The sequence below is a fragment of the Eumetopias jubatus genome, unplaced genomic scaffold (assembly GCF_037043125.1).
Source record: "Eumetopias jubatus isolate StellerSeaLion01/CBP00866 unplaced genomic scaffold, mEumJub1_p1.0 scaffold_2, whole genome shotgun sequence".
Lineage (NCBI taxonomy): Eukaryota > Metazoa > Chordata > Mammalia > Carnivora > Otariidae > Eumetopias > Eumetopias jubatus.
In genome coordinates, this window is record NW_028274808.1 from 26,873,986 (window position 1) to 27,018,164 (window position 144,179).

The 144,179-nt window shown below is 43.7% G+C and overlaps 1 long non-coding RNA gene across 20 annotated transcripts; it reads left to right on the top strand.

Moving 5' to 3' along the window:
* The first annotated feature begins 12,747 nt into the window (after window positions 1-12,747).
* LOC114196789 (uncharacterized) lies at window positions 12,748-87,952 on the top strand. 20 transcript variants are annotated; one of them, XR_015767749.1, is made up of 8 exons: window positions 12,748-12,977; window positions 33,280-33,381; window positions 50,814-50,940; window positions 66,343-66,520; window positions 72,032-72,258; window positions 75,232-75,320; window positions 75,409-75,639; window positions 82,228-87,952. It is a non-coding gene; the product is annotated as an uncharacterized LOC114196789 (long non-coding RNA). The 20 variants fall into 20 exon arrangements; XR_015767744.1 differs by lacking the exon at window positions 50,814-50,940; XR_015767745.1 differs by lacking the exon at window positions 50,814-50,940 and having other exon boundaries at window positions 72,032-72,216.
* Window positions 87,953-144,179: the final 56,227 nt, after the last annotated feature.

Consider the following 144,179-nt stretch of genomic DNA (forward strand, 5'->3'; position numbering starts at 1 on the left):
TTAATTTTTTTTTAATGTTCTGGATTAGAAGAAATCTCTTTTAGATTTCGACCTATTCTCAGTCCCCGAGCTGGCCCTTACCTCGGGTTTTAAAAGATTTTCTTAACATCTGGCTGGAAGAACTATGAGGAAATAGTACAGTGGCTCCATACTAATTGCAGGTCTGCTCTGGACAAGGGACTGGGGTGGGTGCTACCTAGTCAGACAGGGCCCTTCCCTCAAGTGGCTCTCAGGCCCCTGCCAGAAGGAGGGCAGGGCTCTGAACATCGGAATTCAAGGGCGAAAGAAAGAAGAGTCAGTAGAAGTGCAAGGCACGGACGAGTCCTGAGAAAGTTGATGGTCAATGCACTCTTTAGGATACGATCCGGAACTAGGCGTGCAAAGGCACCTCTGCGAGCTCAAGGAGGGAGGACAGGGCCCCGGCTGGGGTGCAGATGGGAGGAAGGTGACTGGACAAGGAGGCAGAGAGAAGATTCTCTTAGGTTAGAGGCACTGTAAAAGGGACATAGGAGGACATCTCAAAGCCAGATACAAGGAGAGCAAGACATCAGCCATGCTGGGCACCCCCCCCCCCAGGGCTACGGCCTCCCCCTGACCTTGACCCCCTTCCTTTGCAACTACATCCACATCCTCTGAGCTCCCAGGCTCCGACTGCTTCAGCAGGAGGCCACTTCTGCCTGTCTTCCTCCTTTCCCCCTCTCTCTTCTCCTTCCCTAGCGGCCAGGTCTGGGCACAGTGTAAGGACTAACTTACTAAATGACCGAAATGACTAAATTAGGAATGACCCAACCGATTTGCTTCTTAGGGGACTGTCTCTGAGGGTGGCACTCTGTCACGCCACAGCAGGCAGGTAGGAAGACGTTTGAGGACTTGAAAGTGCGAATTCTTAGAAGAGCCCCTCACGGCGCCCAGTATGGAAACTTCCTAAATCACCCCCGACAGGCAGACAGGCCTTGTGTCTTGGCAGCGCCCGGTCCCTCCTGCCTGCAGGTGACGCAGACACCAGCCTTACGTGGGGTCTTTATTTCAGGTCTCTACCTCGGTAGCATGCAAGGGGATTAAGGTCTGACTCAAGGGCACAAAACCCCTCTTCAGGCCTGGGGCGGCGGTGGGGGGTGGGGGCGTTCCCCCGGTCAGGGAGACCTTGCCCAGGAGAACAAGCTGCTACTCAGGCCGGCTGGCTGTTTACATCAGGGACGCGGGCGCTCCCCACCAGCTGCCGCTGCCGCTGCCGCCCCGACCGTGGCGGGGAAGCTGCTGACAGCCCGCGGGAGGATAATGCGGGCATTCACGGCCCGCAGCTGCTCCCCGCCGCGCATGCTCACGGCGCAGAGGGGAGCGCAAGGGAATGCGGAAGGCAGGGGAGGGACGCGGCACCTGGGTGTGCGTGCTGGGTGTGCGTGGTGGCCCCGCTCGGAGCAGCGCCGGGGGCTGCATCGGCTGCCAGGGAAGGTGAACTTTTCTTGCCTGACCTGCTTAAATCTCTAATGAGGCTAGTTAAACATTTCTAGCATTTCCAAATACTCTTCTTGATTTCCCTCCACTGAGCTGCCTTCCTAGAAAGGGTGGACAGACCCAATACCCTTGAATCAAAGGATGCAGTTCAACCTTTTTTTTTTTTTTTTTTTTGCCCTGTGAAGATGAACTGGGTCAGTGATTTGGGGATGTACTGATAAGAGAGTCCCGGATGAGGAATGAGACCTCGGGTCTATTCCCAGCCTTATGACCATGGCCGTGACCCTGGAGCAGTTATGTAACTGTTCCCGGGCTACTGTGTCCTCACCCTTTAAAATGGACATCATAACAACCGTCCTACCTGCTTCACGGGGTGGCTGTAAGGATGAAATGACAAAAAACAAAACAAAACAAAAAACCATAAATCATGTTATACACGAGCGACCAATAAGGCTTTGAGATCCAGGATGGGCAAGCTTGCCCACAAAGGGCCCCCTAGTAAATTCTTTAGGCTTTGTGTATCACATAAGGTCTCCGTTATTTTTTCTTCTCCGTGGATTTTTTTGCAACCCTTTAAAAATGTAAAAATCATTTCAGCTCATGGGTTGCACGAAAACACACCCTGGGCAGGATTTGGAACACAGGAGAGAGTTTGCCAACCTCTGCTCCAGACAGAGTGCAGGTGAGGGCCCGAGGTAGGGTCAGCTCTCCAGTGGTTGTGATACATCTAAGTATAAATAAGTATTAATAAATAAATGATATATCAGTAATATATGACTATAAATAAATATACATATCTGTTGTCTTTCTTGGAACCTCTGCTAGTGAAATTCCTTGAACCTAAGACCATCTTGTTCAAGAGCTGCTAGAATCTCTTGCTGCTCACAGAGCTCTTCCTTGCCCAGACTAGAGCATCCTTGCTGACTTGCTTAGTAGCCTTCAACTGGAGGCCGGCCTTCAGCCTCAACTTGACTTAAGAGGTTCGCTGGGCCCCTGTACTAACGAAACCCTGTGCAGACCATCCTGCCTATCGAGCTAATGCTGCCCGGGCATAGCACCTGCAGGAAAAATGGGGCGAAGGACCTTATCTGGGGGCAACTACTACCCATGTAAGAAGCAGTTCATGTTGCTTGTGACAACTGGCGCACACCAGGACTTTGTTTACCACGCGTTTTGAAGTTCTGTCATTATTTCCTCTGTAATACCCTAATGAGATCAGCTGACGTTATCACTCTCATTTGCAAAGAGGAGAATATTTAAACACAGTACTCGAGGCACTAGAGTCAACTTTCACGATTGGGTGGAGCGATGATTTCTCGTTCCTTCCGCCTCTGATGAGGTGTCAGGTCCCCGCTTCCCCTTGCCTGTCCCTTTCCTCTTTCCTTGTCCTCATTTCTTTCTTTTTTTTTTTTAAGATTTTATTTATTTATTTGAGAGAGAGAGAGAATGCGAGATAGAGAGCACGAGGGGGAAGAGGGTCAGAGGGAGAAGCGGACTCCCTGCTGAGCAAGGAGCCCGATGCGGGACTCGATCTCCGGACTCCAGGATCATGACCTGAGCCGAAGGCAATCGCTTAACCAACTGAGCCACCCAGGCGCCCACCTTGTCCTCATTTCTTGTTTGAAGACATTAGCAGAGCTGCAGAATGTGGCCTGGATGAGAAAGGCAGAGCACAAAGAATGTTTTCTTCATTCTCTTCCCTTCTGAAGAATTTCCAAATTAAAACTGCAGATCAGTATCATTATCTAGCCCAGAAGAACGAAAGTGGCCCGATTGCAAATGTACCCATACCAGAAAGAGGCAGTGCTGACCTGATAAATTTTGCTTTTGTTGGTCTTCTGTGGAGATAGGAGAAAGTAGGTGCAACACTTTGGAACCAGTTTCTGAGATAGCAACCATCTCGTACCTTCTTTTGACAGAGGGGGATATGGAGACCCAGAAAGGGTGTGAGCTTTTCAAGAAGATGACTGGTGCTCAGAGCTAAGACCAGCACTGCTGTCTGATTCTGTTCAGTCCATTGTCTACTACACCCCGTTGTTTCCCAGGATGTCAGTTGCCCTGATGGTCACAGCCCCACAAAGCTACACCTCAGGTGTGTCGTTTCAGTTTTATGACCTTGGGAAGTCTTTTTCCATTTCAGATGAGGATCTCTATCATTTCTAATTCAATACTATGTTTTCCCTCCGAATGATTTTTTCATTTTGTTAGCACACAGGGCCAAAAGTTCAACACTACTGTTTTAGCAGTACGCAGAGTAAACTCTCCAATGCAGAGGAGAGTCCCAGGCTTTGAACGCAGGCCATTGCAAACATAGACCAAGGATCTTATAAATGCCTGCCCTTTGTCACAAGAGGGAAAGTGTAGATGGCTTAGGATGCGTCTGGCATCCTCCTGGGCAGACCATCCCAAGGCGCCCATTGTAGAGATGGCAGTCCTCTGCACCATTTTCAGGTGTGAAGGAAAATACTTTGGAAGTGAAAAGCTAGCCGATGAGTAGCACATACAGGGAATAGAAGGGAAGGTGTACCACACCTGCCCTGAGAAACAGCTGACTTCCTTCTTCCTACTTCATATTCCATTACTCCTCTAGAGAAGACAGGTAAGAACACATTTGAGGGGAATATAGTTTGTCAAAACATCTCACAACTCCTGCTAACTTCAGGATAAAATCCAAACTTATTGGTGTGGCAGACAAGGTCTTCCACGATTTGATCTCAACTTTCCCTTCCAAGCCCCATCTTCTGTCACTCCCCACACACCCCACCAGCCTCTGAGAACTTCTTGTCACTCTTCAAATGTACTACATTCTTTTTTTTTTTTTTTTTTTACCTTTTTGCTTTTGCCTATGTTTTCCCCTGTGCTTGGAGGGTCCTTTTTCTTTTCTGTGACATGATGAACTTCTACTCATCCTTCAAGACCCAGCTCAAATGGTCCTTGTGAAACCTTTCCCGACTCTCCCAGGCAGTTATTTCTTTTCTCTCTCCTCCATTAATGTCTTGTGCAAACTTCTATGATGGTCCATATGACTCTCAAAGAGTTATTTACTTAAGTATTTATCTTCTCCATTAGTCTGAGAGAGGTCCTCATCTGTAGGAGCCATGACTACTTATTATTACCCTCTGAGCCTAGCCCAGTGTCTGGCCATCATAGTGTCTAAGAAACGTTGAGTGAGTGAATGAATGTCCTGGAACTAGGTTTTGTAAGGCTTTGACGACCCAGCAAACTGATTTAATCTCAGCTCTCCTCAGTGGTGTCCACTGTGGGATACTCAACATGACCCACCGGAGTAGAAAATATTAGAACTCCTATAGTAATTTGTGTTTGTCAGAAATTAACAATGAAAGGAAGCTTTTCTAATATTTCCTATGGATCGTTAGTAGCACATGTATTTAACTTATAAATACATATATACATTAATATGCATTGAAAGCCCTGGAGGCCACTCTTTTAAGCAATGGGAAGTCATTGAAAAAATTCTAAACAGGGACAAGCACGAAAAACACCAATGTGTAGGAGAATTGATCCTGTAGACTGGAGAGAGGTAGGGCCACCAATCAATATGGAAAGCAGAACGGTGGCCCCCACACAAGAGATAAGAAGAGACTAGACAAGAGTAGGGGCTGTAGAAATAAGGAAAAATGGGAGGGTCTGCTAACGAATTACATCTCCATTATCATCACGACATCAGCGGGACCGGGGTGACATATCAGCTAATAGTAAGCAGGAAGAGTCGGAGCCCCACAGAGACCCTGACGTGTAGTCATAACCTGAGGCAGCAGGTAGAACTCGAAGGTGAAGATGGAATACTTGGCCCCAGGCTTAGATTCTATAAAAAAAAGGAATTTCTCCACTTGTTTGAAGGGGCAACCCACTGGGCCTGTCCAATCCCAGATGGGGCTTCTTGATAGACTATTTATAGCCTCAGGCGGCTGCAGCAACATTGCACAATTGCTGTGCAGGACGGCCTGTCTGAGCCACTGCTGGGTGAGTGACCGACTTTTGGCTGCTTCCTCTTGGCTTAGGAAAGAACAGAGGAAGGTGGATTTGTTTGTCCGTTGAGCAACCCACTATTGCCATGCCTCTGTCTGTCTCCCTTTAAACATTAACCATCTCTTAAAACATTTGTGTTTCGTGCCCAAGGCCAAGAGGGCCCCCAAGAGAAAGGAGAGGAGGAGAGTGTGGGGGAAGAAATGGGAGGGAGGGAGGGATGGAGGGAAGGAGGGGAATGCTCCCTCCATCAAGAATTTATTCATTCCACAAACATGGGTGAAGGCTCCACGGTGACCATGCGCCACCCGAGGCCCAGGGTCTGAGAGCTGAGTCGAGCATGACTCCCATCCTCAGAGACTGAGGGACTAGCAGAGGAGACAGAGAAGTAAACGCAAAGCAAGAGAAAGATAAACCCTGTGCTGTCTCTGGGCCTCTCTACTCTGCATCTGCAGGTACCAGAGAAGGTTGCAGGGGAAAGAGGGAGGAGGCCCTCAGAGACCCGAAAGTTTCCAGGCTTTTTGTCCCCAGGGCAGTGGTTCTCAAACTGTAATGCACAAAACGTGCCCTGGAAGAGTTGTTTGAAAAGCAGCTTCCGGTTCAGCACCTTGGCTTCGGTGGATCTGGGGCGGGGCCCAGGGCTCTGCATTAGCCGGGCTCCCCGAGGAAATTCAGATTTAGGTGGTCTGTGACCACTAGGGGATGTTGCCTTTCCAGAGTAAAAGCCTGGGTCTGGAGCTGCCCACCAGGGAGCCAGTCCACCAGAGGCCGATGGAAGAGACTGGAAGAAGAAAGAGGGAGCATGCGACACCATTAACAACAGACAATGGGGAAAAGGAGGAAATCTCGTAGGTGGGGGAGAGAAAAGGAATGCCTCTGTAAGGAGAAGTGAGGGACGATGAGCGGGGCCTAGGGCCGCACAGGTGACCGGGGACCGTGATTTTTGGTCTTTGTCCTGGGAACTCGATGACTTACCTAAGCAAACACAGGGTGATGAGCAGAGCCTTGGGCGTGAGGAGCCCCTGTGGACGCAGCCTTTATTTTGTCTTTCTTCCGGATGCCCTGGCTGCGGCATATCGTTTGTGTTCAGCTGGTGAGGCTGGATATAGCCATGGGCCCGGGAACAGGAGGCTGCTCTCAGGAAGATGCACTCACTGACACTGTCTTCAGTGACTTCCCTGGTTCTGGGCAGCTTTCTCTAGCTGCACCCACCCTCACACGCGCCCATCCAATCTCCCCCAGAGCAACGTCCAGGTGGCTCCCTGGGAAGGTGGCAATGGACCAGCCTACACGAGGATTGCGCTCTGATGGCCATGGGCCATTTTCCCCAGTGGTCTACAGGTCTCGCTCCTCATTCTGATCATGTCAAGATTGTTCTCTTTCTTGAACCGGTTTTAGGCTGAAATCAGAGGCCTTGGGGTGTGGTTGACCTAACTCTAGCGCCATTTGCTTCCTCTGCAGCATCGGGTAGGATGCTCCTGTTTATCCTGGCACTGTGCCGAAAGCCAGCTTTCCCTCACCCATCTCCCTTCCTCATCCTTTAAGCTCCTGCCCTGGTGTCACCTTCCTGTGACTTTCCTGAACCATCCCCTTTCCCATTGGAAGTCCTAATCGTACGGACTCTGTTCGGGTGTGCCTCAACCATTCGACTCCAAGTTCCGGTGATCCAGTCTCACAGGAGTCACTAGAACAAAAATGGTCAGGAATTCAGGCTGAGCTGAGCCAGACACTCAGCACTGCCACCTCCCAGGGTGGCCTGGGGCAAGTTACTTCATTGTCCTAAGTCCTGGTTTCCTTACCTAGAAAATGGGCAGGGGGCGCCTGGCTGGCTCAGTCAGTAGAGCATGTGACTCTGATCTCAGGGTCGTGAGTTCAAGCCCCACGTTGGGCATGGACCCTACATTAAAAAATAAATAAATAAAGTAAAATAAAATAAAATAGGCAAACATTCGTACTTACTCTTGAGGTTAAATAAGCTAATACTTGGCCCAGCGCCTGGAAAGCCATAGCCCTCAATAAATGTCAGTCTTCTCATTGTTCCTATTTATATCCTTACTTTTAATGTAATCCCCATGGACTTAGTACCGAGTAGGTGTTTATTGAGTTAGCAATTAAGATATGTATCCTTATCACTGGATCTGTTGATGAGTCCGTTTTAAGGAGTGGGCAACTCAATGTTTTCCCGTAATTCTTCAATATTTGGTGGTGTTTCCTCTCTACAAGGATTGGTTTCTTAAACAAGTGGCATTATCTAAATAAGCTCAGGCAGGCTCTCCCACCCACTCTTCTTTTGTGTCCATTGCTTCAGCCTGTTCCTCTTACTTCTGTTCCCATCCTTGCATTTGCTGTCCCGCTTCTAAAGGAAGAAACCAGAAAATGATGGCGATCTAAAAGTACCTTAAACCGAGCCTAAGTTCTCCAGAGGAGAGTAGCAGCAGACTTCTATGAAATCTGTTATAGCTGTTTGAATTCCACTTCCTCCGAGGTTGATTTCCACCTTGTGGGAAGGAAGGATGAGCTAAGAAGACAGGAAGAGCTAAGTAAACTAACTCTGAAGTCCTTTTTAATTGCAATCACCTGTGGTCTCCTTTTGCGCACAAGCTGGATTTTTAGGCTTAAAAAAGGGAAAGCAGTTTTGTAAACAAACATCATGCAATGACTGGCTCCGACTCCCTGGTATGGATCATCTCAGAAAGAAAGCACCATCTCCACTGCTTGCCCTGTTTGCTCCTCGCCTTCTCTACTGGCCTGGAATTACCAGGGGCTGTTTGCATGACTGAGCAGAATGTCTGGACACTTGGTGGAGGTCCCTTGGAGTTCAGGAATTCTTAGGACAGTTAGCAAGGGTGGACTGAGTTCAGAATGAACCAAGCTATTCCTAGAGATCTTAATCAAATAATCAAAGGTTAATATGAAGAGGAAACATCATAAAAGTGGGTGAAAAGCTGGTAACAAAGAATTTGTTAGCTTTCTTTCCTCTCTGGGAGAAGCAATGAGCCCCATCTATCCTGTGAAGGCTGAAGGTGTGCCATGTGTTCAGCTTGCCACCCACCCCACCCCACCCTGCCATGTGGTCCCTGAGCCAAGGAGAGACCCTGGGGATGTGGGAGGAACCCCATCCCCCACCCCAGCAGGTGGACCTGGGTACTGTCCTTTGTCTTGTCTCTTCATCCCTCTTCCAACCTGTGTGACCCACTTGGAATGCATTCTTCCTCTGGGCTATGTTTCTCATCCTCTCTTAATCCATTTTCTCCTTTTGAAAAGCATTTTTAAAAAAATCTCGTATATACCTCTTCCCACCCTCCCTGAGGTTTTTCCTAGGCACCACTGGGCCCAAGCCTGTCCTACCCCCCGCCCACTGGTGTGGTCAGCGCCGGCTTTGGTTCCTCCTTCTCACCATGCTCCGTTGGTTGCTGGCAAGCTTTTAAATCCAGACATTGTGCAGTCAAACACAGGGTCTAAATGAATCATCCATTCATGAGTGTGTCTTCAGCATCATCTACGTGCTATCAACCACTGTGCGAGCCCAGGGGCTCCCAATGATGCATGAAATTAATGCCCTCCCTGCCTTCAGGAAGCACCAAAAAGATACATGGACAATTTCAAACTGCTTGGCACTATCTAACACTAGGTACAGAGCCCTGCGGGACCCGGAGAAAGAAGCGACTAGCTCTGCCCCCCGGGTGTTAGGGCAGATCTTGCAGGTGGAGGAAGGAAAGGACAGCCAGGAACAGAACACAGCCTGGGTGTGTTGAGGGGCAGGATTTGGAGGAAGCATGGCTGATTAGGGAAAAGGCAGGTGGTTGGGGGGAACTGGAACACAAGGCTGGAAAGTGATCGGCCATGATGTCGGGAAGCGGGGTTGCTGTCTGATATGAAGGCAAGTTGAGGCATTTGGTCTTGATCCTGTTGGCAATGGTATAATAATCAGATAACTCAGCAAGGAACTGAAAAATAATATGAATTTTAGGTCTTCCAATATAAATATAAAACTACCTGCTTAGCCAGCATCCTAGGGGTAGTCGAGAAATTAGACGTCAAACGTGAGAAGGAATCAGTGGGAGAAATGCCTCCAAAGCAGCCAGGGAGTGGACTCTTGACCAGCAAAGCCGCTGTGGCAAGTAGGGATCTAATCATCCTAAAGCTTTAGCTTGCTGATTTAAACTGCCCGGGCACCAAACTTGTTTTTGTTGCGCTTCTAGAATGGAACCAGCTCAGCTTCCTACATGATACCACTATATTATAGTGAGAGATGGTAAGTAATAGGATTTCTGTGAAAGTGCTTGCAACATACAGGATGTTCTACAGAAACATTGATAATGAGTACTGCAGTTTTCCATGTAACCACTCAGAAATCTTCCTCGGAGAAAATTGTTCCCTTCAATATAACAGGCAAGTTGAAACAGAGGACAGTGAGAGGAGATGGGGCCAGCCCATCAGATCAGCCAAATCAAATTTGTGACCATTAATATTATCCTTGTTGTTTAGAATAATAACCTGAAAGCAGCAAAAATAAAGCATGTTTTGTGGGTCTCTAGCTTTTGGGCATGTTCTGTGGGGTTAATTAAACTGGCTTCTTTAAAAGCAGGACTTCTCAGAGCCTTGAATGTGCAAATGAGCATTGTGAATTCAAAACAGGTTTTATAGCCAGTATCCCTCAAGTTGATTTGACTACCAAACCCCCTCCTACTTCCTGGTCCACACTGTCTGGAGGCCTTCAAAGACCTTCAAGAAATATGAGCATCCACTCTCTCACTCTACATTTCTAGAGGAAAACGCCCGTTTCCAGGGGAAGGTGGAGGTAGCCTGTGAGGCCACAGCAGGGGCTCCAGCCCTTCAAGGCCATCAGCTCTGCTCTCTGACCCCAGGAGCTTCCCCTCCTGTTCTTCACTAAGACCTGCCCTGCTTCCCACCCGCCTTACCCCACACGCTGCCTGCTAGCCTCACCCCTATCTCCTGATTGTTCCCATTCCTTGATATTTTCAGCCCTGGCCCAGAGCTTATGTCAGGAACTCAGCAAGAAGGGCCCCAGGCCACAGCATGAATAGTCTCTCATTGCTGAAACACTGGCCTGTGAAATATTATTTTCTTTCCTCACATTTAAAAAAAAAATGGGGGGGGCGGGGGGTAGAGGGATTCTTGTAGGACTCCTTTTGTTCTGTATTCTACTTCGCAGAGTTAGCAATTATTCGTGTTAGTTTCGTGTGTGCTCACTGAGGTTTGATCTGCTTTTCCATCTTTGTGTGTTATCTTGTTTTTATTTCTGACACTTTGTTTTTCTTTACATGGAGGCAAAAGGAGACCTTAATTTGTTTTTGCTTTCATGTTTAGTATTAATAACGTGATTTTTTTAAAATATGATTTTTTCCCCAGAATGACATGCACAAAATGTTCTTCACAGGTGGTTATGGTGAAGACAGCTGCATTGAACGGGAGACTTCTCCTTTTCTTATGGGAAAGAACTATATTTTCCTGATCTGGCCCTTTGGGTTTTGGTCTCTGGGCCTCTGCCCCTTGAGGGATACTCCTGAGCTCTCTCTCTTTGTAGGGCAAAGAGCTGATTTCCGAAACCACCTGATCAGTTCTGAAAATTAAATCCCAAACCTTCCATTTGAATAAGAAACTGTCTTCCAGCTTCAAGCTTTACCTCAATCAGCATTAGTTTTATTCAAGTGAAAAATGTCCTCCTGGTTCCCTCTCCTTCCATTAAAATTCTTGGTTACTCTTAGGATCCTCATTTTATTCAAAATAATGCAATTTCTTCCATTCCCGTGTGCTCTAGGCTTATATTTCCATCCGTTTATGGAAAAAATCTCTCGTGGGCTTATGAATTTGTCAAATTGAGCCCGTCCAGAGATAAATCACATTACCCTTCTCCGACCCGTCCTTCCCCGGGCTGTCCATAGTCAAGACATACAACAGCCTCTGCCTAGCTTAACAAGCTCCGATCCCCCCAGGCCTCACGGGGTCTTCCTTCTTCCCCGTTCCATCAGTCTAATCTGATCTAACTTAAATGTTCTCAAATCTGAATCAGTAATTCCTCTTGCCTGAATCTCTTTCTCTTCCTTCTGCCATTGCCATTGCCAACTCTTGTCTGCTTGTTTCTGGACAGCCAAATCATCTCTTTGGTGGTCTCCTTATGAGAACTTCTCTTCTAAATCCACCCTCTGCGCAGCAGCAAGAAAGGTCATCAGCAAAGCACTCCCCCACGCCCCACCTAGAACCCACTGCGGGGGGCTAGCACTGGGTCCTTGGCAGTAGATCAAGGTGTAGCCACAGCCATCCGTGTCTCCAAGAAGAGTGGAGGTCATTGTGGATCTGAACCAAGTGACTCTAACAACTCCTTCATCAAAACAAGGCCTTCTGACAAAGGGCCCATGGCCAGGTTCCTTCAGCTCTGTTCCCTTGGCTCCGGAAATTGCTCCAGGCTCTCATTCTCACCTGGTTTCCCCACTTAAATCCTTTGCTTCATCCCAAGATCTTCTCTTTCCACCTATCCTCCAAGTAGTGGCCCAGTGGGACTCTCTGGAGGTTACTTCTTGGCTCACACTTTCTTTCATGGCCTACTGGCCATAGGCAAGCCCCATGCAGCCCCCTTGACTGGGTCACTGCCGACCAGCCCAGGTCCAGCACTGTGGCCTTCCATTGGTCGAGCGAGGGGTTGGGATGGGACTCTCGATGATGTTAGAGACTTTGAGGTGTGAGAGATAAAGCTCACTGGCAACCTCTTAGAGTCCACAACAAATATTTCTAGTGTGTTCATTCACGGAGTCATTCAACAAACATTTACATAGGAAGACTACTGAGTACCAGGTACATTACATAGTATTGGCAGTAGGGCACAGAGGGTATCGGACTGGGTCCCTGCTCGTCGAATCTCTATTCTAGTGTTGGAGGGACAGAGACACATTTAGCATCAATAATTGTCAATGGTTTTAAAAGTATGAAGACAATGAAGATGTACAAACTGTAAGTGATCTGAGTGGGAAGGGCAATTCTAGACAAGATACACCAGGAATTCACCTCTGAGAAATGACATTTAAGCAAATATCTGAGTAATAAGAGGTGAACAAACCAATTTTGGTCTGCCAAGCATACTAGGTCAAGGGGTCAGCAAAAGGAAAAAGCCCTAAAGTAGGAATGAATGTGGATGAGTCTGAGAAACAAAAGGACAATAGTGTGGCTAGGCTTGGTGAGCAAACAAGTAGGTGAGAGGAAATGAGATCAAACAGGAAGACACAGACCAGATCACGTAAGTCTTCAGTAAGTTTGCGTAAGATGTTTGCATTTCCCCCCAAGAGCAAAGGGAAGCCATACTCTGCTCACCCAGACACAGAGCAATGCTAGAGGCCATGGTGACTGAGCATCTGCATTCTCGCTCATCATACAGGGAGTGGAGACAGGCCCCGAGGAAGTGACTCACTGCTGAGTCTCTTATAGGTCCACAGCTTGGCGATAATATCCAGGTAGGACACCTGACTCCAAGGGCAAGTAAGGAGTTCAAAGAAGAAGGGGGCCACATGGATCCAAGAAGAGTAAGTACAGACCCACTGTTCTTTCTTAAGTGCTCCTGGAGACAGGGGTTTGGGAAGGTAGAGAGAGAGTCCCAGCATTCAGGGAGGCTGGAGATGTGAGCTCTAAGATGGCATCATTACAACCTCAAGACAGGTGCAGGTTATGGGTTGCAACAGTGGGGCCACGTGAGAGGAGCAAAAACACTCGCACTTAAGCCTAGCCAGCCTTGGACATACCATACCATCCATTCTCAGTTCCGCTCTCCTGCATGTAAAAATACATGCAGAAATGGCACCCTCTCTTCATGGAGGGTGGGCCCCAGAAGTGCCCACTATACCAATAGTATAAATCCCAAATCGAGGCAAAATGGCCCCCTTGACCTTTTTAATGGTCTAATAAGCAGATCTCGCTTGGGAAGGGCCTCTTGCTTTCATGGCTGTTCTTTTTCCTGCATGATAGTTTTACCTTTGCTAATATGCAATGGTAAAAAAAAAAATAGAAAGAAAAAAGAAAAAAAGCCATCCTATGAAAGAGAAGATACTTTGAAAGTGCTAAGACTGCTCGGTTCTCTGACAAGCCTTGGCCAACAGTGAGGCTTTAGAATAAAATTAGGAACTGTATGAAGGATGAATGGGTCCAGTCTGTCTCCTGCAGGGCTCAGCAGTGTGGATGGGGCCAGAGTCGTCCCCTGGTTCCTAAGCTTTAATAGAGCGTCTTTCATTCAAAGCTCCCAGGACACTTCATAGCTGCTAAAATGATCCTAAGCAAATATTTGGGGCTACACAGTACAGGTGGGAATATGGAGGCACCGAGAAGAAAAAGAACTGACCAAAGAACCCAAGAGTCAACTGTGGAAGTAGGACCAGAATCCAGGACCTGAGCCAATTCAGAGCTCCTGTTGGCAAGATCAGGCCTGGAAAAGAGCACTGGGACTTCGTGATTGAGATGAGTTATAATCAAACAAATTGGGGGGTCCACAGTCACAGCCAGTTGTGAGCCAGCTGTGTCCTAATCCAGTGCCACCCTGGCACGTGTGCATGGAGCCTGGGTGACCTGCAGCTCTAAGTGGTTAGGACTTGAATAATTCAAACTCTCTAATTAGATTGACGGTGTCTGTTAAGAGTGAGCATATGCAGCGAGGTTGTTCTGTGGTCCCGACAAATTCACTTTATAGCTTCAATTAAACCCATTTCCTGTGTCCTGGGGCCAAAAAGGCCAATATACAAAACGACCACTTGGCCATATTGCCAAGATAAGGGTGAACACGGTACAATTCACCCGTGTACGCTGCAGGCTGGAGTCTGAGTCGGGAGGCCACAATGAAGACTAAAGAGTTCTATGGTCTGAGTGTCTGTTTCTCCCCCCACCCCAAAATGCATACGTCGAAATCCTAACCCCCAAAGCCAGTGGTATTAAGAGGTGGGGCCTTTGGGGTGATTAGGTCCTGAGGATGGAGCTCTCATGAATGGGATTAGTATTCTTATGAAAGGGCCTTGGGAGAGTTCCTCAGCCCCTTCTGTCATGTGAGGCTACAACAGGAAGTCCGTGGTCTGGAAGAAGGCCCTCACCCCATCATGCTGGCACCCTGATCTTGGACTTACAGCCTCCAGAACTGTAAGCAGTAAATTTCTGTCCTTTATAAGCCACCCAGTCTGTAATATTTTGTTATAGCAGCCCAAAGGGATTAAGATGAAGGATATACTTTGATATGGTCCCCCAGGGTGGACACTGCTTCATTCTCGCCACTGTTGACCTTGAAATAAACAAAACTTGAACACAATGTAGAGTCATGACTTGGGGTACTCTGACCTCCTTCTCTCAATTGGCCGCACTGGAGATGAGTAGCTGAGCGGCAGACAAGGAAGGGAAGATTTGGGAGCAAAATAAGACACATTGAAGATAAGAAGAGCTTCAAGACTCATGATAGGCTACCACCAATAGTACTTCTCTACCCATTTGGTCCATGGAGATTGGTTTGTCCTGGGGCTTCTCCCAAGGGTCGGATCCCAGCTGAGATCTCCCTAAATAACAGGATCTCAGTGGAGTTTCAGAGCCCCTAAGAAGTCCAGCATGGTTGTGGGAGGTCAGGGGCCATTTTGGCATTATGGAGAGGTGGTTACGAATTTGAATTTGTACTTCTTTTACTAGCTGTGGGATCTTGGCCACGTCACTACATCTCTTTGTGCCTTCTGGGCACAAATAGTATGGATTGGACAGGGCTGTGAAGCAAGAAGTTGATAGAGTGAAGCACTTAGAATAGAGCTTGTTCTGCAGTAAGAACCCAATAAATTTCCGCCATTATATTACCGTTACATAGCAAACTCAAAGTACCCCAGAGCTCATTAGATTTCTGGTTCCTCTTCCATGCAGATCCAATTTACTCTTGGGTCCAATTTAACTTTGGAGTTACATGTAAGACTTATTTTCCGGGGTGCCTGGGTGGCTCAGTCGGTTAAGCATTAATCAGTCAACTCTTGGTTTTGGCTCAGGTCATGATCTCGGCTCAGGCCATGATCTCAGGTTCGTGAGATCAAGCCCTGTGTCAGGATCCACACTCAGCAGGGAGTCTGCTTGAGATTCTTTCCCCGCACCCTCTCTCTCTGCCCCTCCCCCTGCTTGTGCGCTCTCTCTCTCTCTCTCTCTCACTCTCTAAAATAAATAAATAAAATCTTTTAAAAAAGACTTACCTTCCAAATTTAAGGGCTTTGACCAAAAGACCACCTTTGTTGGCAGGTGGGAAAGGAAGGCAGGCTGTGCTGAGGAGCACCCTCATCACTGACATTTTGCTCGGCATCAGCCAAGGCTGGCCCTGGGTAAAACTGAGAGGCCAAATTTGCTTACATGGAGCAGCCCCCTTCTAGCACCCCATCCTGCTGGGGCCACCCAGGATCTATGACCCCAGAAGCCCCAAGGGCAGGGACATCGGCGGCAGCCAACCAGCAATCAGTCAGCAGGCTTACAGTGGTCTGGGGAGCGAGGACCAGCTCAGAGGGGTTACCCATCGCTTGGGGCTGGTGAGACGAATGGGGGAGAGAATTAGAGCAGAAGGGGGTGGGCCTCAGTGCTAGGATTTGTCTGAGCAGGTCTTGGGCAACCGAAAAGCCTTTGTGTACTGGAAAGGGCCACCCAAATGTGCAGGGGTGTTATTATATCATTGTTACTATTTTTATTCAAAAGCCAGTTGTTAGCATCTACGTAACAGGCAATGGAGTGAAGGAAGCCAAAGGGATCTGGGTTTGCACCACCTCTGTACCTGACACAGGACTGTGGCCTTGCAGAGCCTCACTTGCTGCCCCCTCCCCCTCCCATGAAGTCCCGAAGAGCAGGGTCTTTGACGGACTGAGAGTGACAATGTGAAGTGCCTGGCTCATAGCAGACAGAGTCAACCGAGGTGTCTTTTCCCTTCTCTCTGGTGAAGACAGGCTACTTTTTTTTCACATGGAAATGGAACTTCATAAAACCAGAAAGCAAGACGGTGGCCCCAGGGAAGGTTTTAGGAGTGAGTTATTTTCATAGCATCTTTTCTTTCCTCAAAGATCATGCAGAGAGGGAATATCCGTTTCAGAGTGGTTCAGGCTTCGGCAGCAGTTGCTCACAAAGGGTCAGGTTGGGGAATGTTTCCAGTATGCGGAGCTCTTTTGCTGACCTGGGTCCTGCCTCTGCCGACTCTGCGCGGCTGGAGCCTCCAGGCGTGTGCTGAGAAGGCGGAAGAAGCTTGCCGAGGAGGCCAAGGGCTCCTGGATAGTCCGGGCCAGGCTTGGTGCGTGGGCTGGAACGCTCCCCACAGCTGTCAGAGCCCAGAGAAGACACCCTCCCCAGGCCAGGGAGTGCAGAGGGGTGTCCTGGTGCCATGGGAGCCTTCCACTTGAGTCCGCTGGATGTGGCCAGCACTCCTCATAGCTTTTCGTGGTCCCTTTCCTTGGGCTGCTTCCAAGCCTCCAGTTGGGCTGAGTCTAGGAGCTGAGCAGCTCTGTTTGCGAAATCTCCTACCCACGGGAGGCCAAGGCCAGGCATCTGCCCGTCACGGGGATGGGAGTCTGTGGAGGGGGCATGGATTTATTATTCCATGACCCATGTGACTGGCACGTCTCTCTGCCCTGACCTTACTCCCTCCTATGTCCGTTGTACTCGCACCACCACCTCATGGACGGACCGACTCATTACAGTTGGCATTGGTTTTGTTTCTTTTCTCAGCTAGTCCTCTTCTCTGGGAAAATGAGTGCTCCTGACATCTGCTTCCTCCTTTCTAGGCCTGTGGGGATGCCAGAAAGGAAGCACAGCCCGAGAGAAATATCCTTAGGGAGTGCGAGCAGCTGAGGCCCAGAGTCCCAGAGATTCTGTGTGCATATAAATATACATATAGAGGTTTATTTTCATATGTGAAATAGGTATGAGATAGGAGATATATATATACACATACATATTTGTGTCGTGCGTGGGTATGAGCTCCAGCTAATCTGTATTCAACACATCTCTTTTTATTTAAAGTAAATAAAATATTTAACTAGAGATTTAAATAGGAAAATATGTATCAGAATATGTAATATAAATATTGCATATTTATGCCTGGGCCATCCTCTCGGTCAACCTGGAGATGCTCCTTTCTGTCTTTCACATAATCCTCAGGCTTCATACTTTATGATTTCTGTTCCACCCCAATGCATATTCTAACTCGATCTCGCGGGGATAAAGATCACACAGCCTGGGCCTCGGGATGCATATCAGTGAAAAAGGCTAGTGGCGGGTGTTAGTAACAGACCCAAAACACCTAGCCCAGGCTTGGCCCAGGAGGCATTGACGAATGCTGTGGGTGGATGCGGGGCTGGTGGTGATGAGGTAACATTGGCTTCTGGGGAGCTGCAGACATAGAGGGCTCCATGTGCCCAAGGTCAATGACATTCAGGAAGACCCCATAGCTCTTGCCCTCCAGGGGCATCCTCCTGCCCCGCAGTTAGTTGAATGAGTTAACTAATCAGAGCCCGGGAGCTTGATTCCCGAGTGTTTCTACTGCTGGTGGCCCTTCGGCGTTGTGAAAACACATAGAAGATGGAGAGGCAAAGCCGTATTTGAAGTCTGGTTATCGCACAAAGAATTGAGTGATCCGCGGGTGATACGCCCTCTCTGTGGTTCTGGACGTCTAATCAGAATGCTCCCCCTTGAGGTCCCTGGTAGGTGAGATAGGTTGCAGACTCCTTAAGCAGCATTTTATTATGACCGTGAGAACAAACCACGAAGGCTCCCATTTCATTCACTCTCCTCTCCCACCAGGGTGCTTGGAGCAGGGCTCAGAAGGAAGTCCAGGAGAAGTTCCATTCAGCTCCCAGTCCTCTCTCCTTGGTTAGAGGTGACAAGTTACCAGGCCAGACCCCTGGTGCAATCAGCTAACCAGCCCAGGGCAGCACGGATCGGTGTGCTGCACCACAGAACACACACACGGGAGTGCAAAGGTGTGGGTTCCTGCCACTCTGATACGCGTGAACTTGTCTAAGGCTAAGACTCTATCTACCCTGACTCAGTTTCTGCACCTGTCAAGTGAGGAAGTTGATCTTAATGACCCCTAAGTTCCCTTTTAAGGTTAACATCCTCTAATCCTCCGTTTTAAAAATATAGAAAGTGTGCATTTAACCGAGGATAATGCCAACGTACTAGAGCTGTTAAAACAGTGACGCCAAGAACCCAAAACAGCAGAAAATCAAGTGTTTATGTTTGATTCAGAAATTCAGATTGACCATCCTATGAGTCATATCAAAGTATTAATGGTTTTGTAGAGAACTAAGTGGGTCTGGGGAGACAAATAATGAATGTTCACGGTAGTTTGCTTTCTGTGACCACGAACAGTAGCCAGTCCAGAGAGGACGAAGGCCAGGCCAGAGAGATAAGAAGGAGTCGCTCACTGACTTGACAGTTAGCTATTGAGGGCCCGCACCCAGCCTTTACCCTGAGAGCATGGACTTCTCGAATTTCCTGTGGATTCCACTCCCACGGCATCTTAAGATACGGGATTCTCGTTCAGCGAGTCTGGGTGGAGCCCAAGCTTCTGCATTCCTAACATGCTCCGGGGAATCCAGAGACATGTGTGCGCAGCAAAACAGCTGTCCTCCAGGGTTTTCTCCTGGATGTTGGATGAGGTGATCCCTATTTTCAATGTGGTTGTGGTTCAGAGGTTGGGGACCACGTCTGAGGATGGGCGGAGGGGGAGGCATAACTTCCTTGGAAGAAGAGGGTGAATTCAGCCAGTCTGAGAATAGAATGTAGCTGGGGTTAAAACGCTGGTGGATGATTCTAAGTAACTGCAAGGGGAAAGCAAGGGAGAGAAAGGGAGTTTAGAGGCGCAGGCGCTGAGTATTACGGGGGGAGCCATGTGTTTAAATGCCATCCTGGCTGAGACCCTGAGCCCCGCAGCTCAAGGCTCTGGCCTTTCTGTCCTTTGAATTGAGGTTTGCCTTTGACTTTAATGGAACAATTTTCTTCTGGTGCTGCAGCAGCCATTTCATTCCAAGACGGATTGCAATGTGAACTGATCTTGTTCCATTTCGGGTCCCAAACCACAGCACAGGTAGTTTCTAAATGTTGGTAGCTTCTGGGGGAGGCTCTGACTGCGAGGCTGGAATAAAAGTGGCCACAGTCACAAAGAGCATCTATGCCGGCTGTTCCCCTGAAAGGGCTCGGGGCTCTGATCGCTCCCAATGCCCTCAGACACCCTGGATTTCCCCGGGGGCTGTCCACCACGCCCATGAGCCTTCATGACGCGTTTTTGATGCAAAGTAGTTTTAAAGACAGACAGAAGGTGGAGTTTGTTTTGAAGGTTGACCTGTTTGTTGTTGCTTTGTTTTTTAAGATTTTATTTATTTATTTGAGGGGTGGGTAGGGGCAGAGGGGAAAAGAACCTCAAGCCGACTCCGAGCCCAGCAGAGAGTCCTGCACAGGGCAATTCTGCTTAGACTGGGTCTGAGCAGTGGCCCTGCTGAGGACAAATATCTGAGTGAGGCCCCTCACTGCTGGAGGGAGCCCCATACTCATAGGGAGAGGGGGCCCTGGGAGAATCTAGGTCCATTCTCTGTGGCCCTCAGTAAATCCGGTTTCTGGATTTCTAGCTGGATCCTCAAAGGGCATGTGGACAAGATGGGGTGTCACCAACAGCCACACAAAGCGCACCCAGGAATCTGGAGCCAAGGCTGACCTTATGTCCAAGTAGAAAAGACTTTGTCATCATTTGAAGGCACCTGCCTAAGAGGTCTCCCAGCGGACACAGGCCTTGAAAGATCAGGATCGGATATTCATTTCTTTGGGCTCACCATTCGCCCTCCAACCCAGCTGTTTCTAAGGAGTAAGCACCTTTGGGAGACCTGCTCAGAAACACACTAATTTACCAGTGGCTCTAGATTTATCAAAACGTGAAATAGCTAACACGCAATGAGTGTCCTTCATGCCAGGAACTGTATTATACTGAGTTCCTTACATGTATTGGATCATTAAATTATCATGGCAACCCTACTATGTAGGATATTGAAGTCCCCACTTTACAGATGGGTAAACTTGAGTCTGGAGGTGTGAAATAACTTGCTCAAGGTCACACAAAGTCAGTTGTGCTGTGTCTTAAGCCCAGGCTGCTAGCCCAAACTCCTACTGCTTTTCAAAGGGCCGCTCTCCTTCCTCAAAGGTATGAGCGCTTATGAGGGTGCTAGTTATGGGGGGTTGGGGGAAGGAAGACAAAGGGAAGGACAGCTGCTGAAGACCAGCTTCACCATTTCTTCCACACAGGGGTCCCCTGTGCGATGCACAAGGGCTGTTTAAAGCAAAGTGGTCCAGAAATTCCATGGTAGCTGACTGCATTAGCTAAACCAAGCCCCCAGGGACCTGGTAATTGTTTCCTGCACACCTTGCACATCCCCTTGGATCTTTGCACCGGAACCAGAATATGATTGTACCCTACTTCACTTTGCTGAGCCTTTCCCAGTGTCCTGGCCAGCCACCACTATGAGGTTTTGCACCCCAAGGGTTAAATTCTCAGCTGAAGGGGTAGCAGAGAGTCCATTTTGATGAGAACATGCGGAGGCCAAAGGCACCCTTCCAGAGCCTCTTGCTTCTGTTCTTTTGCTCATTTTGATTTAAGCCTTCTGTCCTTGTCAGGCTCTTTCCCATTCATAATTATTTGTGTGATGGGTACAATGTTATTATTCTATTATGACTCACAAACCATGGCCAAATCACTATTTCAGTTGATATTGCTTATAAATTATTACATCAGCTGCTTTGCAATTCCATAGTAATCCCTTTCCCCAAGTCCCTCCAGAATTTAAGAGGAAAAAAAAAAAAAAAAAAAGCCCGGCAAGATTCCAGTCCAGAACCTGCCAGCACCAGGCTGTTGGTTTGACTTCCTGCCTCAGTGGTATTTCCTGGAGTTGCAAGTTATTTAATGCTTACATGGCGACATCTGATCTTTCTTTCTATTGTCCCCCATTGGCCACTGAAGCGCTCTCATTCAAACACAGCTCCTGTGAAAGCAAAGAGAAGGCAGTTTCGCTGCAGGGCACCCCACAGCTGTGCTTTCTAGTATTTGCCCAAATGGCTTCCTACAGGAACAGTGATCACCGTAGCTCTCTGTCTTGAGTAAGCAAACTTCATTTTAACCACAAATGGCTCTGAGGGCTGTGGTCCTGTAAGTTATTCCAGCACAGTACTGAGATACTCTTTTCTCAGCCTGGGCATCCTGGGTTGGGAGTGCGCGCTCACCTGCGTGGATTCCTGGCAGCGTTGTGGGCAAGGCCAGGGAGATGTTGTTCCCAAGAAAGGCTGCAAATGCAGCCCGTCGTGCCATTTAGAAAGCAGCCCTCAGCTCTCCAGGTGGACAGTGACACGCATTGATTCCTGGCAAACTGGACTCTGCAGGTGGATCTGGGTCCCTGGCCTACTGTTATTCTGTCCTTGATCTGCAGCGTAGCCGTTTGATCTATCAAGGTCGTTACCAGGTCTTTGGAGGCCCCTGTTGAAAAATCCTGTGCTTTGGGGTTTGTAGGGAGGGCAGAAATAGTCTATCCCTTTGGGAGGAAGCCGCTCACAGGCCTGGCTCTGTAGCAACATACCTGTGTTGATGTGTAGAGTGTGCCTGGTTCTATCCCCACCCACATATGTCCTTTTGACTGCTTACAGCAGAGCGATTCAGGAGGAATCACCAGGAAAGAGACCAGGGAAGGAACCAGCCCACCCATACTGAGTTCCTGGGACTTCCTGAGTGTTCACTGCCTGAAAGAGAATAATTGGGAAGGGCGAAAAGGACAACCAGTGGTAAAAAGAGGCTGATCCCAGCTAAGTAAGCCAATGACGAGAAAGGTCTGACCCGTCCATGTAGGGGCCCAGAATTGGCACTGAGTCGTAGTAGCAGATGGAGTCCGAGGGGAGTGCGCTGTGTTTGGCTCTCACTCAAGGGAGCACCAGGCGTGGTGAGTCACTCTGTCCTCCAGGGGCCATATCACGCACAGCATGTTTCCCTGGGTGGTAAGGTTTATGCCAACTGATGATATCACAACCCAGGAGCTGTTAAAAGACCATGAGGTCAAGCTATTAGCGGCCACACTCCCATTGTCCAATCCCACGGAAAGCCTCTGTTTTCACACATGGAAACTCGAGGGTGTCCATAGACGTGGTTCTCACTGTGTGGCTCACAGACAAGCAGTGGTGTGGAAGGATTCTCCAGGTGCCCACAGACCGATTGCTCATAGAATCGTGAGACTTGCTCATCACTTTGCACCATCAAAATCCTTCCTACTCGGGTCGTACCCACTGACATAGACCTCTGACTTGAAAAGGCTCCTGTTAAAAACAAAAACAAAACAAAAAATTTCCTTGACCTTCCCTTCCCGTCTGACCATGGCTCATCTCTCCGTTTCCCCTTAATGTGAAATTCCTCACAAATGATCTATTACCACCGTCTTTATTTCCTCTCTTCCAGTCCCCTCCTCTCCCAGGTGGCCTTTTCAGTCCCACCTCGATGAGAGTGGGATCGTGGACTTCCTCTTACTTAATCCAGAAGTCAGTTCTCTGATCCATCTTATAGAAAACCCCAGCCGCTATTGTCACCGTGGACGCCTCCCTCCTTTTGCAAACTTTATCTTCTCTAGGGCCCCATGACACCACCTTTTCTGTTTTCCTCTGACCACATTACTGCTTTTCCCATTCTCTTCTGCTCACCCTCTTAATGTGAGATCTCCCAGGATTCCATCTCCGGATCTCTTCTCTTCTCTTCCCTTCCCTTTACTCCTCTTCTCTCATTCCCCACCCCAATGTACCCCATTCTTTTCCCCACGCTCTATCCAGGGACCTCTTGTGGTCTCATACCCTCTATGGAGTCATGACTCCCAAATCTATCTTTCTAGTCCTTATCTTTCCCCTAAGGAAACTGATGATATGACATCTCTGCCTGGATGTCCAATAGACATCTCAGATTTAAACGGCCAAAAGTAAACTCTTACTGTCCTTCCAAAGCCGATTTCTTCCCTCCTGGGGCTCCTCTGTGAGGCAAATGGCACCAGCACCTACCCAGTTGCTCACATTCAAATCTTGAAAATCATTTGTCTTTGGCTCTTTTTTAAAAAGGACCCCACATTCGGTCAGCCAGTCCTAGTGGCTCTAACTTCAGTATAAATCCGAGAATCTGGCTACATGTCGCTGCCTCTGCTGCGGCAGCTCTGATTTAAGTTCTTATCTCCCGCCTAGCCCATGGCAAGAACCTCTATCCCACTTCCAGACTTTTCCACACTTGTCCTCCTATAATGCATTCTCCACCTGACAGGCAAAATAATCTCTTAAAAGTGGAAATCAACCATATCACTTTCTTTCTTAAATCTTGCTAACGGTTTCTTTCTTTTTTTTTAATTTTGTTTTCTTATGTTAGGTTAATCACCATACATCACATCATTAGTTTTTGATGTAGTGTTCCATGATTCATTGTTGGCATGTAACACCCACTGCTCCATGCAGTACGTGCCCTCTTTAGTACCCATCACCAGGCTAACCCATCCCCCCACCCCCTCCCCTAAAACCCTCAGTTTGTTTCTCAGAGTCCATCGTCTCTCATGGTTCGTCTCCCCCTCTGATTTCCCCCCTTCATTTTTCCCTTCCTACTATCTTCTTTTTTTTTCTAATCACATTACAGAATACAATTTAAGCTACCTGCCCTGTATGTAAGACCCGATGTGATCTAACCCCTGTGCTCCTTGCCGCCCAGCTCAGCTCAGTCACTAGACTCATTCACACTAGCCTTCTTTCAGCCCTCAGACAGCCCTGGCTTATTGTTGCCTCAGGGTCTTTGCACTTGCTGTTCCTTCTGCCCAGTATGCTTTTCCCCCCAGACTTCCACATAATTAGTCTCAGTTTCAGCATCACCTCTGAAGACAGACCTTCTCTGACCACACAGTTTAAAGCAGCTCCTAAGCCCAGCCCTTCTCTCTCTCCTTATGTTGTTTGTTTTCCACACATCAGTGAACATTCTCTACTTGAAATTATCTTTTTATTTGTTCATGGTTTATTTTTGTCTCCCACTAGACCACATGACAGCAATCTTGCCTGTCTTGTTCACTGCGATTTCCCTAACTTATACTCATGCCTACCTCATACTGTGTGATCAATAAATATTTGTTATCTGAGTAAACGCTCCCATTATAATAAGTTCTATACGGTGCTTCTACTTCTGGTGTGAAGCGACGTCATTTCCAAAAGCATGGGAGAATGACCTAGATATATTTTTTAACAATTCAGAGATTCTTGGGTCCCATACCAGGCTTTATTGATGTGCCACTGAAAGTATACTGATCTTTTCATTCACCCTTATGGGAAGTCTTGAAGTAGCAAAAGTAGAGGACAGGGGGTTAGCATTCAGGCTAATGGAATTTGGGTTGAGTGGTCTTGTGAGTCCTTTGTTTCATTGGGGTACAAATATTTGAAACCATTGGATTGCAGCTGGGCATGGAGGTGGAGAGGAGAGGAGAAGCTGAACCCTGTGCCATGAGCCCATCTGACTGTTGAAAGCCAAGGTCCGGTTTTACCCACTTTGGTGTCTAAGTGATTCTGTGAATTACCAGGGCACCTATTAGTTCAAGAACAACTCTTCCCCTCGCATGTCCTTGAGCTTCATGATCTAGAACTCTGCTGTCCAATCCAGTAGCCATGATTTAAATTTGAATTAAAGAAAATTAAGGCATTTCCTTTGAATTAAATTTATTACAATGAAGATGAAATAAAATGAAGCATTTCATCCATAAGTCTCACTAGTCACATTTCAGGCACTCACTGACCACATGAGAGAGGGACCGCTGTATTGCACAGTCTACTTTCATCATGGCAGAAAGTTCTGTGGGGCAGAGCTGGTCTAGAAAATGGGCTCCTGGGACAGTTGGGGCATCGACCTGCTTACTGCCTTAAAGTGCCAGTCTGGTCAGTCCTATGTGGAACTGAGCTTCACCCTGGTTAAGCAATGGGTCTCGTGAGGCCTTGGAATTTCAGCTGAGCAGGTAAGAAGCTGAGGAAAACAGCTTGTAAAACCCTTTGCTAGCAGACCTGCCCCCACACAGAGGAGATGCGCGTTTTCACCGAGGCTACCATTGTTGCCTCAGAGGACCTGGGGAAAAGCACATCTGAGGATAGGGAATGCACTTCTCTTAGCTTGTTCCCCTTGAACTCTGGGTCCAAGGTCACTTGAGGGAAAATCATCAGAATTTGTTATATGACTGTTTCTTGGGGTTACCTTCTCTATCCCCAGTGAGATTATCCATCACTTTAAGGCAGGGGAAATAACTTAATGCTCTTGTATTACCCCTCCCCCAGCATTTCACATGCAGATGATAAACACTAGCACTTAGTCTAACTTGCATTAAAATTAGTTCTGTACATGCTTCTCTTTGTTTGCTCGTGAGCCTCTCAAGGGCAAGGCTAATATCTCATTCCCTTCCCTGCAGCATTATTATGCAGGATGTGTAATTGTTTTTCTACATATATTCATTAGATTGAGTGGATAGGTGGATGGATGAATGGATGGATGGAGGGATGGATGGTCAGACGGACGGACAGACTCAGACCCACACTGAGAGAAAATCCCATGTTTCAGTAATAATCTTTCTGGGAATCTATCATTTCTCATCTCAGGATTTCAGAGGAATTAAGCATTATTCTCACTTCTGAAGATGAGGAGACGTACCTTCCAAGTCAACAGTGCATAAATGAGGGAAATCTTTTCCAATGTCATCAGAGTTTTCTCCTGCGATTTCATCAGAAAATCCATTTCCTTTTTCTTCTCTCTAGAAGCAAGCCCAGCTAGGGAAAGAACAAATCAGGCTTAAAAGGTAAACAGAGCAATAGGAAAATGTCATAAGAAATTGTGTACATGCCATGTGAAACACTCAGATTCCCAGTGCATTTTGTGTTACTCTTTTGAAATCCCAATATCGAATGTGTATTACAGACTATTGAATATACTGTCCCCACATTCTTGTCTCTGGGGGAGAGGAGAATGAGACTGCATGTAGCACAGCAGAAGGCACGTGAGATCACAAAACCAGGCACAGGTCAGCTCTTAGCCCCCCAGCGGAGGAGGCAAGTTCATTGGGGGCACATTGATTATCTCCCAGGTGTCTGTTCATGTCCACAAGGTTGGGACACTAATGAGAAATCCAATAATGCTTATTCGGAACAACATGAGCCAGCCCCCCCAGCATATGGCTTCGGGTGTTGGTTGCTTTGGTGTTTTATGAATCTTTTCTGATTATAAAAAATAATTCACTTTCTTTTTTTTTAAGATTTATTTATTTATTTGAGAGAGAGAGAGTGAGAGATAGAGAGCACGTGAGAGGGAAGAAGGTCAGAGGGAGAACCAGACTCCCTGCCGAGCAGGGAGCCCGATGCAGGACTCCATCCTGGGACTCGGGGACCATGACCTGAGCCGAAGGCAGTCGCTTAACCAACTGAGCCACCCAGGCGCCCAAAATAATTCACTTTCATTATGGAAATATGGAAAGGCACACAGGAATTATAGAAAGGTATAGAGAAGCTATACCTCCAGCTAGCACCTGGAGCCCTGCTACCCTGAGTTAACTGTTGCTTATATTTCCTTCTTGTCCTTTTTCTGTACGTGGACGACACAAATAATATAGAGCTGTGTCTTTTGGGGGATAATTGAATCATACAGCTCACACTTTGTTTGATTTTTATACTTAACAACACGTTATTAAAAGATTATCCCCATGCCATTAAATATTTTTCAATGCAAAATGGTACATAGTAAAAAAAAAAAAAAAAAAAATCCTCCTCTCCCTCCAAATGTATAGGCTCTAAATTAATGTGCTATGTGGGAGGGAATTTATTGTTTTAAGTTCCTATATTAAGAAAGAAGGCTAGGGCGCCTGGGTGGCTCAGTTGGTTAAGCGACTGCCTTCGGCTCAGGTCATGATCCTGGAGTCCCGGGATCGAGTCCCACATCGGGCTCCCTGCTCGGCAGGGAGTCTGCTCCTCCCTCTGACCCTCTTCCCTCTCGTGCTCTCTATCTCTCATTCTCTCTCTCTCAAATAAATAAATAAAATCTTTAAAAAAAAAAAAATAAAGACAGCTGTGCCACAGCCATGCATTTAAAAAAAAAAAAAAAGAAAGAAAGAAGGCTAAAAATTAGTGGCTTAAACATCTAACTTAAGAGGTTAAAAGGGGCCTAACAAAATTAACAAAGTTCCAAACAGGAAATTAAACTAAAGTAATCTACAACAGAAATGCTTTTAGATTTGTCTCTTGTGTTTTTTGTTTTTTTTTTTTTTTTCATTCTGTGCTTGGAATCTTTTGAGCCTTCTGTCTTAGACTGTCTTACTTTAAAGAAGTAATTAAGGTTAAATGAGATCACTGGGGTGGGTCCTAATCCAATTACCTGTTGAAAGAGTGTTGAACTAGATATTTTAAATCCAGTCTGTCATTTTTGACTTTGACTGAGGCTTTTAGCAGGTCTTCAGGTAAAGGAATCACTGAAATATTTTATCTTTTTATCTTATTTTGTGTTCTGTAACTGCCTCCAGATCTCTTCTCGTTTTTTGCCTTCTTTGAGACTGACTTCCTTTTATTTATTCCTACCACTTTGGAAGTCATAAATGTAATTCTCTTCTAGAGCTTCTCCAGGACTGTTAACAAGCATACTTCACTTACCATATGCTAAACTTAATTAATAAGTTTCCTTCCTTCTGCACATTCTAGTGGCCTTAGGACACTTTAATCCTGTTACCCCTACTGATTTCTCTGCTGCTGGTCCTGCATATTTCATTTATGTTGCCATTGTTTTGTAAAGTCAACATTTTTTGTATTTACTCATACATGTGCCACTTTCTTGGCTCATTGTGCCATTTTTCATCTCAATATTTATACACGACTTGCCTCTGCTTCAAACAAGCCCTTAGAATTCCCTTTAAATCACAGTCTGTTTTTTCTTACCTCAAGGTGTCTACTTCACTCTTGTTTTTGAACGGTATTTTCACTTCACGTGTGTTTTGAGGCTGGTAGCTACTTTCCTCATATTAAAAATGTTTCCGCTGTCTTCCAACTCCCATGATTGCTATTAAGAAGTCGGTTGTAAGTTTGTCATTCCTTTGTAAGTAATCCGTTTTCTCTGCCTGCTTTTTAGATGTTCCCTGGCTTTAGTGTTTTAGCCCTATCTGGTGTATATTTCTTCTTTTCTTTCTTTTCTTTTCTCCTCTTTTGCAAAGCCTGCTTGGGTTCCTTGGATGTTTAAGTCTGAGGATTGAAGCCTTTTCTCAATTCTGATCATTTCCCTTTCTCTTTCTGCACTGTGAAATAGGTAAACTGCTGGTCTGTCTTCCAGATGTCTAATTATTTCTTCAGCTGTGCTAAACTTCTCTTATACCCTCCATCGAGGCTTACAAAAACAGTTATAATATTTTTCATTTCTAGAAATTCTAGTTGGATATTTTTTCAAAAATCGCTTGAAACTTTTTATAAATTTCTGTTCCTCACTTATATTCTATATAGCTTGTATGGGCTGAAATGTGTCTGCTCAAAATTAATCTATTGAAATCCTAACCCCCAGTGCCTCAGAATGTGACTGCATAAGGAATGGGGCCTTTAAAGAAGTAATTAAGGTTAAATGAGATCACTGGAGTGGGTCCTAATCCAATATGACTGGTGCCCTTATCGGAAGAGATTAGGACACAGACATAACACAGTGGGACGACCACGTGAAGACAGAGGGAAGATGACTATCTACAAGCCCAGGCGAGATGCCTCAGAAGAAATTAATCCTAGTGACACCTTGATCTTGGACTTCTAGCCTCTAGAACTGTGAGCAAATAAATATCTGTTGTTGATGGCCCTAAAAAACTAACCTAGACCCTCAATTTTTTTTCATGGTTTAAACTACTTGTTTTATATTCTTTGGCTGATAATCCAGTATCTGAAACCTCTTGGAAGCTGAATCTCCTGTCTCCCCCCCACCCGCCGCAGTGGTATTATGTTGGTATCTTTGTGAGTTCTGTGATCTGTGCTGGTGATCAATGGAAATTCTTTGAGATGAATCTGAGAGGCTTCATTTTTCTTAGTATTATGAGCCTAGGGCTGCTGCCAAGCCAGTAACCCTCCACTAATTCTCAACTTGAGCTTATTTCTTGGGACTACCCAGGTAGTGTGAATTGAGGTTGGAAAATTATACGATGGCCTTGTGTTTATGAGTAATCAAGGCAGAGATTTTGTTCCCTTACCCAAGTACTAAGATGGAAGAAAGGCGATATTCCTTGATGTTTAGTGTAGTGGTGGTAGGGGGGGAAGAAGTTGGCATATATCTAATTCATGCCTACATTAAAGATACAACCCGTTGGGATCCCAATTTTCTGTATGAATATCTTCTACTAGATTCCATGCTTTATGAAATCCCTAAGTGTTTTCTTCTGTGGCCTGTCCACTGGAGCTTGATAAATGCCCTCAGGATGAAAGTCAGATGTAGTGTTTCAAAGATAATTCTAGAAGGAGAAGTAATCTTTAGCCCAGAGCCTCTGTCAGTTCTCCAGAAGCATCAGGCTGGTCTGTTCAGGGAAAAGTTTAGTGTTGCTATTATCTCTATCTGCTGACTTCATGGCCAGCTAGATGAACCTTGCCTCTTAGGAGAGCTAGGTCCAGAGGGAAGCATTTTCTGGAAGTCAGTTGTGGATCTCCCAGCGATATGTGTAGAGTTCTTATCTGTGTGTGGACTGTCCTGTGTCTGAACTCTTGCTTCACCCGATCCCCAGGCTCTTTGGAGATCATGCGTTCCCACCGCCATCTCTCTGATCACCTTTTCTCCTGTTTTCTACACCTTCCTTTGAAAAAGTAAATAGAAGAGCCATCTGTCTTGGAAGATATCCTGGTCCTCTTTCAGAAAGTGCTAGAAATAAAGGCGAAATTCAAAGGCATAACATAACTCAAAGCTGTATAGAGCCAGGGCCAAAATGCTTGCATTTGCCTCATCCCTAAAGGAGAGCCTACCAATGCTTATTTCAGGAGGATTTTCTGTTTCAAAAGTCGGACCCAGCGTAGGAAGCGGATTTCTGGCCTGGAGGTATTTTGAGGCATCCTAACATAAGGCAGGTAGCTGAAAAGTGTCTACAAACTCACCTGGCACTGCCTTTGGCTTCCCTGAAAGCAGAGTTGGCCTCGATCTCCCAGCTGCTCACTGAGAGCCCATGGCATCCAGCACAGGATGAGGGAGGCATACAAGCTGATGAGCTAGTGGGCCCCAAGCAAAACTCCGATTGAGACACTCTCTACTCTGTCTGATTATTCTATGCTTTTATATAAAACTTCCAGTGTGATTTATGATTAGTTCTTGATTCTGTTTCTTTGGAGTTAGGTCTTATTCAGGGAAGCCATAGGAACAGCATGACCCAAAGACCTATGGCCCCTCTTACTCAGGCTCATTGCTGACCAAAGCAATTTGTGCAGGTTTAAAAAAGAGACCAGACAACGGGCACATTGATATACCTAATGGCCTTTCCCATGAGCTCTTGTTGCCAGACCGCCTTAGACAGCCTCAGGTAATCACAGGAGACACTAAGCACATTTTCAAATTCAAAGTCAAGTCTACAAAGGGCTAGAGTCTGGGTATTCTCCTTGGACAAGAGCAGAAGTCAGCCATCCCCCTTTTATTACCAGCCCTGTGTGCCCCGTGTTTTCAACAGAATAAATCAGGCCAATCAACTGTACTTGTTTAATGGAAAGTCAAAGGCATAGAGGGTGAATATTACTTAGGATATGAAAGATCAGCTAGTGCTCAGGAAATGTGTCAGCTGAGAGAATTCTTTTTGTCTTCATGAAAGTGGTCTCTTGGAAATCAAACTTAAGTTGTATATGAGCTTCGTGAGTCTAGAAAAGTTTTCAAGTACTCTTCAACAAATTAAGTACCAATACATCTGAAAACAGATGGTGGGATAAAATGCTGCGTGTCTCTTTCTGTTTTTGGAACACACCCAAAATAATATCTACATATCCCAAACCATTCTGAAGGATATCTGGAACGGGCCGAGTGAGAGTAACAAGAGCAAGGAACACTAACAAGCAGACGAGTGCCCGGCACTCAATAAATATTGACTCTCCAGATCCAAAGCAGGATGCTACCATCTCTGAAAGGAAGTGAAAGAACTCTATAAAACCCAACCGAGAGTGCTATATGCAACACCATTAAATTTAAATTCTTGGAGAGAACACAGAAGAAAGAAAGCCCATTTCTATAGTGGTGTTCTAAAGTTTGCCACGTCAGAGTGGCCGGGGTGTGTGGGTGTCCTGGGATGGAACCCTAGGCCAAGCTACCTGTGCCTTCTAAGACCAACCCCCCCAGCCCTGCTCACCGTAAAAGGGAAAGCCAAAACCTTAAAATAAGAAGGTATTCAGAGCAGAGCCCATTACATTTGTGCAGAAAACCTAGACAATGGTAATTATAAATAAATGTTTAAAGCTATGCTTCATAACCTACGGATGTGATTAAAGCAGGGCTTAGCGGAAAATTTTTAGGCTTAAGCACTTAGCATTACCAAATAAAAAATAATCAAAATAATGCATTCGTTATTCAACTCAAGAAGTTTGAAAAAGAACACAAGGGAATTACAGAAATCAAAAGGAAGAAATGATTAATGATGAGAGTTGAAACGGATACATTTTTAAAAATTAGATATTTGGCAGGAAAAAAATGAAGCCAAGATATAATGTTTTTTAAACAAAATAGAAAAACCCTTCATATCCCCTTTCCCCCCAAAAGAGGTACAAAATACAAGCATGGAAAATCAGAAAGGAGAATTGGAAAGGAAAATTAGAAAGGAGAATCTCCATCCAAAGTTGGAGAAAATTAAAAGAAAACTCCATGTTCAAGTCTACGCACACAAACGTGAATACTAAGGAGTTAGTGTGTATGAAGCCGAGGCATTGTCTGGCTGCCAGGCCCAGATCATTTCACATAAGAATTATTTTAAATCTCTAAGAAATAGATCATTCTAATGCTTTAAGAACTTTTCTAGGGTAAGGAAAATAAGTGCTTCCAACGTTTTCTTTTAAAACCAGAATAGCATTGACGCCAAAACTTGACAGTGATGGTGTAGCATGCACACACAGACCAGTGTTACTAATAAATCTAATGCAAAAAACTTAAATAAGACACCAGTATGTTAGTTGGGATTTTCTTTTTTGCAACTGACATACTTTCAAACGTCTCCCTGACCAGAGGGGAAAGGCAGCCTCATTACCAAAGGAGGAAACCATTAAACTGTCTCAACAATACAGAAGGGCACTGTGAGAAAAGCGACTTTCGAGCCTGGCCTTTGGATCAAAGTTGGTGTTCAAAGCACTAGGTGAAAAGAATATTGAAACAGCATCACGAGGTGGCCGGCAGGTAGCTGGGTCTTCCCAGCCATAAAAAAGTTGGGGACAGAGATGGCTGACAAGCCCAGACATTGACTATTTTCTCCAATTGAGACAGTTCTTTTGTGATGGGAAATGTTCTGCTTAGGTAAATTCTTCCAAAATGATGATGTGATCCTGTGGTACCCTTCTACTTCCCGTTTGAAATGACAAAAGGCTCCGAAGGGGGTCACTGAGGAGCCCACACTGGTGGAGAGAGAAGCAGAACCTGAGCTCTGAGGACGGGGGAGGGATTCTTCAGAAGAATAGAGACGGGGTTTGTGAGAGGGAAGTAAAGAAAGACAAAGCAGTTAAGAAGAAACTCAGTTGTGACCGGTGGTTGCTGACAAGGCCTAGGAGATTAGAGCCGAAGTCATTAAATGGTCTCGGTGGACGCATGGCTGACTGTCTTCTGTTTAATCCTCTTAGGCAAACAGGCCTGTCTCACCAGGCCTTGGACAGAGGCTCACACCGATTCTGCCCTGAAATGCCGGCCAACTTTGGAAATGAGGTGTTCTGTGAGCGCTGGGAGTAAGTACATGAGCTGGTCTGTGTGGGGTGTGGGAAGCCAATCTGCTAATGGCACAAGTCTTCCATATAACTCCAGCCAAGCAGAAAGTGATGTAGGAAAAAAAATCTCCAAGGCAAGTAGTCAGTGAAGCTTCACAGGAGCCAAGAGAGTGACAGCCACAACCCCTAACCTTCACTCTGACTCTCCCTGGCTGACTTGGCCCCTGCAGGGATGTAGGGCAGAAGTTGCTCTAGCACAAGACCTGTGGGATTCGAGATTGAAACTGGCCTTTTGAGGGAACAGGGCCAGAAAGCTAGAAGCCCCCAGAGGCACTTGAAACTGGTCTTTTTCTTTCCAGAGGGATTCCTGTCTCAGCTCAGCGAGCCACGTCAAATGTCAGAGTATGGGTTGAAAGTCAGTCTGGGTCTGCGACAAGGCTGTCAGGTGATAAGAGTACGTGGAGATCTTCCTCTGAGTAATTTCCTTCCTAACTAGCTGTAAAAAGAAGGGACAAAGGTCAGCTTTTAATTCTGTTAAGATCTCAGAAATTCTAAGATCGGTTTCTTCTTCAATGAGTGTGGGCTTATTGCCCAACCTAGATACAAGTTTTTGTTTTAGATTTGCCACCTGAAAAGGTACAAGACGGTGCTACCCAAAAGAAATAGAAGGCCTCAAATGGAGTTTTAAAGTTTTCAAGTAGCCACATTAAGAGGTAAAAGGATATGAACTCTGGGTGATAATGCAGTCATTGTGGGTTCATCAGCTGTAACAAATGGACCATTCTGGTGCGGGATGTCCATAGTGGGGGAAGTGGCCGTGTGCGGGGACAGGGGTTAGACAGGAACTCTCGGTACTTTCCACTCAATTTTCCTGCGAACCTAAAACTGCTCTAAAATACAAAGCTTATTCTCTAAAAAGTAAAAGGAAATGGAAAAATTATGTTAATACTCTATTTTATTTCACGAAAATATTATCACTTCAACATGTAATTGACATAAAATCATCCTAATGAGTTATTTCACATTACACTTTCATCTGAGGTCTTTGAATTCAGCACATCTCAATTCTGAGTAGTCACCCATAGCTGCTGGCAGCCATATTAGACAATGCCATATTGGCCATAAGGGATTACGTCCCACGGTGCCTGTCCTCCGGGAGCTTATACACGTGATCCTTATCCCCTGCACAGTGAAGTGGCATGGGGGCGGGGGATATGGGGAGATGACCTGTTAGGACCCCCCTAGAGAGAGACGGGAGCTTCTCTAGAGTTTAGGGCCAAGTACTAGTACGAGGGAGATTTTTACAAAGCTCTCTCCTCTTCTCAGGTTCTGGTTAACTAACAACTTTCCCACCCAACCAAACCAATCAGAGCTAATCCATGATGGCTTGACAAAACAGATTCCACAGCCGCCACTGGGCCAACCCGCATTCACATACTTCCTCTTCCCGTATTGTCAAGGTCTCCGTTTGGCATGGATTTAGGGGGACGGCCCCAGGCAGGAACAGAATGACGCTCTGGGTCATCTCTGTAACTGACTTCGCTCAAGGGTACTGTGAACACCCAACCAGGACCCACACCAGCAGTGGGTTGCTTCGGGCACACCACTCTGGGCGGTCCTAAAGGGAGGTTTGGCCAACACCTCCGCAGTACAGGGGTGCCTCGGTGATTCACATCCAGCCAGCCCTCCATGAGGAGGCTGCCGCCAGCACACCCGAGCCAGGCCTGGCTCCAGCACCTGGTCCATGAGTTTGTCCATCACTGGCCACCCATTCGTCCTCCAGACCTGCTCATCCCCAGGTCCCTTCAGATGCCCTTGTCTGGCTCACTGGCCTTAACTTCTTGCTCATCTCTGCTTCCCCGCTTCTGCAGCCTCCCAAGTGTGGGCACAAGTTCCTCTCTGCCAGAAGGACCCTGGCGAGCCCTCCCCAGCAAGACTTCCTGGGCCTCCACTGCCTCCTCTCCTCGCTCTCTGGAGACTCTCCTTCATTCGGGTGCAGCGAAGCCCAGGGCTAACCCCGGGCCCAAGGTCCTGGGGAGGCAGGGCCTCTCTGCTTCTGGCATCTACCGTATCTCCAGCTCCCGCAACCTCTCCTCAAGTGTCCCTGAGCTGTCACCTCTTCCATACTTAAGCTAATGTGCTAATTTCAGAACATTCCACCTGTATATTGTCCAGTTCCCAAAAGTCAGGGCCTGACGTGTGTTATCAACGTTCTTTCTTTCTCTCAGTACTGATATTGGCACACACCCCTACATCACAAGAATGTTTCTGTCTGTGGGAGCTGGAAACTGTATCAGACCACTGTGTGATGACTTTCCTTGTACCTTATGTCCCTCTCCTGCCAACAAATTAATGAGGATAAATACTCCCCAGAAGATTTTCAACTATTACCCAAATGGCCTTCTCTCTGCGGTAATTTTCTTGTTCTCTAATATCAAAATCTCCACTGCTTTTGAATTCAGAAGGGCAACCTGTACTGAGATCTGTGACATAAAGAGTTTCCAGCCTGGAAATTGTGTTTAATTCTTTCATTCCTTCTTCTTGAGAGCGTTCGGTGTCCTGCAAGGGGTCCGAGTGAGTGAGTTGCATAGCTCCCGAGGTGGCTGGGTTTGGCTAGTGGCGCGACCTGTACTCCCTGCTCTTTCCAGCACATCAGTGCAGAGACAGCCCGTTCTCCTTGAGGATCGCTCTCTGGTCAGGCTGGCGGCCAGCTTGCCACCACGAACGTGTCCCGTTCTTCCTTGTGGCCATCATATGCTCAACCCTCTCCCTGGCTGGAGCAAGTGACTTCCTCATGTTTAGCTTGGGTTGCAAACCTGTTAGTAAAATCAGAGGGGGTCATACCAAACTGTCACTTGACAGATCTTGTGAGCAGCCCTTTAAACGCAAACCAAGGCCAACCCTCAAGCAGAAAGCCAGTGCAGTTGCCACGGTGGAATTCTACCCAACCGAGTCAGAGCTTAGCAGGTCTACACCGCGTGCTGTCTTTACCACACCCTGGGGCACATTTTGTGGTTGGGTCCCCTTGGAGGTGAGGGACAGAGAGAAACTGATGTGTGCACAGACATGAATAGGGCTGTGCAGATGTATCTGTGCTTCCCAAGGTATGTGTTCTATCAGGGTTTCTTGAGCATGAACCCGAGGGGAGGCAAAGAGTTCCACTGTTTGTTGCCTGCAGTCCATAAAAATCCACTGGTTTAGGCTTCAGTTTTTGCTCACCTCCAACTAAGGAAACATTTTTAAATGGAAATCCTGAGACCTTTCTGTTGTTCTGAATCAGATGATTGTCGGGGCTGAAATGCCCCAGCCTTCCACTAGGGGAGAGTCTAACGCAGCGCAGGCGCTAGGAGGAGGGAGAGCCAAGAGACTGAACTGGAAAGAAATCGAATTTGTGTGTGTGTTTGTGTGTGCGTGTGTGTGTGTGTGTGTGTGTGTGTCTTCTAACTGGAAACACAGCTCTTCTCTATATACTGGCTTTGATATGATTTTTGTGGCTAGATTTAATTTTGGTGCTGTCAGAGTGAATGTTACTGCTCCCTTTTCTTGTAATCTGAAAAGCTCAAAACACTTTCTCTGCAGCACTGGCTTGTTTTGTTGTTGTTTGGTTGTTGTTGTTTTTTTTTTTCTTTCCCCTGTTTCTACTATCAAATAATACATGTAATCTTCTCTTCTTTTTGGCACTGAGCCGGGCACCACACAGAGGCAAACTAATGGGTGGGCCCATTCCTCCTGAGCATTGGCTAGCTCACCCTCAATTTCAAGAGAGCCCAGTGTCTGCCTGGGCTCTCAGGAAACTGCGGCTTCTCGTTCAGTTTGACCAGCCATGTACAGCTAAGCCTACTCAAAACCAAATCTGCTTTGCACATTTATCACCTTCCCTGTGTTAAATATAGTTAAGAAGAAATGGGGTCATCCTTGCTTTTTGAATATTTTTTTTTAACTGGGTGAAAACCAGTGAGTAACATGCATCTGTTTCTAGGACAGTGAAATGCTCTATTCCAATGGTAGGAGGTATAAAGGTAGGGAAAGAGCCTCACTCTGGAGCCAGAAGTTGTGTTTGAATCCTTACAATTGGTCCAAGGTTCTCAGTCTAACATAACCCCTCCAGCTTTCGTTTTCAACAACTGAACAGGGATGATAATGACCGTGTCCCGGGATTTTTAGGAGGATGATAAAGGTATTCATGTGAAAAGACATAGCATGGTGACGGGCACCTAGTAGGTGTTCAATCCCTTACTTTTCCCCCTTCCTCGAGAAGCCTCTTTGCCATCTGGTCAGTTTTAAAGACAATCTCTCCCTAATGTAATTTTTCCTTTAATGGCCTGTTCTCTTGATCAGTGTGAGATAAGGTTGTTCTTGCACAGAGAAATGGGGGGTGGGCAAATTGATAAGAGAAAGCCATCTGTTAGGAACAGAGAGCATGCTGTAGTTGTAATCGAAATAGATTAAAACAGCGTCCCAAAAGAGGTGGCCAACAGTATGCTCGGCCAGAGCCCCGACTGCATTTCTGCCTGCCTGTTTCTGGGCATGCTCCAGAGCCTGGCACCGCCCCCTGCAGCAGGGCCTTCATCCTCTCTCGATTCTTCAGCTTCGACCTCATTCCAAGATGACGGACATGCCAGGACTTTGGTAGAAGGTATTAAATTGAGGCTCTACTTCCATAAAACTAAATTATAATTTTACACATTCTTTTGGAGGCTCCCAGGCTTTGGTAAACGACTCCGTGGACATCTCCATCCAACATTTCTCCACCCTCAGTGTCCTGGTTTACAGGCTACGAAATCCCAACAACAAGATACATTCGCGTTTCAGCTTTATTTCACTCTACCTCCTTGGCGTCCCAGTTGGTATAAGACATGCATTCCAAGGGAAACGCATTGCTGAGAATGGTTAGGTTGCCTATAGCTTTATTACCTCAGTTTAGCTACATTTGGGATAAATAGGTTTTTGGGGGATCGGCCTGGGAACCTTGCCATTATGTATAATTTCGTAGCTGTGGGCTGTGAGGCCCTAATTCTAAATGACCAGCGTACCAACTTACTTTCAGAATTTACCTGCTTCTAAATTCGGAACAGCGGGTTCCTTTGTCAATGGCAGGAACCAGAACTATGATTCAGACAAGTAAGAGCGTCTCTAAATGACAGGAGGACCCCCAGGAAATGTTATCTATAAGAAGGGCCGATGTGCCTCAGGAAGACAAGCAAGGACACACTTTGGTTCTTAGATCATGAGTTAAGGTCAGAGAGCAAGGTGATGGAATCATGGACACTGTACTTCAAGGCCAGCCCCAGAGATCAATGTCCACATCTTAGAGAGAAAGAGAAGAAAAAAAATAGAGAAAATACTCCCAGCTATTGCTTTCTGCACCAGAGGCATTGCTGTAACAAGAATACGAGTCCTCCCGGTGCGGGGGGCAGAGTAGAGCCGGTGACATCACCAGCAGCCCCCGGGACCCCAGCCTCCACACACCCATGTGAGGTGTTGCCACTGTGAGCTGCAACAGGAAAGAGTGCAGACGTCATTCTTAGAGTCATCAGGAAAGACCAGGGAGCACAGGGTGACCCTGAGGACTTCAGTAACGATGGGAAAGGATGTGAGGCGTCTGGAAATGCCAGATAAGTGTTTGTGAGAGTTGCTGGGACCATTGGTTTTTACCTACAAACTGCTGTGGACTAGGAAACAATTTTACATTAACAACAAGTGTGTAGGGGCCCCTGGGTGGCTCAGTCGGTTAAGCGTCTGCCTTCGGCTCAGGTCATGATCCCATGATCCCTGCTCGGCTGGGAGCCTGCTTCCCCCTCTCCCACTCCCCCTGCTTTGCTCTCTCTCTTTCAAATAAATAAATGAAATCTTTCCAGAAAACAACAAAACAACACAAAAAACAAGTGTGTATATGTATAGTACATATCCGTATATGTGTGTTACATGTGTCACACGTATATATACTGACAAATATACCTATATGTATTAATTATACACATATACACATACATATATATATATGACCCTTGAACAACATGGGTTTGAGCTCCACGGGGCTGCTTACGTGAGGATTTTTTTTTTTTTTTGATAAACACATCCACTACTACAAATGTATCTTCTCTTTCTTACGGTTGTCTTTTTTTTTTAAGATTTATTTATTTATTTTAGAGAGTAAGGAGGCAGAGGGAAAGGAGGAGAGAAACTGAAGCAGGCTCTGCACTGAGCGTGGAGCCCAAGGCAGGACTTGGTCTCACGACCCCGAGATCAGAACTCGAACCAAAACCAAGAGTCGGATACTTAACCGACTAAGCCACCCAGGCACCCCTCTTATGGTTGTCCTAATAAGATTTTCTTTTCTCTAGCTTTACTGTAAGAATTCAATGTATAATACATATACAAAATATGTGTTAATTGACTGTTAATGTTATCGGTGAGGCTTCCCATCAACAGAAAGCTACTGGTAGTTAAACTTTGGAGGGATCAAAAGTTACACGTGGATTGTTGACTGCATGAGGGTCAGAGCCCCTGCCATGTTGTTCAAGGGTTAACTGTATATACATAATGTACCTACTCACATATCCATGACATAGCTGGTGGTAGTTGGACATCAACATTGAGGAGCCCAGCAAATAAGAAAAGAAAAGGCATGCAAGGTCGTCAGGAGCAAAGGAGGGAGTGGGCCCAGACAACTCAGTCCACCACAACGTGCCTTGTCCCTGGCGTTCTCTCCCCACCTCCTGAGTCCTTTCTTCTTTGTCCCCCTTTCTTCAGCTCTTGACTCCAGGTTTCCCACGGAAGCTGCCTCTTGCCTAGTCATTCTTCCGATTTCACATCTCTCATTGCTTACCCTGGTGTCTGACTCAGTCTCTGAGTCTGTCTGTTGTCTCAAGCAGAATTTCCTAAAGCATTTCCACAAAATACAGTTCTGAGCATGTGGTGCCAACCATGTGTATACAAACAGTTCATAAAACCAGAGGTTGTGCCTACAGCCCAGTGCCCACTTCGGTTCCTGTGTGCAGGAAGTGTCCAACAAATATTTGCTGCATGAATAGATGGCCAAGTTTGGGGAACTCAACTTAAATCTAAAAATAGATGTCTTTGATTACAGAACTTCAGCCCTTAAAATGTTAAAAGACATTGAGAACGAGCCTGGACTTCAATCTCATGCCTTATATAACAATTAACGTCACAGGAAACCAGGGATTTAAATGTAAAACTGGAACTATATAGTACATTTAAACAGATTTAAATGTAAGAGTAAAACCATAAAACTTTAGAACACATTGGATAAAATCTTCAGGAACAAGGGAAAGGTTATTAGCCGTGACACCAGAAGCTTCATCCATAAAAGAAAAAGTACATTGGACCTCAATCAAAATGAAAAGACTCTGTGCTATGAAAGATCCAGTTAAGAGAAAGAAAAGGCAACCTACACCCTGGGAGAAAATATTTGCAAAGCACATACCTGACAAAGGACTGGGCCTAGAATACATAAAGAACTCTGAAACTCAACAGTAATAAAACCCAACAAAATCCAATCATAAAATAAGCAAAAGACATGAACAGACATTTCACCAAAGAGGAGATACAGATGAATAATAAGCACAGGAAAAAGTCATTCAACCTCATTAGCCATTAGGGAATTGCTAATGAAAGTTACAATGAGATGTCACTGCATACCTATCAGGAGAGCTAAAATAAAAAACAAAAATGTTGGAGAAAGTGCAGAGAAACTGGATCTCTCAGGCTTCCTTTGTGAGCATAGAAAATGGTACATTAGCCATTTCTTTTATAATTAAACATGCAACTGCCATATGACCAATTACATTTGGGGGCATTTATCTTGGAGAAATGAAAATTTACGTTTGTACAAAACCCTGTACACAAATGATCATAGCAACTGTACTCTCACTGTTCCCCAACTGGGAACAACCCCCATATTTTTAACTGGGTGAATGGCCAAATAAACTATGGCACATCGCTTCCATGGAATATTAATTACTCAGCAATATAAGGGAGTAAACTATTGCTACATGTAACAACCTGGACCAAACTTAAGAGGCTTATGCTGAGTGAAAAAGTCGATCTCAAAGGTTACATGCTGTGTGATCGTTTATATAACATTGTTGAAATGACAAAATTACAAAGATGAAGAGCAGGTCAGTGGTTTCCAGAGGAAAGATGGGGGGCGGGGTATGAATACAAAGGGGTCACATAAAGGGAATCCCCTTGTGGTGAGGGAATGGTTCTCTATCTTGATTGTGGTCACGGTTACACGAATCTATACATGGGATAAAATGGCATAGAACTAGATACACACAAATAAATGCATGTAAAAAAGGCAGAAAAGTGAATGAGGCCTCCAGGCCGGTCAGTAACAGTGTACCATTGTCGATTTCCTGGTTGACATTGTACTCTAGCCATATAAATGTATTCATGAGGGGAATTGGGTGAAGGATACATGGCACCATTTTTACTGTTTTGAAACTTCCTGTAAATCTATAATTCTTTCAAAATAGAAAGTTTTTTTTTTTTTTTAAAAAAAAAAGGATTTCAAATGTCCAAGACATGGTTTTAACCATAACACCCTTTGTTCCTGGGGCACTGGGTAGGATTAGTGTTCTATGGAACAGGTGCTGGGAAATGCAGGTCACAGAAACCCACTCCTGAACAAGCTATCGTTGACCTCATTGTTCCCACAGGGAGAGTGAGAGAGAGAGAGAGAGAGAGAGAGAGAGAACAGACCTGACAGTCTTCACCTCCATCAGTGCCCAAGCTCGTCCAAAGTCCTGTCTTACAGAGTTGGTTTTGTTTGAGAGGGTTTTCTAGAAAAGTTGTGCTTTGATTCATCTCTACTGTGTGTTTCTCTGTGTGTGTGCGTGCGCTTTGGCTCAGCCTATCCTATCAAGCTTCTGCCCCAGTGCGTGTCAGTCTTTGACAAGTGCCATGCCTCATTCTCAGAGCCTGATGGAATGTGATACAGGTGGCAGGTCAGGATCATGACAACCAAGAGTTGGGAGGAAACGGATTCACTGTTGTAATAAGTGCCTCCTCTCAGAAGGTATTCTAACATGAACAGCAACCATGAACAGATCTGGAGGAAAGAAGTCATTGTTTCTGGTGCTGCAGATCGGCAGTGTGTCCACATTGGGGTTGATATCTTTATCATAAAGGACGCACAGCCCAGAGCAATGGTTCTGAAACCTCCGTGGCCACAACAATCACCTGAAGAGGCGGTGTTGCTGCTCTATCACATCAGATTTGAAGGGGAGGGACCTCACCAGGTGATACTGATGTGAGCGATTCTGGGACCATACTTGCCTCTACAGTATCACTCGTGAAAAATCAACGTAGTTGACAGCATTGTTATTTTCAATTCACAGAACATGAAGTATTTAATAACTTCTACCCACTCACACTAGCACATATATTTACCACATGCTTTTTTTTTTTTAAGATTTATTTATTTTCAAGAGCGGGGGTGGCGTGGGGTATGGGGCAAAGAGAGAAAGACTAAGCAGACTCCTGCTGAGCGGGGAGCCCCACTTGCGGTTCGATCCCATGACCTGAGATCATGACCTGAGCTGAAGGCAAGAGTCAGGTGCTTAACTAACTGAGCCACCCAGGCACCCCTACCACAAGCTTTTTTAAATTTCCTTATACATCACTCAGAAACAAACCAATATAAGTGTGTGTGTGTGTTTGTGTGTAGAAAAATAAAGCATAATTATCACTCCCAACCTGATGGAACCTCATCAGCATTTGTGATATTTCCAGAGTTCTGGGAAATAAATTTTTGTTCTGTTTTGTTAGTTTTGCTTAATCATGGTCAAGGAATCATTAGAGACGGTTTGAACATTACCTTTATGAGCTCTGCAAAAGCCTTTGTGAGAGCTCTTAAAAGCTATTTTTTTTTAATTGACCAAAAAGAAATCCTAACAAATGAGTCTGGTGAACTTGGTAACTCTTGCTATTGGACATTCCAGCTTATCTTTAGAAGTCCCACTGGAGCCTTAAAGGAAGGACAGCAGACCTTTTTGAAAATGGGACAAAGGCTCACTTAGTGATTCGAGGTAATATAACAGAGATGTCCCAGTAATATACACTCTCTGAGTGCCCTGATGCTTTGCTGTGAGTTTCCTTCACCAGACAATGGTGATCCATTTCTCCCTTGTGTTTTCCGAAGTGATTATAACCAATACAGCAGAATCTAACAAAAGTCTCAGAGGATTTCATAGCCTTTCCAACCATCCTTCCCAACAAGAAGGTTTCTGAGTTTCTCTGCGTCCTGTGATTTTGTTGTGTTGATCTAGATTAGTGATCTCCAAAATGAGGCATCCAGCATTGATCCCCTGGGGTGTAGAAGAAAATGTTAGAGTTATATTTAGTTTTATCTAAAAAATAAAGATTAACCTACTACTGATATACAAGTTGGAATTGGTATCCTCACTTAGTCTATATGTCTCAGACCCAGTCATAGAACCCCTGTGGTATCCCCAGTATCTTCAAAAAACAGTGGAAACCTTTTGCTCAAGGAGGCTGATGCCAACTGTCAGGTCACTGAGAGATACTGCGGCAGACATGCTCCTGGCTACATGGGTTTATGGATCATGTTATCTAGATTTAACTCAACTAATCCTCACAAAATGAGTAAGTGGCTTAAAATGACTCTTTCGAGGGAATCGTCCATATCTTTACCATAGAAAACTCACCTAGAAAATGTCCAAACAACCCAAATAGTCACTTGAAGAGAATCATCATGCAAGGACAAGAGAATATCGAGACCATGGGAGAGCTGACCTTTTTCCCACTCTCCAAGTGAGTTCTTCATCTGTCCACATTATGGGGTATTTTACTTTATTTTATTTTTATTTATTTAATTTTTTTTTGAGAGAGAGCATGTGCATAAGCGGGGGTGGAGGGAGGGGCAGAGGGAGACAGAGAGAGAGAATCTTAAGCAGGCTGAACACCTAGCACAGAGCCCCACTTGGGGTTCAATCTCACGACCCCAAGATCGTGACCTGAGCCAAAATCAAGAGTCAGACACTTAACCGACTGAGCCACTCAGGTGCTCCAGTCATGGGGTATTTTAAAAATCAGAGATGACATACTGGATTTGAAAAGACATCGGCCAATCTGATAGGAAGTGCTTTACGAAGAGATGCGTGTTATGAAAAGAACAATCTGAAAGGGGATATTTGGAAACATTTCCATGTTTATGTGATTTTGTTTTTACCTGAAAAAAACTGTGTGTCACCCATAAAAACTCTCATATCAGTACACTTGGGGAGATTATAAAAAATCTATTGAAAATTCTTCCAGAGTTTTAGTGGATTTTGAACCTATTTGTTTAAAGTACAAAAATGAGATAACTTGTGATGATTTAGGAAGAGCCACTGACTGACGTCAAAGAAGACAAAATTTACTAGCGGAATTTAAACAAAAACCTTTGCATAATCAGTGGAGTGGAATGAAAATGAGCATCGAGAGAGGCATTTCTTCCATCTGGGTCTGTGCATCTTGGTGAGGGAACTTTACAGCTGCAATAAGCAATAAAGCCAAGTATTGAAATGAGAGAGAGAGAGAGAGAGAGAGAGAGAAAACTGTATCTATAACCTGAATTAGAATCAGCGTATCGCAAGGACTAAGCCAACATATTCTAAAATAATGAAATATATTCAATCATAACCATTCTCATTAGAAATTATTATTAACAAGTTTTATAGTGAGGGCAAAGTCAATAAATATGTATACTTTAAAATATATAGAGAGGGATTATGAATATGACCTTTCCTCAAACTTTAAAATTTTCGATGTACATTTTATAATGGATAAAACATATATATCAATAGTATCTAAATATTTTAAAACTTTCCCCCTCTCTCTCTGGTTATCTGTTTTTGTGCATGGGATAAACAGTCCAAAGTTGGAAGACCACCAATTTAAATAGGAGAGGTTAAATTAATCGACATGATAATAAGTTCAGCCCGACAGCAAGAGGCTGGGACAGGGATCGACGGCGTGGAGTTGCCGGAAGGGCTGGGGCAAACTGGCCTTGTTCTTTGTCAGTTTGTCCATCTGTCGTGCTGTACAGGAGAGATGGTAAAGGGAAGGAAATCACCCGTGTGAGGAGGACTGGGGAACGTGTGACCATAGGACACGCGGTGACTTGCACTTTCCATTTGGATGCCTTTGGAAGAGTTAAGCAAACGTCTGAATGACTTTTGCATGCTTTTAGGATAACTGACTTGTAATTCTGTGGGAGGTCACACTGAGCTGAGACTGTCGTCATGAGACCTGGCTGCCTCTGGGTAATAAAGGCTTCATTGCCCATGTCTTTGCCACAGAAAACTCTGGTGCGAAAAACCCAAAGAGTCAAAGAGTGTAGCTCACCAGACTGATTACAGGAACAAACTTATTCACCTAAAAATTGCCAGCTTAGTGAATATGTATAAATATAGAAACACAAATGTAGAAATAAAAAGTTTTTAATTTGCTTGACATCAAAATCGTTTGGGAAAGAAATAACATCAAAGGTGCATTGGGTCAGATTGTGAGAGTAAAAGGCAAAAACATCCACGCTTAGAATGCAGCCCCTGGAGTTGGCGATTTGGAAATGGGCCAGCAGAAGGGAATCCGTGGCTCCCCTGAAAGCAAATGTGCTATGTAAACAGAAAAGTGTGGGCTGCCTATTGCCTTGTCCCCTCACTAGGGTCCCCAGAATTGTGCCAGACCTCTTCCAACAACTGGGACCACATGAGTGGAGAGGTTACATCCCCCACCTGGGGAAGTCACCATGGACCTGTCCATTATCACCCCAGAGACATACAGACTTTTAGAAATGACAGACGTATGCAAGGAGCTCTTCAAGGTAGACAGAAACAGACGCCCAAAGTGGAGCATGTGATAAGGAATCTTAGATGGGATGTTTTAAGGTGATAGAATTGGGATATCAAGATTCTTAAGTCCTTGGGTGTCTGGGTGGCTCAGTCGGTTAAGCGTCAGCCTTCTGCTCAGGTCATGATCCTGGGGTCCCGGGATCGAGTCCCGCATCGGGCTTCCTGCTCGGTGGGGAGTCTGCTTCTCCCTCTCTCTCTCTGTCAAATAAATAAATAAAATCTTTAAAAAAAAGATTCATAAGTCTTTGGAGAAGTTTTCAAGGAATTAGGAGTAGAGAAAGACCTTACAAACTACATACAAATCTACCTGTGCACATGAGGAATGTATATGAGCAATAGGATAGAAATCAAGATATTAAGACACATTTCAGGGGTGCCTGGGTGGCTCAGTCGGTTAAGCATCTGACTCTTGATTTCTGCTCAGGTCATGATCTCAGGGACCTGAGATTGAGCCCTACATCAGGCTCTGCGATGGGCTTAAGATTTTTCCCTCTCCCTCCGCCCCTCCGCTGCTTGTGCTCTATCTCTAAAAAAAAAAAAAAAAAAAAAAAAAAAAAGGAATGAAAATGATAAAAAAAAAAAAAACCCACACATTTCTAAATGAAAATGTTTTGAAAATAAAATTGCACCTTTAGGTATTTCAGCTTCTGTGGCTCTTTGCAAAACAATTCACAGCACTGGATGCTTTCTTTCCATTGGAATGTTGCCTTCATCAGTTCTGGTCACCACAACAAAGTGCCATAAAGTGCGTGGCCTCAACTAAAGAGGTTTGTTTTCTCACGGTTCAGGTGGCTAGAAGTCTGAGATCGAGGTGTGGATAGAGTTGTGTCCTTTTGAGTGCTGGGAGGTATTAAAAAACAAAATTCAACTGAGTAAATTTTAAAGATCTTATTGGCTTGATTCACCAATTCATGAAACAGGCAGCATCTAATCTAGCGGAGAGAAAGGAGCTCTGAGCAGCTCTACAAAAGGAAAGACTTTTATCGGCAGAAGGGAGTAGAATCAAGGAAGTTATACTCGGTCGAAAAGCAAGCTGATTATTGCAAGTTACTTTCCTTTAGGCGATGACACGAGTCTATCAGGCAGATTACCCGGTGAATGCTCATTAAGCAGTTCCTGAATGACTGATTTAAGATTCCATTTCTGGAGAGCCAAAACTTTAATGAAGCTAAGTCTTGGTTTGTTGATGTGGGGTTTAACATAAACACCTCCATTTGGGGCCCGTTGTCTCGTGTTTAACAGAGGGAAGGATCTGTTTCATGTTTCTCTCCTAGCTTGTGACAGTTACACTGGCCATCTTTGGTGTTCCTGGCAGATGGCATTCTACCTGTGACTTCACATCATCTTCCCTCTCTACATGTCTGTTTCTGTGCCCAAATGTCCCCTTTGTATAAGGGACACCAGTCATATTGGGTTAGGGGCTTATTCCAGGATGACCCTATCTTAACTAGTTACATTTGTAATGGCCTTACGTCCAAATAAAGTCATAGTCTGAGATACTGGAGGTTAGGATTTCAATATATGAATTGGGGACGGAGACAGAGTTCAATCCTTGCCAGCCAAGGGTGTATAAGAAGACTGTGGCTTTGGTCAAGGGCTGGGACTTGCAAGGTTTGCAGTTCTGCCTCACTGTCAGGGAATCACATCAGACCTTAATTGCCCCCAATGCAAGCTCCATCCTGTACTCAAGTGTGATGCGCCCTGGGGAGAAACTGACCAGAAATATTTTGAGGCAAGAAGCAGTTATATAATTTACATTCCTGTCCCTGCCCCTAGCCATGCCTTCCCACGGCTGGTTTCTCCTTTCCATATGTCATACCCTTTGCTCTTCTAAAACTCCAGATAAAAGATTTCAGACCAGGCAACATTTCAGAGTATCTGTACCATCTGTGAATTATCTTCCCAAGTGAACAATGAAAGGAAGCACTTTAAAAGTCTGATTTTAATAAGATTTTCATTCTGAACATTCCAAAAGTGGGATTTTTTTTTTTTTTAATTCTTGCCCTTTACTTGCTATCATTTTCAATATGAATAAAGAGGTTGTCCTTACCTCAGGGCAGGATGCTTTCCTTCAGAATATAGTGTCTAGAAATATTACACTTAGGCCATCGTAAATCCTTAGTGTGGGTGATAAACAGAAAGTATTCTGTTGCATTTCATGACCTGTGAAAATGAAAATCTTTCACAGCCTCAGGTTATGCTTTTGGTATTCATGTGAATGAGTAGTGGTTTGAATAATGAGGGAGGCCCTGGAAACAGCCAGCAAGTTCCAGGAGCGAGGGAAATGACTCAGCTTCCATATATAATTTCCAGCTAGAAATTACAAGTTGAAATCGTGAAGTGAACTGAAATTTCTGAACTCAAAAAGTCTTCCTGAAATAGTAAACTAATGCCATCTGAACCTAATACAGAGCAAGCAGAATGACAAGCCTCTGGATTAGTGGAAAATACTTTCAAAATATGTTTATGTCTAAAACTTTGAAGGACTCTCTAGAGAGGTAGGGTGAATAAGGGTCACAGAGTGTGACCTTTATCAGGAATAAACTCCATTCTGGATGTGTCTGACCAAAGACTGACTATCTGACAGTCATCACATGGGTAGTAAACAAGAGGACCTTCCAGGCCTCTCCCTACCTTGCAATTCTATTTGTCTCTGAACTCTGGCTGGTGACAACATTCAAAGCCCCAAAGATGGCAGAGTAAAGTTAGTCTGGGCCACAAATCCAAAGCCTTTACCTTTTCTAGCTCTGCACTGAAGTATTCAGTTCTGGAAGTGAAAGACAAAGGGGGGTGGGGAGTTGGCATTCAAAAAAAAGTATATTGCGTATACTTAATGGGATGAACTGTTTATCACTTCCACAAGAAAAGTAGGGTGGGCCAAGACAAACTTTTAGGTCCATCTTCTGCAGGATAAAAGTTCAAGCATATTTCCAAAACATATTTAAGTAGTAGGAATCAGAGAAGCTCCATTTGCTCCGGAATTAGATCGAGTATAAGCACCTGTGTGGTTCCTACAATAAGAGGCAGCTTTTGTCACTGCTCCCAAGATAAGTCAACAGAAGGTGTCTTGTTCAGTGTGCCATTTGAAATCAAGAAGGAAGGTGGCAAGTGTTAGTGATCTCCCTCCCGATGATTGGACTTGTCTATGGATAAGCCAACCCATTTCCAAAAAAAAAAAAAGGTAAAATACACATTTATGAAAAATACATAACATAAAATTTACCCATAAAATTTTGACCATTTTTAAGTGTACCATTCAGTGGCATTAAATACCTTCAACATTATTGTGCTCCCAAATCTATTCATCATCCCAAACAGAAGCTCTCCATTTTCTCTTTCATCCAGAAGAAATATATGTGCAAAGTGTCTTACTCTCTCCTCTTGGACTCCAAGCACTGGTTCACTCCTGGGGTGTCCTCTACCAAGAGACAATGTGCGGAGAACAGGTAGCCACACAACTCTCCTAGGTTGGGTTCCATGACCTGCGTGGGGCCAGGGGCCAGGCTGTTCCACGTTGACAGGGAGAACACACTCAGACCTGCCGCCAGGATTTTTCCAGGAATACTGCCTCCTCCACGTGGCCTGCCCGTTACATGTTGAGATGAATGCTCGATCAATTTTAATGATATCATAAACTAGATAATTAGAAAATGAAATGAACCGGTCTGCTTTCACTCGGAGGGGTTAATGACAATGGACACACCATAAACAAATCGTGTTAAGGCTGAAAAATTACTCCTTCCTCTTGGTCATCTGTCTGGATTGGGCTTTTCGAACTCCCCAGGCCTTATTTCTTTAGGAGGCAGCAGTAAACCTCTGAAATCAGAATACCCAGAGCCTCTGGCTTTTCTCTATGCCCCCAGCTTTTCCATCCCCAAGCGGTGGGAGCAACCCATGCTGCTTCTGCCCCTGGGCTGGGGAAGGGGTTATGGACAGCACAGCTTCTTTGCAGTTCTCCTTCTAGAATTCACAAGCAGCTCTGACAAGACCCCAGTTCTATCTGCGTCACTGCCACCTGGAATCTGCTCACCTTCAGGTACTCAAGACCATCTGACATAACGCCTGCATATTTTTTCTTTGGGGGCTCTTCCGCTGTGATGATATCCTAGATCCATTTCTTTCATCTCTGGAGGATAAACTGAGTTGCTGAGGCCTGTGAGTTATAGCCCTCATTGCTGTTGGCGAAACTGAGTCTTGATGCATGAAGTGACTAACTCTAAAATAACCAGTTAGCTAAAACCCTTAGCTAAAAATCTTACCCCTTGGCCAATCTAGAGGTGCTCTCTCTGCCATAGGGAGAGCACCAGAAGACCCAAGCTTGAGACTGACAATGGTGAGAAGAGTAGAGGCAGTAAGCAGGGAGCTTGAAACCATGGAACCAGAAAAGAGATACTCTGAATAATAGAATTTCAGAATTACAAACAAACTTAAGGATTTTGGGGGGGACTAGTGAGCCTCAAACAACTTGTGCTGGTTAAAATGTAGATTCCTCTGCTCTTCCCTAATCTGTTGATTCAGAATTTCTTGAAGGTAGAATCCAGAAATCTTTTTTTTTTTTTTTTTTTTTAACAGCTGAGCAGGTTATTCTGGTGCTGAATGAGGTCTGGGAAACAGTGACCACATTGATCAAACCTCCAGCAGAAGATGTGTCTGAGGGTCCTATGGGACAATCCCCTCTTTGTTCTGAGCTTGCACTCCTGTAAGTTCAGCCTGAGATGGCATTAGCATTTCTCATGACAAATTGTAATGGGGAATCATCATTGAGTTTGGAGTCAGCAAATATTCTCAAGTCCTTTACTCATGAACCACTATCATATTTATTCTAGAATCTCTAAAGGCACAACACAAGGATGAGACTTAAAAACCTGGAAGGATAATGTGAGCCTAGTTAGTTTTTTCTGCCCCCTTTTCTGATGTCTGTCTTTCATTGGGAAAGCCAATGATGTTTCCATCTCATCATGGGTATCCAATTGTAACACAAACAGAAAGTAAGCCTAATTCTGTAGCATGGTTTATATATCAGTTCAATTCAACAGATATTTAATGAGCAAATAATTCAGCAACTTATTTAAATGCGAGGTACGTAGTGTATAAATATGCAACTCAAACGCAAGATAGAATTGATATTCACCACAAGAGAGACACAAAGTGTTATGAATGCTCAAAGAAGGCAAAGATCACATGTCTGTGAGAATGGGTTGAGGATAGAGAAGGGCCTTTTTAGGAGAGATTCCATTTAAGCTGGAGTCTAAAATACCATCAGCATAGAGGGGCTAAAGAAGGCATTTCATGTATAGAAAAACTTGTAAGCCAAGTAATGAATGTAAGCAGTATGTGTGCTGAGAGTGGGGGTGGTCATAACATAATGAATTGGAAGGTAAAAAAAATGGGTTGAGGCTAGTGCATGGAGGGCCTTCTAGCTAAAGAATTTAGATTTCATTTTCCAGAACTGGGGAGTCCTTAAAGGTCCTGGAGCAGAGGAGTGGCCATGTGGGACAGGCTGAAGCTAGGGGAGGTTGGAGTCAGGTGTTCCTGTTGAGAGGTAAGCCATAATAAAATATTTACCAAAAATCCAAACAGCTGGAAACAACCTGTATTAGTTTCCTATGGCTGCTTAACAAATTACCACAAATTTCATGGCTTAAAAGCACAGCATTTATACTCTTGCAGTTCTGGAGGTCAGAAGTCAAAAAATCTGGGGCACCTGGATGGCTCAGTTGGTTGAGCATCTGACTCTTGATTTCAGCTCAGGTCATGATCTCAAGGTCATGGGATCCAGCCCCACATCAGGCTCCACACTCAGTGCAGAGTCTGCTTGGAATATTCTCTTTCCCTCTGCCTCTCCCCTCCTCCTCTTCTTCCGCCTCCCTCCTCCTCTTCTTCTTCTCTCTCTCTGAAATAAATAAGTAAATAAAACCTTAAAAAAAAGAAGTCCAAAATCTGTTTCACTGGACCAAAATCAAGGCGATTCTAGGGGACAATTAGTTTCCTTGTCTTATTGAGCTTCTAGAGCTGCATTCCTTGGATTCCTTGGCTCTTGGCCCTTTCTGAAACAAGCTTCTGTTACTTTCGTTATTAAAATAAAGAGAAGAAAAGCCGAGAGGGCTAGAAGTAGGGCAATGAAGATGAAAGGGAGGGACTCCTGTGAGCTGAATTGCAGGGGTCAAATCTCTTAAGATGTTCCAACCAGTTAGATATCAGGAGTGTTGGTGAATGAAAAAGCACTCCCAGGCCTGCAGCCTCAGTGATAGAGAATGACCAGGTTGCCAACAGACATCTGGGCAGGAGGAGCTAGTTTGGGGAAGGTGAGATTACTTTCAGATATATATGTCCTTCTAGGCAAGCACCTAGTACTTGGCTTTTATGCTATGTGACATGAAACTTCCAGAATTTCCATCTAATCAGTCACTAGGCAGAAATTTTCTTTTAGAGAACCAAGACCCTTCAGCAGTTCTGAATTTCCACTTCAAAGGCTCCTCTGTTTCGGCATTCACAGAGCCCTAACCTTGGAGCCTGGCTCTAATGAGATAAGGCAGTGTCTTTGCTCTGGCTGCTCATCGGCCTTGGCAGCACTGAGATAGATCACCTGGAAACTTCTGTTGGAGTTCTACTCAGAGGTGAAGGGATGAAAGAATGGTTGGCAGTGGTCTACTGGGACTAGACCCAGGATTTTTCTTACTGCCAGATGAACAGCTTCTACTCTGTCCCTCTCCAGTTCCAGGCCAGGCTGGAACCTCCTGCTTCACCTCCTGTGGTTTCTCCTGCAGCAACAGTAGTTGAGGAAGCAAGTGATTGGTAGGGTTCAGAATATGTGCGCCTAAAATGTGCCACTTTGACAAGTGGACTATTCTGAGCTGAAGGCAAATCAAGATCCAACAGATTCAAGAAAACCTTGTACCTCTCCTTCAACTCCCAAAACGAATTTAAATAGAGTCCCAGTCCAGGAAGAGAACTATCACCAGAGATAACTACAAAGAATATGGACTAGGTGTGGTAAGCCTGGGGGAAGCTTGGCAGGGTCTGGAGGTCAAATTCCTCTGTGTCTCATTGTCTTTGGGTGGCATGGCAAATATTTATTTACCAAACATGTGCTCTTCCCATTTTCCTGTGAATTGTCTTCCTCTTCTTTGAAGTCCTGGACCCCTACCCACTTCTCCTGAGCTCAGAACGGCATGTAAGCATCAGTTGCCTGACTGCCTGTGGGTCTCATTTTCTTAGGGGACCCCTATACATATGTAATTAAATTTGTTTTTCTCCTGCTAATCTGTCCTATGTTAATTTGATTATCAGACCAGCCAAAGAACCAAGCAGAGTAGAGAATTTTTTCCTCCCCTATAGAGTCAAAACAGGCTTTTGGAGAGAGGCCCAGGAGGTAAGTGAGAGCAGAGGATAGGGGGCCTGTATATGCAGAGTGCCCATTTCTGATCTCAGTGGAAAATATTTTTGCAAAAAAAAAGTCTTCGACTGAAAAGCAAGAGACCAGATCCTTCCATAGTTATTAGCTCTGCACAAGTAACCTGTGAAAGGCCTTTCCTTCTCTGGACCTCCATTGGACTGGATCCTCCACACTCCCTCTAAGTCCAGTATTCTGGCTGAGGAGAGGAATTCCTCTGGAGATTAAAAGATAAACATTTATGGTGTCTTCTCAAAGTGTACTTTGCTTTGCAGGTATATAGTAGACTAAAGAATGGCCTCTAACTATCCCTGGAACCTATAGAAAAGGGCTCTTTGCACATGTAATTAAGGATCTTGAGATGGGTGAGGGAGATTACCATGGATTAGCGGGGGATCCTAAATGCTGTCCTAAATGTCTTTCTTTACGAGAGAGAAACAGAGAGAAATTCCATGCACACATGCACACACACACACACACACACACACAGGAGAAGGTGGTGTGAAGATGAAGTAGGGAGGAATTCACACATGTTGGCCCTGAGATTGGAGTGATGTGTCCATAGGAATGCCAAGGAATGCTGCTAGAAGCTGGAAGAGACAAAGAACAGTGATTTTTGTTTTTTCAGCCAGTGATACTGATTTTCGACTTCTGACCTCCAGAACCGTGAAAGGACAGATGTCTGGTGTTTTAAACCTCCACTTTTGTGGTGATTTGTTACAGGGGCCACAGGAAACCAATCTAAGGTCAAGGCCACCTTGGGCCTGTGCATTCTAGAGAAGCACTCACTATGACCTTGGTAGGTCCTCTTGACTCACCCTGCACATTGCCAGGCTAGCCGTGGGTGGGACTCTTCTAATGAAAAATTTCTCCTCCTGCCCACCATCATAAAAAAAGCAATGAGAAAAGAGTCAAAAGACCAGCATGGTTTCACGCAAGTCACTCCATTTATCTGAACAATGGTTTCCCCAATCAGATGAGAGAAGGAAGCAAATTTCATTTCTCTTTGTCCCTAGGTGGCTAGAAAGTGCTAGGCACATCCATGGCACACACTCAGTGTTTGTTAAATGAGTAACATGGTAATAATTCTTTTCTTCCCTGCTCACTTCACAGGGTTGTTTATTGAGGGGCCTATGGTAGAAATGTAAAAGTATTTTGAAAGTTGCAATGTGGTAAACAAAAGTTAGGTATTATTAACTGAGAGACGGATGTCTCTCTGAACAACATTACTTGGAATGACCAAGTTACAGTCAGGACCAGGCTGGCCAGAAGCCACATTTCCTACACATGTCCAAAGGGAAAAAAGTTCCTTGGGGGGTGGCGGGCACTAGGTAGAATTGGAACCTGGAGGCTGTTTCTGTGAAGGCAAGGAGAACATCTTTTTAATGAGCTGAGCAGCAGTGCAGTCTGCATTTGAATCTGCCAAATTGCTCTAATCCCTGTAGATGCTGGGGATGGGAAGGTGAAAATCTAAGGAACTGTGTTTATAGGGCAGGCCAAGTTTGGGAGGATGTGGGTACATGCACTACAGTAAAAAATAGATCTGGTCCCTGTCTCAGGTTCCTAGCACAGAGCTTTAAAAATCTTTGGAATTTTTTGAGTGATAGGAGTGCATTGTGTTACTCATAATGAGCTCCTTTTGCACATACCTGAGTTTATGCTAATGGAGTGATGGGGTGGGGGTGGGGGCTTAAACAGTTGCAAGAAGGGGCTGACCATACCAGAAAGACCAAGTGTGTAATTAGAGGGTTGGAAAATTCAGCCCTACCCCCAATCACCAGGGAGAGGAGAGGGACTGGAGATTGAGTTCAAGCACATGGTCAATGATTTCATCAATCGTGCCTGTGTCATGAAACCCAGTAAAAATTGCACATCAAAGCTAATATAAGTCTGCCTGCTTAGTGAACATATTGCTGTACTGGGAGGGAGGTGCACCCTGACTCCACAGTACCAGAAGCTCCTGCTCTGGGGGTGCTTTCAGACCTCACCCTGTGTATCTCTTCCACGGGCCATTCATTTGTATCCTTTATGAGGAAATAGTGATTGGAAGTATAGCACTTTCCTGGCTTCTGTGAGTTGTTCTAGTGAATTAACAATCCAGAAAGCATTATGGGAAGCTCCATATTTGTAGCCCAGCCAGACAGAAGTGTGGGTAGCTTGAGGACCCCACCTGTGACTGGCATCTGAGGTAAGGGTAGCTTGCTGGAGACCTTTCCTTGTGTGTGTGTGTGTGTGTGTGTGTGTGAATTTATTTTTATTTTTATTCCATATAGTTAACATACAGTGTTATATTAGTTTCAGGTATACAATATAGTGATTCAACAATGCTATACATTACTCAGTGCTCATCATGATAAGTGTGCTCTGAATCCCCTTCACCTATTTCACCCAACCCCCACCCACCTCCCCTCTGGTAACCACCAGTTTGTTCTCTATAGTTAAGAGTCTGTTTCTTAGTTTGTCTCTCTCTCTCTCTCTCTTTTTTTTCTTTGCTCATTTGTTTTGTTTCTTAAATCCTACATATGAGTGAAATCATATGGTATTTGTCTTTCTCTGACTGACCTATTTCACCTAGCATTATACTCTCTAGATCCATCCATGTTGTAAATGACAAGATTTCATTCATTTTTATGGCTGAGTAATATTCCACCGTGTATGTATGCCGTATCTTCTCTATCCATTCATCTATCAATGGACACTTGGGTTGCTTCCATAATTTGGCTATTGTAAATAATGTAGCAATAAACATAGGAGTGCATATATCTTTTTGGGTTTATTTTCTCATATTCTTTTGGTAAATACCCATTAGTGGAATTACTGGATTATATGGTGGTTCTATTTTTAATTTTTTGAAGAACCTCCATACTGGTTCCCATAGTGGTTTGCCAGTTTGCATTCCCACTGCATTCCCAATGTTAAGGAGGGTTCTTTGTTCCACATCCTTGCCAACACCTGTCGTTTCTTGTGTTGTTGAGTCTAGCCATCCTGACAGGTGTGAGGTGTTAGCTTATTTATGGCTTTGATTTGCATTTCCCTAATGATGAGTGATGTTGAGTGTCTTTTCATGTGTCTGTTGGTCATTTGTATGTATTCTTTAGAGAAATGTCTGTTCATGTCTTCTGCTCATTTTTTATTAGATTACTCAATTTTTTTGGTGTTGAGTGGTATAAGTTCTTATATATATTCTGGATACTAACCCTTTATTGGATATGTCATTTGCAAATATCTTCTCCCATCAATAGGTTGCCTTTTAGTTTTATTGATGGTCTCCTTTGATGGGCAGAAGCTTTTTATTTTGAGATAGTCCCAATAATTCATATTTGCTTTTGTTTCCCTTGCCTTGGAAGACCTATCTAGAAAAATGTTGCTACAGCCAATGTCAGAGAAATTGCTGCCTATCCTCTCTTCTAGGATTTTTATGGTTTCGGGTCTCACGTGTAGGCCCTTAATCCATTTTGCGTTTATTTTTGTGTATGGTGTAAGAAAGTGGTTCTGTTTCATTCTTCTGCATGTAACTGTCCAGTTTTCCCAACACCATTTGTTGAAGAGACTCTTTTTCCCATCGCATATTCTTGCCTCCTTTGTCAAAGATTAATTGACTATATAATCATAGGTTTATTTCTGGGCTCTCTGTTGTATTCCATTGATGTATGTGTCTGTCTTTATGACAGTACCATACTGTTTTGATTACTACAGCTTTGTAGTATATCTTGAAATCTGGGATTGTGATAAAACCAGTTTTGTTCCTTTTCAAGATTTCTTTGGTTATTTGGGTTTTTTGTGGTTTCCTACAAATTTTTGGATTGTTTGTTCTAGCTCTGTGAAAAATGCTGATGGTATTTTGATAGGAATTGCATTAAATGTGCAGATTGCTTTGGGTAGTATAGACATTTTAACAATATTTGTTCTTCTAATTCATGAGCATGGAATATCTTTCCATTTGTGTCCTATTCAATTTCTTTCATTAGTATTTCATACAGTTTTCAGAGTACAGGTCTTTCACCTCTTTGGTTAAGTTTAAACTCCAGGGTGTTTAATTATTTTTGGTGCGATTGTAAATGGGATTTTTTTCTTAATTTCTCCTGCCTTTTCATTGTTAGTGTATAGAGAGGCAATGGATGTGTATATTGATTTTATATCCTGTGACCTTACTGTATTCATTTATCAGTTCTAGTAGTTTTTTGATGGAGCCTTTAGGGTTTTATAAATATAGTATCACGTCATTTGCAAATAGTGAAAGTTTGACTTCTTCCTTACCAATTTGGATGCCTTTGATTTCTTTTTGTTGTCTAATTGCTGTGGCTAGGACTTCCAGTATTATGTAGAATAAAAGTGGTGAGAGTGGACATCCTTTTCTTGTTCCTGATCTCTCAGGGAAAGGCTCTCAGTTTTCCACATTGAATATGATGTTACTGTGGATTTTTCATAAATGGCCTTTATTATGTTGACATATGTTCCCTCTAAACCTTTCTGTGGAGGGTTTTTATAATGAATCGATGTTGTATTTTGTCAAATGCTTTTTCTGCATCTATTAAAATGAACATATGGATTTTATCCTTTCTCTTATTGATGTGATTTATCAAATCACATTGATTTATGAATATTGAACCACCTTTTCAACCTGGGAAGAAATCCCACTTGATCGTGGTGAATGATTTTTTTTAAAGTGTTGTTGGATTCAGTTTACTAATATTTTGTTGAGGATTCTTGCATCTATGTTCATCAGAGATATTGGCCTGTAGTTCTCTCTTTTTTTTTGTAGTGTCTTTATCTGGTTTTGGTATGAGGGTGATACTGGCCTCATAGAATGAATTGGAAGTTTCCCTCCTTCAGTTTTTTGGAATAGTTTGTGAAGAATATGTATTAACTCTTCTTTAAATGTTTGGTAGAATTCACCTGTGAAGACTCTAGTCCTGGACTTTGGTTTGTTGGAAGTTTTTTGATTACTTATTCAATCAGTCTGTTCAAATTTTCTATTTCTTCCTGATTCAGTTTTGGGAGGTTATATGTTTCTAGGAATTTATCCATTTTTTTCTAGTTGTCCAGTTTGTTGCATATAATTTTTCATAATATTCTCTTACAATACTTTGTATTTCTGTGATGTCAGTTGTTATTTCTCTTTCATTTCTGTTTTTATTTGAGTCTTCTCTCTCTTTCTCTCTCTGTCTCTTTTTAAAATATTTATTTAAGAGAGAGAATGCATGAGCAGAGGGAGGACAGAGAGAGAGGGACAAGCACACTCCCCGCTGAGTGTGGAGCCCAACATAGGTCTCTATCCCACAACCTAGAGATCATGACCTGAGCCGAAACCAAGAGTCGGTCACTCAACTGACTGAGCCATCCATAAACCCCCCCCTCTTTTGATGAGTCTAGTTAAAGGTTTATCAATTTTGTTGATCTTTTAAAAGAACTGGGGACCTTGTCTTTTAACTGGTGAGACCTGATGCTAATTCCAGGTAGTTGGTATCACAATTCAATTGGGTGGGGGGACACACAGTTGGTGTCAGAGAATCAGTGTCAGAACTTAGTTCAGTAGCCACTTCCTTGGGCTACTCCGTGTGAAAGTCAGTGGCCAAAGAAATAGCCATTGCCTCTGTCTGGCCAGGCAGAAAGGAATATGGCAGTGCAGCCACGCACGGGGACTTCAGCCCTGCAGGATCGACTACCGCTTCTGCCACTCACCTAGAGCAACACCTCAACCTCCCTGGGACCCTCACCTACAACCTGAGACAACTTGGCTACACTTCAGAAACACCTGAGAAGATTTAAAAATGCAGTCTCCCAGCCCTACTCTTCAGAATCAGAATCTGATGAGTGGGAGTAGGGGATCAATGTTTGTTAAACACTGGGGATCAGTGTTTGTTAAAAGCTCCCCCAAGTGATCCTTTTGCAATGAGGGAGGAAGGAAGGAAGGAAGGAAGGAAGGAAGGAAGGACGGAAGGAAGGAAGGAAGGAAAGAAGGAAGGAGGGAGGAAGGAAGGAAGGAAGGAAGGAAGGAAGGAAGGAAGGAAGGAAAGAAGGAAGGAGGGAGGAAGGGAGAATGGAGGGAAGGAAGGAAGGACAAATGGCCTGGACTCATAGCAAATCTACTGAATTAGACTTTTCAGGAGAGGTATCTGGGAATTAGTATTTTTAACACGTGCTCCATGTGATTCTTAGCGAATCACAGGAGGTTTGGGTGTAAGACCTAGGCTAGGGGTCCTGAGAGTGTGATCCCAGGATCAGATAACCTGCATCATTCCTGACTTTGGCATACTCTGTTTGAAAACCTTTGACCTAGAGTGTCTCTAAGGTCCAGCCAATACTAATAATCTCAAAATTATTGCAAAAAAATGTTGCATGGGCAATTGTATTCCAGATTTCCTATGGACTCAATACAAAATAAGACCTTAAGGTCAATCCTGAGAACTTATTCTCATGGAGACTGACTGCGCACACTGTCTCCAAAGGTCAGGATGGGGTCCCTTTCCACTACTAATTGCAAAAGAAGCAGTTTTCCAGAGTCCACTCTCTTCTTGGGCAGACGATGCTTGGGCACTGTTTTCTCCTCTAGACAGGTAAGAATATTTGCAGGCTTATCTGATTTGAGTCTTGAATGCTCTTTAAAGCCCATAGACTCATGTTGTTGAGTGGAATAGAGCATCAAATCTAATCCCATCCTAAAAATCAAGAAGTGCTGGGACCCAGAGCTAGTCAGTAACCTTTCCAGTCACCGTTTGTGAAAAAGCTGGACTCAGACCTTCAGACTCATTTCACTGCCCCACACTGCTTCAGCTTGCAAGTAACAGGTATCTGGATTTCTAAACCCCAAGACTGCAACCTCAGTACAGCTTCCAAGGCCATTCACACACATCAGGGTCTCCAGGAACAGGGTGGGTTTGGGTTCCTATTGGCACAGTGGAAGTAAACAAGGGGAACAAGGAGAAAACTTTTTTTTTCAGGCAGAGTGACATGCTACATTAAAGAAGGCTCCTGCTACCGAGGTGCCCCTCGTATATACTGGGTATTTCTTTTCCTCAAAAACAACTCTGTAAAATGGGCACAGTTATCCCAATTTTACCAGTGAAGATATGATGCACAAAGATGCCAAGAACATAATCAAGTCCAAATGGTGGACAGAGTAGAGGGAGGATTAAAATCCTCAACTCTGAATCCTGTGCTCTTTCCATGAAGCCATGCTGCTTGCTGGGGAGTTGCTTGTGAACGGGTGGTGTGATTTCTTTCCGCCTCTGAACCAGTGAATCCTAACCTTGACTGCTGGTTAAAAGGGGGAGAAGCTGTAAAACATGCTAATAGCTCCTGCCCTCCCTCCCACTCCCAGGAAGTCAGAACCTCCGGGGATGGAACCAGGATGCCAGTAATTTTTTCAAGCAGGTAATGCTAATGTGCAGACAGGGATGAAAACCGCTTTTCTAAGTGTTTCATTTGCTTCAAAATAATTTCGCTAACAAGGAATAGATACTGTTCTTTCAGCAAGTGGTAGTATTCCATTAATTAAATTACTAAAACCTATGATTGGACATATGTAGAAGTGACAGAAGGAGAAGAAAGGATGGAAAAAAGAAGAGTGCAGTTTCTGTTGGACACGCCCGTAAGACAACAGGTTGCTGTGGACAGACATAGCAGCTATCTTGGGGAAACACGCCAAGATGGGGGAAGCACAGTGGGTTATTGGGGTGTTTGAAAATGTATATATGTTTAAAAGTAATTAAAGCGAATTAAAAGTTAATTATTCTGAACATTATTTTACCAAGAGGAAGTTCTCTTTAAATTTAACAAGCATTTTGTATTATGTTCCCAGGTTAAATGTAGAAAACAATAATGTCATGGCAAGTCCTCGGGGCTTATCCAAAGACTTTTTAATTAACAGCACATTCATTAAGGTTAAAAATAGACCGTTAAGAGAGGTCTTTCTTTAAGGAAATCTATACCTCCCACTCTTTAATTAAGGCTTCCTGGAATGAGACATGGTCCCAGAAATTCTAGTCCCTTTGGCCTGATTCTCTAAAAGCTTATTTCCAAAGGGACCCAGAGGAACCAATTCTGTTTTTGAGGACGAAGGTGGGCAGTGATGAGCGACAGAAAGCCTCCACCTCACAGAATCAAAGGCTCCCTCACCTCCTTCATTTGGACAACACATTGAGGGGATGGCAAAACCCAGTGGCTAACTGCATCCCCAGAAGATTGCCATCTACTTTTATTTATGTTATTATTTATTTTTTTAAAGATTTTATTTATTTATTTTTGTGTGTGTGAGAGAAAGAGCATGAGCAAGAGGAGCGGCAGAGGGAGAAGCAGGCTCTCCGCTGAGCAAGGAGCCCAATGTGGGACTCCATCCCAGGGTCCCTAAGGCAGACGCTTAACCCACTGAGTCATCCAGGTGCCCAGAAGATTGCCATCTAACCAAAAAATGGTTGTTGATACACGTATTTACAGTTTATTTCTCCCTGAAATTTTTTGTGCCTTGTTTACTTCAACATTTATTTAGTATTGAAATTATAGGGGACCCCTGGGTGGCTCAGTTCGTTAAGTATTGAAATAATAGTAATAGGATTTTTTTATGGCTGGAGTAATTTTTTTTCAATAAAAACCTCTGGTTTCTGGAAACCTCCCCCCCTTCAGATCAAATGAAAAAGGTCAAAATTCTGTAATTCAGAGAGAAACGAGTTAAAAAAGATCTTTGAGATAGACATAAGCTACTAGAATTTCTCAGCCTGGAGGGATCTGGCTTCAAAGTAACCCATTAATTGTCGCAATGTATACAAAGATTGCTGTGTGGAAGATGGTAACCAGCTATCTTGCACATCACTGGGAAAAGAACAAAGGAAGCCTAGTTAAATTGCTACAGGAGAGATTTAGAGGAATCGATAGAGGGAGGACTTTCACTACTGAAACAGGTAAAAGAGCAAGAGCCCTCTTCTCTAAAGCTTTAAAAAAAAATACTTCCTTGTATTGACTGACATTAGTTATTCTTGAGGGTAGGAGAATTAGTCAAGACCTTTTCACTGTACAGTGACAGAAACGCAACAACTAGCTCTTGTATAAAAGACCAAATCACTGGCTCACATAAGTGAAAGTCCAAAGGGTAGACTGCAGGCATGGCTGGATTCAAGCGTTGGAACAATAAGAGTCCAGCTGGGTCTGTTTCGGGTGAGAGCACTCTTCCTAGCTTGCAGATGGCTGCCTGCTCATGCTGCATGCTCACGTGGCCTTTCCTCGGTGTACGTGCGGGAAGAAAGAGAGAGGTCCCTCTTCCTCTTCCTATGAGCACACTAGTCCCATCGGACTAGGACCCAACTCAGATGACCTCACTTAACCTTAATTACCTCCTAAAAGCCTCATCTTCAAAAATGCAATCACACTGGGTATAAATCTGGGCTTCAGGGTATAAATCTGGGAGGACACCATTCAGTTCACACCGAGTTACCAAGATTTTCAGCCCACTTCCAGATATTCCTGGTTATCCAAATGCCTCATTAAAAGCCAGGAATGCTACACCGTGAGACAATGGCACCACTCACAAGCATGTATCCAACAGAAATGCGCCCATCTATTCACCAAACAATATGTGACAGAATGTTCATAGCCCCAAACAGAAAACAACGCAAATATCCATTTACTGCAGAATGGATAAACAAATGCTAGTGTATTCGTACAGCAGACGAAGTGCACTTCTCTGCTGTATGGGGTGCATGGGGCGACATGGGGCGCCTGGCTGTCTCAGTCGGTAGAGCGTGCGACTCGATCTTGGGGTTGTGGGTTCGAGCCTCACGTTGGCTGTAGAGATTACCTAAAAGAAGAAAAATCTTAACAAAACAAAAAATGAATGATGTGGATAACTACTACAAACCTAGTGGAAGAAAACAAGACTCAGAAAAGTATATGTTCTATGATTCTATTAATGTCAAACTCAATATTAGGCAAAACTATGGTCTACAAGTCCGGATAGTGGTTACCCTTGAGAGGAAGGGGTAAGGACTGGAAAAGATCATGAAGGAGAGGGCTGTGGGTTTCCAGCCGTGTTCTGATGATCCGTTTCTTGGTCTGGACGCTGGTTACATGGGTGTGCTCATGTTGTGAAAACTCACTGAGCTCTGGACGTATGGTCTACACATACTTTTCTGTATGTATGTTAGACTTCAGTAAAATTTGCAAACCTCAAGATCTGAGATCACATCCTGGCACATCCAATTTTCCTGGTCCTCCGCAGGTGCCCACGGTCTGCTACGTCCTGGGTGCTTTTTTGCAGGACCAGGGCAAGAGGTCTGGAGGGGAGGAGAAGAGAACAGCTGGGTGAGCCTGGTGGGCTCAGTCGGAAGAGCATGTGTCTTGATCTTGAGGTTGTGAGTTAGAGCCCCATGTTATGGGTAGACATTACAAAAATAAATAAATAAATAAATAAACTTAAAAGAGAAAGGAGAATAGCTATAAAAGCCACAGGAGAGGGAGAAGCACCCAGAGTGAGCTGGGCACAGAATGAAGGCACAGTGGGTGAGTTGGCAGAAGCACAAGTGAGGGGAGCTTTGGCCACAGGGGCAGAAATGAAACAACATAGTGAAAGAACGTCTGGTTTTTGCAAAGGTGGGGAATATGGGCAGAGTCAAAAAGGAAAAAAATTACTTTGACAGAATAAATTAAGTATCTTAACTGTGCATAGCGTGAGTGTGGTAGGGAGAAACCAGGTTTACTGAGAGTAGAGGCAAAGCAAGTACAGGCTGGCCCCGTGCTCATTTGCATTTGAATCCTTGGCACATTTGCTGTGAATCCCCCCCTCATCCAGCAGACGACAGTGAGATTTTTGCTGCCACCACTGGGACTGTTCACAATCATAACAACTTTTAAAACTGAGGGAAGAGAATATTTACTCAAGGTGGTCAGACAACAGTTCTTTTTGGCTGAACGGACAGGACTCTGCCTGCCAGCCTGACTCAGAACATTTTTAGATTTCAATCTGTAGATCTTGTTGCTGTTTTTATACACAAAGGACCAGAGAAGTATTTTATACGCTTCACAAAAATGAAGCTAGGGAGAGGGGTGGGCATGGTGGGGTGTGGGATCCTGCCTCTAAAGGATTTTTTAGGGAAAAGGCAATGTGAGGACAGCCCTCCCCCTCGCCGCCCCCGCCAAGGAAAACTGAGATCTTAGCATCATCACCACCATCATCAGCATTTCACGATTAACTACTAGCCACCGGATGCTGTTTTATGAGTTTTGCACACATCACATGCAGTCTCACAGCTGCTGTTATTTCCATGATATTGACAAGGAAGCTGATGCTCAGAGATGCTATGTAACTTACCCAAGGACACACAGCCAAGCAATGATGGGCGGGATTTCTCAGGACTATTGCCTCCAGAGATATGCTCTTTGCACTCTGCTCTACTGTCTCCAAGAATGAGCGCAATTTTGAAGAGGTTGGTGAGACCAGAGCAAGTCTACAGTCAGAAAAACCCAGGAGGAAAGGAAAGATCTCTTAAGGCAAAAAAGCAGGAATAGGAGAGAGGTTTAAAATATTCTACTCAGCTATCATTGCCTGTGAAGGAGGTTGGGAAAGACTATGGGGGAAGGAAAGTCAGTGTTTTTTGCTGAATAGCCTCTTAGATGGGTTATAACAGGGAGGGGAGGGGAGACATGGGCCTAAGGGGGCATTCCTGGAGCCCAAATGGCACGTGCTGGGCAGTTTCCTGAGACCAAACCAGAGGGCTCCAGTTGGGCCCGTGAGAAGTAAACTGTGCAGGAACATGCCAGTGACTAGCAGACAGGTCTGTGAGGTGTCACTCTGCTGAGACATTCACCAATCATGGATGCTGTAGACGCAAAGCCACAGACACCTGACTTGGGAGAAGGTGAAGGATTTGGCGGAATCCTTCTGCATGCTCTGGATCCTTAGAGAGATGAAAGGGTCCCAGAGAGGGAGGGGGAAATAACCTGAGAGAAGACACAAACAGAAATGACTCCGAGGAGGCAAAGCTATGGTCCAGTACTGTGAGCTGGGAAAGAGCAGGATGAGATGCTGGCAGGGGCGAAGGAGAAGATGCCGCCCCAGTGGACTCCACAGGCAGAGAGAGGCACATACCCAAGGCTGCGGAAGGCTGAGGGCCCCTCACCCCCAAAGGCCCCCTTTCCAAGAGCCTACACAGTGCACTGACAAGGTATTCATATGATCACATGATTGGTAATACTAGGGGGGACATGTGTTTTAACTGAAATTAATTAAGGTTGATGATTCTCTTTATTCCATTGCTCTACTTGCCCATATGTCAGGTGGCCCTGAAATGTCCAAAGTCCTTCTGGGGGATCTGGCTAAGGGGACATATTAATATGGATTTCAGTCATTTCCATGAATAGTCAGTCATTCCATGTCGGGATGGTTTCTAGAACATACCTATCACATGGGTGCTGCACTAACATGCAAGGCTAGGGTCACACCAAGATATGAACGAGTTCTCCAGTGATGGGCAGGAAAGGATCTGGATCGTGGGGAAGAAATAACCTTTAAAATGTGTGGAGCCAGAGCTAGGCTAGGAAAATTCTAATCATCAGATGAATAGAACCAGAGGATTTGGTTCTCATCAAAGCCTAATCAAAACAGTAGCTCTCTTTGTCAGGAATATTCTCAGTAATGCCACGTATACAACTATATGCCTATATATATAAACATACAAACTATAAACTCACCTTACATTTTTATTTCTTTTTTTTTTAAAGATTTTATTTATTTATTCAACGGAGAGAGACACAGCAAGAGAGGGAGCACAAGCAGGGGGAGTGGGAGAGGGAGAAGCAGGCTTCCCGAGAAGCACGGAGCCCGATGCAGGGCTCGATCCCAGGACCCTGGGACCATGACCTGAGCCGAAGGCAGATGCTTAACGACTGAGCCACCCAGGTGCCCCTTTTTATTTCTTTTTTGATGGGAATTGAACAAAATAGAATTTATCAGAAATCTTATGTCCGAAGGACCCAAACCCGAAGCTGTACTATGTGGGTGGAGTTGGTATCTTTTAGTCCATCCAACTCTCATAAATAAGAAACAAATTCTGATGACCTGTGGTACAGGGAAGACTAAACTATCTTGTTATTCTCTCTATAGAAAAATCATTGCAAAACTGTTGTCATATAAAGTGATCAAAGAGTAGACAGCCAGAAAAATCAGGAGGAATGTATTATAAAAGGGTTTCAGACGATTAAATAATAAAAATATTGTTATTTTTATGACTTTTGTGATGCTTATGGTATCGGTTGGCTTTTTAAAATTTATGACTGATTGTGCTTTCTATTCACATTCTAAAGACATATTCTTGTTTGTGTTTTCATTTTGAATTTGTATTTTTATATTCCTTTTCATAAAGAAGTCCCATGAAGAATTAGATAAGCTTCAAGCTCCCCATCACCTGGCCCCATTCCTGAGTGAGGAGGTGGGTTCAGAAGAGGTATTAGCAGTAGGTTTCCCATGAAACCATGAAAAGGACTCACGGGGCTTTATCAACCAGGGAGGAGAGAGTTCTGTGGCTGGTGGCTGACTCCCTACCAGGGAGGGGAGAGGGGGCTAGTCAGTGGGTGTGCTCAAGCAGAGAGTATGGCCCTGGACAGCTGAAGCTATCAAAGCATCTGATAAGACCTCTCCAGGCTTGGAATATTTCTGAAAATGGGTAAGGTTTTCTGTTTGAAGCAGAGGAGCTGGCCCAGAATTTTCTAAATCAATCCAAGTCTGGCTTCCCAAGAAGGGAAGTGACACTTGAGAAAACTCAAAGAAGACAAGGATGGTCCATAAAACTATCTCCCAAAATTCTGGAGAAAGGGGAGGTCTAGTCCAGTGATGCACTGGGCCTTTCAATGGCCCTAAGGAACTTTTGTTCTCAGAGCCTTGAGATTTGTTTCTTCCAAATTTTATCGCAGGCGAGCATGCGGTAACACCCATAATAGGGCACTGCAAACCATTACACCTTGGCTTCCCTGAGAATTGGTGCTCAGGAACAAATTCAAATTAATTATCTGGCTACATGATGGCAGGATTAACCTTTAAAGTGGATGCAATGACCATGATTTACATAATCTATTTAATCATTTTTCAATAGAGTTAGTATTTAGAAGGCAAGTGGGGAGAAATAAATTACATCTTATAGCTTCCCGCGAACACCAGGCTCAGCTCACAAAAGAATAAAATTAACATTATCTAAGGTATAGAACATATCAGGTGCCTGAAGCAATAAATTAGATTACAGGGATAATTAACAACCCTTCCAGAGTCTTCTTGTAATATGAAATCATTCAGAAAGTAAATAAACAGTGACACACACACAAGGAGCAGATTTCATCCATCACTTTGCTCTAGGGATCCAAGCAGAGATCCCCTGATCTGATAAGTCCTAATGAGATATTTGACAGGTATGTGGAATAAACGTTGAGATCATTTGTTTAAGGATCTACCAGGGCTATATCTAGACCACAAGGAACAGGCTAAAAATAAGCCAAATAAAATTAAGCTTGAATCTGGGCACATTTTTTATCTGATCGTTTTCTTCATAGGTTCCATTGTGGGCAGGACACGTGTCTTTTATTCTGCTTTCTGAAGAGACAAAGGCTAACCACCAAACAGCTGAATGGTGTGTTCTCTAGCCCCAAGGAACTTGGTGCCTCAGAGCTGTTATTCAAAGAATCCGAAAGAGTTCTCGGGCAGTGTGTTTAGGGGGAGATGGCTTTTTGGAAGAGAACTTTCTGAACCTAACAATTCTGCAAATTTATTTATTTTTTCTAAGATTGTATTTAGTTATTTGAGAGAGAGAGAGACAGAGATAGCAAGAGAGGGCATGAGCAGGGAGGAGAGGGAGAAGCAGACTCCCCACTAAGCAGGGAGCCTGACACGGGGCTCAATCCCAGGATCCCGGGATCATGACCTGAGCCGAAGGCAGACACTTAACCACTGACCCATCCAGGCGCCCCCAATTCTGCAAATTTAGATTGCCCCAAGAGAATGAGACCAGAAGAGAAGGGCTGGAAAACAGAAACTATGTCATTTTTAAAGCAGCTTATATAAACATTTAATTTTTAATTACATCAAAGTACTCAGTGTGAATTTCTCAAACACAAAGAAAAGAGAGTTCCAGAAGGATACAAGAGTATCCTATACCTGTATCCTCCTATCCAGGAGGTAGAGTGATGTATATAATGGAGGGACGGGGGTCTGGGAGACCAGAGAGCTGGGTTCCAACACTGACTGCCACTAACGAAAGGACTCTGAGTGAACTTGCATTTCTCCTCTGGGTGTCCAGGATCCTCACCTGAAAACTAAGGACTGCATGGTACCCAGCTCACAGCACAGTGGTTGAGTATGGTGTAGACTCCGTCAAGCCTATGTTTGCATCTCTGCCCTACCAGCTGCATGACTCTGAGCAAGACATTTACATCTTTATCCCCAACATCCTTCCCTGTAAAATGGAGAGATGAGTAGAACCTACCTCATAGGATTATTGGAACGTTCAAATCAATGTATAAATCACTTAGCGCATTGTGCCTGGCACACAGTAAGGGTTTGGTATAAATTGGCTCTTATTAATAAGAGCCTTCAGCTCCAAGACCTCTGCAGCTCTATCATTCTATAGTTCTAGTTTTACGACATATAGATAGAAAACCCACAGCTGAGCAATATTACAAATGATGAGTTTGTAAGCCATGTCAGCTCATGAGAGCATACATACAGCATAATATTAAGTAGAAGGAAGTTGGAAATAGTCATCCTTAGCGCACCTGTGCTAGGTAAAAAGAGAGGGTATATCAGTAAGCAATGGAAGGAAATCCTCATCGAAACGGTTGAAGTGTTATATTATCCTATTCTCTCAAGTTGTTTCACTGTTCCATACAGACTTAATAAGAAGTGAAACGTTGTGAAAAGTGGTTTTGCGTCTCCTGTTTTTCTATGAAATTGTCCCAGAGAAGTAGAGGTCGCCATTTAAGGTTACAGTTGGTGCTCGAGGGCCCTGGGAAAACCATCCTGCCAAAGTGATGGATCTAGTTGTTTGTGGCTCATCGGTAGCTCCTTACAAAAAGCTTTTCGAAAGAGAAAGATGGTCCAATCTCTTCTAGTGAAGCTTGCTGAACATCTCTCCTCCGAAAATGTCCTTAATGGCTTTTCTCCAACTCAGCCCCAAGCATTTTAAGAAAAGCCCATAAAGATATCTTACTCCATCAATTAAGCAGAAACACTCTTCATCAAACTTTGACTTTTTGCTTCTTGGATTCTTGTGGGAAGAGAGGATGTGCAACTCTCCTGCCATTTGAGCAGCACCAGAGAATGAGAAGCTGTGTGTGGTATTAGTGACAGGCACAGCTCCCTTCTACACGAGACTGGAAATGCAGGTTCCCAGGTTTCTGGCTCCTAAGGGAACCATCCTTCCATCCCACTGGGTGGTCTCTGTGTTACTCTAACAATTATGAGAATGATAAGGGCTCAACTGAGTGTTGAGCTGCTGAGCCCTGTACACAATTCTATCATGACCTTCTCACAAAAGCTCTGTGAAGTAAGTAGTCATATTGTCTCCACTTTACAGATGAAGACATGGAGGCCTAGAAATGTTAAGCAGCTTGCTCGAGGTCACAGTGTCAGTAAACAGCAGAGATAGGATTAGAATTGCCTTCTACTTGGTTCCAGAGTTCGTGGTCTGAACAGTAATTCCTTAAGGCCTGTCTGTCAACCAAGTTATCTATCCTCCTTGACAGTCTTCCCCAAATTACTTTGCTGTTCTTCCAGGAAGAAGACATCCCCTGTCCATGGCTTAGGGAATGCTTTCTCCCCACCGTGGATACCTCAATTAGCCAATAGTTTGATTGCCTGCTTTATGCCCAACAGTGTGCTAAGATAAAAAGCCTTTGAACTTCCAGCCCCATTGTTCTGCAAAAGGAATGTATTTGAGGAGAGTTGACTGACAGATCAGGTTGTAAAAAGTTAAAAGTCCATCCTTAAAAAAGAGACTCCTTTAAAAGTGGACTAGAGGGCAAAAAAAATCTAAACCAGTGTTTGTGTGTGTGGGGGGGTGTGCTCACACACATGTGTGTACCTGTGTGTGTGTGCGCATGCCTGTGTCTGCATAAGGGAAGTCGAAGAGAAATGTTGCCTGTTTATTCCACAAAATGCCATCGGGAAAAGAGCAATATCGTGGCAAGAGGAGATGATAGCTATTTACTCCCCCAAAGAAGAGAGCATTTGAAGAGATTCATCAGCATGACATTAGCAATCCTCGAAAAGATTTTATACATGAATTCTCGAAGACAAGAAAAGGACAAATCAATCAGGCATCCAGCCTCTGAAACGATCCCGTTACACAGCGTGCAGTAAGTTATCATCCGGGAACAGTCACGCTTCCCTCCACCCGGCCTCCTGATCTCCACTTGCAAACATGAAAACAGAGCTGGGAATTGGGCACATCAAGGCAGTGCTCCATGGAATCCATGTGCCGTCTAGGGCAACAACATGGACAAAGTCCACTTTTATTTATTTCTTTTTTAAAGATTTTATTTATTTATTTGACAGAGAGATAGCACAAATAGGCAGAGTGGCAGGCAGAAGTAGGCTCCCTGCTGAGCAGGGAGCCGGACCTGGGGCTCGATCCCAGGACCCTGGGATAAAAGCCTGCTTTTAAATCAACATGTGCGTCCTCTAAAGAGACAGTTCCATCTCTTTCCGTATATGGGTGCGGCATCCTTCAGAGGAGGGCCGGGTTGATTTTTCTCTTTTCGAGGGTTGATTCTCCTGTTGTCATTCTCAGAACAGAACCGAACATCAAATTGGAGGAGATATCTTTCTGTTCTTCTATGTCAGTAATAGATGCTTCTTTCATATCGGGGAGTTGGGACGGGGTGGGAATGAATGAACCAATTAAACTTGAGGAAGGTATAAACTAGTCTCAAATGACCTTAAAATGAACTACCCAGCACTCCAGACTTGTGCTGGGTAGGTTCTTCGGGAATATCCCTGACCTTAAGATTGGTTTTTTTGTAGCCAAGAAAGTGTTCCTTTTCTTTATAGAAACTGACTTGTGTACCTAGATCTGGGACATGCTGGTTCTCAGGCTAAAAGTCTTGTCCCCCACAAGCACTGTGGGAGGCAATAGAGTTTGGCCATACAACTTTGAACTCTGTGAAGTTGTGCAGACCTGAATTCAAGCCCTCAATTTATTCTGGACTTTAAGATCTACTGTGATTCAGGGAAGGAGAATACAGGTGTCAAGTTCAGAACTACTTGTTTACATGATAAATTATAGCTCTTTGGGGATTGTTGTCAAGTTTGAGAGAAGGGGAGAGGGTTCTCACAGCAACCTCTTAAAAGCTTCATTATATATTTGAGATGTGACAAGGGAAATTCTCCAAGTTTCTCTGAAATTGTGCCTCCTCTTTTGTAAAACAGAAATAATCTCTTCTGCTCACCACATAAGAACAATCTACCAGAACAGTTGCTTGTGCACAAGGATAATGCCCCCTCAAGTTGTACCTCAAGTTTTTGAGCAGTGCCCGGCACAGAGAAAATGCAGAAAAATATCACTGCTGAGTGAATGAGTAAATCAAGAAATGAATCGCATCAGTGGATTAAAAGTAATAAAATAAGAAAACTTCATGAAGTCGTTCATCCTATTTGTAAGCATGCTCTTCTCCAAAAGCAACAAACTCTAAGGCACTTCTTTTGGCATAGTTCAAAGTCTAGGAACTATCTCAACTTTTGACTCAGAACTTTTTGAATTATGTAGTTTTTGGAATTCTGTTTTATCTTGGGCAAGCCTGTGCCAATCCAAGCATGGCTTTTCCTCTAAAGACTGGTGGCTCATCAAATATCATTCACCTGAGCTCCAGTCGAATCTCCTTACAGGTTTCCAGGTAGCTGGAGGTATTTTCAGTTGTGACAGCTCACTGAGAAGTTTTATGAAGTTGCTTCCCCTTTGCCATAATCCCACCAGCCCTCCTCTGGGATGTACTTCTGGAAATCAGTTGCCTTCCAAATATCAGTGCAAACTGGTGCTCTTAGTGGAAAATATTGACGAAATCTGAGGTCCCCGTCTCAGGGGTGGTTTCTCTAGAAGGTGGGCAGCAGGGGCTGCCTGGATCTTTACATCTGAGACACACCAGCTGGGCTCACACTTCTTGTCACACCCCTGGGGGAGGTGTTGGCCACCAACAAGTTCTGACCAAAAGCCGGGCCCCGGGTGAGGCTTTGTGGGTAAACAGAGGCATGTTGTACCCACACCCTCCAGTGAGACAGACATGAACACAAAGAAGTTTCTAGTAATCCAAGAAAGCCCATTTTAGGGGCCACCTGAGCAGGCTAAAGGTGCCAGGACTGGGAGAGCAAAGGGCCGGAGACTTCAAGGAAGATTTCGTGGAGGAAGTGGGCCTTGAACCAGGTGTTGAGGGAAAGGGATTCACTCAGCAGGCCAGAGAGGGGTGGGAATTCTGAGTGGAGGCAGGGACAGGGGTGAGTGAACAAGGCAGCGAGGGGACACGCGGGCAGGGAGAGAACCAGACAACAGCCAGGAGAGGTGGTGTCGGCACCGACCCTGCACGAGGCCCTGGCAAAGTCAACAGGCTGCTGAGGCCCCAGGTTTTCCTTTCTTGGCACCCCTTCCTCCCTCATAGAGTCTCCGGAAAAATCAAACTAAATAGTGGATGTGAAAGTTATTTGAGAATTCTGATCTGCTGCAGAAACGCAGGCGCTCTTAACACCGCCATTTAGGAAAAGTCCAGCTAGAAAAGCAGGCTGGGCACATATCTGAAAAGACCCGAAACGTCTGGCTAAGGAGCCTTGCTAGTTGACACTGAACTTCGTAAGCAAAGAGCAACGAGGAGCCCTGGGCAGGCCCGCTCGGCTCCTCCCTCCCCTGCAGCCTGCCTCCTTCCCTCCCGGTCTCTCCCAGCCGCCCACCTCACCCTCCACAACCGTCATTGACACTAACCTGGTGGGACAGCTTATCTCTGAAAGCGTTGACGTAGCGCGAACTCTCTCCACTTCAGCTCCACCCTCCCTCTCCCACAAAGGCAAAAGTGACTAAATCAATTAATGTGGTCTGTTTTAGAATGTGGGCAACCATCGAGCATCTGATGGGGCGCTGCCTAGCAACAAGAGCAGTGATGCCGGGATCGTCTGAGTTCAGATCTTCGGGGTAGCACAGATTCCCCATGGGATGGACTTGGGCTTGACTTGACTTTCCTTGTCTGGACCTCCGTTTTCTCCTCTGTGAAATGGGGACTTCTGTGTTCTCTAAACGTTTGTCCCATCCTCTCTAGGGATATTTCTGGGCCTGAGGACAGAGCAATGGAGGAGTTTCGGGGAGGGCACTAAGTGCCCTTGAAAGGACAGATAAAGCCTATGGAGGGCACACGGACCACCGTATGCCCCAACTATAGCCAGAGTGATGGCGGTCTATTCATCCAACCCCAAGACAAGCCAAGCGAATTTGTTGATGAGTGACACCGAGCTTCTGCCATGGCGGAGCTCACGATCTAGCGGCACAGTTGGACAAATACACAGACTAGGAAGCCTGGCAAGTGTCAGGAGGCCATAGGGCTGGAGAAAGGGTAGAGAGAGGGGGCCCCTCTACCCCAGAATGGTGATTTCCATCATGTCTATCCTGTGCTCCTCGCAATGCTTCACCATTCTATTTCCTGAATAGCTTCACCAAGCAAGAGGATTTGGATACATTTGATCTTCTATCTTTAGGAACATTGCAATGACATGAAGTATCTCGAACATGCCCAACCCTCCCAGGTCGGAGATGTCCGAGGGAGGGATCCTCCTTGGCCTCCGTGATGACTCAGGGCTTCCCTAGAATCTTTTCCTGTGCCACCGTCCCAATTCTCTGTCTTAGTCCATGCTGGCTCTTTCTGCATGACATTTATTAAGCTCACTTCCAGGACACTGCCCTTCCTTTCTCTTGCTCTGTACCTGCCACTTGGCAGTGTGACACCTTTCACCAGGTGTCCAAATTTTGTTGGGCAAATTCCCTATATACTGTATCCTAGGGCAAATACCAGGGTATGGACTAAGCACTGACAGAGAGACAAATTCATAACCACCTGCTTGGATTGAATCAGGAGAGTTCATGCCCAAAGCCAATGAGCATCGATGGGGTGGTGATTAGTGGTGTTTAGCCACCACCGACACGTTTCCTAAGTTCCCCATTCCCTCCAAAACTTCATGCTTTTATTTCTTTCTCCTAACGTGACCTTTCTAAACCTTCAAGGGTTGACATCCAAGAATTTTGCGATCAAGCCCACAGTCTCCCTCCCTACCCCTTTCTTTGTTTCAGAGATCTGTCCCATCCCTTCTTTGCCTCTGCCGCTCTGGACTAACAGTCCCACCTGCCCAGTCCTCCAGTCCCCTGGCCATTTCCCTGGCCCATCCCTGGACCTCCTCTAGGTCCATGGGGCCTTTCTTGAAGCGCATAGGGATGAGAAGTATGCATTTCCTCAGGTGAAAGGGAGTGTTTGTTATCTGTTTTCAAAGCCTGTCCTGAAGACACCAGCCTCATGCTGGCCATTCTGGTCACATCAACCCCTTGTCAGCTGATGAGCCAAACGATGACCTCTTGGCTTCCTTCTCCTCCTCCATTCTCTCAGGGACAGGCACCCCTCCAAGGCTCTCTGAAAATGACTCCTAGCCAGACAATAGCCATATTTCCTTGCTGTGCTACTGTTCTCCGCCACAGGTAAGAATCAGTAAGAAGCAAAAACCATTTTGCAGCCAGGAGAATTCTAATCCTTGGCTAAGCATGTTCGCATCCCAAATGCATGCAGGGCACGCATTCTGACAAACGAACGACACAGCCGCGGTCATGGAAACAGAGCTGTTCGCAATCGGCTGGCTTCCTCCTAGAGCAGTGGCGAGAAGCTTTCCATCAATGCCAGTGCGTCTGATTACACCCCGAAAGCAGAGTCACAATGTGCAATTTCCTTCCAGGCAGCATGAACCTGGATCTACGTGAAATGAACCAGATTGCGTTCATCAAAATAGCTTCAGCGAACTATGTGAGCCGGGTTATTTCCTGTGTTCTGACACAAGACTTTTGAGGTTTTGACTAAAAATTCAAACCTAGGCTTTATCTTCTTGTTGCCCCAGAGACACACTAATATGTGTGTGTATGTGCGCGCACGGACACCTAACTTGGCTCCCGTACCTTGCCCCCTCTCCTCACTGGTATCTCTCTCCATCTTTCTGTTTCTCCGTTTCTATGTTTGAGTCTCTCTTTTCGTCCCCTCCCCCTCCTCCTTTTTCTCTCCCTGTCTCTCTCTTTCTGTCTCACATTCTCTGTCCCCTCTCCTTCCCCCCCCTGCTTCCCCCTCCCTCTCCCTCTACCCCCACTTCCCTTTCTCTGCCTTCCATCTTATCTGAGTGTGTCTCTGTCCCCACATCTCTGCCAACTCCATGACGCCCAAACCGTGCAAACAAGCAAGTTCAGGGCATTTCCCTGAGACCACAGAGTGAGTGCCGGCTGCATGCTGGTAGTGTCCTCTGCTCGCTTCTGCTCCCCGTCTGACACCTCGCCCTAAATATCCTCCTGATGCATACTTCATGAGCACCAACGTACTTGTCGATATCCCAGGTTCCATTAGGCTGACCTATCACAGCTACAGTGTGACATCCTTATGATGACAATACAGAGTCCTGGAGTGCTTTCTAAAATACGATGGATAAAATGATCAGAGTTTGAGGGATTTTGGGGGGGTATTATTTTATTATTGTGATTTTTGGAAAACTGGTAATTTGTGTGAAGTCTAATTGCTGTGTGCAGTCTACATGCTGACTTTTTTTTTAAGATTTTATTTATTTGAGAGAGAGTGAGAGAGAGCACGACTAGATGGGGAGAGGGAGAAGCAGACTCTCCGCTGAGCAGGGAGCCCGACATGGGTCTCTATCCTGGAACTCTGGGATCATGACCTGAGCGGAAGTCGGACGCTTAACCGACTGAGCCACCCAGGTGCCCTACATGCTAACATATAATTAACCAGAACATTTGATGGACCTAAGGGCCCTTTTTCCTAATTGTGTCACATGTGAGGCACCAAGGAAATAGCAGTATAACTCATTGTGGAACATATTGGAAGATAATACAGCCGAGTGTCTAAATGTCTCAGAATGTCATTTTGGAATATGACCCGGAAGTGCGTACAAATGTCAAGAGACCTCAAGTGACATTTATTTCTATCCTTGGGGTTCTGATGGCAGTTAGTGGTTGGCTCCAACAAACCTTGGTTGTGAATCTGCCCCTGCCCCATGCCTTGTGGTGCCTTTGCTGGGGGAGGGTCACCCAGTCCTGTGTGCTGTCTCCGCCTGGCCTGCTAGCCTCCGTGCTGACCAGGGCTCCAGCTTCTAAGCTGCGTGTGTTTGCCTTTTTAGTCTCCCTGAGCCTAGATGACCTAAACAACTCTGTCCTGCATACATTTGCAATGAAAACATATTTTGCGCTTGTCCCAGTGGTCATGAATTATAGAATCATAAATCTGAAAGGGACCTCAGAGTTGTCTACTCCAATCTTTCATTTGGCTAATGAGTAGGGTGACCGGTTTGTCCGGACAGTTTCAATTTATGCCTCTTGTTCTGATATACTTATTAATAGCTCCCTCTTCTACTCTCAAATGTATCCTAATGTGGACAATAAATTATATGATCTCTCTACTAATGAGAGAAGCAACTTAGCTGGGGCCAGAACCTGTATGCAGGTATCCAGAGTTTATATTTTTTAATAATTATTCAACTGTACTGCCTCTCTCACTTTAAAGATATTTCTTTAGAGCAACGCTTCTTAACCAAAATCACCTGTAAATCTATTCCAAAGTACAAATGACTCTAATAAACTCTTAGGGTGCGATCTGGACATACTGTCTTATGACAAAATTCCCAAGGTGACTTTTTTAGGTTTTATTTATTTATTTGAGAGAGAGAGAGACTGAGAGAGAACGTGTGCGAGAGGGAGCATGGGCACACACCTGTGCGTGTGAGCTCGGGGAGGGGCAGAGAGAGAGAGAGAGAGAGAGAGAGAGAGAGGGATTCTCCAGCAGACTCTGTGCTCAGCACAGAACCGATGCAGGGCTCGATTCTCATGACCTGAGCTGAAATCAAGAGTCAGACGTTTAACTGACTGAGCCACCCATGCACCCCCCAAGGCGATCTTGTTGCACGTCTATGATTCAGAACCATTGCATAGAGAAAAGAGCTGAGAGAGGTTACTCCACCACCAAGACCATGTGCCAAAATGTACCATTTCAGCACTAACAAATCTAACCAACCAATTGCCACACTCTAATGCTTCATCGTTGATGACTCCATTTTGGTTTCCAATGTGCCATGTGACTTAGAGATAAAGCTGAAAAGGGAGCTAAAAAGCTTAGAGGTGCCTTCCTTCTTGTGTCCAACTCTAGAAGACATACAGAAAGCCTTCTCAGACCCATGGACAACTCCTTTAGTTTGACTTTCTGCTTGCTGTTGGCCACGCCATCCCATCAGAGGCCAAAGAGCTGGACAAGAATAGATTTTCCTCATGCCATAGAAGAAGAAAATTATAGCCTACAGGGGGCTCTGAGACAAGGCCCCAAAACAGTGCTGACCATGGGCAACGTGGAGCTGGTGGGCATAAGAGATTTAGTAAAAGACAGGAGTGCTTCTTACATTTTCCCTGGAAGAAAAGGAACCAGCAGAGTTGATTCCACGGCAGGAAGGAGAAAGTGAAGCACAGCTGGAAAGCTAAGTGAAGGAAGAGCAGTGATTAATCAGGGCTCGAAAACCATCTGCTCTCCTTGGCTCTGGCACCCATGCTGGCAACACAGGCTACAGATGCTTGAAAGGGAGCTGGGAGCTGGAGAAGAGACAGTGCTTTCCTGTTCGGTGAAGGTGTAAAGATTCATCTTCTGCAAGACTGGAGCTGGAAAAGGGCACGCTCATTTGGGGCAACATCATTAGGTTCCCCTGTTTCCCCAAGTCTGGGGTGTTTATAGGTTGGCTTCCTTTTGTTTTGAACTTTTGTGCCACAGTTTTTGTTTTACAAGTTGGAATCCTCTGCTTGGACTTATGGTTACACATGGAGAAATGACCAAATGTGTTCAGCTTTGTTTCCTTTCCAAAACCCCAATTAAAACAATAGTAAAGAAATTGAAAGGAGGGCACTTGATGGAATGAGCACTGGCTGTTATATCCAGCTGATGAATCACTAAATTCTACCCCCAAATTAATAATATACTACATCACTATATGTTAACTAACTTGAATTTAAATAAAACAAACAAACAAACAAAAAGCAACTGAAAATAGACATTAACCCATAGGCAAAAAGAATAAAAATGAAAGGGCAAAAATAAAAAGCTACAAGATTTCTATAAATTGAGGGGATAAAGAAAGCAGATGGGGTGCTATGGATTGAATTGTGTCCCCCACCAAAATGCATACGCTGAAGTATAACTTCCAATGAGGTGGCATTTGGAGACGGGGCCTCTGGGGAGGTAATTAAGGTTAAATGAGGTCCTAAGAGTATGCCTTGATCAGATATCTCATAATAAGAAGAGGAAGAGAGACCAGAGATCTCTCTCTCCTCAGTGTGTGCATACAAAGAAGAGGTCATGTGAGCACATGGCATGGCAGCCACCTATAAGCCAGGAAGAAGGTTTTCACCAGAACCTAATCATGCTGGCACCTTCATCTTGGACTTCCAGCCTTCAGAACCATGAGAAATAAATGTCTACTGTGTAAGCCACCCAGTCTATAGTAGTTAGTTGTGGCAGCCTGAGCAGACTGACCCATGAGGGACTAAATTAGCTTAGAAGAGGAACGTAGGTGTAGAAGGTTGCAGCCAGGTTGGCGATGGGGCCTGGTGAACAGGTGAGCTCTTTAAAAGGGTCAGCATTGAGGTGTTGAACCAACAGGACCGACCCTACTCTGAAGAGTCATATAATCCCATCTCTACTCACTCTCCAATGAGAAAAGGGGGGATTCTGCTTAGTTTTCTGGAGAAATTGAGCTGGAGATGGGTGGCCCACAGCACAGTTTAGGGCAGGGGAAGCTTGGTGCTACAACTGGGATGATTATGGGCCTATATAGTACATGTGAAGCCCTCAGTTCTTTGTTTTGGCTCTGCTCCCAGAATGCAGCAGCCAGGGGTATATGCCCTCTTCTACCCCAGGGAGGAGGTTGGAATACTCTTCTCTGGAGAACCTGAGTGGCCCCAGAGGAGTGATGTCTGTACAGTGGAAAATGAGAATCCAGCAATGGAAAAAAAAAGCCCACTTGCTCCCTGACACCTACCAAAGAAGCCTACAATTTGACAAACTCCACCCACATGCACCAAGGTCATAGTCATCATTTTAACTCTTCAATGTTGTTGTTGTGTTGTGTTGGTTTTTTTGGTGGGGGAGGGGCAGAGGGAGAGGGAAAGAGAATCTTAAGCAGACTCCATGCCCAGTGCAGAGCCTGACTCGGGGCTCTATCTCACGATCCCAAGATCATGACCTGAGCCAAAATCAAGAGTCAGATGCTTAACCCAACTGAGCCACCCAGGTGCCCCTAACTCTTTGATGTTAAGTAGGAGTAGACAGGCAAGGACTGAGTGAGGGTAGAATAGAGACAGTTTCAAACACACAGAACTCAAAAACTTTATTTCTCATGTACTGTTTCCCAAACTCCTGGAGCCTGTGCTCTGGTGAAATGAAAGAGAAACTCAACAAAGAGAAAGACCCGGGGTCCAGAAAACAAGAGTTGCAGTGTAGAATAATGGTGAAGGGAAGTCCTAGGAGGAAAACTGTGCATCAAGCCTAGGAAAGAACTAGCCCAGATGGAGGCAAAAGATAGAGGGATGTGGAAGGGAGATGTCCATATTAGAAAAAAAAATGGTAAGTGGTACATAATCTGATATATTTTGAAGTTTGGAAAAAAAATTCCTAGGTGTTTGAAAGATGTTGAAACATTTGGGGAAAAATAGAGATTAATATATATAAAATTAAACAAATAAACAAATTAGGTAATTATTAATTACAGGAAAAAAATAGTAATAGCCACCTTCCGAGAGGTGCTCACTGATCCCCAATTCTTTGTTTTCACGGCCCTTATATAATCTCCTCCTTCATTCATTAAGAATAATCATGTAACAACCGTGATTTTGTGAAAATAATGGCAAGTGAGTTTGAGGCTAAGTTATAAAAGACACTGAGACTTTTAGCCTACTCTCTGAAATCAATTGCTCTGCAGGAAGCCAGCTTCCATGACACCCAAGCAGCCTGAGAACAAAGAGACAGCCAACAGCCCACAAAACTTGCCAATCACGTGAGTGAGCCATCATTGATATAGCTCCAGTCAAGCCCTCAGATGACTTCATTCCCCAGTCAACACCTTGACTGCAAGTTCATGAGACCCTGAGCCCCAACTTCCGACCTAAGTTCCTCCTGAATTCCTGACCCACAGAAACTATATAAGATAATAAATGCATATCACTGCTTTAAGGCACTAGGTTTTAGGATAAATCTGGCTTATGAAGGTTTTGGTACCTGCAAGTGGGGTGCAGCTATAATAAAAACCTTAAAAATGTGGGTGTGGATCTAGACTTTGGCTGAAGCTGGAAGGACCTTCAGAGGAATGTTAGTGAAAGCCTAGAAGTTATGAAAGATACTGTTAGTAGAACCATGATTGCCTTTGAGGAGGATAGTGGGGAAAACCTAAAAAAGTGGGGAACTATAATTGGAAATTGGAGGAAAGGCAGCTCTTGTTACATAGGAACAGAAAGTTTAACAATGCTGTTGCCTGGGGCAACATGGAAAATGGAGCTAATGAAGTTTGCAGTCTAGCTCAGGAGTGACATGTGAGAGTAGAGAGATAGCTTTTGTTTTATTTAAACCAAAAAGAGATGATACTCACTAGTCCAGAAATTCCCAGCATCTCCAGATGGCTAATGATTTTAAAACTATGAAATGGTTCCCAGGCAAAGATCAAATCCAGGCAAAGTCAGGAAAGCAAAGTAAGTCAGGATAAACGTGAAGCTGACTATGTGGTTGTAAAAAAAAAACAAACAAAAAAGGAGTAAAACTTCAGAAGTATCTAAGGCAATGCCTCAGAAAACTATTCAGTAAAAGAAGGCCTCCAAGCAACATAGGGATTCTGTCCTTCGGTTATCTCAGCAAAATCCCAAGGTAAAAAAGAGCTAATCCCACAGGGATTTCTGCAGGTGGCTTTTGTCCCATGGCATGAATCTCCAGTAAGGTTCACAGGAGATCTATAAAGTTTTTATGAGAACTGTATTGGCAAGAACACCTCCAGCTCAGACTGAAAGGAATAGAAATAGAACAAATCATAAAGAAGGCTTCTCACCTGCAAACAAAGTCTACCTATCATGGAAATGGAAGAGTGACTCAGTACCTAGAAAGAAATGCTCAGGCCAAGAGCCAAGGAGAATTCTTCCCAGGCTCTGAGTCTTAATCAAGGAATGGTCAAGTGCATCTTGTCAAGTGCTAAATTTAAGAATTGCTATGGACCATTGATTCCTGTCTCCTCTTCCCTCACTTTTTGACAGGGGAGTTATTATATACCTGTCCCACCAATGTATGTTGGGTGTGTGGCCTGCAGACAACTTGTTTCTTTAGTTCACAGGTCTTCAGATTGAGAGGAGCTGTATTTGAAGAAATATTTTCAAGGAACCACCCCTGAGGAGATTCATCTTCCCTGAGCTTGATTTCAACAATGAGATTCTGGACTTCTAACTGATGGTTAGATGAGACTTTGAGCAACCTTGGGAGGGGAGCCAGTGAATTTTGCATGTGGGACAGACATGTCATTAGGTTGACATCTTGACTGAGCTCCGAAGCCATAGCCACCCGGCTAAGCTGTTCTCAAATTTGAGACCCACAGATAAGATAATAAATGTTAAATATTGTTTTATTGCTAGGTTTTTATGTAATTTATAGCAACTGATAATGAATACAAAAATGAATCACAGTATTTGACTCATTGGTAAGCTTTATTTATGTATTACATTCATAGTAATGTTAAAAAATTGTAATAGAACTGTATTGGAGAAAGGGGGAGGGTAAACAGGGGAGATGTAGGAGAATAAATCCGTACCCACCTTAACAGAGTCATAGATGCCATGCACTAAGAAATAGCAGAAAATGCATAGTATACAGAAAACATGGGGATAAATATCAGATGACTTCCCTACAAGAGATAAAAGGGCTCGTTTCTAAAAAAGAAAACTAGAGAGAGAGGGGGTGGGACCAGAAACTGATCCCCCCCACCCAAGGTGATCTTCTTAGTGATCTATGGTTATTTTAAAAACCAATGAGCATAATAATTGAATAAAAATAGAATTTTTATTTAGAGAAAGAAGGATTCACCATATATCTCAGAGACTCAGCAGGCAATGTTGGTGAAGATGTGGGCTTAGTAGAGTGATAAACATGACAAAAAGTAAAGAGTATTCACTTGAGGGCTGAGCTGCACCTAGCTCCCAAAGTCCCAAAGTGAGCCTGGCAGGGGGGAGCAGAGGGGCAGCTCCCAGGCTGCTGGTTGTGGGGAGCACACATATGAAAGGAGCCAACTCTTGACCCATGGTCTCTTGCAGTTGCATGGTCTTGCCTTTCCTTTGCAGTCCTACCCTCCAGCATACCTTCATACCACCCTAGCAGGAAGCAAAGGGAACTTGTTAGGGAAACAAGCCTGGAGAGCAGGCTGAACAGGATGGCTGGGTTGGGAAACATGCCTTCAGGCCTCCTTTGCCCCTCATGAGCCCCTCATGAGGCCCCAGCAAAGTCGCTCTCTTCCCTCTTCCATAAAACAGGCAGACTTCATGTGGCACCTCTCTCACAGGGCCTCCAGGAGAAAAAAATCATAAAGTGGAAAAGCCCCTTTAAACTGTTAAGTGTTGAGCAATAATGGGTCCCCGGTCCCCCAACTTTGGTAACTATACGTCCACCTCCTCCTGGCACGTTGACTAGAGAACACAGTGGAGCTTTCTGGGTTGTGAAGAAAAATGGCCCATTATGCCCATGACCTAGAAAATCTTCTTCAGAATCAGAATTACCTGGAAAAATTGTGCAGAGCAGGGACACTACCTCTTCCAAGCCAAATGAAGCCCAAACATAACGAGGGCTGAGAGAACTAACACATAAAGGAATTAGAGCCCACACTGTGTGAATGGGACAATTTAAGTACCTCACCTCGCCCTTCTTCACCTTCATCACTTTCTCCCATAGCTCTGGGTGACACAAGCTTTTAGCTTTTCCTGCCTTCTGTTCCTTCCGCTACCCTTCCGGGGTGGGAGGAGTAGTTATCTTTCTTTTTGCTTTTCTTTTTTTTTCCTTTTTTGGTGCAACCTAAAAGGATTGGGGACGAAGAGCAGACTCCATGCTTCTCATCTTTGGAAGCTCTGCACATGAGAGAATGGAACATCCTGAGACATTCCCACGTGTGCAGCCTGCCAGCACAGTTGTCTCTGTAATCAGGTAGGGTGGGAAGATGCTGACGGGCATGGAACTCTGAAATGTCTCTTCCTGGTGATTCCTGCGAGGTAAGGTGGCTCTAAGACTGTCTTGAATTTGTGTCATGTTGAGACGCTTTCTCCATCCCTATAGCTAACGTTGGATTGTTGCCTCACAGCAGATGTCTGGTGCTGCCTGCAATCATACTTTTGGATAAAACATGGCAGGACTCATTCGAGGTGCTTTAACCACCTCATGGCCAAAACAAGGAGGGGACTATGCCAAGAGAGCCCACAAATTAGCCCATTTAGTTGGGCATGGGGTGTTTGCCTTCTCGTGTTTCCCAAATTTAGCCTTGAAATCTTCCTAAAGAGTAAAGCGGCACATTTACAGGCATGAAAACCCTGCAATATGGCCCTTAGAGCTGGAATTCCATCAGCGATTCTGCACCTGCTATTGAACATGGCCTGTATTTTTTTTTTTTTTAACAGAATGGAGGCCTTGGGATTTGCCAGGGGGAAATCCTTTCATTTTGCCGCAGAACACAAGGAGCTCTGTGTCTAAGACTGTCAGCTGTTCTCAGGAAAGATGGAATTCTACACATTCTCACTCCATGTGTGCATTGCCCCTGAATGTTTTAGGGGTTCTCTAGAAGACTGATGTAAGGGCAGAGTCCTGAACAGTACCCTCACCTATATGAATCAATAGGAAAGGAAGAAAATGAGCTACAACAGATCCCATTTCTCAGGGATTAAAACATAAAAACAACACCAGACTTAAGAGTTTAAGGTGACTATTCTTTTCTGTAGCTTTCCCATTGTGTCACGAAAGTGTGGCTTACAGAAATTTATAACGCAGAGAGTGGTCTCAGATCTAAAAAGAGGATAACGGTGTTTTGGATAAAAATGACATATTTTTGTGATTCATCCATCTAATCAATCAATATTTTCAAGAGTCTTCTGGATTCTGGGATACAGAGATGGGTAAAGCCAGGGAGACACAGAGAGACCGAGGGAGAAGCTGCAGAAGATCAGAGACAGAGTAAAGAGATGTCTTTTGGCCCCATGAGTAGAGCTGGAAGAGAGGTGACCTGAGGTAATATTCCACTGCTGTAGGATATTGGTCAACTCATTCATTCCTTTTAGACTTATGTTTTCCCATCTGTTAAAAGCTATGGTTTTCAAAGGGGCGGAAGAATGATATAATCATACAGATTCTCTCAACTTCTAAACACATGAAAATTTGATATGCAAGTAAGGGGATTTGTTCTTTCAACAAATATGACTGGCAGGCAAGGCTGTATTGCTATAGATAGTGTGTGCCATTGTAAGAAAAAATACATACCACCATCTGTGACCTTACAGGGCTCATAGTATCATGAGAGTACTCAAATATGGACTGGCTCACCTAGTAGGATTTTTGTAAGAGAAATTTAAATGTGTAGTAGCATCTAATAATTACAGTGTTCATGTCCAAGGGAGACCCCAGGATCTGACCTGCCTCCTAATTCCAGGTCTACCACTTACCAGCTATAAGACCTGGAGCATTTACTTCTCTAAGCCTTAGGTTCCTTATCTGTAAGCCTGGAGCTAATCATACTGACTTTGTAGGGTTGCTCTGAGAATTGAATGAGATAATGCATGTGGAGTGCTTTCCACAGTGACGGGAACAGAGGAAGCACTCAGTAAATAGTAGCTTTTGTAATAATCTTTAAAGATCCTTCCAATTCTAAAATGTCTACATCTAGACCATTTTAGTCTCTAAGGTCTCCATACAAATACCTTACAAAGAGAAGAGATGACAGCACAGAGCTGCCCAGGCCCTGAGGAGGCCATGTTTGGCACATATGTCTGGTGTGGACTCAAAAATTAATGTTCACTCCTTCCAAACCTTGTACAGAGACCATGAGATACATAAATGCTTAAAATTCACATTTCTCCATGTTAGTGGCTCATTTTCTTCTTAGTTGATTAGAGCAAGTGTATGAATCAACCAGTAATGAGATTTATTTATTGTAACTGCTTTTGTTCTATCCCAACCTGAGCAAATATATATTTGGACCCCATCATTTCCTATTCCATGAACTCTGACAATCCAACATTTCATTGGCTCATCTCCAAAGAGAACAGTTCTCTTTTCTAATATATTATCTTGCTTGAAAAATGAACTTGGCTGACTCATTGTAACTAACACATTTTAGCTGAAATAAGAACTCTCACAAATAACCTAGAAAACAGGTAAGCAGGATATATCAATGAGAAATATTTTTGGTGTGACTTTACCTAAAACAATTAATCCTAAATTGCTATTCTAAGTGTATACTATTTTCCTTTAAATTATGAAATATTTTTTTCCATGGATTTACTCAAAAAGATTTTCTTAAGCATAATCTGCTCAGACTAGAGGGATTTCTTTTTTAAGATTAACTTTTAAGGCACTCTTGAGATTTGCATAAATCTTTCTTAATGACAAATTTCTGTTCAGCTATTCTGCTTCCTTCTGTAATATTTGGAACCATTTCCCTCATGTACATCTTTTGTCTTTCCAGTCATTTTTATAGAGGGTTAAGTAATGAAATCACAAAGAGCTTATTCCATTGAAATTTTCCTGAAACATTTGCCACTTTCAGAACAGATTGTTTTATGAGTGTATTTTACCTGCTTGCATAAAACAGCAAGACACATTTTCTTTCAAAAGAAAATAGGTTGCATGCTTCTTTAACTTTTGCCTTCCAATTAGAATAGGCAATAGCATGTCTTCAAGATACTAGACAAATAGCCCTGTGTGCCACTTACATCATTTTGATCATTTTATGGTGACTAACATATGGACTTATGTTGATGTGTATATCCACCCAATGTGCACTGATATGTAACTATGCCAAGCTTTCTGCTAGTGATAGAGAGTGCAGATACGGTGAGGAAGACACTGTTTCTGTCCCCAAGGGCTCACAGCTAGTCAAGGAGACAGAGGAAACCTTAGAAGAGGGGATGCCACTTGAGCTGAGCCTTGGAAGAAGAATAGAAGTTTGCCAGGTAGAGGAGAGGCAAAATGATATTCCAAGCAGTGGAACAGCTTTTCAAAGGTCCAAAAGTACAAAACTGCATGATAGGCTCAGGAAATGATGACTTCAGTACACATAACAAGAGGACAGTTGTCATTCCTTAAACAAAGGCGTTCAGTGGGTGAAAGCATGGATTTGCTAATGCACACTTTGGCGCATTTCCTAATCCTACATCATAGGCCACTTGAGCTCAGGTTTCCTGGTCCCTTGGCACCCTGGTTCCTGTCACCATCCACTAGACCCCTGGGTGTCACCTTCTCTCAAAAGTCTCCCATGCTCATAAGTAGCAGTGACTGACCCACTCTCTAGGCAGTGAGTGCAGCATGACTCAAGGGGGAAGAGCATGCTCTCTGAAATCAGTTCTGCCACCTCCTCTGTGACCTTCAGCAATTGGCTTAGCCTCTTTTCCTCACCCGTAAAATGAAGATTAAAGGTACTAACCTCATAAAGTCGTTGCAAGGACTAAATGTGATAAAGCATGTAATGATTTAGATAAGTGGCTGACCCATCATAAGTCCTCAATAAGATTTAGCTATCGTTTATCAATATAATATGCTTCCCCCAACAAATGCTTCATTGTCTGTAAAAATAAAATTCTAATAACAGTTCCCTTGTTTGCTTCATCTTTTCTAAGGAAGGTCAGAAGTTGGTTGTTCCTGCTGCTTTCAGCTTAATGAGGAACCTCCAATGTTCCGGAAGTTAAAGTGCTTTCCATTTCTTCACATGTTCCCACTATTCCCTTTATCCTAGCTGAATTTTGCTAAAGACGACCGAATACCCTTTGTTCATCTAATCATATGATGTAAATAAAACTCAATAAGAATGCCATCTGTGTCTCTCTTCTTTGACCTCTTCCCACAGGTTCTCCACCAGCTTCCCTCGGGGTGTGGCAAGCCCAGTAGGTAAATATTCCTGGACACATAGGGTCACCCCATACGTCTTCCACATAAGCTGGTTCCCTTTGAAAAAGGCATGTCTGCCCCTCCCCCACTAAGATTCTGAGTTCCAGTTGAGGCAATCGACCCCTGAGATTATATCTTTATGTTATGTCCACTTTGTTCCAAGGCTCTGCAACCTGTAGATGTCAAATGCCCCACGTAGTATTTTGTGTCGCCCCGCCCCCCCTCCTTCAGCGTTGTCCCGTGTGAATACCCTGACAAAGCCCCTTATTGCTCTGTAGTTGGGAATTTTATCTCACCCCCACCTTTATACTCAGTTTAATGTCATCTCAAACGAACTGGCTGTTCTCCAGGCAAATAGGCTCTTCTCTTTCCTGGTGAAATACAACCCATGCCTACCCAAAGGGTCATTAACATATCTTAAACTCTGCTTCATAAATCAAACTTTAAACCTCACAACCTTTGCAAAGCCCATCTTCACCTCACTTTTAAAGTCTCTAAAAAAAAATACTGCCTCTGTTTGTAAGCTGTATTACAGCGATAATAATGTAAGAGGTAACGCTGATCAGCCCCTATTATATGTCAGCTGAAACACTTCACCAACATCAGTTCACGTAACCTTAACAAGAGTCCTGTGAGACAGGCACTATTAATTTTCTCATTTTACAAATAAAGGAAATGATGCTTGGAGGTTAAGTAATTTGCCTGAGATCATACCAGTAGGAAATGCCAGAATGAGGATGCAAGCCCAAAACTTTCTTCATACAAGACCCACACTGATAATCATTAGACGCTACCGCCTTGCCTCAAGATACTTCAGAATACAAGGGTTTCTGAATCTTATGGGTGCTAGATTACATAGTTACCCCAAAACTCCCTCCTTTCCCTATATCCACACACCTGTCATGGCCTCAGAATGCTTCAGCATCTTCTTTCTGCCCCTTGACTTTTGGCTTGGCCCTATGACGTGCTTTGGCCAATAAAATGTGGATAGAAATGACAGGCTGGGGCCTTGTATTCATCTCCTGGGGCTGTCAGAGTGAATTCCTACAAACTTGGTGGCTCACAGCAACAGAAATTTATTCTCTCAAGAGTTTTGCAGGCCAGAAGTCCAAAATCCAGGTAAGCACAGGATTGATTAGTTCCTTCTTGCCGGCTCAAAGGGAGAATGTGCCCCACATCTCTCCGCTAGCTTTTGGCGGTTGCCAGGAACCCTTGGAGTTAACTCCAGTCCCCGTCTCCATCATCCTATGGTCTTCTCCCTGTGTGTCTGTGTCCAGATTTCTCTTGTCTTTAGGACACCAGTCATTGGACTAGGATCCATCTCAAACCAGCATAACCTCATCTTAACTTGATGACATCTGCAAAGACCTTATTTCCAAATAAGGCCACATTCACAGATAGGAGAGGGGGAGCATGAGGGTTTCAACACATCTTTGGGGGGGCACATAATTCAACCTACCACAGGCCTTAGAAAGCATGTGATTTTTCTGCTGGACTCCTAGTACTTCTGTCATCACCAGGGAAAGAACTCCTCCCCCAGATCACTGCTGCCCTTCACCCCAGGCCCAAGGATGAATACCAAAGTTGCCCCAGGCAGATGGGCCCTCAGCCCAAAGAAGGGCCAAGTCCAGCCGATGTGAGCCACCCCCATGTGACCCACAGACCATGAGAAAACATGAATGTTGTAATTCAGGGTGTTTGGGGTGCTTTATTATGCAGGATTTTTGCAGCAAAACCTAAACCTGCATTGTTTCCTACCCATTAGAAATAACTAATTAAAAGACACAATGTGGGGGAAAAACCCATTTGCAAGAGCAACAAAAACCATACAATACCTAGCTAGACATATTGCCCCTCGGCAGATCTTGGTCCTCTGAACTTAAACTTTCTGTTATTTATGGAAAACAGACTATTTTCTAATTAAAAAAATTATTTGGACCCCACTGGAGGTTCACTGAAGAAACAATGTGAGCCTGTCTGTAGATAGTAAGGAGGACAGAGGGGAGGAGAGAAAAAGAGCTTGAGGTGTAAAACAAAATATCCCTGCCCTCCAGTTGCTCCTGATCCATTGGATGAGTATGACAACTTCTGCGGGTGAGTGGATGAACAATATCTTATCATAATTATGTCTTTATATTTGTTTCTTGTTCCTCCACGGCATTGCTGAAAAAGAACAGGAGCTGCAGAGGAGCCTAGCTATTTCACGAGGAAGAAAGGCAAGCATGCATGCTCCCGGAGCCAGACATTATGTCGAGGCTCCTCATTTGGCCATCCAAATGGATGGGCCATGGGAGTTCAAGCTGCACATTTGCTTTCCAGCCAGAGTGACTCTGGCTTCCTCGTCTCTTCAACCCCTTCCTCTTGCCATTCATTTCCCAGTCCTGACTACACTCAAGCTTCTCCAAGGAAGATTTGCCACATCGATAATTAGAATTGATGTATTTATGGGACTCTATTTTTGCAGTGGATCATCCCATCTGAGGCCAACATTTCTTTTTGAAGTCTGGAGAATTTGAACCTTGGAGGAACCGAACAGCTCCCAGAGAACAGAGCCTCAGGGAATAAAACTTGGGCCTGATCTTCAGATCATTAGCACTCTTTTTCCTTCGTGGTCAAAGAGTAACTCTCTGGAAAACCTTTGGTGGCAAAAGTCATTAATGATCACATATAAAACCCTAATTAATCAAAGTGTGAATCCAACTCTTGACAAGCTGTTTTCATCTCCATTAGATTTGTGGTTTGCAGAAATCGGGACTACTTTGCCCATAACAAGGAGCGATCATACTCTACAATGTTGAAGTCTGAGTCACTCAAGCTTTAAATTCCTGGGTGATTTTGTGTGAGTCATTGTTCCACACAAGGATTTCTAATTCAGTCAGCAAAATGCATTCAAGTATTCATCTTTTGCTACCAATTACTCAATTTCAAAATGACATGTGCCTACAGTATTCACTGGATCCATTGCTCTACAAAACCCTCCTCAGGACAATTTGTTTTCTTAAATGAGTAGCTAGAAAAGTTACGTTATGCCAAGCACAATCTTCTTATTTCTCAGGCAGACAGCGGCCTAGGAAATGCCCCCTAGACTGTTGTTTATTGCTTGAGAATCTGCTCCCCTAAGAGGACAGGTGCATTTACAACACCATTGCAGGATGGACGGAAACAAGGAAGGGCACAGGGTGAACTCTGTGATTTGGGGTCATTTATTAAAGCTCTCTAAACTTCAGTTTCTATAAAGTAAAGATGATAATGTTGCCTGCCCATCTTTCAGGACGATTATGAAAATCAGTTCAAGGGGCGCCTGGGTGGCTCAGTTAGTTGAGCATCTGCCTTCAGCTCAGGTCATGATCCCAGTGTCCTGGGATTGAGCTTCATGTCAGGCTCCCTGCTCAGCGGGGAGTCTGCTTCTCCCTCTCCCTCTGCTACTCCCCCTGCTGTGTGCTCTCTCTCTCTCTCTGACAAATAAATAAATAAAATCTTAAAAAAAAAAAAGAAAATCAGTTCAAGTTAGTAAATGTATAAACAGTACCTACTGTGCCCAACCCTGTCATAGCTATTTCTGGAAATACAAAGGTAAACGATACAAAGGTGACTCAATGGTCATTTAATGGAAAAATAAAATAATTTAGATAGATTGTTAAAATCCTTACAAATACAAAGTAGTGGTGGTAGTAATGGTGGTAAACTCAAAAAGTCAGCATTGGAAGGGAACAGAGAGATTCTGAAGCCTACCCCTTCTCATCTTAAATGAACTGAATGCCACAGAGATAAGTGACTTCTGCCGGGATGTATGACTAGTAGAATTAAATATCGGTCGTTAAGATACTTCAAGGTTTTTTTTTTTTAAGATTTTATTTATTTATTTGACAGAGAGAGACACAGCGAGAGAGGGAACACAAGCAGGGGGAGCGGGAGAGGGAGAAGCAGGCTTCCCGCGGAGCAAGGAGCCCGATACAGGGCTCGATCCCAGGACCCTGGGATCATGACCTGAGCCGAAGGCAGATGCTCAACGACTGAGCCACCCAGGTGCCCCAAGATACTTCAAGTTTTAAGCAGATTCCTAGAAACTCAGATAGTAAGAGCTAGTATATCGGCTGCGATGTAAACAATTCTATTGGGAGGGTTGACGACATTTAGAGAAACCTTTTTGCTCTGGTTGACACTGCAGGTGAACGGGCAAGCTGGGAATCAGACTGACCAGTTTGGATTCTGAGTCTGCCACTTACTAGCTAGTGACCTTGGGCAAGTTACTTACATTCCCTGTGTCTCATTTCCTCCTCTGTGACATGAAAGATAATAATTGTCCCCGACCCCAAAGGATTGTTGTAAAGATGAAATGAATTAATAGGTAAAGGGCTTAGAACAGAGTCTGGCACGGGACAAGTTCTCAGTAACTGTTACCTATTTAATGGGATTTAAGTAAAGGGAAGAGTCCCATGGGTCATTCCGTTTGCGAGAGAGGTCCCCCCTTTTTTTTAAGGGACAGTGGGGGGCTGGACCCAAGGGCAGCACCCAGGGCAGCGAATGCAGTTAAGGTCTCTTACTCCACAAACCGAACCAGAGCTGTTACCTGTAGGCTAGTCCTTTCCTTTCACAAAGGTGTGTCAGCTAACATCCTGAGCATTTCGGACCTGCCAATGGAGAGAACGAGCCTCTGATTCTAGGACTGCAGCTGACTCTCATCTACTGCTCCCACCAGCAGCTTCCTCAGGGTTCAACGAAGGCAGCAGAAGGTTTGCCCAGGAGAGGCAGCCCCTGTTCCTGGGATAAAGGCATTGATCACCCTTCATTAACAATTCATTAGCATCCTGTGCCCCACCGGATCTGGCCTGAAGGTTGACGGGCAAAGCCCGGAGGGGTGGTTTGGCTTCCACACTGACCACGCCTGACTATCTGAGGCTTCCCCCCCTCGGCAGAACTTGACATGCACTGCGGACCCTAGGTCAGGGTCACCCTGGGACAATGGTCCATTTTGCGGACCCCCTGGGTCAGCAGGGGTACAAGCAAAGGCCAAGAAGAGAAAGAACAGGGTTGTAACCCAGTCCGTGGAAGAGACGCGGCTGGAGAAAGCGGGTCAAACCAGAGTGTGGCCAGTATGGGACACGCAGGGTCCAATAGGAAGAAGGAATTGTTCATGCCCAGCTCTTGTGCACGCCCAAAGCGGGTGACCTGTCCCGAGATCGAGATCTGTCAGGTCCCCTCTAGAGACATCCCTTCAGTGCAGAGTGAAGCATTGGGCTTCATTTTACATTCCAAGCAGGCAGCCTGCTGCCTCTTCCTGCTGCGATCCCAGCCTCGCCTGGCTGTCTTCTGATGAGAATCTGACTTCCCACGTAGATTTCACCACGGGGAGAGGATGTGCTTGAGACGGAATGTGTGTCTGATCTCCTGGCCGATTTTACTTGTCACTGTAAATTAATAAAATGGCGTTTTGATTTGCACATCTGTCTCTCGTGAACTTGGTTAGGATGACTGAGGGCCCGATAAACTGATCTTATCTCGGTGTGCCGACAGAACCAATTTTCTCAGCTTTCTGAACCTGAAACGCTAAAGGCCAGACCAGGGGCTGTGGTTGAATCACCAGGGTAAATTCCCTGTTGAAGTATCTGGCAGTGGGACTGCCAAGACTTCCTTCCCTACCTCCTCTCAAACACATTTTTCCTCCGGGATTTCAATCTTTCGAGGTGAACACTCCATGTCCAATGCCCACTCAGATGATCGATTCCATGCTGACAAACACAGGAAATGGGAAGTTTGCCCCCACCCCGAGCTACCCAATCCATGCTTTGACATGGCTACAAAAGCACCTAATCACATCCTCACCCTGGCCAGCATGTGATTTTTCACATTTTATACATGTCCTCTATTCAAAACTATTTAGTTATTATATCTTTATAACCCAAGCTTTCCTAAGCCTATCAGACAATACAAATTAGGTTCCATGTTATCATTCAACCCAATGGTACCACCTGGGCAGCCCCACCTGCAGGCAGGCAGGCCCTCAGCCTCTGTCCCCAAGTCCCCAGTCTGTCCTGGGAGCCCTGGGAAGGGATCTCCCCTGTACTCAGAGTCCTCTCCTCCAACCTCTTTTTTAGTGTTTGCTGCCCCCCAGTCATTTTCAAGAGAGCCTGGTCTCTGCCACACCCCTGCTTTTGAGGTACCCATCCGATCTGTGAGATTACTTCTTCTAAGAGCACTGTCTCTGGGAGGCTGCACCTCAGGGGGACAAATGGCATGATGTTCCCTGTAGTCATCTCTGTGCTCTTAGTGTAGAAGTGGGTGACACCCCTACCCCCCACCCCAGGCCTGTGCTGCACAATGCCCTCTAGGTCCCAGGCTGGCACACCCGTGCCCAGGATCTTACAGTGTCCTCAGGGAACAGCTCTTTCCTTTTCAACCTGCAGCTCCTCTCTGAACAGTGACCAAGCCTAGAACTAGGGGAACAGACACCTTTCTCTCCTCCCTGCCTTCTGTGCCTGCCTCCGATCTGGAGCATGCTCAGAAAATCTCCTTCTCTAAAGTTGTACCATTCATTCATGCAAATAGACACCGGCAACCCTGGGTCTCGGGGTCAACAATCTCCATTCAGGATCAGGGAGGAAAACCCCTGGGCCACATAGTCAGATAGCCACTCAACAAACACCTGTGAGCAAATGCTCAGTATGCCAGCTTCAGAGCTAGCTCGTGGTGATAAAGTGAAGAACAAGACAGTCATAGAAGTTCAGAATCTGGAAAGTGAGACGACAGGACTCATTTTCAACCAACCATGATACGCTGTGATAAGGACTATAATAACAGTATGTACAAAACATGCTAAAACATGGAAGAAAAGAGGCCTCTTAATGCAGGGGCTAAGCAGGAGCAGACAGGAGCCGAGTAAAGGAAAGGAAGTTTCCTTGAAGGCTTGCTGGAGTTGACAGGCTGTGGCCCCTCCGAGCCTGAGTTTACCTGGCAAACTACAGAAGGCATTCCAGGAAAGGGAAGAAGATGTGAACAAAATGCTAAAGGAATTTTATTCTCTAGGTTCGATAATTCCGTACATGGGATTTTGCTACATCTGACTGGCAGCTTTTCAGCAAAACCTTCTGAAAAAAAACAGATGTTGCGACGGAATTTGATCCCTTTTCTCTCTCTTGATTGCTGAGACTGAAAAACAGCAAAAAGAAGAGGAGGAGGAGGGGGAGGAAGATGACAGCAAAAGCATTTCACCCCCATCCACCAGGTGTGATTTAGCTGAAGAAATGGTGATGAATCTGAGTAGCGTCAGCAGTCCTTTGACGAGTTGGACATCAAGCACTGATTTCCATCAGACATGTGCTCGTAAATTCACTAGGAAGAAAAGTCCAGCATTGGTCAAGACATGCAGAAGTCCTAGCCTCCTCCCAGCTCTCCTAGACCAGTAAGACTTGCCAAACCTGGAAGCTGTCCAAAAAACACTGGGGACAGAGGGACAGCCCCAGCCTCTCATTTACTTTCCCATTTAGGGAGGAATCTCAAGATACACTAACCCATTCATCACCTTCACTTATTTTAGATACTCCCCTAGTTTTTAACCTAGATGTTCTAAGAAACAGTATTCTCACGCCAGAAAAGGAGCTGCAGAGAAAGCCAAAGCAAATGGTAGTCAAGCTTCCCCATGTGTACCTCCCCGGGGGCCCAGGATGCTGAGTCAACCTCATTCGCAACGAAGGTGTCTGTCATAAGGTAGGAGCAGTTGCCTCCTCCCAAGAGATCGGGGCCCCCTCAGGGATGAGGGAATTGGCCTCAACTCAACAAGCCTGGCAAGTTCTGCTTCCTCAGAAGGATCCCTATCAACGTTTGCCTTACTTGATATATCAAAAGTGGCATCTTTACACAACACGAATTATACAAAAATATCTTCCAGAACTACACAGCAAAGGCTCTCATCTCAAGTCCCTCTCGGTGTGAAACTTGTGTCTTGTCTATGGTGAGAAAATGAGAGCAGGTGGACAGCAGATGATTCACATCTCAATACGACACGCCTGTTCTGGGGGCGATCTCTTCTTACCTTTTCTGAACATTTAAACAGGAAATCCAAGATATCCTGGAAGATAATTTTTGAAGTCAGGTCCATCTACAGAAAAATAGGCGTTTTCTGTCTTCCTTTTCAGGTCAGACAAGGCAATCTTGCATCTGAGCATCGGCCTCTGGTCTTGACACATAAGAGAACTTTGATTCACATAGCACTTCTAAATGGCAGGAAAATTCATGTGCCTGAAGCATTTGCATCCCTGCTGACAGATCAGCAACAGCTCTGGCGAAGTGTTCAGTATTTCCACTGGCCAGGAGTGTTAGTACTTAGGACCCTCTGGATAAGGAAGATATTAGAAGACAGAAGCTCCTTCTTACAGGCAGCCCACCAGCTACTTGACAAGGGGTTGCAGAGTCTTTAGGATTAGAATGACACCTCCCGAGCCCAGATCCTATCCCTGTTCCATATCTTCATCCATTGATAGCATGGAATAAACCTGAAAGCTTATTGGAGAATGAAGGCAATCATGCAAGAACAGTGGCAGACTTCGTGGATCATCATCCAATTGTTTCTTTGCAACCTGGTGTGGTGTTTTGGACATCTTGACTCACTCAATAACTCACTTGGATAGATTCTGACTTCTGAGCATTGTAGGAAGTATTTGAAGCTTCGCCACCATTGTATGTTCGAAGTTGGTAAGTATGTTTTAATACAAATATTATGGGGCAATATGAAATTACATCAGGACCTGAAACTTCCCTGCTACATCCCAACACCCCAAATCACCCAAAGTTCCCCTTATTATCCAAAGGTCCCTCATTTAGCCAAGAACCACTGAAAAGCATGATAAAAAGCATTAAAATGAATATTTATGGAACAATGAGTCAGATTTTAGAGACAATGAATAAGGGTTCACATTTTAAAAGACAGCAGAGCTTATACGGAGAAATACTATTTCTCTTGCTTACTCTATATTTAGAGTACAAGATGGCATACGATCTTCTCATACCTGACCAAGAGTCCACACAATTGTGATAGCATGTAAGTACAGGAGTGATGCGATGTGGAAAAACCTCCAAATGTGTGTGCATGCATGTGTGTACTTTTGACATGTAGCATACAGTCAGTGTGTAAAATAACAATTCTATAAAAAAATACAAGAAAAAACTAAAGACATAGCAACAGCAAACTGTCATTTCTTTTGGATAAAAAAAAAGTAACAAAAAACCTAGAGCAAAACCATGAGAATGAAAGGAGATATTGCAACCATTTTTATAAGCCACAACAGCTGATGAGAGAGCAAACAGGTGCCCCTGAAATTTAACAATGTATTTGAGTAATATAACTTTAAAAATAATATTGAATATATTTACATAAATGTATATGCAAACATGTATGTATTTATCATCTTTCCAAGGATGGGATCCTTGGTGTGGTCCTGCAATGGCTGGTCTGTGTGTCTTTAGGAAGGAAGCATCATAGCATAAAAGGTAAGGTTCTAGAAGCAGTCTTCAGTTCTTAGCTCTTTGGTTATCTTAAGAAGATAAATACTTCATTTATTTGAGCCTCCGTTCCCTCATCTGTAAAATGGGATAATAAAGACAGCTGTCTGTGATAATGCATGCAAAGTGCCAACCACAGTGTCTGCTCCAAGGTAGGTGCTCAGTGCACATCATCCCTGACCACCTTGACCATCAGCATCCCAACGTGGCCTCCTCCGTGGATGGCCAGTGCTTGGGGCTCTCCTCTGAGAGAGGAGGGGCATTGCCTTGAGTACAGTTCACGCCCCTGTTCTGTAACTTTACTGATTTCTGTTAGTTACGTGTCTGCCCTATTGCAGTACTGAGCCTCCCTTTAGATGTCCTCTCTGCAGAGGAGAGAAGAAGAAAAGGAAACAGATGCATTTCTTTGACTCAGGTGACAATATTTTAACCTCCGCTTCCCAGACCATGGAGCCTTAGAAGGAGCTCCGAGGAACATTATCTAAATTCTAGGGCACTCCAGCATCCCCGGGCGCCTGCACCTGGTAGCACTTGCTCTAAAGAGCAGTTCCCTGGTCAGAGTCTAATGCCGAATCCAGCCCACATGCCTGATGCTGTTCTCTTGTAGAGTGCTTTTATTGAACTAATTCCACCCAGCAATCTGGATGGACCTCAATCCTGTAAGTGTGCCTGCATATGACTAGAGCCCATTATGGACGGATTTCAGGCTGCCCACAGGCTTCTTGCCACACACACGGCTGGTGGCTGGTATTGCCTAACTTCCTGCTCTGGCGTTATTGAACCTGAATTTTCGTCTCACTGGGACCCCTGCTACTATTCTCTTCTACAGAAAGTAGGTCTTTGTGAGAGATCATAGAACATATCCCAGGTACTAATCATATTGTTGGAAATGAAGACCATCTCAATAAATTCAAAAGAGTAGAAATTGGGTAGGCCACATTCCCTAATCACAATGCAATAAAACTAAAAGCAATTTGTTTATGACAACAACAACAACAACTACAACAAAACCCAGCCATTTGGAACTTTTAAAAAAATCTTCTAGTGACCATTGGACAGAGGAGGAAATTGGTAATACAATAACGTATCATTGAGAAAATAATGAATACATATCGAAGCAGGAAATGAGGCCAAGCGGGATTTAGAAATAAATTCATAAACACTAATTGTTTAATTAAAGAAGAAAAAATACATGAAGCTCTTAAGATTTTTGAGAAAAAAAAATTGTCCCAAGGAAAGAAATAATAAAGTTAGGAGCAGAAATAATGACATCTTTCTCATAATAAGTGACTACTATAAGTCAGGTTCTTTTATGAACTCTCTCTAATCTCTACAACGTTACAAATGGGGTTTTATTATTTTATTTTACAGATGAGGAAACTGAGTATAAGAGAAGATGGGGAACTGGTCCCAGTCTTCACAGCTTTTAAGTTGTGAAAGGAATTTGAGGCCAGGTCTGTCTGACTCCAGACATCACCCTATTTCCACTATATTCCATCCCCTGAAGTATGCTCTTTCTAATATCCTGCGCTCATATAAACATACATGAATAAATAAGCCACAGGCTGGGTCATTGAAAAAAAATGTATAATGGATACAACTCAGAAAAAATTTCATGAACAAAAAATATAACAGTAAATATAATCTTATACCTGACACAGAGATTTTAAAATAGAAGCTATACTATGTAAAAGTACATAATACTTGAGAAGATCTTAACAGAATAATTTTATAAAAATATATAATGACTAAATTGGCACAATAAACAGTCTATCAGTTAAGATTTGGTATGGTTCCAAGTGACTGGAAATCCAAAATAAGAGTGAAGTGTTTTCTGTTTCTCTCTCTCTCACACACACAGACACACACATACACACACACATTTAAAAATCCAGGGTTAATTCTATTATTATGTTGCTCTGTCATACTCAATATGAAGTTACCTCTTTGTGGTACAAAATAGCTACTTAGGCTCCAGCCATCAAATGCGTATTTTAGCAAGTATGGAGAAAGGCACACACTCTCCTTTTAAGGACAATTTCCTGAAATTGAGCATGTCACTTTTATGCCCACTCTGTGATGGACAGACTCTAAAATGGTCCCCAAACACCCCCACCTTTTGGTATTCACACCTTTATATAAATTCTTCTCCCTGAGTGTGAGCAGAACTTATCATTTATTTCTAACAAATAGAACATGCCAAAGGTGATGGGATATGACTTCTGTTATAGAAGATCATAACTTCATACTCTCTAGTGGCACTCCCCCTTACTGGTTTTGTTGAAGAAGCAGGCATTCAACGAGGTCTACCGGACAAGGAACCAAGGGTAGCTTTTGGTCAACAGTTGGCAAAGATTGGAGGCCCTCAAGTCCACAGGGAACTGAATCCTGCCAAAAACTACATGAATTTGAATGTGGATCCTTCCCCAATCAAGCCTCAGGAGAGCCCCCAGCCCTAACTGTCACCTTGACTGCAGCTTTGTGAGAGATGCTGAAGCAGCTGCAAAGAAAACTGGAAAGTATCATCTTTATTCTCATCGGCCATATGCTGGGCTAAAAGTCAGAAACTCTGTCACCAAGGAGGAAGAGGGGAATGAATATGAGGGCCCAATCAGTAGTCTCTGCCACTAGGTAGACAAGTAACCAAGGGAAAAATGAGAAATGCTATCAGAGGGCTAGATGTAATATACTATTTCAAGCTATAGTGCTCTTATTATTAAATTTTTTCAAACATTTAAGAACCAAAGAAAGAAAGAAACCCTCTGTCATAAAAAACAATTCCAAATTATCTGTGGCTGGTGACATTGCAAATTGGAATAATCTTTTCAGTGAAACTGTTTATAATGTATATTAAGAGCCAAGAAAAGTCTGTATCTTTTGACTCGGTAATTCTACTTGTAAAAGTGTATCTTAAGGAATTATCCAAAACACCGAGAAAGAAGACTGAAAAATACTGGTCATTGCAGAGATATTACTAACAGCAGAACTTTAAAATCACCTCAATATTCATTGATAGGTCAACCAATGAGCAAATCACATTTCATCTTGTCAATGAAATTATCACAGTCATTAAAAATAGTAATTACAAAGCTATTTTGTAGTATTAACAAGTTCAATGCAAAAATGCAAAGGAATGAAAGTAGAGTTCAAAAACATATTTTTAAAAAAAGAATGAATAGAAATACAACAATGACCAAAGTGGATTGTTTTGGCTAATGGGATCATTGCCAGTTGTTTTCATCATGTTTCCCAATTTACTCTAACAACTTGTGTCACTGACAAATTTAAAAATAGTGAGTTTGAATAATAAAAACAGCTTCTTTAATAGGCTTCACGATCAAGATAGCAAACACTTTGGACTGCTCTTTACATATGTTGTGTCATCTTCATATGAAGTCGCTACCAATAGCATCCCCATTTTGTGGTCAAGGAACCAGGGGCACCAGGTACACCCCTAGGACATGGCAGGGAAGGATTTAAATCCACATATGTCTGATTTTAGGCCCAGCATTGAAACCACTGGGCATAAGAGCGAAGAATAAGAGAAAGAAGTGGAGGTAGCAAGTAGAATTTCTTGAGAGGAATGAGTGGATAAGGCAATCACTCAAAACCCACAGTGGAGGGGAGAAATTACTACCGCTCATGAATTCAAAGCCAAGATCCACAGCCCTCGGGTGTCATAGGGCTTGTAGAACCTTTGTTTTAAACCTTGGACATCCAACATTTCAAGAGCTCACTCCTTTGTGACCAAGCCCCTGATCCCTTGGAATGATGCATATAGATTCCTTTTGTACCTAATGATCCGTGGTGGGAGAAATTACTGACCTCGTGACCTCCATTGCCTGGCAACAGTGGGGCTTCCATGGTCTCCCTCACCAGCCCACTGGTTATGTCATAATCCATCAAATGCCCACAAGGGCCATAGTGAAGTTCTACTGAGTGATGGTGATTTCAAATCAAAGTCAAAGAAGTAAGTGCTTTAAAAACTCTTCTGAGGAGTCAGACGGTGACAGTGGAGTTTTTGTGAGCTGCGGGGTGCCTCTCTTATATCCCTGAGTTTTCATATGTGATAATAATTTACTTAGAATGGCTGACATCCCCATGTAGAAATTTTCACAGTTCGTGCCTTTCTTCAAAAATAGTGATTTTTTAACTGCATCAGCCCTGCCAACCAATAAATGTGTGGGGAGTTTCGGGGTTGAAAACCACTGTTTTCAACGATCACAATAAAGATTATTTCAGGCAAGAATCATCAATAGATGTGAAATCTGAGGGGTAGAAAGGGAATGTGATGAGATCAGGATATGTATTTGGTGTTAATGTGTCTCCCCCCAGAATACTGATTCGTCATAAGAGGAAAAATAATAATTATACCATGGAGAAACTGGATTGGTGACATGGGTAATGAGGGGCAGAGGGGCCTCGTGGGCCTCCGGATACAATCCCCGAGGATGACTCAGTCTCAGTTTTGTGGTATTCTGGCCTTCGGTGCATAAACTGAACCTAATGGTGAAGAAACTTCAGACCAACCCATATTGAAAACCATTCTATAAAATAACTGGCCTTGGGGCGCCTGGGTGGTTCAGTCGGTTAAGCATCCAACTCTTGATTTTGGCTCAGGTCGTGATCTCAGGGTCGTGAGATTGAGCCCCATGTCTGGTTCTGTGCTGGGCGTGGAGACTGCTTAAGATTCTCTCTCCCTCTGCCCCTCCCTGCCCCCCTCAGATAAATAAATCTTTAAAAAAAATAAAATGTGGGCACCTGGGTGGCTCAGTTGGTTAAGCGACTGCCTTCGGCTCAGGTCATGACCCTGGAGTCCCGGGATCGAGTCCCGCATCGGGCTCCCTGCTCAGCAGGGAGTCTGCTTCTCCCTCTGACTCTCTTCCCTCTCGTGCTCTCTGTCTCTCATTCTCTCTCTCTCAAATAAACAAATAAAATCCTTAAAAAAAATTAAAAAAAATAAAATGTATTTTTAAAAAATAAAAAATAAAATAAAATAACTGGCATTTTCTCTACAAAAATGCCAGTGTTATGAAAATGAAAGATAAAGTCTTGAGAAATAATTCAAATTGAAGGAGAGTAAAGAGACATGACAATTTAACATGATACCTGATCCTAGACCGTGATTCCTAAATTGGAGGGAAAAACCTGTATAAAGCTCATTATTGGAACAACTGACCATCTTGGAATATGGGTCTGATAAAGTAGTAGTCACTGTTACATTTCCAAGTTGTGTAACTGCATTATGGTTACATAAAAGAATACCTGTGTTTCCAGAAAATACATGTTGAAGTAATAAGCGTGGTGATGTCATCCCCGTGATATGTGTGTGTGGTGTGTGTGTGGAGAGAGCGAGAGAACAAATGAAGAACAACATTAACAAACTGGTGAACTGGGGGGAAGAGTATATGAGAATCCTCTGGGAATTGCTCTTGAGCTTTCTCGTAGCTGTGAAATTCTTTCAAAATAATAAATTAAATTGAAAAAATATATATATATATATTTTAATTTTAGGAATATATATATTCCTGAGTGAATTAAGATCTTTCCCTTCTTTCTTCTCATTCTCATCTGCTTAAGACAATTCTCTTAAATGGAAGATCAATACTTTATATTCTTATTCTCGTTTTCATCCCTTAGCGAGATAACTCTCTTCCCTCCCTGGTAGTTTTGTATGTTGTTTCATATTCTAGTTTTCTTTTGAGGTAGGTAAGAAATGAGAATTTTCCTTCCCAGCTGACAAACGAAAGAAAAGGAAAAACTGGAGGTAGAGAGCATCCTTGCTGGGAGAGGGCAGGCCCCATTTGGATTTTGCACTAGGGCCCCATGGCTCCCTGGTGACCACAGGGACCACAGTGCAAGTCCAAGACCAGAGGCAACTCCTGGGCCTTTGAGAACAGCCCTGCTGTTGTGGGCTCACCACTTCCTGGCCTGTCGCCAGGAGCACCCGTGATCCCGTTGAAGAGGCAGAGCCCAGAGCTCAGCCTTTGGGCTCCTATTCCAAACCAGAGACCATCCTCCCTCCTCTCCCCAGCAAAGCTATCATGATTTTCCCCCCAGTCCTCTTAGACTCCTTTCCATTTAGTTAGAAATGCACTTCCCTGAGGATTCACTTGTCAGCTGCTCCTGTATTTAATCATGCCTCCCCCTTCCCCAAACTATTTGAAATTAATTGTTATCCGACAGGACCCAAACCTCTCCTACCCTCATCTTATTGCATGACACTTCATTTCCTTAAGTTATAGCAATAATTAAACTGTGCCTTAATTAAGTAAGCCCTACCCTCCTGTTATAGCAGTCCCATTCAGGCAATTTCCTTCAGGTAATTTCTTTCATTTCGATATTATTACTCACGCCCACTGGGGTTAGAGGGATATAAGCGCAGACACAGGATGAGATTTTATGTTGGCTTTGGTTGTTGATTAACTACCTTGGCAACATTTGTAATTTCTACAACTCTATAAAACCTACATCCTTGTTTTCTCCCTTCCAAATCTCTTCTTCTGGGGAAATAGGAAATCAAACCCTTCTGCCATTTTCTGACTGAAATGCAGTCAGCATATAAATCTCCAGGCCCCGGGGAAGCATTGATATTTATAGCTGTTGCTATTATTCACATCAGAAAACATGACAGACCGGAGGATCCGAGTTCTGAGTGCCTTACACAAAGCACCATATTGTGGAATTCCTCAGATCCCTATCATGTCACAGAAAATATGAAGCATTCATTATCATTCTGCTCTATGTAAGCCTTGCAAACAGAAAGTGCTGGTGTGTTTTCCACACCTTGGTGCTCTCAACCAACACAGTCGTGAGGCCCTCCTGTTTTGAGCTTCATACTTCTGAAGTTTAGTATGGCTAGACCCAGGCCCCAGTTAAGACCCTGCCTCACAGCTGGGAGTCCAACTGAGCATTTCTCTGTAGTTTCTTGGAGACCTAACCTAGTATCTATTGGACACAGGGGGACCAACCATATTGGTTTATCCAGGACAGAGGGGTTTCCTGAGATCCGGGACGTTTAGTGTTAGAACCAGGACAGTCCAGGAGAAAGTGGGACAGCTGGTCACCCAAAGGGCAAGTGTTTAAGAGAAGGGTCCTTTTTTCTAACGTGCATGTCCAAACTAGCCTCGTAACCTCTGCGAGGATTGAATGGTTATCAACACTGAATTATACTGAACAACTAGGAACTTCCATTTCTATAGTTGGGCCCCAGTGACAGAAAATTCCTTTCTCCCCGTATGGAGAGTAGGCACTCCTCGGGCAATCAGCAGCATCCCTCCTCTCAATGACCAGCTCATTATGCCTGAAGGACAGGCAGCAACCAGGTCAGACACCTGTTCCTGGTACCCAATGAAGGCTTGGAATGACAGGAGTTGAGAGGGTCTATGTTTGAGGAAAACAGGTTGGGGGAACAACACAAAGCTCCAAACCTAGGTTGATTCTGTGGGGCTGAGCAAAAAGCAGATGGTGCTTGTTATATAATAGCTAGCATGTATTAAACCTTCCTATGTAGCTGGCACTGTTCTAGGCGTGTTAAATGGACTTACTAATTAAATCCTTCTCTGAGGTGGGCATTAAGGCCGTTTTCACCACTTGACAGATGATGCAGAGGAAAGTTAAGTAATTTCCCCCAAGATCACACCAATATCAAGGGAAGGAACAGGTAATCACCAGAGCTTGAGTTCTTTTTTTATTATTATTATGTTATGTTAATCACCATACATTACATCATTAGTTTTTGATGTAGTGTCCCATGATTCATTGTTTGCGTTTAACACCCAGTGCTCCATGCAGAACGTGCCCTCTTTAATACCCACCACCAGGCTAACCCATCCCCCCACCCCCCTCTCCTCTAGAACCCTCAGTTTGTTTCTCAGAGTCCATCGTCTCTCGTGGTTCATCTCCCCCTCCGATTCCGCCCCCGCCAGAGCTTGAGTTCTTAGTCATTGTTAGACTCCTCCTCCTAGGTTATTCTCTTTCTGTTAGCATACAGACTTCTAGTCACATCTTTATGGCACGAGAAGTTTCTTCTGGGTAATTTATCTGGGTAATAAAGCTGAGGTGAGATCCAAGGATCTGCATTCAAAATAACAGCCTAGGGGTGCCGGGGTGGCTCAGTTGGTTGAACATCGGCCTTCTGCTTTGGTCATGATCCCAGGGTCTTGGGATCGAGTCCCATGTGGGGCTCTCTGCTCAGTGGGGAGCCTGCTTCTCCCTCTCCCTCTGCTGCTCCCTGTTTGTGCTCACTCTTTCTGTCAAATAAATAAATAAAATCTTTAAACAAACAAACAAAACAGCCTATAAGATTCTGACATAGGGAGAGGCAGCATCTCAGGAACTAAGAGATGTCTTCAACCCTGCAGGCACACAGGTGCCCGGGGCTCTGGAGAGCAAATGGGTTTATAGCAACAGTTCTCATCTTGGACCCCACCAACCAACGTGCCCACTCTAGCAATGGACTCTTGTCTCCCCATCATGACTGACTAGTGAGGGAGGTAGAACTGAGAGTGCATGATCTTTACCAGGCCAGCAGAGGCAGCGGATAACGCCTTTCTTCCCCCGGCCAATGACTTTGCCCCGTGAAAATCAAGTGCAAGACCAGAGCCCTAACGTGCATTGCTAACTAAGCTTGAGCTACTAAATGGCCAGAAGGGACCCAGGGCCATGACGTTTAACCCTTGGAGAGGAGGTGGTTGTCTGGGCTGAAAAGTGGTGGTAGCATGTGCGAGCTGTCTAAAACAGGGAAATGCTGGTATGCATGACGTGATTTTCAATCAAAACACTTAAAAGGGCCCCAAAGGTAGCTGGTTGGGCCAGCTATGTGGTCAGAGCAATTCTAGCTGGTAAAAGCAAAAAAACGTGGACCACTCTTTCTGTCTTCCTAGGGAGATTGGATGTTCCCAGAAAAACGAACTCTGCCTTTTGCTTTAAAAGGGGAATTCTCGGGGTGCCTGGGTGGCAGCTCCATTGGTTGAAGTGCCCGATTCTTGGCTTCAGCTCCAGTCATGATCTTGCAGTCGTGGGATCGAGCCCCACACGGGGCTCTATGCTCTGCACTCACTCATTCTCTCTCTCTCTCAAATAAATGACTAAATAAAATCTTTTTTAGAAAATAAAATAACAGGAATTCTCATTCTCTGGCTCTTCCCCAATGTCATCATCTGCGTTTCAGGAGTGGCAGATCGGAATCTCTGTGCTTTGAGCAATGATTCGTGGTCCTCTGTGCATGTGCGTGCATGTGACAGACTGGCAGAGAGAGAGACAAGTACAATAGCTTGTGCAAAGACCTCCCCTGCTACAAATATTGATGTAAGTACAGCTTGAAGCCTGTTTTCTTCCCCAGAAGTAATCACAGTACATGTTTCAGTTTCTCTTTAATGTGCCTGTATTCTGGGAGCTGAACATCCCCAGTTGAGGAGAGCAGAGCTGTTATCTTGCCCCAATCTACTGGCAAGCCATTGCTGTGGAGAATTGATGGAAATAATATAGGCTTTGGTTTCTTTCTCCTATCCTTGCTCATGGAGATTTTTAGGTAATATAGCCTCACCATACAGACTGCTATTCCTGATCAAAACTCCCCAGATTTTCTGGGCAGAGTGTTCACCTGCCAGCCAGCCGTTTGTAGAGGGAGAGATAATGAAGCAAAATTAATATCATATCCATGCTCTTTCTTCTCCTAACAGACTCAGCAGCTGGCTCTTCCTGCTGGGCTTTTTTCCCCCTTCTTCTTTGTGATTTGCAAAAGAAAAAAAGAAAAGGAAGAACAATTAGGAACATGATTTTAAGGTGTGTGTGCCTGGTGGAGCCCTTTTAAGTGATATTCAGAAGCATTGGATTCCCACAATTCCTTGTGCCCTGGGCTGGTCTGGCCCAGATTTCTTATTTCAATGACATCCGTTCTTTAGCATGGTTGTATTCTGGTCTCTTCTCGAATGACAATACCCAGGGGGTAAAACATTTCCCTTCTTTTTTTCTTTTTGTCTTTATTTTAAGGGCAATTCCCTTCCTCCTTTTATTCAAGCACCAAAAGGAATTCTTGTTCTCATCAATGACTGCTTGACTAAGACTAAACACAGGCAGATGTATGGACAGATCTTAAAGCTGGTAGCCTGATACATTTTACCCATTGTAGGTGAGCCCCTGTCTAAAAATACTCACTCTGTGGAGGCCTGAATTTTCAAACGGATTATGATAGCATTTAAAGGGATGGCTTACAAAAAGAATTCTCCCAAGATTAATTCCTGTACGCAATTGCTTACAGATCATTCACTACAATTAAAGATGGGTGGAAATTTTACTGAAGAAGAAAATTGACTTTTGAGAGAAATTTAAAGTCAAATTTAAACTGTATTTTTGTTTTTAAAAAACTAGATGTTGATGAAATTTGATGGATCAAACGATACAATCAGAGGCTCATCAACAATTACAAGAAACAAAGTAATATGACCATCTTATCATTACTTTCCAATACAGACGTAAATGCAGATTAGCTCATTATCAGGTGGAAGGGGGAAAGAATGCTCCCTTCTGTTGGAAAAAAGGCAGCCACAGAAAGAACCACGCAAAAGTTCCACAATGCTTTTTCTCCCTTAAACTCCTTGATAATCCAGTAAATGAAAAAGAGTATCTTATTGTTCTAATTTGTATTTCTCAATCCATGGAAGAAAAACATCTTTCCATATGTTTATGGTTATTCAGATTTTCTCCTCTCTGAATGGCCTGAAATTATTATTTTGGTTGGCTTTTTAAAATTTGTTCATAGGAGTAACTTTTATATTATACATCTATGCTGTCCAATATACTAGCTGCTAATCAGGGTTGACCACCTGAATTGTGGTTAGTCTAAATTGAGATGTGCTCCAAGTGTAAAATAGACGCTGGGTTTCAAAAACGGTACAAAATACAGAATGTAAAATATAATAATTTTCTATTGATTACCTGTTGAAATAATACTATTTACGATATAGTGGTTTCACTAAACGACATTATTAAAACTAATTTCCCTTGTTTCTTCTTTTTTTTTGTAGTTCACTTTATTTTTTTTATTATGTTATGTTAATCATCATACATTACATCATTAGTTCTTGATGTAGTGTTCCATGATTCATTGTTTGTGTATAACACCCAGTGCTCCATGCAGAACGTGCCCTCTTTAATACCCATCACCAGGCTAACCCATCCTCCCAACCCCCTCCCCTCTAGAACCCTCAGTCTGTTTTTCAGGTCCATCGTCTCTCATGGTTCATTTCTCTGATTTCTGCCCCCTTCATTCTTCCCCTCCTGCTATCTTCTTCTTCTTCTCTCTTTTTTTTTTAACATATAATATATTATTTGTTTCAGAGGTGCAGATCTGTGATTCAACAGTCTTGCACACTTCACAGTGCTCACCATAGCACATACCCTAACCAGTGTCTATCACCCAGCCACCCCATCCCTCCCACCCACCCCCACTCCAACAAACCTCAGTTTGTTTCCTGAGATTAAGAATTCCTCATATCAGTGAGGTCATATGATACATGTCTTTCTCTGATTGACTTATTTCACTCAGCATAACACCCTCCAGTTCCATCCACGTCGTTTGCAAATGGCAAGATCTCATTCCTTTTGATGGCTGCATAATATTCCATTGTGTATATATACCACCTCTTCTTTATCCATTCATCTGTCGATGGACATCTTGGCTCTTTCCACAGTTTGCCTATTGTGGACATTGCTGCTATAAACATTGGGGTGCACATACCCCTTCGGATCCCTACATTTGTATCTTTGGGGTAAATACCCAGTAGTGCAATTGCTGGATCGTATGGTAGCTCTATTTTCAACTTTTTGAGGAACCTCCATGCTCTTTTCCAGAGTGGACACACCAACTTGCATTCCCACCAACAGTGTAGGAGGGTTCCCCTTTCTCCACAGCCCCACCAATATCTGTCGTTTCCTGACTTGTTAATTTTAGCCATTCTGACTGGTGTGAGGTGGTATCTCATTGAGGTTTTGATTTGGATTTCCCTGATGCCGAGCGATGTTGAACACTTTTTCATGTGTCTGTTGGCCATTTGGATGTCTTCTTTGGAAAAATGTCTGTTCATGTCTTCTGCCCATTTCTTGATTGGATCATCTGTTCTTTGGGTGTTGAGTTTCATAAGTTCTTTATAGATTTTGGATACTAGTCTTTTATCTGATATGTCATTTGCAAATACCTTCTCCCATTCTGTCTGTTGTCTTTTGGTTTTGTGGACTGTTTCTTTTGCTGTGCAAAAGCTTTTTATCTTGATGAGGTCCCAATAGTTCATGTTTGCCCTTGCTTCCCTTGCCTTTGGCGATGTTTCTAGGAAGAAGTTGCTGCAACTGAGGTTGAACAGGTTGCTGCCTGTGTTCTCCTTTAGGATATTGATGGACTCCTGTCTCACGTTTAGGTCTTTCAACCATTTTGAGTCTATTTTTGTGTGTGGTGTAAGGAAATGGTCCAGTTTCATTCTTCTGCATGTGGCTGTCCAATTTTCCCAACACCATTTGTTGAAGAGACTGTCTTTTTTCCATTGGACATTCTTTTCTGCTTTGTCGAAGGTTAGTTAGCCATAGAGTTGAGGGTCCATTTCTGGGCTCTCTATTCTGTTCCATTGATCTATGTGTCTGTTTTTGTGCCAGTGCCATACTGTCTTAATGATGACAGCTTTGTAATAGAGCTGGAAGTCCGGAGTTGTGATGCCGCCAGCTTTGCTTTTCTTTTTCAACATTCCTCTGGCTATTCGGGGTCTCTTCTGGTTCCATACATATTTTAGGATTATTTGTTCCATTTCTTTGAAAAAAGTGGATGGTATTTTGATGGGGATTGCATTGAATGTGTAGATTGCTCTAGGTAGCATTGACATCTTCACAATCTTTGTTCTTCCAATCCATGAGCATGGAACGTTTTTCCATTTCTTTGTGTCTTCCTCAATTTCTTTCATGAGTATTTTATAGTTTTCTGAGTACAGATTCTTTGCCTCCTTGGTTAGATTTATTCCTAGGTATCTTATGGTTTTGGGTGAAATTGTAAATGAGATCAACTCCTTAATTTCTCTTTCTTCTGTCTTGTTGTTGGTGTATAGGAATGCCACTGATTTCTGTGCATTGATTTTATATCCTGCCACTTTACTGAATTCCTGTATGAGTTCTAGCAGGTTTGGGGTGGAGTCTTTTGGATTTTCCACATAACGTATCATATCATCTGCAAAGAGCGAGAGTTTGACTTCTTCTTTGCTGACTTGGATGCCTTTGATTTCTTTTTGTTGTCTGATTGCTGTGGCTAGGACTTCTAATACTATGCTGAATAGCAATGGTGATAGTGGACATCCCTGCCATGTTCCTGACCTTAGGGGGAAGCTCTCAGTTTTTTCCCCATTGAGAATGTTATTTGCTGTGGGTTTTTCACAGATGGATTTTATGATATTGAGGTATGTACCCTCTATCCCCATACTCTGAACAGTTTTGATCAAGAAAGGATGCTGTACTTTGTCAAATGCTTTTTCTGCATCTATTGAGAGGATCACATGGTTCTTGTTCTTTCTTTTGTTAATGTATTGTATCACATTGATTGATTTGTGGATGTAGCCCAGGGATAAATCCCACTTGGTCGTGGTGAATAATCCTTTTAATGTACTGTTGGATCCTATTGGCTAATATTTTGGTGAGAATTTTTGCATCCATGTTCATCAAGGATATTGGTCTGTAATTCTCCTTTTTGATGGGGTCTTTGTCTGGTGTGGGGATCAAGGTAATGGTGGCCTCATAAAACAAGTTTGGAAGTTTTCCTTCCATTTCTATTTTTTGGAACAGTTTCAGAAGGGTAGGTATTAATTCTTCTTGAAATGTTTGGTAGAATTCCCCTGGGAAGCCATCTGGCCCTGGACTCTTGTTTGTTGGGAGATTTTTGATGACTGCTTCAATTTCCTTAGCAGTTATAGGTCTGTTCAGGTTTTCTATTTCTTCCTGGTTCAATTTTGGTAGTTGATACATCTCTAGGAATGCATCCATTCTTCCAGGTTATCTAATTTGCTGGCATATCGTTGCTCATAATATGTTCTTTTTTTTAATATTTCTTTTTTTATGATTATTTATTTATTTATTTGAGAGAGAGAGAATGAGAGATAGAGAGCACGAGAGGGAAGAGGGTCAGAGGGAGAAGCAGACTCCCCGCTGAGCAGGGATCCCGAAGCGGGACTCGATCCCGGGACTCCAGGATCTTGACCTGAGCCGAAGGCAGTTGCTTAACCAACTGAGCCACCCAGGCGCCCTCATAATATGTTCTTATAATCGTTTGTATTTCTTTGGTGTTGGTTGTGATCTCTCTTCTTTCATTCATGATTTTGTTGATTTGGGCCATTTCTCTTTTCTTTTTGATCAGTCTGGCCAGGGGTTTATCAATCTTGGTAATTCTTTCAAAGAACCAGCTCCTAGTTTTGTTGATCTGTTCTACTGTTCTTTTGGTTTCTATTTCATTGATTTCTGCTCTAATCTTTATTATTTCTCTTCCCTTGTTGGGTTTAGGCTTTATTTGCTGTTCTTTCTCTAGCTCCATTAGGTGTAGGGTTAGGTTGTGTATTTGAGACCTTTCTTGCTCCTTGAGAAAGGCTTGTATTGTTATATACTTTTCTCTTAGGACTGCCTCTGCTGTATCCCAAAGATTTTGAACAGTTGTGTTTTCATTTTCATTTGTTTCCATGAATTTTTTAAATTCTTCTTTAATTTCCTGGTTGACCCATTCATTCATTAGTAGGATGCTCTTTAGCCTCCATGTATTTGAGTTCTTGCCAACTTTCCTCTTGTGATTGAGTTCTAGTTTCAAAGCATTGTGGTCTGAAAATATGCAGGGAATGATTTCATTCTTTTGCTACCGGTTGAGACCTGATTTGTGACCTAGGATGTGATCAATTCTGGAGAATGTTCCATGGGCACTAGAGAAGAATGTGTATTCTGTTGCTTTGGGATGGAATGTTCTGAATATATCTGTGAAGTCCATTTGGTCCAGTGTGTCATTTAAAGTCTTTATTTCCTTGTTGATCTTTTGCTTAGATGATCTGTCCATTTCAGTCAGGGGGGTGTTAAAGTCCCCCACTATTATTGTGTTGTTGTCAATGTGTTTCTTTGCTTTTGTTATGAACTGCCTTATATAATTGGCTGCTCCCATGTTGGGGGCATAGATATTTACAATTTTTAGATCTTCTTGTTGGATAGACCCTTTAAGTACGATATAGTGTCCTTCCTCATCTCTTATTACAGTCTTTGGTTTAAATTCTAATTTGTCTGATATAAGGATTGCCACCTCAGCTTTCTTTTGGTGTCCATTAGCATGGTAAATGGTTTTCCACCCCCTCACTTTCAATCTGGGGGTGTCTTTGGGTCTAAAATGAGTCTCTTGCAGACAGCATATCGATGGATCTTGTTTTTTAATCCAATCTGATAGCCTGTGTCTTTTGATTGGGGCATTTGGCCCATTTACGTTCAGGGTAACTACTGAAAGATATGAATTTAGTGCCATTGTATTGCCTGTAAGGTGACTGCTACTGTATATTGTCTGTGTTCCTTTCTGGTCTATGTTGCTTTTAGGCTCTCTCTTTGCTTAGAGGACCCCTTTCAATATTTCTTTTAGGGCTGGTTTCATGTTTGTAAATTCCTTTAGTTTTTGTTTGTCCTGGAAGCTTTTGATCTCCCCTTCTATTTTCAGTGACAGCCTAGTTGGATATAGTATTCTTGGCTGCATATTTTTCTCATTTAGTTCTCTGAATCTATCATGCCTGTCCTTTCTGGCCTGCCAGGTCTCTGTGGATAGGTCTGTTGCCAATCTAATGTTTCTACCATTGTAGGTAACGTATCTCTTCTCCCGAGCTGCTTTCAGGATTTTCTCTTTGTCTCTGAGATTCGTAAGTTTTACTATTAGATGTCGGGGTGTTGACCTATTTTTATTGATTTTGAGAGGCATTCTCTGTGCCTCCTGGATTTTGATGCCTGCTTCCTTCCCCAAATTAGGAAAGCTGTCTGCTATAATTTACTCCAAAATAGCTTCTGCCCCTCTCTCTCTTTCTTCTTCTTCTGGGATCCCAATTATTCTAATGTTGTTTCGTCTTATGGTATTGCTTATCTCTCAAATTCTGCCCTTGTGATCCAGTAGTTGTTTATCTCTCTTTTTCTCAGTTTCCTTATTTTCCATCATTTGGTCTTCTATATCACTAATTCTCTCTTCTGCCTCACTTATCCTAGCAGTTAGAGCCTCCATTTTTTATTGCACCTCATTAATAGCCTTTTTGATTTTGACTTGGTTAGTTTTTAGCTTTTTTATCTCTCCAGAAAGGGTTTCTCTAATAACTTCCATGCTTTTTTTAAGCCCAGCTAGTATCTTTAAAATCATCATTCTGAACTCTAGGTCTGACATCATACGAATGTCCGTATTGATTAGGTCCCTGGCAGTCAGTACTGCCTCTTGTTCCTTTTGTTGAGGTGATTTTTTTCTGTCTTGTCATTTTGTCCAGAGAATAGATGAATGAGAGAACAAAATGTTAACAGGGTAACAGTGTCCCCAGAAAATATACACTAAACAAATGAGAAAAGACCTGACACTGGGGGAAAAGAAAAGGAAAGAAAGAAAAAAGAAAAAGAAAAAAAAAGATAAAGATAAAAACAAAAACAAAACAAAAAACCAGAATATGATCAAATATCATCAGGCTGGTGCATAGATCAGTGCCACACACTAGATTTTGGGCATATTTTGGTCTGTTAGAAGAAAGTGTCTCCCAAAATTTTAAAGAAAGAAAACCTTATAGATGCACAAAAATGAGGGTTAATACAATGAAGGGATGGAATATGACTGTAAAGATGACAATTATAAAAGATTTTATAAAAGGAATTGATAAGAAGTTGGTTGAAAAAAGAAAGAAAGGGATTTAAAAAAAAAGGAGAGAATGTGATCAGGCAGGAGACTAGAACAAAGCCATACGCTAGAGATTTAGGGTATATTTTGATCTGTTAGAAGAAACTGTATCTCAAAATTTTGAAGAGAGAACAACTTATATATATATATATATATATATATAGCAAAAATAAGGGTAACTACTATGAAGGGATAGAATATTACTCTAAAAATGAAAAATAAAAAATATCTTTTAAAAAAGGGATTGATAAGATGTTGGTTGAAAAGGGGAAAAAGAAAAATTAAAAAAAAAGACAGTTAAAAAAATTAACTTTGAAAGACTAAAGAATCATGGTAAAAAAACCATGGATTCTATGTGCAGTATTCCTCTAGCGCTGGAGTTCGGCCATTCTCGTGATCGGTAAACTTGGTCTTGGCTGGCTGTTCGTGCTGATCTTCTGGGGGAGGGGCCTGTTGCCGTGGTTCCCAAATGTCTTTGCTGGAGGCGGAATTGTCCCGCCTTTGCCGGTCCGGGCTAAGCAAGCTGCTTGGGTTTGCTCTCGGGAGCTTTTGTTCCCTGCAAGCTCTCGGTACAGCTTTGGAGGACAAGAGTGAGATGGCGGCCTCCCGAACTCCATCCTGGAGGAGCCGAGAACTCGGGCCCCCACTCCTCAGTGAGCCCCTAGAGAAAAGCAGTCAGTCACTCCCGTCTCCCCGGTCTCCGGCCGCACTCCGTGCTCACCCGGCCTGTGACCGAGCGTTGCTATCTCTGGCACCCGACCCCGTGTGGAGTCTCCAAACCCAGCAGTTCCCTGCAGTGAGCTCCTGCGCCGCTCCTCCCGGGGGAGGAAGGGGAGTCTCCCCGGATCTGCCGCTTGTTGGGTCCCTGCTGGGGGAGCAGTGGCCCAACTGGGCCGCGGATCACAGTTTATGGTAACCCCGAGCTGAGAGCCCGCGCCTCGGCTCCGTCTCTGCAGCCGGCTTCCCCGCTCCGAAACCTGGGAGCTCTGCCGCACTCAGGCAGCCCCGGTCTTTCTGTGACCCTGAGGGTCCTGAGACCACCCTGTCCCACGAGGGTTCCACCCCCCGCTTAGCCACTGGAGCGACGTCCCTCAGCGGAGCCGACTCTAAAATTTCCGATTTTGTGCTCCGCGGCTCTAGCACTTGCCAGAAGCGGCCCACGGAGGCCCCTCCCCCGCCGTCTATCCTCCCGAATATCGCCTTGGATTCACTTCTCCGCACGTCCTACCTTCCAGTAAGTGGTCGCTTCTCTGTTCAGAGAGTTGCTGCTATTCTTTTCTTCAGTCTCCTGTTGAGTTCGTAGGTGTTCACAATGGTTTGATCCCTATTCAGCTGAATTCCTGAGACCAGACAGAAATCCAGGTCTCCTACTCCTCCGCCATCTTTCACTTGTTTCTTCTTACAAGAGACTACTAGAATAATTTTTTTAAGCTACTTCTTCACGTGGTTACTAGAAAATTTGAAAATACACACGGTGAGCAAATGCGGGGAAGAGGAGCGCCATCCCCTCCTGCCTCCCAAGGAGACACTAATTCAACAATACATGGATCAATTCCTTGTGTGAGGAATCTAGAAAATAGTTCAGAGACCCCTGCACCTCAGGCAAATGTGAAACCAGTTACACCAAAGCCGGGAGGAAAATGCGGGGCACTCACTCACGATATTCCCTCCCGCCCAGCTCAGCCTAGTGCAAACAGGAGAAACTCCCAGCTCCTGGCTTCTCCTGGAGAAGGGAAATAGAAGACTGGAACATGTACATATCTAACGTTCAGACTTTCCAGGGGCTGCCTGAGGAACTGGTTTCTGTTTTGCCTGAATCCAAGCATATAATAGGAAAGGGTGCTGAGTTGGTGGTGGTAGCTGCGAACAAAAGCGAATGTTTGGGCTATCGCTCCCTCACTTGCCATTGCCCTCTCTTCAGATCAGCACAGAGCAAGTGGAAGAAACCTCTAAACTGTAGCTTGTCCTTGGGGAGAGAAAGAGTGGGAGCCCCCATTTAATGCCCCACCTGTTCAGAGGGCTTCCCAAAGGACTGCTTTCTGATACACCTGTTTCAGAGCACAGATGGAATCCTACATATTCTAGATGCCTGGGGGCTGTGGGAAACAAAGGAGATCTGGGTAGCCTGCTGCAGCTCCAAAAGACCCATTGTATAGCAGACAGAGACTGCTACAGCTCAGAGGCCTCTCTCTGGAGTGGAAGGAGGGGCGAATAGAGTGGAGCGTGTGTCCAACATTCTGGCTTCTCACAGGCTACTTGAGGGACTGATTTCTGTGTCATCTGACCCAGAGTACTGATAGAGTTGGAATGCTCCAGAAGCTAGAGGACTGCTGAGAACAATAGAGAGCTGGGCAGTGTGTGGCAGCTCCAGAGGACCTCCAGAGAACCAGAGTAAGGGATTATGAGCTCCTGAAAAAAGAGACTGGCAGATCCTTCTAGTTGAAATTTAACTAATTGGAATTGGACATAAGTCCAGAAAGGATGCATTCACAGAAAAGGTTTGAGAGGCCTCCAGAATCTCTAGTTGGACTGACTGGTGAAGGTCTTTTTCTGTATGAAGCAAATCCATAAAGACTAAGAGAGGTGGCTATTTTTTCAAATACAAACACAAAGTTACAAGGCACCTAAAGAAACAGGAAACCATGATCCAGTCAAAGGAACAAAATAAATCTCTGAAAACCAACCCTTAAAAAAATGGAGGTATTTAAATTCCCTGAAAAATAATTCAAAATAACTATTGTAAAGAAGCTCGATGAGCTCAGGAAAATGATGCATCAACAAAAATGAGAATATCAACAAAAATACAGAAAATATATTTTTAAAAAAGAATCAAAATTCTGGAGCTAAAAATACAGCAACTGAGTTAAAAAAATTCACTAGAGGGGTTCAACAGACTTGATCAAACAGAAGGAAGAATAGTAAACTCAAAAGTTGGTCGTTTGCAATTAATCAGTCAGAGAAGGAGTAGAAAGAAAAACAAGATGAAAAGAGTGAATGAATAACCCAAGAAGTAAAGTAAGAAAACAATCTCGTTTACAAGAGCATCCAAAAAATAATAAAATACTTAGGATAAAGTTAACCAAGGAGGTGAAAGACTTACACACTGAAAACTGCACATTACTGAAAGAAATTAAAGAAGATGTAAAGAAATGGAAAGATATCCTGTGTTCATTGTTCAGAAGATTTAATATTGCTAAAATGTCCATACTTCCCAAAGCAATCTATAGATTCAATCTACGTCAAAACCCCAGTGGCATTTTTTTGTAGAAATAAGAAACAGTGACAAGAAAGAGATAATCCGATTTAAGAATGGGCAAAGACTTGATTAGACATTTCTCCAAAGAGTACATAGAGATAGCCAACAGGTAATATGAAAAGATGCTCAGTATCACTCACCATCAGGGAAATGTAAATCGAAACCACACCTGTCAAAATGGCTAAAATCAAAAACAAGAAACAACAAGTGTTGGCAAGGATGTGGAGAAATTAGAATGCTTGTGCATTGTTGGTGGGAATATAAATTTGGTACAGCCACCACGGGGGAAACGCTATAGAGTTCCTCCCCAAAATTAAAAAAAAAAAAAAAATAGAACTATCATTTGATCAGCAACCCCACTTCTGGGTATTTATCCAAAGGAATTGAAAACAAGATCTTGAAGGATGTTTGTGCTCCTGTGCTCACTGCAGCATTATTTACAACAGTCAAGAGGTGGAAACAAGCTGAATGTCCATTGACAGATATATGCAGAAACAAAATGTGATTTATACATACAACTAAATACTTTTCGGCCTTCAGAAAGAAGTAACTCCTGTCCTATACTACAACATGGATGAACTGTGAGGACATTATGCTAAGTGAAATAAGCCAGTCACAGGAGGACAAATAATGCATGATCCTATTGATATGAGGTATCTAAAGTAGTCAAATTCATAGGAGCAGAAAGTAGACTGGAGGCTGACGGGGGATGGGAGAAGGAGAAATGGGGAATTCTTATTCAGTGAGCGGATCTCATGTATAGGATAGAGTTTCAGCCACACAAGATGAAAAAGTTCTAGCGATCTGCTGTACAAAACGTACATATTGTTAACAATACTGTCTTACACACTTAAAAATTTGATAAGTGAGTAGATCTCATGTTACATGATCTTTTATCACAATGAAAAAGTATGCATGGCTTGCCTTTGCTTTCTGTTGGGCAGTGGTCCTCCAGATGCTAATATTTTGTCTAACTGTAATCAGTTAGATAAAATATAATAGATATATATATAATATAAAAATTAGATATAAATATCTAATTTATATCTTGCCTTTTCACTTTATGATGATGTCTTTGATACCAAAATATTTCTACAGTATTGATGTAGTCAAATTTTAAAAGTTTTTTTAGAGCTTATGCTTTTAATATTACTTACTGTATTAATTATTCCTTATTTATTACAAAAATAGTCTACATTTTATTCCAGTTGCCCTAAATTTATTTTTTTCTCTTGTTTAAAACCTTATTCTGTCTGGAATTGTGTATGTATGTATGTTGTGAGGTTTGGATAATTTCTTTTTCTAGACTGAGAGAGAGAGAGAGAGAGGTGGGTAGGGGCAGAGGGAGAGGGGGAGAGAGAATCTTAAGCAGGCTCCACACTCAGTGTGGAGCCCAACCTGGGGCTCGATCTCACAACCCTGAGATCATGACTTGAGCAGAAATCAAGAGCTGGACATTTAACCAACTGAGCCACCCGGGCGCCCCAATTTTTTGTTTGTTTTGAAAACCAAGTGTCCCTATACTATTTATTAAACAATAGATCCTTTCCCCCACTGATTTATAAAGCCATCTTTATCATAAATCCAGTTGCCATGGTGTGCACGGATTTGCTTTTGAGCTCTTTGACCTCTATCATTGATCTATTTGTTCTTTTACCCCCATGCCACACTGTTTGATTTGCTATGGTTTTGTAATACATCTTGTCCCTGGTAGGAAGTTCCCTGCTGTTGTTAGAAATTTTCGGTTTCAGGATTGGCTCCCGCCAGCCCTACTGAGCGTATGGTGCTGAGCAGCTGACTCAACTCTGGGCCCTCCCCACAGAGATGGTGTATTTCCAAGCCCTAGACCTGAAGTCACATGGGTCGGGTCCCCATCTTGAGAGAATCTGTTTCCTCTCCTGGAGCCTGGCAACAGGTCCATTTCACACTGTGCCGCCAGGCTACTTCCCAGCCTCTGTCTACTATGAAGCATGTTCTCCACTTCCAACGTTACATAGTTTTCCAGCTTCCCTCTATATATGGTATATATTGGCGTCTCCTTGTGGACCACAAAGTGTCAGCCTCCCCATGCTGCTACTTATGCTCCTTTCCCAGAATGCTTTGGGTTCCTTTGGTTTCTGTTCACAATGATTTTCTTCTACTTATGCTCCTTTCCCAGAATACTTTGGGTTCCTTTGGTTTCTGTTCACAATGATTTTCTTTTCCTATCTTTTTTTTAAGATTATTTATTTGAGAGAGAGCACGCACACACAAGGGGTGGGTGGGCAGAAGGAGAGAGAAACTAAAACAGACTCCCCGCTGAGTGTGGAGCCAACATGGGGCTCGATCTCACCACCCTGAGAATCATCACCTAAGCAGAAACCAAGAATCAGAGGCTTAACCGACTTTGCCCCCTAGGGGCCCCTTCTTTCCTATTTTTAAGCACACTTATATAGTTTTCATATCCTTTCATTATTTCATCTGTCATTTCTCTGTATATTAGGCAAGAAGAGGAAGTTTTCTGCACACATTGGATCCACCATTGAAACTTATAAAAGTATATTTATTAATATGGGAAGATATTTATGATATATGTGAGGGGAAAAATTACCAAACAGGACAAATATATCCTCTCATTTAAAATATTCACAAGTAACCTATGAGCACACGTAAATAGATCAATGGAGACTATATTAGCTCTTTGCAGGTTGATTGGGCAGAGGTAGGTTTAGGTTACACCAGATGATAGACGATAAGAAATACAAGAGGAAAAATAAACAGGAATCTCTGAATGCTGCTCATTCAGTCCCTTTTGGAACTGCAGGGACCTCGGCGCTGATCAGAACACAGCAGTGGCTCTCTGCTCTAGTCTGACAAACCTGGAATAAATGTGACAATCATGGGACAACTTGCCTTGTCATCCCCTCGCCGATCGCTGCTTTACTCTGTCATTCACAGGGCCTGGCTCCTGTCTATCCTTCGCTTCGGCCACTGCCAAGCGCTGCAACCACGTCTCTCTGCTCTCTCTCTCTCTCTCTCTCTCTCTCAGTTTCCGCTTCCTCATGGCTCTGACTGTCCCTGGCTTCTGTTCACTGCTTTTTCTCTTTGTACTTCTTCACCTCTGGGCCTCTCTGTTATCCCATCCATCTCTGGCTTTTCTCCTGTTCCAGCTGCAGAAGAAGGATCTGATGATTCAGCTCATCATTTGGTTCTGCACTATTCAATATGGAACCCCTTTTTGCTCGAAGTTCTGGGAATAGTAAGGATTGTTTCTTTGAATGCAATCAAGGGCAGACCCATACTGGTATTTGTCTCAAGGAGCCCTGTGGAGGGAGACTCAGAGAATCCAAGCATCAACATCTATCTTGTGGGAGAACACCCACCCTGGCAGAGGCTACTTCAGTGGAAATAAACCAAAGATTTGTCTTCAAAGCCAAATTGATAGGATGACAATTATGATCACATCTGTTTTGTAAAACTTGGAATATCATTATGATGATGTTGATGGCATCTCACATTTGCATAGCAAATATAGTATAAGATGGGATTTTGTACATTTCATCTTACTTGATTTCTACAGCAATTCTGTGTAGACGAGACATGAGTTATTATCCCCATTTTATAGTTGAGAAACTGGCACTCAAGAGAGACTGAGTAAAATTGTGGAGTATAAATAGGATTCAGAAATGTTGACTAAGGTCCATTGTTTTTTCCGGTGTACTTTAAAACGCAATAATAAAAAATGTGAATTATTTCCTTTGGGAAGTACCATTATACCCTCTTTAGTCACTTGAATAATATGACATATGTACAACTCAACTCACAACTATATTCCCATATGTTCAATTCAATTCAATTTAATCCATTTGTTTTCTTTTCTTCTCCCAGCTGTATCATTTTCTTATGGAAGTGATACTTTGGGGATGTCCAGTCCTGACATTTTTACATTCCTATCATATGACACTTTGGCTCCTTGAAGCCCATCTGGGACAATGGCAGAGGCTACTTTATCCAGATAAGCTCGATGCAGCCAAATCTCCACCAGCTGGAGAAGGAAGGAGTGTTTCACATATAAAAACTTGATTTTTTTTTTTTTATACATTCCAAGAAGTCCTAAGTTGAGCAGATAGGTCTAGACAAACATGTTAAGATGCCATAGGGAAGCAGGTTATTTAAATCATTCTGCCCCACCTCGTGGTCACCTCATGGCTGCTCTGTCTCCAGGCATCATGTTTTGTTTTTTCATATAAGGAGCTTTCCTAGAAAGCCCTACAAAGGAATTCCCTCTAGGTCAAGATCTCATCACCGTAACTAGTGAACATGGCAACTCTTCTCTGCAAAAAAAAGCTGGACAATTGGGGACCAGGCTTGTCATGACTGATCATGATCAGTCACAATCCATTAACCGAGGCTGGACTCACGGCTGCTCCAAACAAAATCGAGGTTTTGTTGGGGTAATGGAGCTGGCCATGGGTGGATCAAACATGTGGTGAGGCTAATGGATACTCAAGCCCAGAGAAAATGAGGAAATGAGGCCAAGTAGCCTTAAAAAGTGGGCAAGAAAGAGACCCCACCAGTATTCCTAGCCCCAGGCCCAAATGTGGGAGGAGTAGGTTCCTTTACCTATTCCTCAATGGAATGAAATGGGAGTTATATTTCAAAACTTTGCTTTGGTCAGTAACAACATTTGTGTGTATGCCTATATTTTAAAATAGATTTTATTGTCTTTAAAAAGCTTTGGAGGGGTACCTGGGTGGCTCAGTCAGTTAAGCGTCTGCCTTTGGCTCAGGTCATGATCCCAGGGTCCTGGGATCGAGTTCCACGTCTGTCTCCCTCCTTAGTGGGGAGCCTGCTTCTCCCTCTCCCTCTGCCCCACCTGCTCATGCTGTCTCTCTCTCTGTCAAATAAATAAATAAATCAAAAGTTTTAGAACCCTATAATCTCACAAGGCACAAAGGGCTACAAGTGATATGCTTTCTGAACAGCAATAGAGCTGGCCTGGGATGGCTCTGTCAACTAGCATCTTTTTACCAAGAGGCTTATGATGACTCACATTACTAAAATGTCTCAGAGTTGGGCTCCTGGGTGGCTCAGCTGGTTAAGCGACTGCCTTCGGCTCAGGTCATGATCCTGGAGTCCTGGGATCGAGTCCCGCATCGGGCTCCCTGCTCAGCAGGGAGTCTGCTTCTCCCTCTGACCCTCTTCCCTCTCGTGCTCTCTATCTCTCATTCTCTCTCTCTCAAATCAATAAATAAAATCTTTAAAAAAATGTCTCAGAGTCATTTTCATTATCCTTATTGACAATTAGCTTTAATGGCAAAATGAAATCATTAGACAGCACTAAGTCTGGAGCATATAGCTCTTCTGTTATTAAAGAAGCTCAATGGTATAAAGGCAAGTTTACCAAGTCTTGGGCACTTTTTCATAGGATCCAAAGTGATATGAAGCTAAGATCATGGTAAGAAGCTTGGGAACATACAGTCACTGAATTCATTAGCAGAATTAATGTTCCATGTGGCATTCCAGCTCTTGCCTTAGAAACCATCTATGATAATTAATAGAAAATGTGCTACAATAATGAATGGTATTTTGGCAACTTCTTTGCCAGTGTGCATTGCAAAGAGCACTAGTAATGAATACTCCCATTTTGTTGTTGTTTCTGCTTGTTGGAAGGCATTTTGCCAGTAGCTAGCCTACATTTAACATCCTTGCTTGTTGACTTTGTTGAAGTTAACAGAACTGTAATTTGCCTCTCAGTCACTGTCTTAAAATTAGAGAACACAAAAACTGGGGAGGATTTCAATCCGTGTTTCTCAATGGAGAGACAGTTCCAATCTTAGTCTGAATATGTGTTCTTGTGGCAGGAGACTGACCCCTGCATTGCATGGCATTTATCATCCCTTGTCCCTAAGGGCTAAATGACACTGGCATCCCCTCAATCATTTTGATGACCCCATACACTCCCACATATTCCTGAATATCCCATAAGGACACAATTGGGCCATAGACAGATCCAGAGAATGTCTTAGACTTACAGATGTCCAGGGTAAGATGCTCAGTAGCCTGGCTCATCCAGACAGTGATTTGTGGGCAGAACCGGAACCCAGGACCAGAACCCTTGGGTGTGGAGAACGTCACATGACGGTGGGTTTTCTCTGCCATCAGATGGAAAGTTCATAATGTCCTCTCTTGTGCAGAATAACTATTTAATCAAGTTTGCTGCAAAACTGAGAATCCAATCAAAGCCAACGTGATCCAGTAGCAGAGAGTCATCTATGACAAATGGCATCTCAATAACTAAATAAGGAAAGGTATTTTGTATTGGGGCACTAGCCTAGATATTGTTTGGAGAGACCTTGAAATTCTTGCAGAGACAGACAATGGGCAAGGGTGTTTTGTTTAAGGATGTTGGGGGTAAGGGCAAAGTCAGAGCACTTCTATAAGCAAGGCAGCTGGGGGCCCAGAGAAGCACTTGAACGCCATGCTGATGGACTCTGAGGAGAGAACTCAGGTATATTTGCAATAATACTTTTGCTACTTCTTTTTTCCAGATGAGCTTTTATTTGGTAGCATTTCACTCCCATGGCCTTGCCTTCTCCCATAGCAGTGGACCAACTCCCCTCCACTATTGTTAGTATTCCTGTTGCCTTCCTTGCTAGTCACTGAAGTACACAGTCTGTGATCACTTAGGCGTTCCACAAAAGAGGGCATAAAAGAACACCCTCAGTGTGATGGACACTATGCTGTTGGGATACAGCTGGAAAATATAGGTAGCTCTCAGGAATGTGCAGGACGATGTGTGGTTTTGGAAAACGGGGCTCACGTGCGAACCCAGCCATGTCATACTCTTCCCATGGTCCTATTGCATCTCTCAGCTTCAGTTTTTCCATTTCCAAAGGTAGGGGAGGCACCTACGTTCCAGGGCTATTCTAGAAATTAAATAGAAATTGGGTGAAAATTCCAAGCAAGTGCCTGGCTCATAAATTTCCTTGTGCTTCTGAAACTGCTGTGTCCTCATGATAATTTCGCCACTGCCCTCAGCTAGGACTTTGAGTGAGTTACGGACCTGCAGTTCCTCATCTATAAGGTGAAGATGCTACCCACCTTACTAACAACAGGTAACAGGGACATTCACAGGGGTATTATGAAGCTTGAGTGATGTGACAGAACAAAAAAAGGGTCACATGGATCTTAATCAATTTTTTACACTTAATTGAAATTTTAAAGATTTTTTTAAATTTATTTATTCCTGAGAGACAGAGAGAGAGAGAGAGAGAGAGAAGCAGAGGGAGAAGGAGGCCCCCAAGGAGCAGGGAGCCCTATGCGGGACTCGATCCCAGGACCCCGGGATCATGACCTGAGCTGAAGGCAGACGCTTAACCGTCTGAGCCACCCAGGCGCCCACACTTAATTGAAATTTTAATTTAAGTGCACATACACACCGATACGCCTAACTTGGTTTAGATTCATAGCATAGGGCACAGAATTAGAATAACACAAATTCAACTCTGATAATGGCATATGCTTTGCATTATTTTTCAGACCTAATCCATATACACTTTTTGGCCAAAATAGTTCATATTCTCACGGATGCCGTTTACATCAATACAACCTTGAAACACAAACAGAAAGATTCCTTCCTTGTTCTTGTCAAATAAGTCCCCAAAACATTCATATGTAAATTATATCTCAGTTCAATCTTAAGATTCTATGATGTCTTGGTGATCAATATAATTGCTCTGTGCTGAATGCATATTACTGGGAACTATGTAAAATTAGCTTGGCCCAATAAAAGACCAAATATTTCGAAGTCTGACCTGGATTCAAATCCCAACCTCTCCCTTGACTAGCAGTAGAACGTTAGAAAAATTGGCCCCAAATATCTTTAGGTCTTTATTTCTAAAATGTGTATCTCACAAGGTTAGTGTGAAAATGAAATTAAATACTGTCTGTGGAGCTTGTAACAGGATTAAGTACTCAGGAAAGACTTTCCAAAAGCAGGTTTGACTCTTAGGATAAGAAAGACCATATGGGGCACCTGGGTGGCTCAGTCGTTAAGCATCTGCCTTCGGCTCAGGTCATGGTCCCAGGGTCCTGGGATCGAGAGCCCCGTATCGGGCTCCCTGCTCAGCGGGAAGCCTGCTTCTCCCTCTCCCACCCATGCTGCTTGTGTTCTCTCTCTGTCAAATAAATAAATAAAATCTTTAAAAAAAAAAAGAAAGAAAGACAGACCGCGTGTTCCTTCTCAGTCTGACTAACTGGTCACCTTCCAAGACTTGACCCCGGGATACCTTCTCTGGCAGCTTCTGCCCACTACCAACCCATTCCCAGATTCCCAGATGGGCTAGGCATCTTTTCTGGCACTGCCTTGACACTCCATGTTTACCCATCTCAAATTACCAACCATCCAAGGTAGCTGCCATGTTTTACCTGTTTGCCTCTGCCACTAGTCTAGAAGAGCTTATAATGCTCCAGGAACTGTTCTCACCCGAATGCCCTAGTTCCTCACATGTCTTAGTCTTAAACATATACTTCATATCTGAGAGTTGAACGAGATAAAGACACAAAGTTCTTTAAAACCACACTCCAAAAGTGCTGAACCACCTTTCCTTCCCCATCTCCTTTCACCAGCCACAAGAACTGCAGTCTTATTGCCAGACACAAAACATTGAAGTCATTTGATCATGGTGCTAGCGGTGCCAAAAAAGCAAAAGAAAAGAATCTCTAAGGGGCTCTTTTTCTCTTGAACTTGAAAGCCAGAGTGCACACTGTGAGAACTTGTGGCAAGAAATGATAGTCCCTTTAGGAGAAGCAAGAGAGAATTTCTGGTTGCTTCCCCCTTTCTAGGGCACTCTATGAGGTCATCCCTCCCCCCAAAATACATATAGGAGATAAAAGCAATGATATGGTATATTAAGATCATTATTTATTTGGGATCCTTCTGGAAATGGTACAAGCGATAGATAATTCTGCCTCCACCTGTCATCCCATTGGATATTTATCTCTGGAGCTCCTGCTTGGTTTCCTCTCTGGTCAGAGCAGCCAGATAGGCCTCTGAGGAGGATCCATTGTCTTCATGGAATAGGTGATGAGGGAAAAGAGAAGACAAAATCTCTTACTAACTTATTCTGGGGGCCTTTATGTCTTTTGCATACATTGTTTTCTTTAATCCTCTCAAAAGCCCTGTGAGGTAGTTAAGCAGTTCATTATCTTAGTTTTACAGATGCAAGCCCAAAGACTCAGAGATATCTGGTAACTCGCTCAAGGTCACACAGACTGTAAGAAGCTCTTGGTGCCATATGGACCTCCCACACAAGGAAATTTCGCTGCAAGAAGTCACTGGGTGGCACGCAGCTCTTTCATTCATTCAGAAGCTTCGGAGTCCCACAAAGGGATTGAGTCCCAGGCACAGGATATACTGAGTGAATATCCAATCGGTGTGCAAGTTAATTACTTAATCTGTTTAAGGCCCCATTTCTTATCTGAAAACGAAGATTATAAAAACGTCTGCCACACAGGATTGTGCGGAGGATAACACGAGATGGTGCATGTGCTCAGCAGAGGACAGCTCTGCTGGTTCAACATGGTTCCACCGAGAAAGCATCCCAGTCCAGCGCCAGAACCAGTGTCGGAATCAACCCCTTAAAAAATCGCGGGCACTGTTTTCATAATGATATAAACTCAGTTCTATAGGAATACTGAGAAAGTGATGGATTCTCTTGGAGGGAGTAGAGAGAGGACTCCACAGAGATGGTGACATTTGAGCTAAGCCTTACAGGATCTGGCCATATCTCCCTGGTTTGGGAAGATTGTATCACTGGGCCTGGGGACCTCTGTAAACAAGACCCGGCATGTGACAACATGGAGCCAGAGAGAGATCAACAGTGGGGTGTCTGGAGGGGAATGTCAGGAAATCCAGCTAAAACTGTAGGTTGGGGGTGCCAGGCTCCAGCCAGTGGAGAGTCAGGAGAACTTCCTCAGCAGGGAGCCACCTGCTCTCATTTGCATACTGGAGAGAGAACTGGGGAGACCATCTGGACCACGGCTTAGGAGGGAGAGAGCTGGAGGCAGGAAGACCACAGTGACTCTCCGGAGCATACAGGATGAACAAGAGCGTGGGAAGGGAATGGGGAGTAGGGCTTCCATCTGACAGGATGGATTGCAGGTGTCAGTGATGCGGGCCCATTACTCATTTCTCTAGGACAATGCCGTTTAGTGTTCTGCCCTCTGCTTCAGAATTAAAAGTTTTATAACTTTAAGGCAATACTTAAGGATTGAAGAAGTGAGAGGACTTTAAATATAAGAAACAAGCAAAACTAAAGGTAGTTTGTGGGTTTGCAACAGGTAATGCTCCTCGATCTGGATGTCCCCTGGTTTACCACAGCCATGCCTCCAGTTTGACTTCAAAATAGAAACACCTATTGGGGCTGCCATTCTGTAAATGGACTATAGATATCATATTCCATTTTTCCCACGGCTCTGCATTCTAATGTTCTTCTGGGAAAAGTCTGTTGGTCAAAATCAAGTCATTAGGAAAGAGCACACTGACGGAGAGGGCTTTTCTTCAGGAGCTATTTCACACCTTTCCCCCAAAACACAGATGGCAGCATCCTCATGAATGTCCCAGCACCAGGTGCAAGCCAACTATCCAAGATACTTCATGATCAAGGATACATCTGGATTTTGAAGGTAGAAGACGTTTGTTTTCAGCTTTTTGTTTCAAGCCAGGAGGCTGAAGGCTAAGAACACAGAAGCTTTAAAAAGGCTATGAACTGAAAAATAGTCCCAGTCTTGGTTAAGAACCGAGAGGGAAAAGGTGTGAATCCACAATAAGTAAACATTCAAAAGGCAACTGAGGATATTTCAAAACATAGAAAAAGGATGGACTCTTTGATGAATGGTGTTGGAGTGTTAAGCTGGCCATGTAGAAAAGAACAAATATCCAGATACCTACACATACTCGTTAATCCAAAACAACTGGATTGAACTCCAAATGAAAGATAACAAAAATAATAAAATAAAACAGTTTTAAAATGTTTTTCTCAAAAAAATTTATGATTTTGAAATAGGAAAGATATTCCCAAGCATAAAAATTACTGAAAGCCATAGCAGAAAAAATATTGATAAATTTGACCACATAAAAACTGTGGCAAATATTTGTAATATAAATATATATTCATAAAATCAAAAGCAATCTGAGTATTGTATATGACCACCCTTCACCTGGCCTCAACATTCCTAACAGCAGGAGTTAAAAGTTACCCTAAAACTTTTTATGCTCATGACAAAGTTCCCTTTTCCCAGTTTCGGTCCCCCACTCCCCCTTGCCCCACTCTCAGAGCTTCACCCCCATTAACCTCTTTGAGATCATTAACAATAATTTCCATTATTATCTGTAACCCCATTCATCTGGATCACCTCAAGAAGCCCAGATTTCCCTCATTATCTAGACCCTCACTCCCACTCCTGGCCCCACTCATCACCCGTCCCTAATTCCTAAAACTGCCCCACCATGCTGTCAGTCAAATGCAGAGCTCCGATACGCTTAGTTTTTTCTCTGAGTGTGTCCATCAACTTCCTGCTCTCACTGCAACCCGGCTGACCTTGAGCACAGCGCTTCCTCTCAGCCCTATCCAGGGGCATCTGTTTTCCCTCTTCCCTTCTTAATCTCTAGACCTGGAAATCAGGTGGATGTCCTCCTGCCTCTCCTTGTCATGACTGGTTATTTCTCCCCAACTTCAGAACTTGTGTCCTAAAACCGGCCCCCTTTGTCACAGTCATTCATTGGCCCAGACCACCTCGCTCCATTTCCCAAAGACTTTTGAGGCCCCAGCTGGCTTCTTTTCCTCTCCTTAACACTATGCTTGTCATAATTCTTTGTGATTTCAACATATGCAGAGGTGGTCCTTGTAACCTTCTGACCTCTGCATTCTTTGACCTCTTTTCCTCCAACGATCTTGTCCTTCACCTTATCCCAGCTCCTGACTCTCCCACGGTCAAATACCTCATTACCAATAACTGCAACCCCTCCCCGGTCCAATACCAGGCATTATGCTCTTTTACTACCTGTTCCTTTATTTCCACCTGGCTCTCTCTAGTTTCCCGCCTCCAACATTTCCTTGACTTTTACTACAGAGATAAGGAGGAACATTAAACTAACTTTTACTCACCTATAGTTTTTAATTCCCTTCTTACTTACCTTAAATTCCATGTTTCATCATTATAATCATTCCCTTGCATCTGTCTTCAACTCACTGGTCCCCTCTTACTTCTTCAAACTATTTCTGGTGTTGTGGACTAAATTATGCACCCCCCCCAAAGTCATATGTTGAAGCCCTTACCCCAATGTGACGATATTTGGAGATAGGGTCATTACAGAGATAATTAAGAGGTCATAAGGGTGGGGTCCTAATCCAATAGAATTTGTGTCCTCAGAAGAAGAGGACAAGATACCAGGGATGCATGTGCACAGAGATAAGGCTATGTGGGGCACAGAATGAAGGCGGCTATCTGCAAGTCAAGGACAGAGGTCTCACGAAAAACCGACCTGCTGGCACCTTCGTCTTGGACTCCTAACCCCCAGAACTGGGAGAAAATAAATTTCCGTTTAAGCCACTCACTTGTGGTATTTTGTATATTACCTGCACCAAAATACATGTGGCAAGATCCCTCTTTCCACTAACTCCCCATGTGTAGCTGTGCAGTTGAACTTGACTCCAACAACAACAGCAACAACAACACCTAAATGTGGTGACTGGTGTCACATTACACTCAAGACTAATCACATCATTTTCCTGGTGTTTCAGGGCAGTCATTCTCCATGTCCCCGGTCCATTTCCTCTCCCTCTGTCATATGCAACTATTTCATACTTGTCCTCTCTCCTCAAACCTCCAACATCCTGCTGTCCCTCACCTTCAGTAAATGATGTTGTCTTCTACCTTGCTGAGAGAACAGAAGCAATCACAAGACCTTTCTCAAAAGCTCTTACCACATCTCCTCATTTAGCCTACGTACTATCTAGATTGCTTATTTACCTTGTTTATTTTTTGTCTCTTCCCAATAAATGTAAGTTCGATGAGAGCAAGGATTGTATTTATTTTGTTCATTGCACTATCTCTAATGCCTGCAGCACAATAGCCACTCAATAAATAGTTTTTTAATAATGAACAAATGAATATCACGGTGGACTGATTTCCTTATTATACACAAAAACTCTTACAAATCCATAAGACAACAATTGAAATGGGTAAAAAGTATGAACAGGAAGCTCATAGACCAAAGAAATGTAAGTGGCCAATAAATATAAAAAATGGATTCAACATTGTTCATAATTAAAGAAAGACATCTCAAAACAGTAGAGACATCAAATTCCATATATCAGATTGGCAAAAAATTTTAAATCTTGATAAAGCTCAGCATTGGTAAGGATATAAGGAAACAGACACTTTCAAATACTATTGGTGGAAATGTAAATTGGCATTCTCTTTTAACAGTATCTACCGAAATTTAAAATAAATATACTTTATGCAAGTGTGCAAGGTTATGGATGTTCATACATGGCTTTGTTTATAAGAGCAAGTATTAGATTTAAAATAATATGAGACTGTTTAAATTTGATACATTCATACCAGGAACTATTATTTTACAGCCATTAAAATGAAAAAGATAGAAGTACATTTGCTGATATGAAAAGATGTTCATTATCATCAACATTCAAGCAATGAAGAGTCTATAGAATGTTTGTATGTGTGTGTGTGTCCATTAAACATCTCTGGAAGGCTGTATAAGGAGCAGTTAATACTTATTTTTTCTGGAAAGTAGTTCCAGGGGGTTAAAGAAAATGACTTTTTTGGTTATTTTATTATTTTCTATAGTGTTTACTTTTCATAACATGTATGACTATTTTTTTCAAAAGAGAGAAAAGCACCTTAAAAAGAATGGTCAAGTTCTTTTCCCTTTTATAATTTCAATATTGTGTGCATGTGAAAACCCATACACATACCACATGTTATGCAGTGCATGGGGTTAAAGGAATTTCATATCAGTTAATAGATCCAGGTTTTTTTTTTTTTTTATTTAAAACTGTTTTCAGAAGGCAAAAACAACCTGTCAGGATAGTTGATTAAATGCCTACCTCCCTACCCCCACATACACATATATAAATTCAATAATGGGAAAAAAATCATTCAGACCATTTGTTTGGCATTTTGAAAACAAAGCAACCAATCAATAAACCACTTCTCAGGGTGTGTGTGTGTGTGTGTGTGTGTGTGTGTGTGTGTGTGTGTGTTATTCTTTAGACAAGTACTGTGTTTCTGGGTTTAGATAGAAAAGTCTATTTAATCTGGCATGCACATACTAACTGTGCATACTGGATTGGACGCTTTAAGTAAACTAAGTCTCTCCGTCAAGTCACCCATACTCTTGAAAAAGGTGGAAAAATATATATATATAAACACAAAGGAAACTACCAGGAAAGACTTTATGAAAAAACGAAGACTTGAGAGACCACAAGCAGAAATCAAGGCACAAATCCAACCATCGATGCCTTTCTTCCAAGAGTTGGCCTCTGAAATCCCAGTTTTAATAGTTCATGTTTTCCAGTAAATTATGACAAATCAGAAATGCCGCTACTAAAATGGGCCCCTGGGGCAAAACTCCTTGCCAAGCCAATCTGAATTCAAACTGACAGCAGAATATACAAAGAGAACAAAATCGCTGACACCATCTCTAACACTGTTTTATAAAGATAATTAACTTTTATTTATTCAAATATACGAAGACGCCGCGTAGTGGAAAATAGTGCCTCTTTGGGGATGTTGCTAAAGATACAAGCCTTTCAAGATATTCCCTCCCCTCAACTCACCCTTCCTGAATTATTATGCCCATTACCAGCCACATGTCTAAATCAGAAAATTACTGAAATGCATATTGAACAGAGCAATTTATCTGTGACTGAAAATATCTCGCAGTTAATAGAGCTCCACTGATGAGATCTAAACAAGACCAGGGAATGGTGGTACCTAATTTACAATGGTATTATTTAGCAACATAAATTTAACTACAAGCAATGTATATCGTGAATGTCATAAACACAAGAGGAAAATGGAAGAAAAATGGAGAGTGACATAGAATGCACTTTTTTCAAAGAGAAGGGGATCACTGAGCCGTCACATCAGTGCCTGACGCACAGTCAACATTTCAAACTGGTGGACGTAATTAAGCTAGTAAATTAAAAATCATGTTTCCCTTTCATTCCCCACTCTGGATTTTCAAATCAATAAATCAATTTTTTGTGTGTGATTTAAGGGTCTCTTGAAAGATTGCCACAGAAAAATATTTCTCCATCAACTTACCATGGTGCCTGAAATTATCATCGTTAAATAGCTAAGGATTTGAAAATTCTCTGGTTTCCAAGATTTCCCTGTTAAGTCTCTGAAAGAAAAATGACTCTTCATCAGCTAACATACTAGTGGGAACGATATATCTTAAAACTACTGAAATGTGCACCCAAAAGAGATCTTAGTGGCGTAACTACTCCTTTTCCTAAAATTTATTAGATAAGTTAAATTGAGACCCAAAGATACCATCCAAGGTCACAGTGCTAACTGTTGGCTGAACTGGAACTCAAGTCCAATGTGTTGAACTCCCCATCTAGTGCCTTTCCCCTACACTGTGCCTCAGTTTCTTTCCAAGGGTCTACATGAACAAGACATAGAAGAGATACCCGAAGAAAGAAAAAAGAATTGTGTAAGAAAAAGGAAAAGCACCATAAAGTAACTTTGCTAACTTCAAATTTTGCCGAGGTAGGCGCTAAGAACAATCGAGCTTGTTTGTTTGTTTTCCATCAAACGCACAGCTGACCAAAGTAGACCAGAATTGAAGCTTGGCATTGGAAGAGTTACTTAAGACTGGGTATGCAACTGTTAATCATGTTATTGGTTGCTCATGATTTTAGTTGACAGTCCTTACTGTAAAATCCAAAAACTAACACTATTTATTGTCCTCCAGGCCAAAGTCACTATTCCTCAAACTGATCATCTCACCAATTACCAGGATTAGGGTACTACTATACAAGACCTGTATATACTTACCCACTTGTGGTGGTGCCATATTGGGTCACCTCATTGGTGAAACCAGCAAAGTGGAGACAGCAAAGAAAATGGAAAGAATTTGAGGGTTGATATTCTACCCCCCCCGAAAAAACAAAGTAGCCTTCATTTTAGAGAATCAGAACATTGTTTTTGCACCTATTTTATAGATGGTTTTGCAGCTATTTGATAGCTTAGTAGTATTTTCATTTTCTCCTTTTTCCAAAGATTTTATTTATTTATGAGAAAGAGAGTGTGGGGAGAAGGAGAGGGAGAGGGACAAGCAGACTCTATGCTGAGCACCAAGCCTGACACGCGGCTCCATCTCAGGACCCTGAGATCATGACCTGAGCTGAAACCAAGAGTCGAACACTTAATCCACTGAGCCACCAGGCGCCCTAGTGGTATTTTCATTTTAAATTCTATGGCTGAGAGGCTCCCTAGTCTTTTAGAGCTCAGTGTTGTCAAAGTTTTTGAACCAGAACTTCTTGGACACAGTATCTTCATGCTTTGCCGTATTCCCTCTCTCTCATCCTCAACCCCTGATCAAAACCAACAGCAATGAGAAAAAAAAACCCAACAGCAATGAGAGATAACCAAATGGGTGTAGTCAATATGAACAAAACAAGATAGATATCTCTGTGGACCAGAAGCAAAACAGGACTTCAGAATAGTGGGAGTCAGAGGCTGAAGCCCAGCTGGGATCGGGGCCAGGAAGTCAGCAGTGTTGCCTGAAAAGTCACCATTTCAGAATGACAAGGATGAGCAGTGCTTTCCCTAGATGGGCCTGCAGCCAGGTGGATGGAGAGCGCAGGGACGAGTGTGGGCTCCTCTGTTCTTTTTTTTTTTTTTAAGATTTTATTTATTTATTTGTCAGACAGAGAGAGAGAGAGAGAGCACAAGCAAGGGGAGCGGCAGGCAGAAGGAGAAGCAAGATCCCCACTGAGCAGGGGGCCCGACGTGGGGCTCGATCCCAGGACCCCAGGACCATGACCTGAGCCGAAGGCAGACGCTTAACCCACGGAGCCACCCAGGCATCCCGGGCTCCTCTGTTCTTGGAAATGATGCTGAACACATTGCTGCCCAGCCTCTCTGCCTAGAGCCATGGCTTATGGACACTCGGGGCCCTGAGAGAGGGGAGAATAAACTAGTCCTCAACTGGGGCCTGAATTTAGTTTTCCCTCTGCCTCAGTGGACTGATCTGCAATATCTCCCAAGGTCACCGTGTGCCAGTATTCCCCAAAGTCCATTATAATAAGATCTGGTTTGCCAGACAGAGAAGAGTGACTACTTTCGCAGTCCCATCAACCAAAGTTCACCAGGGACCAACATATAGTCTGGTAAAGTCAAGTTTATTGTCTTATCGATATGAGGTGGCAGCATCCCAGAAGAATGGTGAGTGTCTCACCAAACAAAAGGGAAAAATAGAATTAGTACAAGACTGGGGAAGGGTGGAGGTCAAATGGCATTTAAACAAAGAGGTTTTTTGTTTGTTTGTTTTTTAACTATCTTAACCATTTAGAAGTGTATTAGGCGTTCAGTGGCATTAGGTCCATTCACATTTTGTACAACCATCCCCGCCATCCATTCATCCCCAGAACTCTTCATTTTGCACAACTGAAATTCCGTATCTCTTCAAAATTAACGCCTCCTCTCCCTACTTCCCCTCCAACACCCGTCCTGGTCCCTGGCAACCACTCTCCTACTTTCTGTCTCTGTGACTACTCTAGGATCTCGTACAGGTGGGATCATTCAGTATCTGTCCTTCTGGGACGGCCTGGTTTTACTTGGCATAATGTCCTCAAGGTTCATCCATGTTGTGACATGTCTCAGAATTTCTTTCCTTTTTCAGGCTCAATAATATTCCGTTGTATGTATATATCACATTTTGTTTTTTCATTCATTAATCGATGGACACGTGGGTTGTTTCCACATTTTGGCTATCAGGAGTAATGCTCCTACGAACCCTGGTATACAAATACCTGTTTGAGTCCCTGCTTTCCATCCTTTTGGGCATATATGCAGAAGTGGAATTGCTGGACCATATGGTAAAAAAAAAAAAGCCTTGCGCTTTTTGAAGAACTGCCAAGCTGTTTTCCCAGTAGCTGCACGATTTTACATTCCTGCTAGCAATGCACGCGGGCTACAATTTCTCCCCATCCTCACCGATACTTGCTATTTGCCATGCTTTTAAAGATAGCCATCCTGCGGGCGCCTGGGTGGCTCAGATGGTTAAGCGTCTGCCTTCGGCTCAGGTCATGATCCCAGGGTCCTGGAATCGAGTCCCGCATCGGGCTCCCTGCTCCTTGGGAGCCTGCTTCTCCCTCTGCTTCTCTCTCTCTCTCTCTCCCCCTCTGTCTCTCATGAATAAATAAATAAAATCTTTAAAAAAAAAAAAAGATAGCCATCCTGGCAGGTATGAAATGCTATCTTTCTGTGCAATGAACCAGTGTTGAGATAGGCTTAGCGCTAAGCAGGACTGTGTATAGACGGTAGGCACCAGGAAGTGGACTCGGGGTCTTATTCTCTTGGAAACTGCAGAGTTAAGTTAACGTGCAATGTGTGTAGAAACCCTTGATCTGAACCTCTGTGCCTGGATTGGTCAATGAGGCTGCAAACTGACTCATCTTCCAGGCAAAAGCGGAAAGCTCGTTCTTGCTGATATAATTTCATACCGCAAAATTTTAGACAATCTATGATTTTAGGAAACAAGGCTTCTCAGTGAATAAGTGAAAGAAAGATGCCTTACAACCTGGGGTTGTTGTGACATTTTACAGTGTCAGGGTGTCCTTGGGGAAATATTGTTCCCTCTTAACTTTGCAGTTGGCTTTGTTGGTTCTCTGTTATCCCAGAATGATAATTAGCCGGGCAGATATTTTACTTTCCTATTCTGAGCTAATATTTACTTTCTCAGCATCAAGGACACACTAGAAAGGAAGAAAAACAAGTCATAAATAAAAACCTCCCCTTTCAAAATGAACCTACAAACCCAAATTCCAAATCCCATAAAAATAATGCTAAGGAAGATAGTCACCTGGCTGTGGCCATAGCAGGACGAGACAGAAGACAAATGTGATGCTGGGATCTGCCTCCATTACCATCAGCTAGCAGGGTGACTTAGCTGCATCATTGGCTTTTCTTGTTTTTTGTTTTTTGTTTTAAGATTTTATTTATTTATTTGTCAGAGAAAGAGAGGCAGAGAGAGAGCACAAGCAGGGGGAGCAGCAGAGGGAGAAGCAGGCTCCCCGCTGAACAAGGAGCCTGACGTGGGGCTCGATCCCAGGACCCTGGGATCATGACCTGAGCCGAAGGTAGATGCTTAACCGATTGAGCCACCCAGGCGTCGCAGGTTTTTAATTTAATCTGTACAAAATGGAGTTAACAACACGACCCCCCTCAATAATTTTGTCATTAGACAATTCAAGGAGGTAGTGAAAAAAGCTTAACATTCAACACGCATTTCAAAGGCATAATATTACTGACGCGGGTCGAAGTGGTAGGGTTCGGAACCGATGGCCGAGAAAGAATCCTTGAGACGTCCTTGGTGCAAAAATGTGGTTTTATTAAAGCACCGGGATGGGACCCATGGGCACAAAGAGCTGCACCGGGGTTGTGAGGAGCAACTGACTATATACTTCGGAGTTGGGGCAAGTAAAGACAGAGGGAAGTTTCCAAAATGACTTTCATATGCTAAAGAAGACTCACAGGTCCTGGAGGGCTAGCTATTGTCAAACTAAGGTTGTTTTTCCCTCTAGCAAAGCATGAAGACAGTTGGGAGTTTCCTGGAGGAAGGTTATACTCCACTTGCCTCAAGTGCTTGTCCATGGGCTGCAGGTTACAAGGAAATTTAATTTTATCTCATTTCGTTTTTGCCTTTGCCCCCCACAAGATCGCTAGTACTACATTTCTTCCTCTCTGAACAAAACATTTGGAGACTAGGGGTGTTGGAGCACCCATTCCTCCTTCCATGTTGACTGAGACTCACAGCACACTTTCCCCATAACCCTCTGCTGTAAAATCAGGGCAGAGTCTGGGTGGGACCCACCTCTGGTATCTTCCTTCTCCCCAAGGCTCTTCCGCTCTTCCAAAGGGTTATTCCACCCAGTTAGACTTTATTTTCATGCATAAAGATATGGTTGGTAATCTCTTTAATATTTCAGCCTTTCTCCTTTAAGTAGAAGAAATGGATTGGGAGACTGTGAGCCTGGAATACCAACTGTGTGATTTACATCCATCACTACATAATTAGCAATTAGCTGAGCACAACAAAGGGAGATCCTGCTATGAATACCTCTCCTTGCAATCCAGACAGGAAGATCATGTTTATTTCTTCCTTGCAAACTGCAAATTGGGAACCATCCAAGTATTCAGCAAGAATAAAATACAACATTTAAATGAACAGTTTAGAAAGATGATGAGGAGGCTTTGTGCAAAATAGTCAGGGCTTCTTTGGGATTTCATTTTCATTGAGACCCAGCTTCCTGAGCTCAAGTTGACTCTCCAAAGAAGGATTTAAGAGATTTCTTTCTTTTTTCAGTGAAGATGGAGCATTGCTCTGGGTAATGACTTCAGACCCTAGACTCTAGTTAGCAGCCGATGAGGATTCAAGCTGGAAGATAGTATCTAAGAGAGGAACTGACGGGCTCTTTCCACTTTGTTCCTTCAATGCTGAAAACCAAGTAGAGCAGTCCCTGCAGGCATGAAAGGCAAAGTAGACCAGTATGACCAATGCATCTTTCTGCTCTGCGATTAGACTAATAATCACTCTGCCCCCTAATTTTCCTGCCACTGCAGGGACTATAAATGGCATTCTGTGAGGCCACAAATTGCTATAGAACACTTTGTGCATGAGGGAAATTCTCTCATTGTGTAAATGGATCAGTTCCCACCCTAAAATTACTGGCCTCTCTCTGACAAAATGATGCAGGAGCCTTATTACTGCCTGCTGGGTTGTGTAAAATCGACTAATTTTACAGGTTTTCCTTTTTAGCTTTTTCTCTCTATGGTCCCTGAAAGATGGGGGTTGCCAATCAAATCAGCCAGTGGGCTGAAGGAGTGGTCATCCCCAGAACTGTAATGGTCCAAGAAAAGAGAGTAGCTCCCCTCAGAGTGACCGGCCGAGAGTACGTTTCTGTACTCTTTGCCCACCCCCATGATTCTAGACCTAAACACTCTAAAAGGTCCCCCCACCCATCTACCTCCCGGTCTCCCATCCCAACCCAACCCCTTCTCAGCCCTCCCCACAAAGATTCACTGTTAGGACTTTGCCTAAATTTTCCTAATCTTGCCAGGCAGTCTTTCCCGGAATACCCAGGAAAGGTAAGCGCATCCTTCTTTGCTGGCACACTGCCTTGCTCCTGCTTCTAAAGTAGCTCAACTTGCTTCTCTCTAGTTCTGTGAGTCTCCCCACTAAACCATAACACCCTGGAGACTAGAAACTGTTTTCCATTCACCTTTGCATCCCCAACACAGACCACAATGCCTGGCATATACCTACCTCCTCTTTATAGGAGGCAATTTAAGCACAGTTTTAAGATAGTGGTTAAACCAAACAGAGCAATGGGTAGACTTGTTTCATAGGCTTGCATTGTATGGCTGGGCAAGCAGGGGACCAGGAGAAGGAAGGTAGTACCCATGTCCTGAGGAGCTCACAGCCAGGTTGGGGACGGACTTAAAGACACATCATAACACTGCTGAAACGAGAGAAAGCAACTGAGTGCCGAGGAAACAAGACAGGAGTGACCAGCTTTGCCAGGGACCATCCAAGGAGATCGCACAGTGGAAATGACCTTTTAAAATGGTCTCGAAATATGGGTAAAATCTGGCAGGATGGGATGATGAAAGGCGTTCTAGAGGAAAATAGAAATTCCAAGTCTAGGGGCGCCCGGGTGGCTCAGTCAGTTAAGCGTTCAACTCTTGATTTCAGCTCAGGTCGTGATCTCAGGGTCTTAAGATCAAGCCCCCCATTGGGTTCTGTGCCGAGCATGGAACCTGCTTGAGATTCTCTCTCTCCCTCTCCCTCTGCACCCCCCCCCACCTGCTTGCACTCGCTTGCGGGCTCTCTCTCTCTCTCTCTCTCAAAAAAAAAAAAAAAAAAAGAAATTCCAAGTCTAAAGGGCGAGAAGAAAGCACGTTTGGGGCTCTGCCCCTGCTCTTCTCACCTGTGTGTGCATCCACTCAACCCCCTCCTCCCCACCCCCACCTCCAGCACGTCTGGTGGGCTTTCAAAAGGAATCTCTTCCAAGGGGAGTGGATGAAATTGGTGAAGGGGGTCAAAAGGTACAACCTTCCAGCTATAAAATAAAGGAGTCCTAGGGATGTGATGTACAGCATGGCAACAATGGTTCATAATACTGTATCACGTGTTGGAAAGTTGCTAAGAGCATGGATCTTAAAAGTTCTCATCACAAGAAAAAATAATCAGTAACTGTGTGCCATGATGGCTGTTATAATGAGACTTACTGCGGCGATCATTTTGCAATGTATACAAATACCGAATCTTTATGCTGTACACCTGAAATTAATGTTATGTATCAATTATACCTCAAAAATATAAAAAAGAATCTCTTCACAACTATTTCAGAGTTTCATTTGTCTTTCCCGCCCTGTATTGGGAACTGCGAGTCCCAGTAGGTAGGGGTAGGCACTCTCTAGAGGGCCAGTTTGCTTAAGGCACTACTCTCAAGGGGAAAGGAGAATTCTCTCCCCTCGGCTTACGCGGGATCTCTGTTGCTTATGGGTAGAATCAAAGATCCTTCCTATCAGAGAAGCCTTTAGAGGTCACCAGCTCCACCCCCACAGGAACATCCTAACCTAGCCCCTCCATACTCCCCCGCTCCCTGGTGCGTAGCTGACCCTCTGAGCTTCAAAGACCCTGGGGGGAAAGTTTCAGAGCATCACTAGGAAACCTGCTCAAGAGCCTCTCACGTGAGAAGAGAATGTAGCCTAGGTTCCTACCAGTGGTAACCAAGGCATTATTTTTTGTCCTGGTTTCCTCCCTTGATGCCATTTTATGCCCTTCTCCAATAGCGAAATGACCTCCCGCAAGGCCCCAAGGATGGATTAGGTACAGGATGATTGTGTGGTGGCCTCGCATGTTTTAAAGTTCTCATTAAGTTATTCTTTTAAATCAAGGCCAGCTTTAAATATGTTCCCAATTTGTACCTTTTACTGCAGCTATCGGTGTTTGAGTGGCCAGGAGGGAATATATTAAGCGGACTTGCACTGTCAATTAAGATGCAAGAGTTAACTGTACATCAACTTTAAGAGACTTTGACCTGTGAAAGCCCTGATTCATCTCCTAGATTCTGTGTCTCTCTTGCCCCTTGGGGTTCCCTCCTGTCATGCCCGTCTGCCTTCCAGTGCTCTCGTTCCCACCCATTCCTGTCCAAGGCCTCCCTCTGGGGGACCTCACTGGGGCACTGACCTCCTTGCTCTCCACTCGTGCGATTCTCCAACCCAGATGTGTCATAGAATCAATAGGTCTTCTATTTCAATTGCAGGGCAGACTGCTGGATGTTTTAAAAAGTCCTAGACAATCCTATTGTGCAGGCAGGATTGAGAATCACTGCTGCAGATGGTGTTTGGTTGGTTTAACTTTGAAAAGCTGTGGAACTCTTTGTTCAAATGATGCAGAAACCCAAAGTGTTAAGAAACAATGGGAGCAGACTTTTTTTGGTTGATGAAGTGAGTGTGCACCGGGGACTCCATAGGACTATCTGGAAAGCAACGCTTCACCTTCACAGATAGCTCCCCACCCCATCAAACCCGTACCTTTCCGGGAAGCCACCGCATTAAGCCCAGGGCTTCACAAACTGTTTCTTAAAGGGCCCGTGAGTCCACATTTTGGGCTTTGCAAGCCATGTAATTTCCATTGCAACTACTCAACACTGTTGCTGAGTATGAAAGCAGCCATGGACAACACATAAATTAGTGAGTATGGCTGTGTTCCATGAACACTTTATTTTTTACTTTTATTTTTTATAATTTTTTTTCAGTAGGCTCCCCACCCAAGGTGGGGCTTGAACTCATGACTCTGAGATCAAGAGTCGAATGCTCCACCAACTGAGCCAGCCAGGCACCCCTCACTAAAACTTTATTTATAGAAGCAGACTGTGGGTTGGATCTGACATGCTAACAGTCGCTTGCTGACCCGTGTTTTCAAGTATTGTCCCCTTCTAAGGGACGGATTATTAATCTTACAAGCTAATACGTATGCCCACTTCCAGGTTACATCTGTGCTCCTTAAGTCATGTGGGTGTTAACTGGAGTTCTCCGATAATAGCCCCCAATACCAAGAATTGGTTTTCTTAGATGATTTTGGCAGAACTGATCCAGAAGAGCAATTCTTTGGTGGCAGGTGGAAGGTCTATACGATGGGCTGAACTGGGGCGATAGTAACTTACTCAATAGTCTCCTCTTCTGAATTGGATTTCGAAGAGCATGGAACTGAGGCCCCTCCCACCACCCGGCAGTCCTTGGCTGGAGGGCACTGATTTGGGAGAGTGGTAGCTATACTAATTTTGCCCCCCTTGGTCAGGTAATCATGATGTTGTGTTGGGGTAAAAAATGCCTTGCCAAGGCTTGTCACGTTTGCTTGTGAGAGTCGTACTAGGGCTTCGCTTATCTTTTATTTTATTTGTTTATTTATTTTATTTTAGAGAGAGAAAGCACAGGTGGGAGGGGCAGGGGGAAAGGGAGAGAGAATCTCAAGCAGACTATGCTGAGCGCAGAGCCCAGCGTGGGGCTCGATCTCATGACCCTGAGATCGTGCCCTGAGCTGAAACCGAGAGTTGGACGCTTGACCAAATGCATCCCTGGCACCACCCCTGGGCTTCTCCCATCTGAAGGATCACAGCCAGTTCAGCTGAGAACAGAAGCTGAGTACCGTGCTATAGGAGCACTGTATGTGCTCCTTTGTAGAATCCACATAAACTGACAGGGAGGCTACCCAGGGCTCTGGGCTTTTGATTTTGTTTCTCAACAGTTCCTCACGTGCATTTGCCTTTGCACTGCCTAGCTCTGAATTATGTTTCTCTCGGGCCACATTCAGGATCTACTTGTCTTCCTTGGCTGGCAGAACAGCACCCTGTTCCCTGGTCATGCTGCCCGTGAGATGCCCAAGTGCGCTCCCTTAAAAAGCATTGTTTTGAGAGCCACATTCTTTTTACTGCTGTCAATTTCAAATCTACTTGACATTCCCTTTTCTTTCTCACTCCAGAAATGCCTTAATTGTTTTCATCTATAGCCCCTGTGAGTCAAAAATGAAAATAAATGCGGGAACTAGTTAAAGATATGAATGCTAAAGTACGGAAGGAGACATATCCAGATGTTTGCAATTTATTTTGAAATACAGCAAAAAAAAACCCTGAGATAGATGGATAGATAAAAGGTTGGATGGAGATGTGAGTCGAGTAAAATGTTAATGGCAGAATCTAGGTGGTACATATAAGAATGTTCATTGTAAAGTTCTTCCCATATTGCTATATATTTGAAATTTTCATGATAAAATATTGAAAGAAATAAATGTCGGGATATTCAGAAAAACGTCATTTCTTCCCATGAATTATGCCAGTGCTTGATTCGAGACTCAAAAACTTGGACCAGCATGTAAGAATCACTCTGCTTGGAGTACTAATTATGAGTAACGTTATCACCAAGGAGCCTGATTAGATTCATATATTTTATTCCATCAGCATGGTTATGAAATCCTGTTAAACACCCTGTACTAAATGAAGTGTTCTGGGATGAGCATGATTTCTTTCTTTCATTTATTTACTTATTTATTTATCCATTCTTTTGTTCATTTATCCATTTATTTATTTATTGGTTTTCCCTTTGGAGCTCAGGTGACTATAATCGGATTCATCATCATAATCCTTGGTCACACTCTCAACACTGGCCCATGCATGGCCCATTTCTATTTATTTCTTCTTTAGTCACCTGTATAAAGCACCTGCAAACCCAGCACCCAAAGGAAAAGCCAGGACCTTGACAACCCCCATCCCACCACATAGTCCCGCCAGCCTATCCCAAATGGTCCTGAATTCTATGATCGTCATTCCCAGGCTTTCCTATATACATGTGTGTGTTCTCTGTAGATCTATGTAGTCCTTTAAAGTATATCATTTTGATTGCTTTTAACTTTACAAAGAAGGTATATTCATTTTGATCAGACTTGAGGTTTTTTTTCCACTTGCATAATATACTGCCGAGATTTAACCATCCTGTTGGAAAATTGCTGTGGCTCGTTTGATTACTGTATCATATCCATTATGTGAATCTACCATTTCTTTGTTCTCTTCAGTTAAAAGCATTTGTTCCCAGGTTTTAGCATTGGGAACATCTTATACATATCCCCAGCTGGGTATGTGCAAGAGCTTATCATGGCTATATGCCTCAAAGTGGAACTGCTAGGTATTAGGGTAT